The sequence below is a fragment of the Lygodium microphyllum genome, chromosome 23 (assembly GCF_053477565.2).
Source record: "Lygodium microphyllum isolate KBCC chromosome 23, Lygodium_microphyllum_v1.1.10, whole genome shotgun sequence".
NCBI lineage: Eukaryota > Viridiplantae > Streptophyta > Polypodiopsida > Schizaeales > Lygodiaceae > Lygodium > Lygodium microphyllum.
Window position 1 is genome coordinate 24,058,466 of NC_141157.1, and position 123,815 is coordinate 24,182,280.

Below are 123,815 nucleotides of genomic sequence, written 5' to 3' on the forward strand. Positions count from 1 at the left end.
GGTCCTAAGTGTGGGATAATACCAGATGCTTCCCTAAGGTTCAATCCAACTCCCAATTTCACTAGCACGGACACCCCACACTGCACGGTGAGGTAAACACACCTTGAGGTAGTGCACTTCCTTTGTCTTTTTTTCAAGTACACTCAACAATTACTATCAAAACCATTGATATCGAAGGCCCCCATTACCCACTCAAATCTATCCTCAACCTATGCAATCTCTCATCCAATTTTGTGATGCTACTTCTCCATGGCCAATCTCCATGAATCCCCATCATTGACCCACATGACAATCCTTCAACTGCCTCTGATCCCTCATCAACAAGGGCCAACAAGTACCATGGGACTGACACTCGGCTAGAAGGGGGTAATGTTAACCCTGGTGCAAAGAAAGAAAAAATAAAATTAAAAAGATAAGTGAAAAAAGACAGCCCATGACTGAAGAAATAAGAGGAAAAAATGCCAAAAGTGCAAGGATAACCTTAAAAGTTTAGGGCAAGCGCAAAGGAGGAAAGATGCATTTTAAATATAAAAGCGCACTCTAAATCTTTGTAAAATAATACCAGGCTCCCTTTTTTCCAATTTATAAATGCAGACGGGCATGGATGACGGTACAATGCAAATAGGAAGGGAATAGGAAAATATGACCTAGGCTAAAATGGCCAATCATGTAAAAAGGGATGGATGCCCAAAGGAGATTAGGGTTTTGTATAAAAGGCAAAAAGTAAATGAAGAAGATGATTCTTGTGTGTTGCAAAAACTAGCTCTCCTCTTCCCCCTCTTCTTCTTCTTGTTCTTGCTTGCTTGAGCTTGTGCTTGAGAGAGGGAGTGTGAGAGAGTGAGGGAGTGAGTGTGTGAGGATGATGGACCATGGTGGAGAAGCTCTCCATCTTTTCATTTATTCTTCTTCTCTTCTCTTCTCTTCTCTTCTCTTGTGCATGTGGCAATGGAGCATGGAGTTTGGAGCTTGAGGATCAAGCTTGGTTGAGCTTAGACCTTGGATCATGGAGCTACCGGAGTGCTTGAGGGAGGAGACAACTCGATTGAGCATGGAGGTAAGCTCACTACACTCGTAGGTGTGAGAGCGTATATAGCTATATGAGAGGTAGCCATTGCACTTGGCTTGAAATGCTTGAAACAATAAGCAGTCTGGGTCTTGGCGGTTGAGCGAGAAGCTCCCATAGCATGAAAGTTGAGTCCAATAATCTAATACAGATCATTAAATCATCTCCCATATTCATGGCCATATCAGATACCAATTCAAGAATGGATCAGCAGTTGATAAGATGGTTTAATGCCTATGGGTTCTTGGGATTTGACTCGACTGGATTGCTTAGCTATGGTTGTCTCCACTATGAGGTGATCATTGGAGTGTTTATTATCTGTCACACCTGCGATTGAGCTTGTGGTTTGGATGTGTGGTTCTCTATTTGTATAGTGGTTCATACACTAGAGGTATTAGGATAAGGCCTATCAATAGTAGGTCTGATTTTTGGAGTATTCATGGATTGAGCATCTTTTTACTCGCTTTAGTTTTTATCTCCTACATTGGCTTACGGGTATGTGTATGTTGGTTGGGAGGTTGCAATGGATGGGCAAGTATGCCATTTGTGGATTTAGGCAACCACACCTGGGTGTTGCCATTAAAGAAGCCTTGGAAACACAATAGGGATTTTGGCACCCATCACAGTTTGATCCTTTGCTTATTCATGTAATGCTAGCTTTTTCTTTTAGGTCCAGTGCATGGGACACGATAGCTATGAGATCTTGCGAATGTGCCCTTGGTAGGTTGTGATTTATGCTTGGAAACCCGCTTGGTTATTTGGATTGTAGCTTTGGTTGGGGCTTCAATATTATGAGTATTTCACACTGGGTGTCTATACGGGTTCGCCACCCCCTCCTTAGGGTTTAACTACCAATGGTGTTGTGGGCTTTGACGAAGCCACAGTATCCTTGCTAAGAGCTACGACTATCCTAACAGTACCCACAACAAGGTGGATGTGCTGAGAGTCATAGTCAAGTTGCAGTGATTCTATTTCTGGAACCGACCCAAAATTGATTACTTACAACACTCCACGATCCACATGCATGCCCTTCGTTCTCCAGCTTACTTTATTTTGCTACCCAAAAAAATGAGTGAGTTTCGAAAAATGAGCTTAAGGAGATGAAGAGAAGGGGAGAGATTTGTGTACCATGCCCCTCACTCCCTCACATCTCAACTTCATGTACTCTTGCTAGCATTCACAACTCACCAAGAGAATGGGATGGAGAAGAATGGGAAAGAATGCAAGGAACTTCTCATTGTCATGTCCCTTACTTCACACACACTCTCAAACTCCCTCTCCTTAACTCTCACCCATAAACAATAGAGTAGCAATATAGCTAGAAAGTAAATTTTCGCATACATGGATAGCTTGTTCTATTATTTTTTGTCTCTTTTATACATGGGTTTAACTATCACGATATCCTTGTCCCTCTTGGACATCTAGCCCTTTTGTGGCTACATGATTGCTTTCCCTCCTTTTGCATGCACCTAGATTTTAATCATAAAATTAACTAATGCACATCATATTAACCACTTGATGTTGCTTAATTTTATACGCTTTGCATGGATGGAAGCTCGCCTCTCATAGAAATATCCAAGTAATTTATACAACCTTGCTTTGCTAGAGGTTAATAATTTTGTACGATCCACAATATCTTGAATTCAACTCCTTATATTTTCCTAATGGCAAAGGGCCATTTTTAAAGTCTTGTACCTAATCTAAATTATGCCACCTTCTTTTAGCTCTAGGATTTATGTTTGGATTTTAGTCAAGTGTCATTGTACTTATTTGAGATTGGGTTTCCTTGGCACATAGCCTCTATTTTGTTTAGAGTTACCTTGCCCTTGAAGAATAGGGGACCCTTAGATTTCATGGTTTCATTGATCTTATTAGCATGTCTTGATGATCTTACAAATATGTTAGTCAAGGTTTGGTTTTGATTTTTTCTGAGAAGATGTTGCTTATTGTTTACTGGACAAGATTTGGGTCTACATGACAGAGTAGTTCTCAAAGCACTTCAATTTTTGGGATTACTCACACGATCATGAATGCATTCATGTGCATCTTTGATGCTTCCTAAAAAAGGTTTTGAAGAAAGGAAGGAAGAAAGATCAAGCCTTTCAAAAGTGAAATCTAAGAAGATCTTTGGAAAGATTAGAAGGATTTAGGTTGCATTTTTGCTTTGGATGAGGAAATGTTGTGGATAGCCACTGGAAAGTGGTGTGCTTGGGAACTTGTCATGTTTTACTTGTGAAGCAAGGCTAAAGAGCTTTAATCAAGTAGGTCAGCAATGCAGTTGTGGTACGTTGGCTTCATAATAGAGTATAAAGGAGAGTGTTTGCTTCAAGTTTAGTTTTCTAGGGTAGTTGAAGTTCTTTGAGGATATGGAGTTCAAGGTTGATCTTCATAACCCTATCTACAAAAATTCCATGCTAGGAAACTTGGTGAAGCATATGATAGAGGTGAAATAGTGGGGATTTCTTTCTTTGCAAAGAACCTTGCATTATCTAGCATAGGTAAATTAGAGTGCATATCATAGTAGTTGGAGGGAAGAATCATTTAACTTTATCGGTACAAGAATTGAAGGTGGTTAGTAAAATCATTAGAAAATATTCATACTCATTAACGAAGTAGAAAGATGAGAAAATATGTGGAAAGGCACTGCTGAAGTTTTAAAAGGAAAGCTTTTGAAAGTGTAGGGAGGTTGCTTTTTATGAAGGCTATAAACATAGAGCTAGTCATGTCATGAGGTGGCATCTATTTGGCAAGGAGGGCACCATTTGGGAGAAGGCATGGAGCCAAGTTTGTTAGGGGCTGTCTTTCGGCAAGGGGTGGCTTATTCATTAGATTTGGGCTATTGAAGGAGTGTGTGGAGGGCTAAGGTTGATTCCAACTAACATTGTTTGAAGGTGGTTCAGGATGATCAAGGAGGCCAACATGTTTGTCTGGGTGGAGGACAACAAATTGTCAATGTCATCATAACTACCTCATGTTTATTTGTGGAGGTGGATATGAGGGTTTCTAGGCAACGTGAAGAAGGGCTGAGCTTATAATTGGAGAAGGGTCTGCAACATCTCTACATTATTGAAAGTGTGGCTTCATGCTCATGATGGTGTAGCAGTTGATGTTGCACAAGAGACGTCGTGTAGTAATAGGGGGGACTCATATATGTAAGGGGATCCCAAGTATTGCATGATCGTGATCATTGAGGCAAATGCTATTTCATAATGATAGCTAGGGTTAGCATGTTTATCTAAGGGATCTCTAGTGTAATTTCAGTCAAGGATGGCTTGCACTTGTAAAAGGGAGAGCAATTGACTGATTTGGGAGTAGCATTAGTAATGCAAAAAATATGTACTAAAATCAAGCACCATCCTGATCTTCATTAATTAGAAAGCATAATATCAAGTGCAACTGCTAGAGCCAGTGAAGCTACATGCACGATTACATGTAGAAAGTACCATGTAGAGCAAAATCAAAGTGTTCTATCAAAACATGATCAAAACCTTCACTTGAGATGGGAGTAGCATCTAAGTAGTTGATGGATTGCAATCTAGCATAAAATCAAAGGATGATACGACTGCCAAAGCAACATTGAAATTTTTTTAGAGTAAGATTTTCAATAATTCCTTGGATACTTTTAAAAATTGTTGTGGTATGGACAAAATATTGTTATGTTGTGAGAAATTGAAGATGTTGAATCATTGGATGAATGTATGCCTTTATCTTTGTCTTGTGACATTGTATCTCTTGTCTTGAAAGGTTCTGTCGATGTTTTAGCACTAGCTATTGAGGCACTTTCTATCGTGAATCTTCTTAGGATTAAGTGAACATAAAATTGAACTCAATACCTATTATTCTTTGTTTTGCGGATGCCTTGCTCTAGTTTATATGTGTTTTGAGGCTATAAGAGGCATTGCTATTTTTGTTGCATGATTGGTTTGTTAGTATTTGGCTAGGTGTTGTCATAGTTTCTAGTTGAGTTAACTTGTGAAGCAAGGCTAGGGAGGTTTAATTGGGTAGACCAACAATGCAGATGTGTTATGTTGGCTTCATAATAGAGTGTAAAGGAGAGTGTCTACTTCAAATTTGACTTTCTAGGGCAGTTGAAATTCTTTGAAGATATGGGGTTCAAGGTTGATCCTCATAACCATATCTACAAAAGTTATGTGGTGCTGAGAAAATTGATGAAGCATATGATAGAGGTGAAATAGTGAGGATTTCTTCCTTTTCAAAAGATCTTACATTATCTAGTGTAGGCCAATCAGAGTGCACATCATAGCAGCTAGAGGGAAGAATTGTTTAACTTAACCTATTAGAAAATATTATTCCTCTTTCATAAAGAAGAAGGATTAGAAAGTATGTGGAAAGACATTGTTGAACTTCTAAAACAAAAGCTTTGAAAAGCGATAAAAAATGCAAATCAAGTTGCTTTTTAGGAAGGCTATAAAAATAGAGTTGGTTATGTCTTGAGGTGGCCTACATTTGGGGAGGAGGGCACCATTTTGGGAGAAGCCATGGAGCCGAGAATGTTGGGGGCTATCTTTTTGCATGAGGGGGGACTTGTTCATTAGATTTGGGCTACTAAGGTTGATTCTAGTTGACATTGTTTGAAGGTGGCTCTACATGATCGTGGAGGCTAGCATGTTTGCCTAGGTGGAGGATGAACTATCAATGTCAGTATAACTTCCCCATATTTATCTATGGAGGGGGGTATAAGGGCTGCTAGGTGATGTGAAGAAGGGTTGAGCTTGTAATTGGAGAAAGGACTACAACATCTCTACATTATTGGAAGCCTGGATTCACACTTATGAGGGTGTAGGAGTTGATGTTGCATAGTAGGCATCATGTAGTAATAGGGGGCCTAGTAAACATAAGGGGTTCCCAAGTGCTGCATGATTGTGATTGTTGAGGTGGAGGTTGTTTCGTAATGATATTTGGGGAAAACGTATTGGTCTAAGGGATCTCTAGTGTAATTTTAGTCAAGAACATCCTACACTTGTAAAAGGGGGAGCTATCAACCGATTCGAGAGTAGCATCAATAATGCAAAAAGCATGTATTGAAATCAAGCACCATCCTTATCTTCATCAACTAGTAAGCATAACATCAAGTGCAACTATTGAATAACAAAGTTGACACAATCTTTGATGCTCCACTCATGGAAGAAGTTGAATCAAAGATGGATGGGAGCAATGACATAGATTCCAAAATTCCATTGTCAACCAAGTCTCAAAAGTCTAAGACAAAACTCTTAGTCCACATCTAGGGCATAAACATCTAAAAAATGTCACATAGGATAACACAATAGAAGCCAAGAGTTAGAAAAATTACACACACTTACAGAGCACCATGCGAATATAATTTTTTTTTAAAAAAGTTGTGGCTTTATTTTCAAACCAGTGCTTTCCTGCATTTTTTGCGCATTTTCTACAGTTCGAGCTCGACATCACTAATCATGTCTATCTATCACTTCATGAAGAAAAGGAGGGAAGGAAATAAGAGTAAAAAGAGGAGGAAGGAAGAGCTAGAGAGTAAAGAACAAGAGCCATACATCAAGGAAGAGAAGAAGAATCAAGCAACCTACCAAGGGAAGGGAGGAGGAGGAGGCTTTTGATTACATCTAACAGACCAGATACAGAGGAGGCAAGTGTATCCATGATAACGAGCTTGCACTCTTCAAATGCTTTCTTTTCCTCTAAGGTTACTTTTTGGTTGGCTAACATTGATCAGGTGGTGCTAGCCATGTCACTGAGAGACTCCTCTATCTTGCTACCCTTCTTATTGCGTGCTCCTTGGCTAGACATTTGATCTTGCCCAATCTTCAGAGGCTCATTGGAGCTAATGTCTTCATGAGTGTGTTCACCTAGATCATTGGAGACAGATGTAGTGTTGTCTTCTAGAGAAGACAACCCACCAATAGATGAGGCATGTGCATCACTGACAACATTGGCACACTTCCACATATATTCATCCACAAGGTCATATAATTGGCAAGTGATATTGTGATCATTTCCTAATATGGCATTGTGGGCCTTATCCTTTTTATATGACTCATAGACATATCCCCAATATTTTTTCATGTACGTCAACCTCGTCACATGCGTCTTGGATTGCATCACATGAATTTATTGCTTGCGGTTCTTGTTGTGGTGGTGCCAAGGGGCCATGTTGAGGACTATGTGGAATTGTGCAAAGAATTATATTATTGTATATTTTTGTGGGTCCCTCTATACCTAACTGTCTTGGTTGTTGGAATGGTGTGACTTGAGGAGGACGAGGATTGATCAAAGGAGGGCGGTTTGGAAACACATTTATAGGAATACCGCCACCCACACTATGGCTTGGAATGTGGCTTGGAACACCCACACTTTGGCTCAAAAATTTCATAAAGTCATTACTGCATATTGCATCCTGACTCATTTGAGACACGAACTATTGAAACTCCTCCATAGGAGTGCTCTCTTATGAATCCATCGAGCTCCAGCTTATGCATGAAAATTGATCCATTATTTACAATATGTGGATGGACTGACATGTTTGTTGTTCTTTACATAAATGATCCATTGTTGTTCTTTACGTAACTTTATGAGACAATCCGTTCACAAGATCATTCTATGTATAACTTTACGAGACACAGATTCAAATCATGCATAATCAGTGCATGTATAACCAAATTGGATCAATTCAACCTATAGATCTAGCACTGCTAACATTGATCGTAATGTCTACATGAATAAACATGCTTAAACTAAAACAATTTTATGCATAACTTTATGAGATCATTGCATGCATAGCTTTATGAGATAATTTGTGTATGCATAATTGCCGAATGCATAATTTTATGAGACAATATCAATATATGCATAATAAGTGTATGCATAACTTTATGCGACAATCTGTATACATAATCATTGTATAATTAGGGCCATTACACACCCAAATGTAGCCACCCAAGTCTACCAACACGGGCCAATACAAAAAAAGGCTTGAGTGTATACATTTTCAAATGAGCTTATCAATGAGCCAAAAGATCATATTCATCAATTTGGATGTAAGGTTCTACTTTGGTATGGTCAAACAATTGTATCTAACTACCAAACTATGAACTATAAAGTTAAATTAGCTTTTATGGAAACTAACTATAATATGTCAAAACTTATCAAGTAACTAGAATCTACATAGGTTTTTACAAAAACATAATTTGCTTTGTAAATAGCTAATTTGAGCTTGGCTATACCATGATGCCATCAATCTAATCCAAACGTATACTTTTTCATATGCTTTTTTAGTTTAAATTTCTTGAAACAACTATTACCTTACAAGGGATTAACCAAGTTTCATCTATTGCTTATGTACACATGCCTAAAGATTTCTTAGGAAAGAGACTATGCCTATTTAGTTCTAATCAATGGGCTGCAAAATGTGAAGAAATTTTAACTCCTTTACAACAATAATGTTTAGATAAACATAGGGAGTGTTTCGTAATAGATCTACCATTGAGATTATCTCATCTAGACCCAAAAGTGATACCACCTTTATTAGTTCACCACCTTATAAAGCTCCTTATTGGCAAGACCAAATAGAGAAAAATTGGATTTATACCCAAATTCAAGAACTTCTAGATCAAAAATATATTTAACCCAATAGTTCTCCTTATGGTGCATTTTGTTTGTTAGTAAAGAAGACAATTTGGACTTAAGGGGTGCATTCAATCCAATCCCTAGGGTATGTAACTTCTTGATACATTCAAAAGGAGCTACCACATCTAACAGCTTTGACATGATTTAGAAAATCTTGGATAGGTTTAACACATGATGGTCGTAGCAATTCAGTGAATATTTACATGCCCATGATGGTGGTAACAATTCATGGTAGCAATCCAGAATCAAATATCTACATGTCCTAAATTCAATAAATAATAGTAGTGAATATTTACATGTCCAATTCAATCCATGATGGTGGTAGCAATCCAAAATCAAATATTTACATGTCCTAAATTCAATGAATAATAGAAGTGAATATTTACATGTTCAATTCATCAGTCCATGATGGTAATTCAGTGAATAATAGAAGTGTAATTCATGTATCTACAAATATTTACATGTCCTAAATTCAGTGAATAATAGAAGTGTAATTCATGTATTCTCACTATTACGTGAATGCAGAATCAAATATTCAGAAGTGAATAACATAATCAAATATTTACATGTCCTAAATTCAGTGAATAATAGAAGTGTAAGTCTTGTGTTCTCTATTACATTTATCACAAATATAAGAAGTTGAGTGGAGATTGAATGGATTCATACCATCCATAGCAAGACCGAGCCAATAATTCATTGGCTCTCATACAAAGCCTAGAAAGGTGGAGTCAATGCTACTAGTATTCGTTGAACTCCGTTTATGGATCTTTTTTGTATATGCCACAGTCAAGCTTGCCATGCCTAACTTGTGAAACATGTATGTGTATAAGTGGAAAAGTGTTTGAGAATTCTGAGGGACTATTTGCCCTTGCAAGTCCTATTGATACCTATGAGCACCACACTTCGAACATGTCACCATAGTCTCATAGTCTTCTTGAAACAACGCACAATCATTCACATATACATGAATGTTGTTGTAGTCCATGCCAAGCTTTTGTAACACTAGTTGTGGATCATCACAAGACTCAGACATCATATTTTTAAGTGGAAATATGTGATATTTTAGCAACCTAGAAAAAAAACACAAGCAACTTTGAAGAGCATAAAAATCATTTTTATAATGGAGTCGAAGACAAAGAAGCATAGTGTGTACCTAAACAACTTGGTCACACTTGCATTGCTCCATCTATACTTTGCATGTACACTTATAGGAGTGCAAGTGGCATCTTTAAGTGAGATACTTGGCATCCATCATATAATGGTATGGATGCCTCCTCTCTCAATGTATTAGATGACTTGATATCCATGGATAGTAATGCATCGATCATTGCCTCCATCTAGAGCTCCAAGATTGGAGGAAGGTCCGAAAGGTCCACCATCTCTTTTAGTGTCGAGGGCATAGTTAGCAACATGTCCTCCAATGGGTTTATCAGCTTAAGCACTCACTCCATTGCATGCCCACAAACTCTTCTTATCGGCCACAATAGGTGCATTTCTTGGGACGAAACAACTCCTCTCTACACACATTTCCAGGATACATCTAATATTATAGTATATGATATTCAATTATAGTTTGAATGTAAAGCATGATCGATACATACTTTTCTTACCATTAGCTCAAAGTCTGAGATTGCTTGGTCCACTGATCTCTGATTGAAACTCGTTGAAGTGTCACACCTGTTCTATAGACAACTGACACTTCCGTTGACTTGCCAATTTGCATAGAGTGCAAGGGCACGATATGCACTGATTGAGATATATCTCATGATCTTGAATGTTGTGGCCATCATCGTTGTCCATTTCATCTATGCTATGGCAGGGAATATGCTTTTGGTTCCCTCATTCTTTCTCTTCCCCCCATCTCTCTCTACTTTTTTCTCTCCCTCTCTCTCACTCTCTATTCTTATCTTTCTCTACATCTCTTTATTTGTGTCCCCCTCCCTCTCTATCTCTTTTCCATCCATCTCTCCACAAACGAAAGTAAATATAGAAAATAAGAAACTTAAAAAATAAAGAAATGGAAAGCAATGTCTCTCTCCCTCTCTTTATCTCTCTCTTTTTCCCCCTCTCGCGTTATCTTTTTATTTTCCTATCTCTCTCCCTCTAGTCTCACTCTATTTTTATATTTCCCTCCATCTATTTTTATCTCTCTCTCTCTTTTCCTCCATCTCTCTATTTGTGTCTCCTCTCTCTTCCTTCCTTTATTTTCCTCTTCCTTCTCTTTCTCTTGCTTTCTCTATCTCGTCCTTTCCCTCTCTTTTTTTATCTCTCTCCCCTCTCCCTCCCTCATTGTCTCTCTCCCTTACCCTCTCTTTCTCTCCCTCCCTCCATCTCTCTCACCTTCCCTCCATCTCTTCCTTCCTTCTCTCTCCCCTCTATTTTATCTCTTCTCCCTCTCTATTTCTCTCCCCACCCCACTTTCTCTCTCTCTCTTTTCCTTTATATATTTTCATCCCTTAATCTCTCTTTGTTTCTCTCCTCACTCTCTCCCCCTTTTTCTTTCTCTCTTTCTCTTCCTCCCTTCTTCTCTCTGTCTGTATCTCTCTCAACACATCTCTCTACAAACAAAAATAAAAATAGAAAATAAGAAACCTTTTTTTAAGGAAATCAATATTTCTCTCCCTCTCTTTAGCTCTCTCTCCTCCCTCTCCCTCTACTTTTCTCTCTTTCCCCTCTCTCATTCTCTCATGTTTCTCTATTTCTCTCTCATCTCTCTTGCTCTCTATTTTTGTTTTTCCCTCCATCTCTATTTATTTTTTCCCTTTCTCTTTGTGTATTGATTTGTCTCTCCCTCCCTCTCTCTTCTTTTTACTTTCCTCCCTCTCTTTACCTTGCCCTTCATTTCTCTCTCCTCCTCTCTTTTATCTCTCCTTCCTCTCTATTTCTCTCTCCACCCCTATTTCTCTCTTTTTCCCTTTCTTTGTTTCCTTCCCTTCCTCTCTCTTTGTTTCTCCCTCCTCTCTCTCCCTCATTGTTTCTCTCACTCACCCTCCTTCTCTCTCTATCCCTCCATCTCTCTATTTCTCTCTTCCCCTTCCTTTCCATCCCTCTTTGTTTCCCTTCTTCTCTTTTTCTCCCTCTTTCTCTCTTCATCTCGCTCCCTCCCTCCATCCCTCTCTCCCTCTCTCTCAATGCATCTCTCCACAAATAAAAATAAAGAAAGAAAATAAGAAAACAAATCAAGAAGAGGCAATGTACCTACCTCAAAGGCTCGAAGATGAAACCATTTGCACCTCCCTTTCATGGCTTCCTTCCCTTCTCTTTTGCACACTTCTCCTTCTTCTTCGCATACAACAACAACAGTGATGGCGAAGGCTGTGATGAGCCCCCCCCTCTCTCTCTCTCTCTCTCTCTCTGTGCTTTGAGCTCTCTTGCTATTTGTTTCGTTCTGTTTTGCAAATAGTTTCAAGAAATGTCGTGCTTAGGTTTTTAACACTTTTTCTTTTCTCAATCCGACATCACTATTTTCGTCGCTATCAGTGTTGCTATTAGCATCGGAAGTTCAAGTTTGCAATGCTCACAATGACTCTCGATGCTATTAGCATCGCAAACTCAAGTTTGAAACACTAATAGTGACACTAAATGAAACACTCGTATTTTTCATCGGAACGACCATTGATAGCTATCATAACCCCCATACATGACTAGCTGACCACGTCTAGCCGTCCCTTATTCAAATGTTACTGAAAGAATAAAAAATGAAATAATAGTGATGGGTGGCTACCACCTATAGTATATAGGTGTGCGGGTACTATTAGTATAATGAATACATAGGTGGTTAGGCATAGGCATGTATGGGTATTATTAGTATAATGAATGCACAAGTGGTTATGCATAGGTATGTGCAATAACTATTAGTGTAAAATGAATACACGGGCAGTTAGACACAGGTGCCTTTACCCCCAACAACCTCCCACTTAAAGGTGAAAGTGCCCTTTGTGAGGAGAGAAAAGAAAAAAATGTGACAAAGTACAAATGTATGTAAAGAGAAAAGTCGTCATGCCATCCAATGCCCATCAACTTTTTTAAAATATCTCAATAGAATCCTCCTTTGCTCTAGTTATTGTAGCTCCAGAACTTATCTTTTTCAGGCTTTGATTGTACTTCCCGCACAATAAGAGTAGCTCGAATCAAAGCATCTTGGAGTTCTATTGGGTGCATTGATTCCAAACGAGTGTTCAGAGGAGAATTTAGCCCATTGTAGAGCTTGGACACTTATTGAGTAGTATCCATTAAGAAGTGAAACAAACTTGAAGTAATACGCCTCCAAGGTCAGTCCCATTTGCTTCAAATTAAAGAACTCATTCATCTTCTGGTGCGATAAGCTGGAGGTAAATATCTTCCTCTTATAGCTTCTTTCAGCAAACCCCAAGTAATAGTATTTTTAGGGACACCTTGATCTCAGCACCACTACTTCCACCAGAGTCAAGCTTCGCCAATTAATTTTAGCTTAGCTATCATAGCTTGGTTGGCTGGGACAGTTCCAACAGTAGTAAAATAATCTTCCATGGATTCGATCCAAATTTTTGCATCGACTTCTGCATTCTTGCCTTTCCTGTCAAATTATGGAGGTTTGATCTATTTCAAAAGTTTCCTTTTCTCTTGGGCTTCGTTGGGAATTATTGTGGGTGAGAAATTCTTGGAAATATGGCAAAACACTCCACTAAGAGACTTTTAGTGAGCAAATCTATAAGATTTTGCCAATTGAGATCTTAACAAGCTCAATGGACTTATCCTCAACAATGACCTCTTTGATAAAGTGGTAATGCACCTTATGTACATTTTCTTCAAATGAAGAGCGGATTCTTGGCCAATTGAATAACACTCATAAAATCTGAATGTAGTGTAAGAGTAATAGTAATACCAAGGTCTGTCTTACCATACAGCCTAACCATAGGGATTCCTTGCAAGCCCCTCAGGGGCTATAACATACTTTGTATTTTTGCACCCTAAACATCCAAGAAACAACACCTCTTTAACAAAAGTGAAGACATACCCATAGATGGACTTCCTACTATCTGCTTATCATGTATCATTGAAGTCAGTGTAACAGTGTAACCCATGACTATAGTATCTTAACCACCACGACAAATGCTCATATCTACAGTGCCTTTCAAGTATCTCACGATATCTTTCACAACGTCCTAATGTTGTCAACCAGGTGTAGCCATATAGTGTGCCACAACTCCTACTGCAAATGCTATGTCTCAACGAGTGGCTATCATGGCATACATCAAACTATCCATTGTGAATGCATAAGGGATCTTGGGGCTATCTCGGCCTTCTGCTCATCTGAGTGGGGACAATCTAGCTAAACTACATATGGAAGTGCTCAAGGACCTTTTCTATGTGTTCCTTTTGTGATGACAAGTAAAGGAGTCCCTTAGATCAATCACATGTGATGTGCATGCCAGGAATATGTGAGGCATGTCCCATGTCCCTTATCTTAAAGCTCTTCTTGAGCTAACTTTTCAAAGCATCAAACTCATCACGAACTCTCCCAACAATCAACATGCCATCCACATAAAGTACCAAAATCATAAGGTTGCCATCACATGCCTTCTTTGTGTATAAAGATAAATCCATATCACTGCAAGTATATCCTTGTGTATGCATGAAAGCATTGAACTTGTGGCACCACTCTCTAGGTGCTTGCTTATGGCTATAAAGGCTCTTTCTCAACTTGCACACTAGCTATTATTTGCTTTTTTTCTTAAAGCCCTTAGACTACTTCATATAAATCTCATCATGCAAGTCCCCATGTAAGAAAGTTGAAATCTATTTGACAGATGTCTAGATTTAGCTATGTAATTAAAGCAATACCAATAATAGGGTAGTTGTCATGACTATATGAGAGAAGACTTTATTGAGATCAACACCATGCTTCTACTTAAAGCCTTTGCAACTAATTTAGCCTTATAGTCTAGCTTGGGGCATCCAGGAGTACTCTTTAACTTGTACATCCACTTGCATGGCAAAGTATGTTATTCACTAAGAAAAGAAACCAAATCCCGTGTATGATTTTTCTATAGTGAGTTATACTTTGATTGCATGGTCCTCTTCCAGGAGTGATTATCATCTTTACATATAGCCTCATCATAGGTAAGAGGTTCATCGGCATCCATTACCATAACATAATCCATAAAGAGCACAAATCGATCGGGTTGACATCTATCTCTATTAGACTACCACAAAATAGGTTGTGGGGCATGTACCTCTTGTCTAAAATCATGGTCCTTGGCCATTGAATTATGAGTTATTGTTGGTTGTCTAGTTGTCTATATAGTAACAAGAAGCTCCTCCTGAAATTTTACCTTGCATACCTCAACAACTTGCTTAAGCTACTTATGCATTTTCTTCTCATAGAAAATAATATCATGGCTATGGATGACCTTTTGAGCCTTTGGATCCAATAGATGATAGCCCATCTCACCTACATCTCCATAGCCAAGAAAGATGCATTTCATGAGCTTAGGATCTAGCTTATTACACTTGTCCTTGGGAATATGGCAGAAACTCTCATAACTGAAGACACACAAATAAGCATATGATGGAGGTTTTCCACATCATATCTCCTTTGTAATTTGATTCAAGAGCAGTGCATGGGGATCGATCAATCAAATGTACAACAATAGTAACTACCTTAGCCCAAAAGTGTTGTAGTAAGCTTACTTGGTTAAGCATACTATGAATTTGCTCCTGAATTATCATATTTATGCACTCAACCATACCATTTTGGGGTGAGGTGTATAGAGTGGTCAATTAATACTTAATGTCCCTCTCATCACAAAAGTACTCAAAGGCTTTAGATATATACTCACTCCCATTGTTAGATTGTAGGCATTTCAACCTATACCTAGACTAGTCCTCAACAAAAGCAAGGCAATACTGAATATAGCTAAGAATTTTGACTTTTGCTTTATGGGGTATGTCCAGATGTTATGTAAGTAATCATCAATGAAGGTAATGAAATACTTTGCGTCACTTAACAACTTGTAGGGCATAGGTCCACGAACATAAAAATAAACAGGAGAGCCAGGGGCTCACCCATGTGCATAATGCTTGACTTCTTATGCGGACTATAGGTTTACCTTCCATAAAGACAATAATCACAAGAATCAAAATACTTATGGTCAGGGGACGAAAGATACTGCAAATGGATAAGCATTTTCATTCCCTCTAATGACATGTGTCCAAGGCAACAATGCCATAACAATACATGTGGTACTATAGCCACTACCAAAACATGGTCGATAGATCTAGATACAAGTAAGGGATAAAGAGTGCTAGACTTGGAACCTTGTGCTATAATGAGATTTCCATAGGTAAGCTTTCACGAGGAATCACCAAAAGATACAACATAACCGGCATCATCCCATTGTCCAACCGAAAGTAGGCTTTTAGTTTAAGCTAGAGCATGGCGTATATCATGCGAAGTAAATATCTTGCCTTAAGGAAATTGCAGCTAGACATCTCCAACCCCAACAATATCCAATGCCAAGTCATTACCCAATTTGACAGAATTGATCTTGATGAGAGGTAACATGAAATGGTGTCCCTAAATCAATCAGTCAACACTGAGCATAGGTAGACGAGGCATCAATTAACTATGAAACATCAATAAAAGAAGCTAAAAGTATGTAATCATCATTAGAATTAGTTTGCACGATATTAATCTCTTCAATCTTGACATTGAATTTACTAGTGACAATGATGCGATCATTATCTTTTCCTACACTTGACCCTTTCCCTTTTCCATGTGCTTGTCATCACACATTTTATGGCATTGTAGCCGAATATGACCCTACTTCTCACAATAATGACAAGTCAATGCTAACTTATAGCCATAGGACTTACTATGAGATTGTGCACGTGACTAAGAATAAGACTTATGAGAGTCTCTCCCACGACGATTATTACTACTCATACCATTATTACCTCTAATTGTCAAAGCATGATAACTACAAGAAGCATCAACAATCATATAGCCATACAAAAACCTCCACACATGCATTGCTTTGAAACCCTAAAAATATTCGATACTGCTTTTCCCACATCATGCATGGTTACATTGCAATAAGTCAATAATTGCACCACACTTAACAAAATGTGTATACATACGATGAACGTGTTATTCCCACCATTCAAAGAGTCACCCTAAATGAGTGCTATTGTTACAAATGAGAGTATAATGCACGAGAAACAAAATCACAATGATGATGGACAGTTGCAACAATGAATTTATGCTCACCTTGAGTCCTCAATAACGAGTGAAAAACCAAAAAACACTCAATGGAATTACCCACTTCAATATGTTATCGCAACGATCTTGGGTGAACATGAATTAAAGCATTGTGTAATTCATACCTGCAAACTAGCTCGAAGTTGGTCACTCAGATCTCGTTGGGTGCACAACAGGTTGCTGGAAGAGATGTGCATGCGAGACTTGTAGGGCTCACACAAGAGCGAGCTAGGGGCACCTACAATCTTGTGGATGAAAAAACAAAATATGTTAGCAAGCAGAATCAAGATTGGCTAATAGGAGTTGACTGCAATGGAAGGTGAATTGTCAATGTATGTAGAAATGAGATTGACTAATGGGAGCTAATTGCAATGGAAGAGGTGCACACACTATCACACAGTGCTATGTTCGATGGAGTCTTTGATTGTGCGATGGGGCATTTCAAAGGCTGTTGTGGCCTGGAGTGTAGATGGCGACAATGGAGGCATTAATAGATTGGAAGCAACATTGGGAAAAGGACATGCATACACAAGTGGAGGAGGCACACCATTTAACCTTCGCCTTGCACCATGAACACAAACTCTCCACGTGGTTATTGAGGAGAGTCCACTTCGCCAAGATGTAGTCGAAGATCCATTACTACGTTGGCTGTCTACTCACTCCACTTAACCCCCACATGACCATGTGCCGGGGGGGGGGGGGGGCGGGGGCGCTATCAGCCTATCATTGTAAAAAGCGCTTTGCAAGAACTAACTATCATGTGCGCGAGCATGTCTTTTGCGGGTCCGCCGAGAGAAGTAAGTATGATGACGTGATCAAAATCCTAGGTGGCATTTACGCATTCCCTGATTTGGTTTATGCCTCGAGCTCACAAGCTTCGCATCTCTTGTACGTTTCTCCTTTTGCTGCATCCAAGCGATGCCTCAGACCAACGGGTAGCGAGACCCACACCTTCGGCCAGCAGCCACAGCTATGGCGGCAGCTCGTCCCGGCGATTACTCGCACTTCAAGGCTACCGTCCCTCTCCATCGCGTCTCGGTACGTTGCCATTTCTGTATTCCGTGGAAGGCCTCTTCTTTCTCTCCTTCTCCTTAGGGTTTGCCGCTTCGTTTTCACCGATTTCCAAGCAGCGTTTATGAGGAAATGAAAAAGAAAATGTATCTTTCACTCCCTGGATCGTCTCCGTGATGGAAGCTTCTGATGATTCTTGGCAGGTGGGAACCAAAGAGTGGCGTTATTATGACTCCGGACCGAAGAATGTTCCGCCCCTCGTTTGTTTGCCAGGAACAGCAGGCACAGCAGATGTTTTCTACAAGCAAATCCTTTCTTTGTCTATGAAGGTATCGATGCCACTGATCTTAACTGAATGCTTGTGCATGCAAAAATGTTGAGAAGTATAGCTACCGGAATTTATCACACTTAAGCCTGCATGATATTTAATTTTGGGGAGGAAGGGAGCGGCTCACCACTGCCACCTGATTGTGCCCTGGAGCCTTTTTTTACTCAGTTTGGAAATTATTGAACCAGAAGACTTGAATTTCACCTTGAACTTTATTAAGCAATGTCCATTGCTCTCACAAACAAAATGTCAGAACTTTCTTGGATATTGGTCCATGGATGCCAGCTGCCCTTCAATCAGTCTCTGCATCTAGCATGGGAGGACAATGTAGTGGATCTTGGAAGAGACCATATTCCTATTTGACTGGGTTTGGATTGATTTCAAGAATGACTTAGAGGGTTGAGATGGCATACTGAGAATAGTCTAGGGTATGAGATCCCCAGAATGACTCAGGGGATCAATCTAGGATCTAGGGTATCTATATACTTAGGGTGTAGTCTTGGATATTTTGGCTAAGCATTTGTATTTGTGCCACATAATGGATATTGTGTTATTGGGCTGTTTGTATACAATGAAAGTAACAATTATGTTCTGAAGTAGAAGTTCTCATTCTACATTTTGCATCACGTATATGCATTTATAAGAGATATGCTGGATGCTTTTCCTTTGGAAAAATGTGTGAACAAGTTGGAAAGTGAATTGGATAGTGAAACAAAGGATATCGAAACTTAATGCAAGATCATCAGGATGCAGCATCGGGCCTTCTTACAGACAAAGTTGTGCTTATTGAGAATTGCAATCTATAACTTGTTTCTGTCTAAGGTGAAGCTGTCCAAAGCTTTGCGCACAGCCAAGTGACAACATCTAGATTAACATCCCCATCTGTAGGGAGGATCTTGGATTGTTTCTCTTTGGAAGACAAACATGTATGGCCAGTTGATCCTTGTCAAAATCTGTATTGGACCCCTGCAAACTAATGAAAGCAAACAAAAAGCATGTTCTGCCAGAATATGCTGAAACACTAGTGCAATCATGTTGCTTGGTCACAAGGTAGAGAATTAATCCGAAACAAAGTTATAAAGGGCAATGTGATCTTTGTCTTTTTGGAAGTATACAGGCTAATGATAACTTTTTAATACATATGCAACATTGTGATTCAGTGGTTCCATTAAGAGCTCTTATCCTTCAGCAAAGGTCACACAGATGACTCTTTTTTTTTGGGGGGGGGGGGGGGGAGAGGAGGATTGGGGCTATTGCCTACATCATTTTCATCAGACAAGGCCTTTTTTTTTTTCTTTTTGCCAAAGCAGGGCTGATCTACATCTATTTAGACCATTCTGTTTCATTCACTGGTTGTTACAGAATTTCTTTCTTGAGTTGTTCAAAGGCTATTCAGTTCTTTTTTACTGAATTTGAATTGTTTGCAATAGAGTGTTTCTTTAAGCTCTTCAAAGAATGTTTTGCTCCTAAAAAAAAAAGAATTTCCTAGTCACAAAGGAGATTTCACTTTGGGACTGAACATCAGGAATAGTTGCTTCTTCCTGTTCGTGTCCCTGCTTCCCGGAGTTTCCTCACTCCTTGTCTCGAGTGTCCAGGCCCTGCACGTGATTGCACAGTATGGAAACAAGAAAACCTAGAGAGAGAAGAAGAATTCAAATGGTGATGAAGGAAACAAGTATTGGTCTGAAATGCAAAGAAGGCTGTGTACAGTCAGCCCTTGCACGTGTGGCCACTGCCATGCAGAGGCAGGAGAGAGAATTTAATTGAGGGGAGAGGAGAGAGAAGATGGCAATTATTGAAGAAGACGATGATCACAACAGCATGAAGGAGAAGAGAAGATTGAATGTCATAAAGAGTAGGAAGAAGTGAGAGGCCATGAATAGGTGTAATCAACTGGCCGACTCGCTGCCCAACAATGGGCCAACCTGCAAATGCAGGTCCAACTGCATTAAATTATGATGCTTGGGCCATAAAATGGTTGCCCTGACCAAAGAGGTTGCCCAAGTCTGCCTGCCCACCAGCTGTCCTGCCTAGGACTGAAGTGTGCTGCTAGCATAATGCAAGAGAATGTTTTACTGGTTGCTGGAATGCCGTGGGGGACTGCGAGACAGAGAGCAGGTCTGAGAAGACCATGGATAGATCTGTGCAGGCTTGAGAAACCCTGATCACCACTTGACATGCCTAGGATGAAGGCAGTTGTCACAAATAAAGGACTGATGGAAAAATAAAAGATGGAGTAGCAGAGGGGAACAGTTTGCAGAAGAGGAATCTTGAATGCTGCAAACAACCTTCTAAGAAAGCTCAAGGGTTTGTGATGGACTTGAGGGTACCAGAAGATCTGATGGAAGATCAGAAAATGCTGATGTTGATGTCTGTTGAAGAATCGATTTAGCCAAGTAGCTTGGCCCCCTCCCTAGATGAAAATTTGAAGAAATGGGTGGCTGAAACATGCCAATGGGAGTGGAGAGGCCTCAAATGGGTCACATAGAAGGTATTTACTTTGGAATGGATGAGCTAAATCACTAGCCCAATCAGAAGATGATAGCGAGAAGTCATCAAAGGTGTTGAAAGAGCACTCCTATCAGAGGTTGACATCAGGGACCAAAGGGCATGCTAGCAACAAGGAAGGATGGATCTAAGAAGAGGGAAAGTAGCCATTGCATGATGACAACTCCACATGAAAATGAAAAACCCTAAAAGAGCTCTTCATGATCTGGATATTCCCCTTTGAAAACGTAGGAAGCCGCTAAATCCACACCCACATCATTGACAAGGGTATCACCCTCTAAAAGGGATAGGGGGTTTGAGGGAACCACCAAAGGAGATGGTGGGGGATTGAAAGGAACTTGTGGGATGGATGTTGGCTCGTAAGAAATGGGCAAGGCAAGGGGGAGTCCATGGGGTACTTGTGGGATGGATGGTGGTCTGTAAGGAATGGGCGAGGCAAGGGGGAGATGCCGAGGGAAGGAACTTGTGGAATGGACGGTGGCGTATAAGAAATGGGCGAGGCAAGGGGGAGATGTTGAGGGAAGAAACTTGTGGGATGGACAATGGCCTAAAAGAAATGGCCCATGGGTAAGGCAAGGGGGAGATGCCAACAACTCTATTAAAGGGAGCAGAAGTAGGGGAATGGAGTCGATATAGCCCATGCTTTTGACGTCGTGTCAAGAGGACGGGACTTGAGGTAGCATCCTCCACAAACACTACTTGCTTAGTGAAGATAACCAAGGTACCGAGTTAGATAAGGCCATACATAGAGAGGAGATGAAAGCCTAAATGTGGAACATATGGGACTTCTACTATGCAATGCAAATGAGGATGATTAGGGAGTAATGGCATGGTACCCACACTATCAATGGGCACAATTGTAATGTCACTTGAGGCATTAAAGGCCTCTCCTACTGCATGGTGTTGAGCTAAATTGTGTCCCACATGCAAATCCCTAATTTGGGTGCCCCAAACTTTCTATAAATAGGTATGCAGCCCACCACTCTCCCTAATCTTGTTTTTGCAGATTTCAGGTCTTTTAGCTTGTTGCCCACATCCCGAACGTGGAGGACATCGCGGTCCAAGTTGTTGAGCTAACAGTATATTAGCTTCACTTAAATAGCCCCAAAACATGCTTAATTAAGGAAGAAACCTTGTTTATTTAAAAATAAATGCGTTCCTAGAGAGTGTATGTATCCCTTAAGCACAAACCCACTTGGGAGGGCCCAAATTTTCTATAAATAGGTATGTTGCCCTCCATTTAGCCCTAATCTCGTTTTTGCAGATTTCAAGTATTTTAGCTTGTTGCCCACACCTCGGACGCGGAGGGTATTGCGGTCCAAGCTGGCCATTGCTGTCTACAACAGTCTAGCACCTGTTTCTAGCACTACACTGTTCGGAGCTGATCTCAGCATGCTGACTGCTACTGCTGGTTTTACTTGTGTTTTTAGTCTTTCTCTCTCTTGTAGCATGAGGTTGCTGTTTTCTCTCTCTTGCAGCTAGCGCTTTTAGTATTTCTCTCTCCTCACCCTGGACACGGAGGATATCGCGGTCCAAGCTGGCCATTGTTGTCTACAATAGTCTGGCACCTGTTTCCAACCTACCACACACTGTTCAGAGCTGATTTCAGCATGTTGATTGCTATTGCTGGTTTTTCTTACGTTTTTAGGCTCTCTCTAGCAACCTTTGTTTGCTATTTTCTCTCTCTTACAACCAGTGTTTTTATAATTTCTCTCTTCTCATATGCGTTTTTAGTCTTTCTCTCTCCTCATCTGCGTTTTTAGTATTTCTCTCTCTTGCATGGCCATCTGCATCAGATTTAGCCTTTCTTGGCTGGATTTGTTGGTGTTCGACATATGGAGGTTGCCTTACCGTGATTTGGGATTCGTTTGGAGTATGATACACTCTCTAGATCATTATCCTTGCCCTGATCCTTGAGATATGGGAGTTTGAGATACAGTATTCATGCACTACATAGTGTGTTTGCTGTATGAGCATTGTATATTCAATAGTCATATCACTTCATTCATTCTCTGTATTCATTGTCTCTAAGTTACCCTAACTGTAACCGTGTTTTTCTATTAGTTTGTGCTTTGTCGTACGGTGTTATTTGTGTTTTTGTGTTAGGATATTTCTTCACATGATATCAGAACCAAGTTCTTTGAGAGAAACTGAGGCCTTGATTTGAAAGCTCTACACAAGAAGCAAGAACAACAGAAGGGTAGATGACTTCGAACACTACTTCTACACCACTTCTCACATCTGAGCTAAATCCATCGAGAAACGAGAGGGAGTGGGCCTCACAACTTGCTTCACAAGCTCCTGACATGGCCGGACAGCCATTGGACTACCATGGAGTTCCACGATCTTACGAAATCACTGCGGTTGAGTTCGATCTCATTTTGATGCACAGAGCCTAGTAGCAGATAGAAGGTAAGTCTGAATTTCATTCTTTAGATTCGGTGCACCGATCTACTGACCATGCAAGGAGGGTGGAATCTCTACTTAGGATTGGCCATCCGCAAGTGGAAACTAGCTTAGAGTATACTCCATTGCCTTTATACTTATTCTCTCCAGTGCCAGGTATGTCTACCATTTTAGATTCTGTTAATGATGATTCCCCTTCTCCTATTGGTATGGATGATTTTCATGACGAAGGATGTATGTAAAACAATTTTTGGTTTATGAGTAATGAGGAAGACATGTATTTCTTTATGAACTCAAGACTAGGTAAGCAGTTAAAACAAGAAACTGTGAGTACTCCTTCCTGTTCTTTTCCTTCAAACAAGTTTGTTTTGAAAGGTCAAAATGAAGTAGTGCATCTTCATCATCGTTTTTTGAATTTAATACATTTAATGGATAAAAGAAACCCACATTATTTTCCACATTTGCAGCTATCACAAATTCATTTCACTCCCTCCCATTCCATCCTGTTATTCTGCTGCCACATCCTGTCAGTCTCCATTAAGTGCACTGCATGTTGCTTCTCATGTAGGATCACATGTGCTTTCATTCATCACACTGGGGGGTTCTTCAAACTTAGGCATAACCGTTAGGACCTTATCTCTTCCTTAGGTGGGTGATGTTTCACTTTTTCCTCACACACTTTCGAGATTATTGTAGCCTGGGTATTCCCCCTAATCTCTTTCGAGTGTGGATCAGTTGGTGCCACAGTTTGTCTCCATGGCATTACCTAGTGGACCCTCTGGTCATTATGTTGTGTCTTAGTCAACATTTGGACAGGGCTTATGTGTCCCAATGCCTTCACCTCATAGTTACTTGGAACGGGAACGGGAACGGGACCCCGTGGAATGGGGGAACGTCCAAGGTGGGGGAACCAGAATTGGGTGGAACGACACATGTCTTAAGTGCCTTAAATATGCCCTGCATGACCAAGTTGCCCCAAAGAATGTCCCTCTAATTACCCCAATACCCCTCAATGCTCCAAATTGACCCGAATGTCCCAAAATTGACTCGATTATCCCCACAGCTCCAAATTGCTCTAAATTGCCGCAATTATTCTAGTTTCCCTTGAAATTAGACAACATAAATGGATGATTACCTTGAAATTGAGAATAGGCTGAAATTTGATTGTGATTTGCAAGAGTTCATAATGCATCAAATTTGAGCTTTGCATGGACTCCTAATTGGCTTGTGGGTTGTCTTGACACTTTGAATATTCAATGAGAGAGAGAGAGAGAGAGAGAGAGAGAGAGAGAGAGAGAGAGAGAGAGAAATGAAATGATATATTAACGTCTACAAAAGGCCAGAATGACCTATGAGACCATGAGTTACAACATGTGGTAGGAGTGTGATACAAGCAAAAAGAAAAAATGTGGAAAAATGTAAATTTTTGGTCAACATGCCTGGAATGGCCGTTCTAAATAGGGAACGGCAAGGAATGATAGGGAATGGCCCAGGGAACTGCAGGGAACATTTCCTGGCCGTTTCACCTCCTCCAAGGATCTGGAACGCGTTAAACCGTTCCTACAGGCCGGAACGGCCGTTCCTTGTTTCAATGCTTCACCTCCACTAGCATCTTATGGAAACATTCATGTTTCAATGCCTTCGCATCAATTGGCATTCATTGGACACTCATAGCCTATTTTTGCCTACGCACCTTGTCCCTCTTCTCCTTATCAAACACCTCCACCATGACCACGACCACCATCTTATCCTCCACATCCATCTTATGCCACATTCCCGATACCTCATGATTCTACCTCATCTTCCGCCAAGCATGCATTCAATGACAAGACTCCTTTTAACAGGTCAAACTTTACAACTTTGTTGAACTTGATGAGACATGTCCTTGACTCACATAACCTATGGGATCTTGTGCAGGGATTGAAAGCCCAACCCGATCCTGTACATGTTCCATACGAGGTCGTCCACTTATGGAAGGCTAGGAATGCCTCCGCTATTGTTGAGTTGATGCAGAGCTTATTGCCCGAGTTTCATTCCTAGCTTCAACATTTTGACTTAGCGTCAGAGCAATTGGCACATTTGACTGACCGTTATGCGGGATCCGCCGAATAAATCTTGACTATGAGCTTTAGAACTTTAAAATCTTTTACAGGGATGGCTTGAAAGTCAAGTTGGTTGAGTATCGACGTCTTCTTGCCGAATTCTCCATTAGAGGGACTTCTAAGTGCTCTGCCGATTAGGTCACATTATTTCTTAACAAGTTACCGCGTAAATACTTCAATTTTGTGTAGCAAGTGGTTTCTCTCCCCAATTTACCTACATTCTATGAATTTGAATGTAAGGTATTGTATTATGTATGGTTGTTCGATCGGTTTCATATGAATAATCCCTCAGAGGGGGCTCTTGTTGCTTATTCTCAGAAGGGGCAGCAAGAGAAGGGCAAACTAAAAGAAACTTCAAATCAAAGTCAAAATCAAAATCAAAATCAAGTAAGTGAATCAAAAGGAAACTCTCAGTCTCAACTCAAACTCGGATGGTGGAATGTACCTAAGAAGAATAGGTATTGGTAACATTGTCAAAAGGCTGGCCATTTTGACGAGGAGTGTTGATCAAAAGGCAAGAGGCATAACACCAAAACCCAAGTCACATACCCTCGCCCCTTAGTTGAGCAACCTTCCTCAAGGAGAGAGGGTGATGGCAAGGGGCAATGGAAAGGTCAGACCCACATTGCCACCTGTCAGCCATCTTAGTTGACAACGTTCTCAACTCGAGAGGGCTTGTCTGATTGGTTTACGTAGGTCCACATTGTCTCCATAGAGACATCCGATGTGAGTCTTGTCCACATTTGTGAGTTGACTCCCAACGAGGTTACCGTAGAGGCCCACTCGTCATAGCCGAGCATATCATCACCTGTTTGGATTGTGGATAGTGGAGCTACACATCACATGACTCCTATAGAGGATGTCTTCCATACCCGAGCTCCTGCAATCGGGCAGGTCCGCATAGGAAACAACTCCTCGATCAAGATCTAGGCTTAAGGTTGTGTCAGTTTTACCATTGACAAGGGTTCGGATCTGGCTTTGCTGGACAATGTATACTACGTTCCTTAGCTTGGGGTGAACTTACTATCTGTTCAGCAACTTTATCGGTTGGGGTGAGCAATTTTCTTTATAGCGACTAGAGTCGAGGTCCTTGACTCTGAGATTGGTTTAGTGATTGCTTGTGATGAGGCATAGCCTAATGGCCTATACCACATGACCTATTTTTTTACCGAGCCGATAGCCGAGGGCTCTGTGTTCCACAGTTTCCCGGCGTTAGCCACATCTCGGGAGCCTACAAACAATGTGCATCTTCGGCATTTCCACCTAGGGCATCTGGGCTATAACTCTCTTTAGGAGTTGTCTCACCGTGAGATGGTCGAGGCGTTTTCTCGCTTGAAGCTAGCTTGAGATGTTTGTAAAGCATGTCAGCTCAGGAAGCAGCATCGTATCCCATTTCCTCAGCAGTCTATACATAGAGCTGAGGCACCTCTTAGATTGATTCAGGTTGATTTTTGTGGGTCCACATCCTCAGTTGCCTTGAATGGCGCATTGTACTTCTTTTTGATAGTTGATCATCATTTGAGATACATGTGGACGTGCTTCCTCAAGCATAAGTCCTATGCTTTCACATATTTCTCTACTTGGTTGCTGCTGGTTTATAACTAGACTGGTCATTATGTTGGTTGCATGAGGAGTGATAGTGGTTGTGAGTTTATCTCCCATGAGTTTTCCGAGTTTATACAACAACATGGCATCTCTTGCCAGCTCACCTCTATCAACTCCCCCTCTCAGAATGGAGTCGTAGAGCGTTAGAACTAGATAGTCATGGAAATGACACGTTCTATGTTGTTCTTAGCAAAGCTCCCTGAGCACCTTTAGGTTGAGGTTGCTAACACTATGATGTACAGCCTCAACCGGTCCTCTAATGTGGCTCTTCCTCAAAATACCCTATATGAGGCATTCTTTGGCTCTCAACCCATCATATCCCACTCCAGAGTCTTCGGGTGTTGTGCATACACATAGACACGCCTGATGATAAAATAGAGAAACATCTTTGGTTAATTCATACTAGGCTAGGCTTAGCTTACTCAGTCAGCATCCTCAGTTAGTATTTGACAACATCTAGGATGTCACATTGGATTGCATGTCTTCGTGTGTTGCGTTATTTATGGTGTACTTATTCTTATGGCCTCACTTATGGTTTTGGTTTATGCTTGTAAAATTGCAGCTGATACACTTGATGTTTGTGGTCCCACGAGGACATGAGCACTTAGAGGTGATCTATATTTTGTCAGCTTTACAAATGACTACTCATGTTATACTTGGGTATATGGGTTGAAGGCAAAATTTGATGTACTTACCCTCCATCCATCTTTGTAGGACTTCATAGGCCACTAGGCAGCTAACAAGCACCCTTCGTCTAATGTCTTGGCCCCTCTAGGGTGGGATGCCTTGGGATAAAACTGGGTTGGCCTTCCTTTCTAGCCGTGTTTTGGGCTTGAGAGGGGATGTTGAGCTAAAAATTGTATTAGATGCTGATTAGCTTCTTAAACAGCCCCAAAACATGCTTGATTAATAAAAACCCTAAAACGAGGAGCAATTCAAGAGAGTTTTTGTGCAAACCGTAATTTAGGAGGGTGGGTCCACATCTATGAATAAATAGGTTACTCACCATTCAACCAATCCTTTCGTGTAGGTTTCTCACTCTATTGAGTAGATTTCAGCCATCAATCACCTACCATCTATTGTCCAGCCATCACCAACTACAGGCTATCACCATCCTGTCCTAGGCCACTTGTTTCCAGCCATTGCTTTGCTCTATGGAGGTCTCCATTTGCTGTGTCATCATAGCAACTGATCTACCTACGTTTTTTGCATTTGGTGCCAGGCGACAAGTTGCTACCATCTCTTTCGCCATGTGACTGCTGTAGTACCTCTGTTTTGATTGTCTAGTAGGCCGACTACATCGGCGTACCCCTCTCCTGTTGTCGCGTGACAGTTCTTTGCCTTCGGTGATTAGTTTTCAGCTTACCCTAGTGGTACACTGTTGGATTTACCAAATTTTAGTCTTTGACTGTTGTGTTTTGGTGACCAGCCTACTGCCCTTCATTATGCAGTACTCTCTTATCTCCGACTGGTGGTGACAACACTTGGGATTTGTCCCTGGTGGATGTCACATTACGACACTCTACTACCGTGCTCTTGAGCATTTTGTACACTCTTACATCCATTTACTACATTAATTCATTCACTTTAGAGTTATTCTCTCTTAGTTTGTGTTTGTGTTTTTGCATTTTGAGTTTTAAGTTTTATGTTGAGTTTAGAGTTTGAGTTTTGCACGTCATTGTTTGTGTCTTTGTCGTGGTTGTACACTCCGTGCTTCCTCAGTGCAAACCCTAGTAGTTTCTTCACACCCGTTGTGGTGTGTGCAGTGATATGAGGTATCTGATAGTGAAAGGTGAATGGTAGAAGGATATGGTGATGTAGCGGTTGAAGTGGGTGGGTTTTGAAATGATAAATATGAATTAAATGGAGTTTAATTAATGGTGGAAATTGAAATGAAGATAATGATGGGGAATGCAACAAAGAAGCACCATATCCATTTTGATTTTGAGAAACAAAATTGAAAGAAGGAAAGGTAGAAGAAGGGTTATTGGTCTTTTTTCTTGTAATCACCCTTCTTGTACTGAGATATATGAGTGAATCTTCAATGGGAGATTTTTCATGATGAACATATGGCACTTTAGCTTCAACTTAATCTTCACCAAAATGTTACAAAGGTAGTGAAGCAAAAGAAATAGAAGGGACAAAAGTAGGAACTTGAGTAGCTTGCACCAAAGTAGGAGAGAGAGGTTGAAAGTAGGGGATATACTCTAGATCTGTTTCTCCAAAAGGGGGCCCCATCTCTAACGGAGGTCTCGGCGTCCGTGCAACATCATTTGATTTATGTGCAACATCTGATGAGAAAGAATCACGTATACCTTCTTTGCACAACTTTTGTTTAGAGGCTTGCCTTCAAAGTTCTTTGGACCTCCTAGCTTTGTGAGCCAAGATCAGGTAGTAGCTTCTCATTTGTGATGGAATATTGATGCATTTATCCAAAGTAATCAAAAGGATCTCCAGCCGTGTTGGAACCTTGCAGAGTTGGTAGTGGATGCCACTCTTGCTTAGTTCTTGGCATAGGCTCCTTTGGGGATTGAGTAGTTGTGGAAGTGTTCAATGTCATCTTCCCTTTTGTAGTTCCTACTTCTGAGGTAAGCTTTCTAATTAAGGGCCTAGGTTTCTTCAACGAGTATCTAGCTATGATACCATGTGAAGAAATGCTCTACCATAGAAAACACAAAAATAATTGTACGACAAACACACAGACTGATAAAGGAACATAGGGTTAGGCTAACGCAAAGACAGAATGCAATGAATAATATTAAATGAATATTGAAAAGAATACAATGAATATTGACCCCCAAACTTCCACGTCTTGAGGATCGGAGCAAAGAGTATGAGCTAGAGGGTGTGTTGTACTCTTGTGCATCCTGAAATTCAGCATGCAGCCTCCCCATGTGTTTGGCAGCAGTAAACATAGTAGTAGGATCCTGGATCAGTGACATATGAGCAGAAGACGGATAGGAAACTGCAAAGGCAGCATAGGATGATGATGTGGCAGTTGGTGATGGTCCCAAACAGCAATACGCAGCAAGAAAGAGAAATCATCACAAGCGGCAATAGGATGGTGAGAATGCAAGCTGTTGGATGTTGCCAGTTGGTGGCGACAGCTGGCTTAGGCAAAACGAAACTTGTTGGGTGATGTGCAGCAGTATACGCAAGCTTTGGAGGGTGGGCAGCCGCCACCTTGATGATCAGCAGGGTGATAATAGCTGGAAACAGTCAGAATAACCTGTGGTGGATGGTTGAGAAATAGGCACTTGATGGTAGAAGACAATGGTGGACAGCTTCCTATTTATAGAAAGTTTGCGTTCTCCCAATTAGGGTTTGTGCTTATGGGACACAGGAACATGTTATTTTTAAATAAAATGTTTAATCCACTAACTAATTGAGTTTTGGGGCTGTTTTAATAAAGCTAATGCATTTTTAGCTCAACAGGTATCACCCTGACTATGGTGTTTATTGGTTTGCCTTGTTTGTACGGCTCGCCACGTCATCCAACATTACTACTTTTTGGTGTAGCAACGATCACTTGTTCCTTATTGATAAATTTCCATTGTTTTGCTGGCTGTTAATATTGATGTGGCTCCCATTGCTGGGTTTGGTACTGCTAGACATATCTAGAGGCTGTATGCTATGTTTCGGGATCCGTCAAAGTACAACACTCTCTTTAGCTCATACTCCCGTGTCTCGATCCTAGAGACACGGGAGTTCGGGGGTCAACATTTCACCTTTGCAGAGCGTGTTTGTTGCATTGAGTATTGTATATATACAATATTCATTCGTCTTCATTGTAATTTGTCTCCAGGTTACCCTAACCCTAACTGTGTACTTTATTAGTCTGTGCTTTGTCATACGATTGTGGTTGTTATTTGTCGACGAGTATTTCTTTATGTGGTTTCAGAGCTAGGTGCTCAAAGAATAAACCTAGGCTTTTGATTGGAGAGCTCGTCATTAGAAACAAGTTCACATAGGGAAAATGACTTTTGAACACTTCCACACCCCTTCAGTCTCAAGAACCCTCCATGCAAAGGCCCAAGCAAGAGTGGGCCTCATGGCTTGCTTTGTAAGGATTTGATAGAGGAGGAGAGGCATCGAACTACCATGGAGTCCATATACCGTATGAGATTACACGAGTTGAGTTTGATCATGTCCTTATGCATGAGACTCAACTGCTACTGGCACGTAAACTTACGCTATTTCCTTCAGACTCGGTGCACAGATCTATTGATTTTGCAAGAAGAATACACACTCCATGTGGGATAGGCCATTCCATTGGAGAAACCAACATGGAACACTAGCCTCTATTCAAGGGTTTGAGACCTTCTGATCACTTCCAATCATTTTTTGTTAGCTTATTGGGCAGCTGCGGGGCAAAATCTTAAATTATTATTTTACATACCTAGGACAAATCACATTGTGCGGTCCACCTGCGAAATAACATGAAGTAAGCAGCTCTCATGTAAATACCTTTTAATCTAGTACAAAGGAATCAGAGCTGGCCAATTGACGTACCGGGCAGCTTATGTTACAACTGCCTTCGCATGAAGTTGAGTTTCTAGTAATCTACGAAATGCACAATTCCATTTCTTACTAGGAATGGATAGTGATGATTTACATTTGAATGTAGACGAATTGGAACTAATAAGACAGGCAATGGGTCTCACATATGCAGAGAAGTCACAATTAGTGAAGGAGGCTGAAGAGGCTCGACCAACTTCTACGGACCAGACATAAATATGCACATATCCCTTTGAGCATCCATAACACACCTGCATAGGCACATTTTATACTCCTACTTATACACGCGTGTACCAAGCCAGTTACCTTTAGTGCTTCCAATACACCCTACCAAATTGACTTTGTGTGTAGTGTACCCACACACGTATATCTACGTGTATGTGTGCAGGCATATAATACAAGGGAGGGAGCCAGTTTTGTTCACTATATTATGTGGGTACTCAGTATGTAGATCACATCTGTTTTTTATGAATGTACTTACCTATGCACTTGCACATCCACACATGTATATCCGCATAAGTATGTGCATGTGTATGATAGGAGGGAGGAAGGGAGTTTCGTTCACTATATTATGTGGTTACTCAGTATGTAGATCACACTTGTTTTTAAATGAATATAGAGCTTGAGGACCAAGGCTTGTATAGATCTCATATTTGTTCTCATTTCTTGTAGGGTTTCCGAGTGATTGCTGCAGATGCTCCACCTGTGTGGAGCCATCAGGAATGGGTTAGCTCATTTGAAAAGTTCCTTGACACAATTAGTGTCCATCATGTACGTTTGCTGTTTTAAAAGCAAGAAGAATGGAAAAAAATGCAAGAAGACAATAAACCAGCAATTATCATCATTATGTCTAAATATTTTACTCGACGTGTATCTAATTTAATAGGATATAACAGTAAAGGTTAGTCATAATCTGTCTGGCTGTTTTTGTGAAAGGCTAATTGATTATTCAAAGGTTCTTAATGGTTTCATTATGGAATGCTTAAAACCTTCAGAAGGTCTATATGGACGTCTACATTTTGTTGCTTTTGGTCACCAATGCCTGGATTGAAATGTCTTTACAAGACTTTCAGTCAGCAAAGACATACATTCAGGGAAGGGCTGGAAACAGTTATGCTAACCGAGGGTGTGCACCCAAAGGGGACAAAAAGTAGATGTGGCCCAAATGGAGCTGATATATCACTGTACTCCTTTTGATTAACACATAGGATGGAGATGAGGGTCAAAAGTGTAAACCTACCTAAACCAAATGCTTAATGAGGCATCCTATGCACAAATATGATAAATGTTCTCATTTTCACCACCTGTATCTTATCATTGCAGTACCATCTCTTATGCTTCCAATCTGTCTATCTGTACCAATGTTATCAGGCCAATCATTAGTGTAAGTAGCCTAGGCTGTATTTGCTTAGCCTCAAAAACCAATGGTGGCACATCTTTGCAAGGCCGAATGCCAAATCTCTATATGTGAGAAACATGGGCCTTCAGTCCCATGATATACCAGTCTGCGTTTAAACACAAAATATGTCCATTATCTCAACATACTTGGTACCCCTGCTAGAAAGGGAAGTATGTGCACACGGCATTTGCAAGTAATCCCACAGGAATAGATCAGCACTTACAGACTCTGGTTTCACACCCACCGTTTACCCGAATTATAATTTGATTTATTCATTGCAGACTAAAAGTCTGTCCAAACATTGGGCCAAAGTTTCTGGCACAATCTCAGATTTATCGTGAAGAAAGAAAGTCAAGTTTTGAGTGAAGAAGTAAGAATTTACAGAAGAAATTTGCTGGCTTATGAGGTAAGCCGAATGGTTCCAACTTTGGGAAGTGTGACAATGATAACATTGATTGATCTCATCAAAAGACTTGTTTTTGGAGGCAGAAGTGGACTTCGGATTAAATTGTCATTTATTTGTTTTGAGGAGTTGTTTATGGAAAGGGGCTTACGCAGCTATAGGTTCTTGTTTTCTTTTTCAGATTGCCAGATGATTTTTAGAAAACCTACCACATTTCATCGTATGCTCTCACATGTTCTAATAAATGTAAAACCTGCTTTGGTCATTGTAAAGTTGAGTGCCTGCCAGCTGTTGGACACTCGACTGTTGTCATGCTACTATGGGATGAACTTTCATACCAAGTGGGTTTTGTCAGAATCAAAAGCAGATATTATTGTCATTCATAGTGGTACTTTCTTATGACTTTCAAACATTATCTTGAAGGAATGCATTCTTCTGTATAGGATTGTTTTGATTTTTGTTCCTTACAGGGGGACACTTGTCCCCTACTCTTGGAAACATTGTCATGTGGGAATGGCTAAGAGCACCTTGGTTGTGTGCCTGCTCTATCTTTTCGAATTTTGTACTTTCACAATGACCTTTTTTCCCAAGAAAAGAAACCTATCAATAACACCTTGGAGAATATTCCCCTGATCAAGTACATCACAAATATAATGGTTGTGTGCATAACCAATTTGGTGGGCTATAATACCAGACCATCTGAGAGGCGGTATAAATGGTGCATGAGTCCCATGTTTGTAGCAAGGCCTCCCTTCTTCTCCTCATTCTCTCAGAGCTTCCTTGCATCGTCTCTCATCTCTCACGAAGAGTGTGGATAATCTCTGTCCAAATTCTCGAAAGTGTCTCTGCTATGGATACATCTTGAAGGTTTGTTGCATGGCTGCAGCTTGCATCCAAATGTGCTAGGCTATGATATTGGTGATCAACTCCCATATGTTTCATTGGTCATAAATGTCAATGGTAACATTAGGAGCTAAGCATTAATTGGTTAATTAATACCAATTCAGGGACCAATTAATGCATAGGACCTCTTCTTGGGAATCAAAGTGGCTTAGCGAATTTAACTATGGACGTGTATTTTGAAATTTTTGGGTAGGGACAAAGGGCTGAAATGAATTTTTAGAATGTTAAATTCTAAACAATTTTCAAATAGTTGAAAATTCAAGTAGAATGTTGCCCTTTGATAAAACCTTTTCATGCAAGTGGGGGAAAGGCTATTTGAGGCTAGCTGATCCACCGTTTTGGAGGTTGAAAGGAGTAAGAGAGAGACCAACCTGCTGTAGGCACCTATTTTGGAAGCTGTTCGAGTCACTAGGGAGTGTATTGAATGCAGGCAATGGCTGATCAACTGTTATATCCTTGAACATTTGGATGGGTCACTATGCTCATTTTTGGCTCTTGCGTGCATCTCGAGGTGCATTCAAGTTGCTAGTTCCTGTCAACATGCATCCTAAGGTGACATTTCATCAGATTTTCAGGCTGTTAGTACAAAATCTCTCCAATCTCTCAGAATTTCTTCGTGGAAATTTGGAGCTTTCACTTGGCACTCATCCCAAAGCAGGAAACAGGTGCTGCAATAGCATTATCTTGTGGTTTTTGTCAAATTGGTAGAGAAACGCATTTCGAGGCAAGTGCAGTAGTATAGCACTGAATTGCTGTAAATTGCAAATTGGGTGCTGTTTTGTCTGGGCATGCTTTTCGAGGAGATTGATAGTTTTGATAGTTTTATATTTGCATTAGTATCCCATGTTGAGATTTTGGTACTCAGTTGAGTACTATATGAGTATGTCTATGTGTCACAATCTCTAGGGTTTGTGGTGAAAGTGAAAGAGCGCACATCGTTTACAAGTTGCATAATAAAGCTCTTTATGGATTAAAACAAGCTCCTTGTGCATGGTATGCTAAGGTTGATGCTTATTTGGGCAGCTTTGCTTTCACAAATAGTCCAACTACACCCACTGTACATTAAGAATGGAGGGGAACCTATTGGTTATCATTCTATTTGTGGATGATATGCTGCTCACTGGACTAAAAGACAACAAAAGTACAGATTTCAAGACTAAATTGAAACATGCCGTTGCTTTGTCAAATATGGGTGGTTACACTACTATTTGGGGTTTCAATTTACCCAAAATCAGCATGGCATCATTGTGTTGCAATCATAGTATGTGGATAAGCTTTTGCATAGGTTTAACATACAAGATTGCGAACCTATGTGCACTCCTATCAAGCTAGGGATAAACCTGTCCATACATGATTGCGAAAATATGTATGATGCTGCAATTTATAGTCAATTGCCTTATTTGCATTTTCAACACACGTCCCGACATATAGTTTGTAGTATTCTAGCTGAGCAGGTTTATGCACAGCTCATGGATGGTACATTGACGAGTTGTCAAGTGGATATTTGAAAGGTACTTAGTTATATGCTTTATTATTTCCTTGGGTTGGAGGGGGAGGGGAAGGGTAGAAGAGTTGCACCTATAGGCTTACAACAATTTAGATTGGGCTGCTTATGCATTTCGTGGATAATAAACAACCTACAATGTCTACCTTGTCTTGTGAGGCTGAGTAGAGGGAAATTTTCACAGCAATAGTGGAGTGTGTATGGCTGCGTTGATTGTTGGCTAATCTACAGATTGTATTGAAGGATTCTTCACACATTCTTTTTGACAATCAAAGTGCTACTGCAATGGTGTGGAATCTTGTGTTTCATGCTTGCATGAAATACATTAAGATACATTACCATTATGTCAAAGAGAGATGCTATGCAAGAGAGAGGAGTTTGATGTATATTCCTCCACAGGAAAATATTGTGGATATTTTCACCAAAGCACTACCTTGTGAGAAGTTTGAGGCTTTTTGAAAGTCCTTGAACTTGCTACCCTTTGGTGATTGAGCTTCCTGTATGTCCATCACATTGGTATTGTAGGGGGGTGTTAGAATTTGCCAATTCTATGGACAGTGCCCAATGTTTTAGTCAGCTAGTTTGCAGGGCAAACACAACTAAGTTAATAAGTGTATCACCACATTTAGACTTAGTACTAGAGTTAGTTGGCTTCGGTTGAGTTAAGGGGTAGGTCTACCTTAGACTTGAGGTTGTATTCATTTTGTCACTTTTAGTTTAGCAAGTACACTCTATTGTTTTCATCTCACACTATCTGTTGCTCATTCTCTCATTTCTCTCTTCATAGCTAGTGCATTTCTCACAGCAAGAGATGTCAGCATCATCAGAGTTTTCAATTGAAAATGAGATGGGTTAAGTTACTTTATCTACTAGTGGCAGTGGCTTTGGCTCTATTGATAGCTGCGAGTAGCTACTAGCTACACATTTATTACGTCATGATTGATGTGGATTGGAACTAGATTTTGGTTGTAGTTTATACTAACCATGAGCTTTAAGTTTAAACTCAAGAGTCTTTGACTCTTTTCTCACATTTGCTATGTTTTTGTTATTTTCTATGTATGATGATGCTATCATGAGTCATTAGTATATCTTTTACTTTTACTTTGAAGTTTGCATTACGTTAAAGCTATTTTTATACATATGTTGTTGTGTATAGAATCATGGTTTAGTATGTATACTATAGTCTATGATTTATGAATCATGAATGCTAATTTTCAAATGAGTAAAATCAAGATGAAATGGATGTTTATATTCTAGGCTTTAAACTTTTGACTCTAGAGTTTAGAATCTAGGTACTAGTAACTATATATATATATATAATCATTCATAATTATAATTACTATAATTTATATTTTTTGACGTCTTGAAGTCTCAGGTGGCAAGCAAAACAAAATACAAAACCAAACCTCGAAATCTCGAAACGTGAAATAGGATGAAACGCTTCTTGTGACTATGCTTTTAGTTGATCTTAGTGTGAGATAACACTCACCCACTTGTATTTGTATTGAAAGTTAGAGTACCATGGCATTTTTAAGGAATCTAGTGTTTCATACTTGCATTGAGCACATTGAGGTGCATTCATTATGCCAGGGAGAGATGTTGGGAATAAAGGGTCATTGTGCCTTTTACGGTATTTGGGTGGGAGTGGTTAGGAGGTACATGGCATGTCCTGGCAAAAACCAATGGGAAGCAATGAAGGGTATCATGAGATACCTAAAGGGCACAAAGGATTTGTGCATGTGCTTTGGGAAGCATAAGTCATTTGTTGTTGGCTTCACAGATGCAGACCAGCTGTTCATTCTGATTGTAGGAAGTCCACTTCAGGATATGTGTTCATGTTCATAGGAGGAGTAGTCTCTTGGATATCCAGGCTGTAGAAGTGTGTTAGATTATCTATGATAGAGACAGAGTATGTGGTTGCCATTGAGGCATGCAAGGAGGCTTTATGGCTTTCAGGTTTGGTGAGAGAGCTTAGCATTATAGAGGTTCCTATCCTCCACTGTGATAGTTAGAGTGCTATTATGCTAGCACGGAATCTTGTCTTTCATGCAAAGACAAAGCACATACAAGTGAAGTATCATTTTATTAGGGATGTACTTGATAGTGAGAGCATTGAGCTTGTCAAGGTACATACGGATGATAACCCTGCAGATCTTCTCACGAATGGTCTTTTAGTAGAGCAGTTTGCTCATTGCCGCCAGATGATGGGGGTTGGATAGTATATGTGTATTTCAGCTTTGTACATACATAGACTTAGTTGATTTTTTCTCTACCTTTAGGCATGTTGCCTTTAGGTAGGAGGTTGTTGGGAATAAAGGGTCACCATGCCTTTTATGGTGTTTGGGTGTGCACACATCCTTACATATGTACTACATATATATTAAAAAAAAAAAAAAAAACCTAGAGTGATACACTTCGTCATTATACCCACATTGAGTCTTGTACTCTCTCTCTCTCACTCTCTGCTCGGCATGCACTCTCTCACTGTGCATATCTCAGCATCACGTGTTTCGATCTTGGCACACTCGCTAACAAGAGGCTCTGTGCTACGGAGATTGAACTATTTTATATAGCTACACAGATAATTTAGCAGATGTATTTACTAAGGCTCTTTTGAGAGAAAAGTTTGAAGTCATTTGCAAGGTGTCAGATTTACTGCAACTTGGGGATTGATTTGTCATTCCTTGTATTTCACATCATTCATTTAGAGGTTTGTTATAGTCATTGTGTCCTCCATTGTTTGGGTGTGAACGCTTTCTTATCCACGGATACTTTTAATCTTCTAGTTGGAGAAATGTATTTTCCTTGTGTTAACACCCACTTTGAGTGTGGTACTATGGTATCTTAGGGATTGTACCCTCATTCATACTCTCTCAATAGTGGACGTGACCTTCCAACACACCCTTCTTCTCTCTTTCTATTCACTGTTCACTATGAGTGTGTCTTTGCGTGTGGATGCGATGAGTTTTCTCATGACAAAATTGTGAGAAATACACTCATTTTGTCACCCGTGAGACCTACATGTCATACCATTGGATGTATTTCCCCTTCGACACTCTAAGGTTGACAGCTTTGGGTGCTGGTCACATGTTTACTGATTGCTAGTTGTTCGTACATACCCTGCATTGTGCAGGATATCCTTGGTAGTTACAGTTTGTAGTTTGTCGGTGATAGCTCATACTTGTCTTTGATTTCTTATTACTGTACTCTATTTTCAGCATGCTGTACTTGTAGTTCTTTACACTATTTACGAGAGTAGTTACCTTGTCTTGATAGTTTCTTGACTACAATTTATGGACAGCTCATTATTTTGTCAATACCTCTTGTTTCCGGCTTGATTTAGCAATGGTTTTGGGTCTGATTTGTAGGAAATTACAACAGCTTGTTTTTCCCTTTTGTGCACTTTCTTGGTCTCATTATGATTGGTAGTTCTCACGACAATACTATCTTCAATATTGAGATATTGGATAGGACCAACTATAGCTATTGGAAGACCTAGATATGGCAGGTTTTAGTTCAGAAATTGCAGGTTAGACCACTCAAAAATGGGGTACCGAACCCGTAAACATTGTGGCTAAGGATTGGGATGAATTGGATGAGCTATGCAAGTCCACAATCATGTTATCACTCTCTAAGCAGGTTTACTACAATACTGTGACTGAAAATCAGACTGCATATAAGATTTGGACACAGATTAAGAATCATTGTGACATTTAGCTTCACAGGTTATTAAGTTCAAGGATATTTCTGCTTAGTACTCTACTTGAGTCGCGGAACACTTTCCGTATGGCTCTATGTGCTAAGGATGGGCTGAAATGCAGGATGTTGAGAGTGTCCTCCAAGTAGAAGAGGTGAAGAGAAAAAATGTAGATGCTTCCTATATGTTACATGCATTGGCTATGAGATACTGGTAGGATGGAAATGGCTATGAGACTCTCAAAGGTTTCAATCTAGGACACGTGGACAATCTTGCAGCAAGTCCTATGGCCATAGGTTTGGTTTTACTTGTCATTATTGTGGGAAGCGGGTCATATTCGGCCACAATGCCATAAAATGTGCGAAGACAAGCGCAAGGAAAAGGGAAAATGTAAAGTGTAGGAAAAGAATGATAATCACAGCATTATGCCTAGCAAGTTTAGTATTAAGATTTAGGAGATTAATGTGGTGTAGCTTGATGTATTTGATGATCTTATATTGACACTCTTTTCCTTGGATGCTTTATAGTTGACTGATGGTTTGTTAGGATATACAAAGTATTGGTTGACAGATTCAGAGGCTTTCTTTCATGTGACATCTCATAGAGAGTGGTTTCACTCTTATCGTAGTATGATTGGATCTGTCTATTTGGGTAATGACCTGGCATTGGAGATAGTTGGTATTGGTGATGTCTCGCTGCGTTTTGGTTTAGGCAGCATGTTTACTCTTCATGATGTACATCATGTACCGGCTCTCACAAAGAGCCTTATCTCTACTGGCACCTTGATGTAGGTTATGTTGTCTCTGTCGGTGATTTCTCATGGAAGATTACCCATGGGAATCTTGTTATTGCACATGGTGCTAAGTCTAGTACCCTTATAGTGACAGTCTCTTCCTTGGATGCTTCACAGTTGAGTGATGCTTTCAACATATACTCAGTGTTGATTGATAGATTCGAGGACTTTCTTTTATGTGACCCCTCATAGAGAGTGGTTTTACTCGTGTTGTAGTATGATTGGATTTGTTCGTTTGGGTAATGACCTAGGATAGGAGACAGTTGGTATTGGTGATATTCTGTTGTGTTTTGGTTCAGGTAGCATGTTCACTCTTCATGATGTATGCCATGTACTAGCTCTCACGAAGAGCCTTATCTCTGTTGGCACCTTGGATTATGCATGTTATGCTATCTCCTTTCGTGATTCCTCATGGAAGATTACCTGTGGGAATCTTGTTATTGCACGTGGTGCTAAGTCTAGTACCCTCTATCCCTTGTATTTGGGTTAGTTGATTGTGTTTTGGCTATGGTTGCAGTTCCATATATATCTCTTTGGCATTGCTGCCTTGGGCATATAACTTTGAAGGGAATGAAAATGCTTACTAGTTTGCAGTATCTTCCATTCCTAAACTAAAAGTGTTTTGAGTCTTGTAATCATTATTTATATGGCATGTAGACACGTAGTACACATAAGAAGTCCGGTATGAAGTACATGGGTGAACCTTTGCTCTTGTTCATTTGGATGTATGTGGTCCCATGCCCTGTCAATCGCTAAGTGGTGCAAAGTATTGGGTGTAGAGTCCCTTCGGGTGTAAAGTCCCATTAATCTCCGTATGAATACTTACGGGTGTGAATACATCCTTAATTGTATCCTAACATATAAATACATTTTTATTCTTAGTGTATTGGAATACATTGGAATATTCATGTTGGATTCCCTCACTCTCACTCTTAGCTTGGTTCTTGCTCATTCACTCCATTGCACTGTGACACAACAAATTGGTATTAGAGCTCCGGTATGTGTTTGTGCTTCCCAAGAAGTGCGAGTTAGGTTTGCATGTGAGAAAAAACTCACTTTTGCATAGGAGTCGATAGCTATCAGGCGACTGTGAATGTATGGTAGCATGGCAATACGTGTGCAGGCACTCAGGTATAGTAGGTTGACAGGCAATCCCAGTGTGAGGCGACTGTCAGCGTCGCACGACGTAGGGGCTGCGGGTGACGGGCGACCAACACATTTCACGTGAGGCCAGCAACGGTGCAGGCCAGGTCGATGCTGATAGCACGTGAGGAGGCGACGGCTTGTAATCAAGCGGTGACAAGGTGAGGCACGCGTACGTAGGTCGAGCACAGGGCCACGTCAATGCCTCGACAGGCCCGTTTTCTTTCCTTTTTTTTTCTTATGCAATTTTTTTTCTCCTCCCTTACGGGGTGTTCACGTCCACAAGCATTGTGTGCCATCTTGGCTGAAAATTTTGGGGCTTTTCCTGGATTTGGGAATTGTGATTCAGAATAGGAAAATCTGACCTAGAAATCGCAAAAATTGTGCACATTGGCTCTAAAAATTTTGGGGCTTTTCTTATATCAGTGAAATTTTGCTCAACTGAGCCAAATTTACTGACATTGGTGCACATTGGGACTTGAGAAATTTGGGGCTTTTGCAAGATTTTGGATTTTTAAAAAAATTTTACCCATTTTATGCTCTCGGGATCATGTATTAATGCAATTGGGGCAGATTGGTCAGTAAAATTTTGGGGCTTTTGCTGAAATTTGAGAATTTTGCCAAAATTGATGTCTGAAATGTACATTGGGAACATTATTGAAGCAATCTTGGTATTGTAAGCAGTGAGATTTATCTCCCACTTGTGAGATTTTGGAGAAATTACAGAGAATTTTGGTGTTTTCTTTGTGTATCAAAAGTTGACTTGCTCACATATGGATGCAATACACATGTTGGGCAGCTCCCATTGAGTTGATGTATTGCTGAATAGTCATGTTGCAGCAACCTTAGTGATCACTTGTAGATCTGGGATTGTTGCAGATGTATTTTTGGTGATATTGCTGAAGTGGGAGTCACTTGGTAGTGATGTATATATGGATTATATGCTAAATTTCAGTTATACTGCTAAAAACCATCTTTTACTGCTGTACATGTAGTTGGATTGAATCTTGCTTTTAGTGTCTGAAAATTTGGGTTGATATTAGCTAAATATTCAGCTCATTGTTTGCTGTCATAAATTGCAGCATTGGTTTTTGGGTGCATTGCTGAAAAGTGGTTGCAAATGCTTCTAGCAATAGTGACACTAAATCCCTTATTGAAATCAAGAGGTTTGATGGCACTGTCTTTGACTTGTGGAAGGACAAGATGCAAGGCATTTTGTTTCTCAAGGATTGTGCTGATGCTCTTTTGGAAGTCAAGTTTGCAATTATGACAAATGAGGATTGGGATAGACTCAACAAGGAGGCCATTGCATACATTAAAATGGTAGTATCTAATGATGTACTTAATAGACATTAAGCATCTTGATACAGCTTATGCCATATGGAAAAAGTTGATGGACATTTATGAAAACACAACTCTAGTAAATCAAGTGCATCTCATGTACAAGCTTGTAAACATGAAGTTGGATGAGTCTAAGTTGGCATCAGAGCATTTAAGTGCTTTCACATGGATTTTGAGTCAGTTGTAGGACTCTAGTTTGCCCTTCAATGATAAATTGAAGGCTATTTTCTTGTTGATGACTTTGCTTGATAGCTGGGAGTCTCTGGTTGTTTCACTAAGCAATAACCTTGCTTTAACCTTTGATGGTGTTAGGGGCTCTATTCTCAATGAGGAGATTAGAAGAAAGTCTAGTGGAGAAAGCAATGGTTCAACCTATCATCTTAGAGGCAGGTCTAAAAAGAGAGGTAATGCAAGAAATAAAGGCAAAAGCAGGAGTAAAAGCAAGGGCAAACGGCAGGATATTACTTACTATCAATGTGGATGTAAAGGGCATAAAAAGCCTGATTGTCGCTACTACAAGAAAGAACAAGAAAGAAAGAAATAGCAAGGAAAGAAAGAAAGATGATGACAACTCTTCCTCAAAAGAAGTTGCAAAGGCAAATGTTGCATCTAGTGTGGTCATTTAAGAGCTCTTTGACACTGGAGAGATACTTGTTGCAACCTCATGTAATGATGTAGATGTTATGGCAGCAACAGATGATATGGACATCACTAAGAAGGAGGTAATTGATGCCTTACTTTTAGCTCATGATGGGCTGTCTCAATCATGGATAGTGGACAGCGGTGCCTCTTTTCATGTTACTTCCTCTTTGGAGTCATTTTTTGAATACATTGCAAGTTGCCTAGGCAAGGTTTACTCGGGTAACGATTATGCTTGTCAAATAGAGGGTGTAGGTACCATTCACTTGGCCCTTGAAAATGGTCAAGAGCTGATTTTGCAAGATGTCAGATATATACCTGGCATAAAGAAAAGTCTATTGTCAGTTGGGCAGCTTGGTGCAAGAGGGTATTTTACTACCTTTGGTGGTGGATCTTGGAAGGTCCACAAGGGCTCTATGCTGATTGTTTAAGGCAAACAAAAGGGGACTTTTTATTATTTACATTGTAAAGCATTACTTGGCAAGTTTTTGGTTGTGGCTGAAGTTCATTCATAGATGGAACTTTGGCACAAAAGACTTGGCCATATGAGCCAGAAAAGCTTTTAGGTTCTCTCCTCTTTAGGGAGATTTGATGTAAAAGGCTCTGGTCTGGACTTTTGTAATGATTGTATATATGGAAAACATGTGAAGTTTTCTTATTACTCTAGTGGTGTTAAGAAGTCCAATGCTCTTGACTTAGTACACTTTGATGTGTGCACTATGCCTGTTAATTCTTATGGGGATGCATGGTACTTTGTTACTTTTATTGATGATTTGAGTAGAAAGTCATGGGTGTATGCAAAAAGGAAGTGTTGGATGCTTTTAAAAGGTTTCATGCTTCTGCTACCACATAGAAAGGGCTCAAGTTAAAAGCTATAAGAACGGATAATGGGGGCGAGTATGTTTCTAACGAGTTCAAAAAGTTTTGTGAGATGCATGGCATTAAGAGGGAGTTGACAGCCCCTTACAATCCTGCATTAAATGGCGTATTTGAAAGATATATTCGCAGACTTTGTGAGAGAGTCAGATGCATGCTGTCCACAACTAATTTCCTGCAATAGTTTTGGGGAGAGGCTCTTAAAACTGCAGTTCATGTGTGCGATTGCTCTCCCAATGGTGCATTGGAAAATGGCAATCCTGAAGAGGTTTGGTTTGGCAAACTTGCTTCATATGACCATTTGCGTGTCTTTGGTTGTGATGCATTTGTGCATATTCCTATAAGTCAGAGGACTAAACTAGATATGAAATCCATGAAGAGCATCTTCATGGGATATGGAGATGAGGGAGAGATAGGCTATAGAGTTTGGCTTCCTCAGCATAGGAAGATAGTATCCAGTCGAGACGTAGTACTTAATGAGGCAAAGTTGCTGAAAAATGCTACACATAGTAATTTTGACAAAAAGAAGGTCAAATGTCATCATGAACAACTAGCCATTCAGCAATCGTTACCTGAAGGTTCTGTCCCTTTTGATGCTGAAAATGAGTAGCAACCTATTGTGCTACAGCTAGAAGATAATGAAAAGCAAATAGATGCAGAAAAATGCTACAGATAGTTATTTTAACAAAAAGAAGGTCAAATGTGAGCATGAACAGCTAGCCATTCAGTAATCGTTACTTGAAGATTTTGTCCCTTTTGATACTGAAAATGAGCAGCAACCTATTGTGCTACAGCTAGAAGATAACGGAAAGCAAATAGATGCACATGATGGAATAGGACAGCAAGAAGAACATGCTGAAAACAGGTTATAGCAGCAATAAAATGCTGAAAATCAGCCACTGGGTGATGGTGTGCACATACCTAAGGATGTAGGCGTGTTGCCTATCAATACAGATCATTGGATAAGAAGGTTTACACGCGTCAGGAGGTAGCCAAAAAGGTTTCAACTATCTTTGGGTTGCATTTTATTGATTGATGAAGGTGACCTCTGACATTTAGAGAGGCACAGTCATGTGAAAATAAGAGAAAGTGGGAGCTTGCTATGCTGGAAGAGATGAAGTTTTTGTATGTGAATAACACATGGGAGCTTGTACTTTTGCCCAAGGATAGGAAAGCTATTCTTAATAAATGGGTTTATAAGGTGAAATGTATTGATGGAAAACTCAAATACAAGGCACGTTTGGTTGCTAAGGGCTATATCAGAAGGAAGACATAGACTTCCAGGAGGTTTTTCATGAGGGGTGAAGATGACTATGCTTCATGTTTTGTTTGCTCTCACTGCATCCTTGGATTTAGAGTTAGATCAAATGGATGTGAAGATTGCTTTTCTTCATGGTGACCTGGATGAAAAGCTGTAAGTTGAAACACAGCTTATATGGGTTGAAACAAGCCCCTAGACAGTGGTATACAAAGTTTGATACTTTTATGCTCAGCCATGGATTCAAACGCAGTCATGTAGATTGCTGCTTATACACTAAAACTGTTGATGATGGAAGCGTTATTGTGCTGGTCTTATATGTGGATGACATGCTGATTGTAGAAAAGCATAAGAGTATTCTACATGCTCTTGAAAGACAGCTGAGTTCAGCCTTCTCAATGAAAGATTTGGGAGCAGTTGAACACATTTTGGATATGTGCATTAAAAGAGATAGAGGGCAGCGCTTGTACATCAACAACAAAGTACTTGATAGATTTAATACGGCTGATGCTAAGCTTCTTGGTGTGCCTTTACTGCCATATACAAAGCTTAGCAAAGTTGATTGCCCAAAAGATGATGCAGTTGCTATTGCTATGAAGAGCATACCTTATGCATAAACTTGTGGTTCTTTGATGTACGCCATGGTTGCAACTCATCCAGACATTGCTCATACAGTGGGAGTTGTTAGGAGATTCATATCTAACCTTGGCAAACCACATTGGGAAGCAGTGAAATGTATCTTTAGATACTTAAAAGGTACACAAGACAAGTGTATATGCTATAGAAAGGGTTGTAAACGCCCCGAACAACGTAGTATGCTTAACAATTATGATATTTGCTTGTTTTCGAGATTTAATATAAAAGAGAATGAACACTTAAAGCTGAAAATGAAAATTACTCACAAAATTACAGCCATGAAAATGTAAAAGTAATGGAGGCAAGATTGAGGGTTGAAGATGGGCAACCCCCCCCAAAGGAATGTATTTCTGCTCAACCCAAGTCTCTTAGGGAAGAGCTTACTTACAATCAACCTGAGAGTGAGGAGAAGTAATTCTCACTTTCACAAGATTATGCAAAGATGTACAAACACACATGGATTATCTATTATGCAATGATAAGAACTGATTTCTTTACAGTATGAGAGAAGAAAGAGGGGAAATCAGCCTTTCTCCATCGTTGAACAGTAGTACATGGATAGGGCTTGCTTCTTGTCGCTAAAATGGAAGAAAGAGCTTGAGAAGGAGGTGCTGTAATGAATTTACAGGCTTGTTGTCCTGTAAAACAGCAGTGATAGAAGAGGGAATATGGAGGAATTTGATAATGGAGAAGTGGGGGATGATGATGGGGATGGATGGGGCCAATTTCTGGCTATCTGTGGGTATTGTACATGAGTTTACAGCAAAGAAAAATGATGCTGAATGAAGAAAAACGAGCTCTTATTTATAGGAGAGGGAAGAGCTAGTACAAAAGGGGAAAGTGGAGTAACACAAGACAAGTGTCCAGCCACATGTCATGAGATGTGACAAGTGGTGGGACACTTGTAAACTTGTGTGACAAGTGTCTTGACACTTGTCTCTTCTCTATGGCCTTCCTTTTTGCGGCTGAGTACTGTCAAGAATAGAAACAACCAAATTTAGTAAGCACAGTCAGAGTATAGAACTTAATATTTTTAGAATGACATCCCTATTTTTTAGGACTAGCATTTTTAGGCTAATTCGAGGCTCCTAAAATTTAGGGATCTCCTAAAATTTAGGGACCTCCTAAAATTTAGAGACCCTCCCAATATGGGTGTCATATGAAAGCTTTTTCCGAGTACATCACAAAAACGGTATCAGAATCTTCATGTGACTTTCCTATGCAAAGAAATGTGCATTTCAAGCTTTCAACCTACACATGCACATTATACAAGCATTTCATGATCATGCCATCTTGTTGATTGTAACTATTTGTTCTGGTGGATCTAGCCCACACTTCCAAGGCATCAATCCTTTCTGTGTGTGAGTCTAACCCTGATATGCGTGAGTTCTGGTCACAGGCGCCCAATCGGGCCATATAGGTGAAAGTGTGAACTATCTTTTCTCTAACCCACCGCGTGGGTCCACCATAACCTGTGACCACTCATCAGTGGCCAGCTCCAATGCACTTTTCTTTATATCTAATTAGTGCAAAGGAAATAATTTTAATAAATCATTATATAGACAAATTAATGAAAAAGGATACAAATTCTGTTTCTATAGAGTTGTGACAGCCCTCTGGCTTTTATTCAGCTGTCCTCAGCTGAAAAGCTTCTTGATATGGCTGAAGAATGTTTGGGTAATCCTTCATGAATTTTTCATCTACCCACTGTGCATCTGTTGTGGGTAGATTCTTGAATTTTAGTAAGAATTTTCGTGTCACAAGGCCACTTCTCGTGGTTCATTCTTGTGAAACAAAATCTGTTCAGCTTCCAAGAGTTGCTCTGTTTCTTCAATTTTTGGGGGATCTTCAGTAATGGGTTGCTTTGGTTCTGGTCCTATGTAAGGTTTTAGCAAACTTACATGAAAAGCATTGTGTATCTTCAAATGAGCAGGAAGCTCAAGTTGATAAGAAACTTCATTTATTTTCTCAATCACTTTGAAGGGTCCAAAGTATCTACTGGAGAGCTTTGGAAAAGATAAATTTTGACCGAAACCTTGTTTGAGTCTGCTTTTATCAAACTTTAGCAAGACATATTGACCTTTTTCAAAAGCCAAAGGTCTTCTTCGTTTATCTGCTTGCTTCTTTTGTTGCTCTTGGGTAACTTTGATAGTGGCTCGAACTTGATCCATTGCGGTTTTTAAATCTGAAGCAAACTCATCAGCAGCAAAAATCTTATCTTTAGTGCGAATAATTGGAGGAGGAATCACTTTACCCTGTACTATTTCATTTGGAGCTTTCCCTGTGGATGAGTGCACTGCATTGTTGTAAGCAAACTCCAATAATGGAAGATATTTCTCCCATTGTGACTTATGTTCACTAACATAAGCTTTCAACATATCCAAAAGAGTGAGATTCATCACCTTTGTTTGGCCGTCAGTTTGAGGATGAAAAGCTGAGGAGAACTTTAAAGTGGTTCCCAAATTCTCAAATAAAGCACGCCAAAAGTTACTCGTGAATTTGGAGTCTCTATCTGAAATGATCTCAGAAGGCATACCATGTAATCTGAAGATATGTTGAATGAAAAGTCTTGTAGCTTGTGTGAATTTCAATGTTTAATGACATGGAATAAAATGTGATTGTTTGCTGAATCTATCAATTATGACCCAAATCATATCATGACCTTGAGGTGTTCTTGGAATACATGAGATGAAATCCATTGTGATAGATTCCCATGGATCTTTGGGCACTGGAAGAGGTTGCAACAATCCTGGAATCTTCTGCCTATCATACTTGGATTTTTGGCATACCAGACAAGCCTCAATGAAGTTATGTGTATCTCTTCGTAATGTTGGTCAATAAAAGTAGCACTCAATTGCACTTAGAGCGGCTGCCCTTCCTCTATGCTCTGCATAGGGGGTTCATGACTTTCTTTAAGCACCTTTTGTCGAACAGGAAGAGTGACACAAAGGCGATTGTTCATGAGAAGGTAACCATCTTTGATGGAATAAACTGGATGAGAACCTCCTTGCTGTAAAATTAGTATCTTTATCATAAGTATTCTTCATCGTTTGAAAATCTTCATGATGAGCCACTGTAATAGTTGCAATGCGAGGCACTCTAGAAAGTGCATCAGCAACTACATTTTGTTTCCCTGGAGTATGCATAATTTGAAAATGAAACATAGACAAGAAATTTTCCCATCTTGCATGTTTCTCCTGCAAATGCTTTTGAGTCTTGAAATACTTCAAGCTTTGATGATCAGTTTTAATAAGGAATTCATTGCCTAAAAGATAATGTTTTCATATCTTTAAAGCATGAACCACTGCTAAGAGCTCCGTTTCATAAATGTCATACCTTTTCTCCATATCATTTAGACGGCGGCTTTCAAAGGCTACGGCATGGCCTTCTTGATTTAGCGCTGCACCAATACAATCATCGCAAGCATCTGCTTCCACCACAAATGGTTTTACCAGATCTGGAATGATAAGAACAGGTCCAGAAGTAAGAGCTGTTTTCAGCCTTGTGAAGGCTGCCTTCTCTTTTTCCTTCCATTGGAAAGAGATCTTATTCTTTGTAAGGTCATGAAGTGGAGAAGCCATATGTGCAAAATGCTTGATGAAGCGGCGGTAATAAGAGCATAAGCCAAGAAACGATCAGGATAATCCAAAAATGGCCTCATCTTCATGATGAACATGAGGAATTTATTTTATGCATGAAAAATTCACTATTTTTACCATTTACCAAGAGTTGATTTTGTTAAAGTAATTGTAGAACGATTTCCAAGTGTTGATGATGCTCCTCTTCATTCTTGCTAAAGACAAGAATATCATCAAAGAAAGTACCGACATATTGTCGATGCTCTCTAAAGATGCACTCCATCATTCGATTAAAGGTGGCTGGTGCATTGGTTAATCCGAAAGGAACCACCAAGAATTCATAAAGACCGTATGAAGTACAGAAAGCAGTTTTGTGTACATCTTGTGGTATTACCCTAATTTGATGATAACCACTCTTTAGATCAATGCGGCTGAAAACCTTTGAGCCTCCTAGATGATCCAAAATGTCGTCAATTCTGGGAATAAGAAACCGATTCTTCACAGTGATTTTGTTGAGGGCTCGATAATCAATGCACATCCTGAATGTGCCATCTTTCTTTTGAACAAGAAGAACCGGTGAACAAAATGGTGAGCTACTTGGCCTAATTAGCCCACGGTTGAGTAGGTCTTTGACTTGCTTTCTGATTTTTTCTTGTTGAGGACGGCTCACACGGTATGGTGCTATATTAGGAGGAGAACTGCCCGGGATAATATCAATATGATGGTCTTCTGGCCTTTCTGGGGGAAGCTGATAAGGAAGATCTTCCGAAAAACAATCTTTATACTTTTCCAAGAGCTGAAGTCGCTCTTGGTTTTCAGCATTTATATTATCTTTTACATCAGTGACATAAAGCAAACAACATTGGACACAATCCTTAATTACTCTAGAGACTTGCATATGGCTTACCATAGGTATGGTGTCTCCAGAAACTCCAGCTTGGATCTTGTACTTCTTGCCTTTGTTGGTGAGTTCTACCTTCTTTTTCTGAGAGAAGATGGTTGAATCTACTCTATGATTCCAGGGCATGCCAAGAATCACATTGCAACCATCAAGGTCTCCGATACAGAAGGTATCTTCGTCACTGTAGCCTTGAATTTGAAACTTGAGCTTGCCAATGTAGGGTGTCACAGTCTTCACTGTGTCACCTTCATCAGCATTTAAAGCTTGGCGAACTTCTGCCGGAGTGTCCATCTCTTCATTCTTTAATCCAAGCTCTTTAGCTAATTGCAAGGAAATGATATTTTTATTCGCTCCAAGATCTATCAAGAATAGTGCTTGCTTACCTTGCAACTGTCCCCAAGCTTTTAATAATTTGTGCGTCTCTGGAGTGTGAGTTGTGTTTGCAACTACATCACTGATAGCATTGATTTTCACTGGCGACTTAGGCTTGTTGTCAGAAACCTTGCTTTGTTCCTTGTTTGGACATTGCTTCAGTATGTGGCTTGTTTGTCCACATTTAAAGCACTTCCCTTCTTTCATGAAGCGTTGCTTTTCTTCTTCGGAAAGTTGCTTTGCTTGTGGGTATAGATTGGAGCGAAATTGAGGAGCATTAGGAGGTGCATAGGGCTTCGTTTTCTTTTGATTTGATGGCTGCTTTTGCCGCTGTTTTTGTCCTTCATTTGAGGCTGAATACTCATCATCAGCTACTCTCTTCTTATCATTCTTTTGGAATGATTTGTTGCCATTGTGCTCCATTTCCCATGTCTCAGCATGGTCAATGAGTTCCCTGAGACTAGAACAATGATAATGATTAAGAGCAGTACGAAGTCTAAAATGCAAACCTCCTTGAAACTTCCTAAGCTTTTCCGAACTGCTGATCTTCTTGAAATGTTGGACCTTCAAAAGTAGCTCCCAAAATCTCTTGGTATAGTCACCAAGTGACTTATTTTTCCTTTGCCAAAGCTGATCCCATTCCATTTTTACATCTTTTTTGAAATGAACAGGAAGAAATTGGCTTTGTATCATACGAACAAATTACCGCCATGATTTTGGGGCAGCATGATCATATTCCAACCCCGTCCACCAAGTATGGGCTAAGTCGGTTAAATGTAAAGCTGCAAACTTAATCTTTTCTTTTTCTTTATACTTGTCACGACCATACAAAATTTGAAATTGACGAATAAACTTCAGAAGAAGATCAGGATTTCGGGAACCATCATACATACTGAACTTGATCTTCTTTTCAAGTTGAGATAGTGACTTAGTCTTCTTCTTCTTCTTATGCCTTCGTCCATGCCCGGATCTTGAGGTTGAAGATGATGAAGTGCTTGATGGGGATGAAGATGGAGACGAGGGTGAAGAATGTCGACACCTTTGACGATGATGAGGTCTTCCATGAGAAGGGTGTGACTCTTCGTCACTAGAAGAGGGTCCATCAGAGTAGGCGCCAGATGACTTTGAAGAAGAGGATGAGCTTCGACGCGATCTCTTTCTTTGTCTTGAAGTAGAATGGGACTGCCTCTTAGAAGTAGTTGGACTTCTTGATCGGCTCCTTTCATTGGTATGGCTTTGTCTCTTTGAAGCAGATGGGCTTCTTTCCTTGAGTTCTTTGGGATTCTCAACTTTTTCTAGTTTGAGAAGTTGGTCACGAATTTGCTGATTCTCCTCTCTAAGACTTTAAATGGCTTGAAGGATAGCACTCGACTGATCCATTGAGACTCTTAAGAAAAAAATATGCTCAAGCACTCAATGCAAGGGCTGAAAACAAACAAACTTATAATTGTAAGCACTTCCAGTGTTGGGGTGAGGACCGAGCCAAAGCTCTGATACCATTGTAAACGCCCCGAACAACGTAGTATGCTTAACAATTATGATATTTGCTTGTTTTTGAGATTTAATATAAAAGAGAATGAACACTTAAAGCTGAAAATGAAAATTACTCACAAAATTACAACCATGAAAATGTAAAAGTAATGGAGACAAGATTGAGGGTTGAAAATGGGCAACCCCCCCCGAATGAATGTATTTCTGCTCAACCCAAGTCCCTTAGGGAAGAGCTTAGTTACAATCAACCTGAGAGTGAGGAGAAGTAATTCTCACTCTCACAAGATCATGCAAAGATGTACAAACACACATGCATTATCTATTATGCAATGATAAGAACTGATTTCTTTACAGTATGAGAGAAGAAAGAGGGGAAATCAGCCTTTCTTCATCGTTGAACAGTAGTACATGGATAGGGCTTGCTTCTTATTGCTAAAATGGAAGAAAGAGCTTGAGAAGGAGGTGCTGTAATGAATTTACAGGCTTGCTGTCCTGTAAAACAGCAGTGATAGAAGAGAGAATATGGAGGAATTTGATAATGGAGAAGTGGGGGATGATGATGGGGATGGATGGGGCCAGTTTCTGGCTATTTGTGGGTACTGTACATGAGTTTACAGCAAAGAAAAATGATGCTGTGTGAAGAAAAACGAGCTCTTATTTATAGGAGGGGGAAGAGCTAGTACAAAAGGGGAAAGTGGAGTAGCACAAGACAAGTGTCCTGCCACGTGTCATGAGATGTGACAAGTGGTGGGACACTTGTAAACTTGTGTGACAAGTGTCTTGACACTTGTCTCTTCTCTATGGCCTTTCTTTTTGGGCTGAGTACTGTCAAGAATAGAAACAACCAAATTTAGTAAGCACAGTCAGAGTACAGAACTTACTATTTTTAGAATGACATCCCTATTTTAGGACTAGCATTTTTAGGCTAATTCGAGGCTCCTAAAATTTAGGGACCTTCTAAAATTTAGGGATCTCCTAAAATTTAGGGACCTCCCCAATATGGGTGTCATATGAAAGCTTTTTCCGAGTTCATCGCAAAAACGGTATCAGAATCTTCATGTGACTTTCCTATGCAAAGAAATGTGCATTTCAAGCTTTCAACCTACACATGCACATTATACAAGCATTTCATGATCATGCCATCTTGTTGATTGTAACTGTTTGTTCTAGTGGATCTAGCCCACACTTCAAGGCATCAATCCTTTCTGTGTGCGAGTCTAACCCTGATATGCGTGAGTTCTGGTCACAGGCGCCCAATCGGGCCATATAGGTAGAAGTGTGAACTATCTTTTCTCTAACCCACCGTGTGGGTCCACCATAACCTGTGACCACTCATCAGTGGCCAGCTCCAATGCACTTTTTTTTATATCTAATTAGTGCAAAGGAAACAATTTTAATAAATCATTATATAGACAAATTAATGAAAAAGGATACAAATTCTGTTTCTATAGAGTTGTGACAAGGGTACACTAGAGTTGCATGGACTTTGTGATTCGGATATGGTAGGAGATCTTGACACTAGAAAATCTACCAGTGGGTATGTCTTCACTTTGGCTCGTGGGGCTATTTCTTGGTGTTCAAGGTTGCAAAAATTGTAGCACTGAGTACTACAGAGGTTGAATATATTTCAACCACAGAAGCTTCTAAGGAAGCTATTTGGCTTGGCTATTTGGTCAAGGATTTTGGTCTTTCTTCACATACTCCAATTCTTGGTTGTGATAGCCAGAGTGCAGTATGTTTGGCCAAGAATGCCATGTTCCATGCATGCATCAAACACAGATTTCGGTATTACTTAATTCAATAGGTCTTGGATGATGGTCTTGTCACACTGACTAAGATCAAAACCCAAGATAATCTTGTAGATGTTCACAATAAAAGTCTGGCAAAGGCTTAGCATGAGCATTGCATTCGGTTAGTGGGAGTTGGCTAGCTTAAAGGTATAACTTTGGGCCTTTAAGTGGGAGGTTGTTGTGTGTAAAGTCCCATCCATTAATCTCCGTGTGTATAAACTTACGGGTATGAACATGTAAAGAAAACTGCTAGGGTTTGCACTAAGGAAACACAGAGTGTACGACCACGACAGAAACACAAAGAGACAGACACAAACATAGAAAGCAAAACTCAAACCCTAAACACAAAACTCAAAAACTCAAACCCTAAATGCAAAACTCAAAAACTCAAACACAAACAGAAGAAGGGAGAGAAGAACACAACTCTGAAGTGAATGAATACTGCAAATGAATGTAAGAGTGTACAGATACTCAAGGGCAGATCGGTGTGTTGGAGAGTGACGTCCACCGGTGACGGATCCCAAGTCTGTGACCACTAGTCGGAGTGTGGAGTCTACAAAACGATGCTGCTAGAAGGGCCTGGAACACCAAACGCAAGTAGGAGAAGGTGATGAAGATTGAAACCAGCCTTCCTTCTTGGAATGGGTGGTGAAACCTGATTTAAGAGTTAATTACAGCAATAAATAAATGCACGTAAAATGAAATACACACTTTACCATAACATTCTTGGACAGTAGACACCCTGTTGGCCCCAAAATTGGCACCCCTTGCGGTATTTCTTTAGCTTTCGTTCAATTGGAAGGAGTACAACTCGAGATTCTTCAATCTCCTCTTGCTAACCAATTGCTCTTGCCGTCATAAATGACCAGCAAGCCTTTTGGGTCATTTGCCCCTTGATTCACCCAAGACTTATTCTCCAATTTGACCCTTGGCTGGCCAAATGTTGCCCCAAATCAATTTGGGATGGGTTGGCTCTTGAAATCCCTTGATATTCTTCAATTATTAGCTATTGATTTCAGACCCTTGAGTCTTCAATCTCTAGCACGGATCCCAAGGTGGCTGCTAAACCCTAAATTTTGCCCTAAATTAGGGTTTACTGTAGAAATTACAGATCAGGCCACCAAAAATGGCTGATATCTCCTCCAAATGGCTAAGAATTGCTGAGAATGGCTGAGCATAGGCTGAAGGAGATGAGAGAATGCTGTAGAGAGAAAATTCTGAGATTTGTTGCGAAGAATTGATCAAAATCAGTTGCTGCCCTGCTGTACCAGCCCCAAACGGATGCACCAACAACAATAGGAGCATCAGAGACTGTGGTATTCAGGAGAAAGTGCATCAGCAGCAATTGCCAGCCTCCCAAGGTCAAGAATATGCAATCTCCATCACCAAAATGGTCTCCAATGGTTGGGAAACGGCCCCAAAAGCTGGTAACAACAGTCTAACACCTCTTTCCAACAGCTCCAAAATGAAAAAACGAGATTCCTCTCTCCCTTCAGCCCTATTTAGCCTTTCCCCCACTTGCATGGGAAAGTTTTGCCAAGTGGCAGCTTTCTTAATCAATTTTGAGCAATTTTCAGCCATTTAATTAATTTTCAGAATTAATTAATTCTAAAAATTAATTCAGCCCTTAATCCATGCCCAGAAAATTGATCTTACCCATCCAAAAATTAATTGGCTAGGCATTTGCAACCCAAAGTGGTTCCATGCATTAATTGACTCTTGGACAAGTATTAATCCATTAATTAATGCCTAGTCCCTAGTGTCACCACTGACACTTAATGGCCAATTAATGGTCCTAGGGGCAAACTGACACCAAAATTCACCTAGAATCTAACAAGTGTAACTTGTTACAACTTTTGCCTTTGACACCCATCTTTTCACAGGGTCCTTCGGCCTTCAACTGTGAGAAAGTAGCTTGCACCTCACATGTGCAACACATGTGCATCTTTTAATTGCACATTTGATTAATCCTTTAATCAAATGTCAATTAAACATAAGCAAAGCATCAAATTTTCACATCCTCGTGAAAAAGATTTTAGCAATGGTTGGAAGATGCCAAACTCAGCTTGGAGGAAGGTGCTAGACAGTGGGCAATAGCCTAGAGGAAGGCGCTAGCGTATTGCAAGGGCTGATGGAGAGGTGGCAGCAATCTCAAAGGTTGGACAGCCACGTAGAGGTAGATTGATAGCTGAAATCTGCACTCAAGGGTGTAAAACCTAGACAGACGGGAATAAGGCTGAATGGGGGCAGCTTGTCTATTTATAGATGTTGAAGGGTGTCCCAAATTTTTGGGGGACCACTGAAACTCTCTCAGACCGCTCATCTTTTTAGGGTTTTTCATTAATTAAGTGTGTTTTGGGGCTGTTTAAGAATGCTAATAAGCTAAAAAGCGTGTCTTAGCTCGACACCCCCGCCCAAAACGTAACCGAAAGGTTAGGCCAACCACTTTGATTTGTACTTATTCCAAGGCGTCCCACCCCAAAGCAGCCAGGGCATTAGACAAAGGGTATACGTCGGCTATCCAGTGGCCTACCAAGACTACAGAGGCGATGGTTATCTTACGAAGGGAGTCGAAGTAGTCACCCCAGAGAGGGCAGGGCATCGGACAAAGGGTGCATATCGACTGCCAAGTGGCCTACAAAGCCCTACAAAGGCGGATGAAACCATTGAACTTTGTTTTTTTTTTTGGGTTTTTAAGTGAGAGTCAAATTTTATGGGAGGCGGCCGATTAAGTAACAGTGACCCAGAAGACGGAAGTAGGGAGGGTATACCCAACACATCACAAAACAGTACAAGCTTACCTATCCACCCAAGGGTGTCGATGATGAGGAAAAAAAAGGTGATGACGTATCTGTGTGATGAAGAAGTATGGTGGTGTGGTGACAACAACCGCCGGTGGAACCAACTTAGGATCCGCTCAAGTGGTGCGTTGCACAATGAGATACAATAATGCTATATGCTAAAGAATGCTCATGCAGTAAGTGCCACTTGGATAGTGTCCCTCCTGGGGAAATTGTTCACTTGCCTAAGCACCTTAGTACAAAGCTGATGAAATCATGCAATGCAAAGGGAAAAGGTACAACAGGGGGGATGCCGATATCAAAGGCAAAGTGCTGAAGCCTGTAGACTACCAAGAAGGGTAGGAACCCCCTCTTAATCTGGATGTAGATGTCAAAGAAGAAAGAGGAGCTTGATGTCAGTCTTCGTGTCGTGTTGAGAACCATAAGGAATGGAAGAAGATTATGAAGATGAAGTGGATGAAGCACCTCGCTGGAAGAGCAAGGTAGAAGTCTCCGCCATGATAGCATTGAGAGAGATGCTGCACGATCTGCCTCGGGAGAGGAAACCGCCATGCTGGAAGAAGAGCAAGCACTCCTAGGATGATGAAACCATGAAATGAACGGTGTGCATCGCCACGTCTCTAGCCTAGGTAGGACCAAAGCAATTTGCAAGTTAGCCCTACACTGAAAGACAAAACCTTGCTAAAGAGATGAGAATCTTCAAACACAGAGGTCAGTGGTGAGATGCTCCAAAGCAAAACATAAGAGAGAGAAAATCTAACTGAAAAGACAATGCAATGAATGTGTATGTGTGCGAGTAAATGCAGCGGAAGACTTAAGAATGGAAAAGCTAAGGACAATGAATCCTATGGGCGCGACTCAAAGAGTGCAAAAAATGAATGTTAGACTGACCTAGGGTACCCTAAAGGACCTAGAGACACGCTAGTCTTTAGTCCTTCTCTCTATCAAAGCTTGAATTTCTGAATCAGCATTTAGCTCTTTGTATCTTTGTATCTTCTCATAATCAGAGAAGCATATAGATACAGAGTTTTGGGAGCCTTTTTGGTCATTCATCAAAATTTTTTTCTTCGCCTCTTAACATGGTGAGAAAGTTGGGCCCAAAGATCCTGTCATCGAAAAAAGTTCTTGCAAAGAAGTTCTTGTTGTGATACCAATGTAAGCACATGGAAGAACTAAGAATGATAGTACTTTGAACTTAATCAACTCCATCAATTATCACAATGAAAATTAGAAGGTATATTTACACACACACACACACACACACACACACATATGAGTCGACACCACATTGAGAGAGTAACTGACCCCCGCGGAGAGTATGGACTATCTCTGTCCAAATCCTCGATAAAGACTGCCTAGTGGGTATATCCTGAAGATCAATGACCCGACTACATCTTGCAATCCATATATACCAAGCTATAATGCTCGAAATCAGCTCTAATCTGTGACAATGTCCCTAAGTCCATTGTGTCTGTGAGTAGGTCTGGGGTAGGGATCTTGCTCAGATGCTGTCCAATGATGAGAAAAGAAATGCTCCCCTGAGTGTCCTTGTAGCTGCAAGCTGGATCTCTGTCTGTGACCCAAGCTGCAGCCCCCCATGTCGCCACCATGGACTTTGCTGTACCATAGAATACTATCCTAAGAGCTCTCCTCCAAATCTTTTGGGCTCTCCTACAGTCTCATAGGCAATGTCTCCGAGTCTCCTCTGGCTCACCAACCACATCGCGCGTAAGCCACTAGGTTCCTACCATATCCAAGCCAAGTGCCAACTGCGAAACTCCTATGGGCTAGAAGCCATAGAAAGTGAGATATCTTCCTGGGCCTGAAGCTGTCATGTAGCCGCCTCCAAAAGTCGTATAGGAACTCATCTGAGACTCCCTCTCTATGCCAATGAGGGATGGCTGCAGGGTGTGCTCTAATCTTGCTCATCTGTATCCTCCGTCCCAATCTAGTAGTGTATCCAAAGAAGGGAATGTCAGATGGCCTATCAAGGAAGGGATCCCTCCACACCCACTCTCTTGGATCCCATTGAAGTCTCTGTAAAGGTCTTCTCTACTATGTCCAATATCTCCATCCATCTATAAGACAAGTGGTTGGGTCTGAGTCTATGTGCCATTTTCTTTGAAAGTGTGCCACTATTCTGATTCTCTGCCTGGAGCAGCCATTGAGTGTTGTAAGGTCAAGGTCCTCTCACTAGAGGCGGCCATCCTCCTCTACTGTGAAAGTGAATGTCTTGTCTCTGTTAGATGCAATGACTGCTAGAAGGATATTCCCTCTAGAGAAAAGACCAATCCAAGTCTGAGAGGAAGTTGTTTCAGTTTGCTAATCTGGTGGAACCCCTTCCATCACGGCCTCAATCATAGCCCTGGCTCCCCTAAGACGGTGTAATCTCTGCCTTTGGGTCTTGTGTGGTAACTTCTGAAATGCAAACCACTCTCCCACTGATGTAGCGACTTGTAAACAGAATCTCCCCCATGATAAGTGTGTCCGTTGCCCAATGGTGTGGCTTGACTTTGATCTCAAATAATGATTAAAGAGAAGAGGCTATCTCCTCTTCTCTTCAATAGTACTCGGGGGGAGCTGGTGGAGCCTTGGAGATACAGATCTCCAAGCTCTAATAATGGCAGCTGCAAATCTGACCTCAAAGCTCCTTCCTAAATCTCTGGTGCTGATCTCCAAAAATATCTAGTGAATGTTGGGCTGCCATGGTCCTTCGGTGGAGTCTAATCAAATCATTAACAGTGTTTTTACATTTCTTATTTTGGTGACATTTGATACCATGTGAGAGTGCACAATGGAAGTAGAAGCCTTAAACACAAGGCTCGAAACACAACATAATGAACAATGAGCAAGAAAGAACAAAGAACTCAAAGAGCTCCATAATGAACGCATGAGACTGAAGTACCGACGATACGTAATGAGCCATAATGCTTTTCATTTTTCTCTCTCCAAGGATACTAGGTAATACAATGATGACACAAGAGGGGTAGTGGAGTTAATATATATAGCCTATAGTGAAGTTAACACTCTTGAGAATTAAGTTGGCTAGTGTGAACAACTGCCCAATCATCTCAATGTGACACCACCTAAAGTCCATGAAATGCACATAAATACATTGCCCATACCCATAAAATGACTAAAGCTAACACAATCATTGTATGTTCTCATTAACTGTGACTTTCATGTATTAGATCTGACAAAATTTGTAGCATAATTATATGTGAGATATGAACTACCACATATATATTATCTTGAGGCTTGTACAAGAGAATATAAGCATAGTTATATGGAACCACAGTCTTGTTTCGTGTTTTGAGGTTTTGAAGTTTTGAAGAGAATATAAGCATAGTTATATGGAACCACAGTCTTGTTTCGTGTTTTGAAGTTTTGTTTTACCTTTCATTTTGCTAGTCACCTTGAGGCTTTAAAAAATATTAAATATAACAATTCGAATTGTTAGTACCTAGATCTTGGATTCTAGAGTTAAAAGTCCAAAGCCTAGAACATATCCATTTCATCTACTCATTTAGAAATTAACATTTGTGATTCATAAATCATAGGCTATAGTATATATCATGATTTATCATATACGACAACTAGGCGCCGACTGTGTAGACAAGGAGAGGGATGTCATCATGAGGCACGAGATAGGAGCTACTGGAGCGCGCGGCACCCCCCCCCCCCTCCTCCTCCTTCTATATATATATGCAAGTTGCTCGAACCCACCCTTCTCGATGTTGGAGGGTGCGGCATGATGATGTCTTTGCTACCACCTACTCAAGCTCCTCACCTACGAGCACGTCGACTGCATGTCACGAGTATTTGTTGCTATAAGCTTTCTATAGAGCTTTGCAAAGATCATCTCCTTCTCCTTATCCACCTCTTGATGTACACTTGGAAGAGTGATGTCCGTCAACTTGAGTATATCAGTATTTATCTACACAATGCATATAAGATTGTAAATGCTAAAGTCTAAATTGTAAAGTATAAACTTTAAAGTTTAAAACAAAAAGTTTTAAATTTTTTGGTTAAGTGTTTACGTGCTTTGGACTACCCATGCTCATCATAGCCTTGATCATGTGTAACGTGTCCACTTGTTCCCTTTCAGGACACGTCTTAGCAGTCTATCGGAAAGAGAATCTAGAAAGCTCTGCCCGACACTCCCATGGAGTGTTACGGGGTTTGCGATCTAGGACTTCTCGCGTCTGCCTCGTAGCGGAAGTATTCCAACCGTTTCCACTTAGGACCGACCTGAATCAGGGTTGCCCCTAATGGTCATTTTCCTAAACGGTAGCTAGCGTCAAACCCCAAACGAACTACTTTACGCAGAAACGCCAGGGACGAAGCGGATTCATGCTGCACTTGGTTCAAGGAGAATGAGAAACAAGAGGGATGCAAGGCTCGACCTCTCTGCCCATAAGGCATAGTCCCATTCCATTTTCCTAAAACAACATAAATTGGGATTCTAATAACCTAAACCTAGGTCAGCGCCCTTGCCGTTCATTTCCTTTGAGAAAAGTTTCCGGCCAATCGGGACCACCCATCCATAGGACGGACCTATGGCCACATCCACCGCACTTTTCTCAAGGTTGCTTTAGTTGTCTAATTACCTACCAAATTTAGTTGGACATGCATCAAGCAGCTTCCTTAATTAGACCGTTAGACACTGGTTTCTTCACGTAATCTTAGCACTTGATATAGAAAAGCAGTGTTAAACAAATTTCTTTGCAGCAGATTATCTTATTTATCTTTGGAATACATCCATAAAGTCCAGCCCGCAGGCTAATCCATAATCCGTCCGAAGGCTATCCAGCAATCCACAGGGATTACTAATCCAAGATTTTGCCCGTAGACTAGTATGTGGGCCTTGAGATCCAATCTCAAGTCACGTTAGCCTCTTGTGCAGGGCCCGGAAGGCAAGGGATTTATGGCCAGAGTCCCCTCTGGCACCCAAGCAGTCCCCTCTGGCACCCAAGCGTCCTCCTACTCCAACTAGCGCTCAACGGAGAGACCTCACGTAGCGGGTTCGGTCCACGTTCCCGGCGCGGCTAACAATCCCCTTGGTTAGGGTCAGGCAGACAGTCGGGGGTAACTGAGGCTGCCTCTCCCTTCAGGCCTACAACTTGAAGCATTAAATATCTTTCCATCCTTTAGTTCCTTGAGCAGACAATGCAAACAATGCTCCTAAATTGTTACAAGCACAATCTATTCCAGTGGTCGTTTATTTGGCCAACTGCTAAGGAGTGAATCCTTTTCCCTGAATGCATCCAGCATTCGATCCGGGATCAATTGCGACTTGACAAGATCCCCAAGGGTTTGTTTGTTCTCCCCTTTGTCCTTGGGTTAGGGTCATACCCTATTAACCCAACTTAACCAATACCTTAGGTTTTAATAAGAGTAAATCCTGGCGACTATGTCGCTCCAATTATTGATTGATCCTTTGTTCCCAAGCAAATACCTAACTCTCTTAACTTGGCAAATTTTTTCCCAAGAAGGTGATATAACAGGATGACTACTCATCCTCTAGTAAGTTAAACTTGCGCAAGAACCTGCCTCATTCCAAGGAATGGCAACTCTCTTGTGATCAAACACCAAGACCATGCGATGTTGCAACTTGTTGCACAAGTGTCGCATCTATTTCATAGGATCATTTCACCCATTGACCGGTGTTTTCTGGTCAAGGAATTATGATTCGATAAGAAACAGGGTTTAGGGCGTCATCTTACCCAACCCATTCCTAATTGCAGTAGGCTGACAACGTTCGGTCCTAGGGATTCCAACTCAATCCGAGTTTCATAATTTGAACGAGTGATCCTTAGGTTAGAACCCTAGATCGTTTCTCGCAAGAGTGTCCAATTGTCCCTACATTCCGAGAATGTGGGTAAGACCTTTGGGTATGAGGGTTTCGACTTGGCAACAAATGCGAAACTAGGTCGGAGTCCTTAACGTGCTAACCCTAGTTAGCACTTGGGGTATTTATCGTATCACTTGAATCATCCTATGCGAATCCCTTGCGGTTTTAGGTGATTCAGATAATCCGAATTACTTGCCTTGCGACAAGGATGAACCATTCCTAGAGATGTTAACTTGATCTGGACTTGTGGGCTCGGGGAAATGTCCACGTGAATACTAGGAGAAGAACCTCCTGCAGGCGTGACTTGCGACTTCTTGGGGGCCATCGTGGGCGTAATTACGGACTTCCGGGTTGCCTTTGCCCTTACGTGATCGGTGAATTTGCTTGCCTTGGTATACAGCCTCAAGATCTTGCCCTTCTCCCTCGTACGCAGGAGATCCCTTTTGAAGTACGGATCCTTGAAAAAAAATATTGGCTTGCGGGATTTGGCTTATGGAAGGCCTTAGGGTTTGGAGATTGGGCCTTTTTCGGAAGAGCTGCGGAAATGGAACTTTATGAGTGCTTGCGGGAATTGGGATTTCCACGAGCAAGCTTGTAGGAATTGAAGCTTGTTTGCGGGAAGGAGCTCTTGCGAATGGGGCTTGCGGAAAATAGGGCTTTATGAGCTTCTTTAGGAAAACTGGGGTGGCTAGGAATGGGTTCACGGATGGCTTGTGGGCTTTGAAGCCTATTTGCGGAAAGGCTCTTACGATGGGTCTTGCGGGAAGGGGCTTTATAAGCTTCTTCTTCTTCTCTTCAAAATCCCGGGGCTAGGAATGGACTTACGGGGGATTAGTGGGAAGGGGGCTTAGGAAAGCCCCCTTAGAAGCTTCTGGTGTGGGCAGATCCGACGTGGAAGAGGGAGGGGTAGTAATGGTAGAAGAATGACGTCGAGTGGGGGGGAATTTGGCAGCGGCCTGACGGTCTATGGTGGCGCAAGGCGGCGGTGTTGGTGGCTGGGTTGGGCGGCGATCTCCACGATTGGGCGGCGTCAGCTACGGCTTTCTCTCTCCCTCCACGACTTCAGCACGACAGCCCTCCCCTTCCTCCCCACTAGGGGGGGTTTATATAGCCCAGGGGGGAGAGGGGACCTCCCCCACGTGGCCATTGCGTGGTTCCCTCCCCCCCCCCCCCCTCATGCAGCCCACCACTCGACGAAGCCCATCCCTCCACACTCCCTCTCCTCCAGCCCTGCATCGGCTGGGGGAAAAGGGATAAATATATAAAAAAATTTGCTTTAATAATATCCATTTAGCCCCTCCCAAGAGGGTGTTTATTCGCGGTTTGCGGATTTGAACCCTTGACTCGCTTTGCGAATGCGGAGGTCTCGATTGCTATGCATGCGGATTACAGAATAAATTGTCGGCAATTTCCATACGAAAGATGCCCTTACACAGGGTTTACGCGGTGTGTGGGAAGTCGGGTTTAGTAATATATATATATATATATATATATATATATATATATATATATATATATATATATATATATATAAGCGAAAATATTACATCATGCGTAAGTTAGTGCGGCAATAGACTTGCCACTCTAACTGTCATGTGCTAAGCTGATTGCAAATTTTTCATGTGAATGAGAGAATAGGTACTCTAGTTTCTCTCACATGCATCCAAAGAGCAATCCTAAGTAAGGACTCTCATGGCTAAAGGCTAAAGGCTAAAGGCTAAAGGGTCTCCAGTACATATCCAAGGTTTTGCCACCAAAATAGAGACTTCACAAATGACTCTCTCCTCCAATATGTGGAAGAAGCAAAAGCCACATGCCCTCTTTGATCGGCATAGCATCCTAGCTCCTCGAGTATTGCGTTGTGATCGTCCATAGGGACCACATGAGTTAAATAAGCAAGTTGGTCCAAATGGAGCTCTCTATTATCCATGACCGTCAGCAACTTATAGGCCAGATGTACCAATGCTGTAAAACCATGGATGGGCTTATGCATCCATGCCCATCTCCTCCGTGCAATCTCTAGAACATGTGCATGCAGTGTCTCTGTGATTACAGTGTAAGCATGTGCCTCCATCAATACCGCTTTAAAGAAGTGAATGAGAAGGTCCATGGTGGATGCCTCACAATCACTCATACGTAACACCCTATAAAAGGGAGTTACAACAATGACAATGGCATAGACTTTCTGCCAAAACTGCTCATTGAGGCAAAAGTGTTGTATGGCTTTGGCCTCCTCTGTCTCATGCTCGTCCCACTCATTTCATAGAGTAGATATCATTGTTTGGCGCAAGGTGGACTGCACCTCATAAAGGTGCTCAAGTAATAACCACACATAAGCAAAGTGAGTTGAAAAAGGCTTCTTCAACTTGAGTGTGCTATGCTCGCAACACATCGCAAACACCTTTACCTTTATCGTGATGAAGGTGACAATCGATGTGGCTTTGCAGACAACCCTCTTGACCCACTTAAGCTTCCCAATGTCCTCCATGAGCTAGCCCAAACAATGACTTGGATATGGAGCTCACACAATCATGGGGAACTCAGCTTCATGCAAACAACCCATGCATTGACAATTCAATGCATTGTCGTTAACAACTTGCACCACAGATTACAATACCTAGAATGAGAAAGAGAGAGTTGACCCTCGAAAGATTGGACTTTTAAGAATCAAGAGAGGTAGAGACTTGGGGGAAGAGAGAATTGAGATGATTTTAAAGAGAATAGGGAGATAGATAATTATGAATAATAAAAGAAACAAATTTAGAAGACAATGTATACCCCAATGATAGCTTGTTGAATGTGGTAATAGATGAAGATGCTCGTTGTTTTCCTCCCTCTCTAGTTGGTGTCTATAGTCCACAAAAAGTAAATGCCAAGTTGACATGAGACGAGTATGTTGATAATACCCCATTTCTTACAATCACTCCATCTGAGACGAGTATGTTGATAATGCCCCGTTTCTTACAATCAAGGGAGGGAGAGACTTGGGGGAAGAGAGAATTGAGATAGATTTTAAAGAGAATAGGGAGATAGATAATTATGAATAATAATAGAAACAAATTTAGAAGACAATGTATACCCCAATGATAGCTTGTCGAATGTGGCAATAGATGAAGATGGCCGTTGTTTTCCTCCCCAGCTAGTTGGTGTCTACAGTCCACAAAAAGTAAATGCTAAGTTGACATGAGACGAGTATGTCGATTATACCCCGTTTCTTACAATCACTCCATCTGTTGGTGAGAATGGAGCACCTATATTTTATCTAAGCGGCTTGAATAGGATCAAGGGCTCTATCAATCCTCTCCTCTTTATCAGTCTTGTATGTGACACCAATCCATCCTTCAGATGGACCCACATTGGCAATGGCTTTTACCGTCTTCTTCCATTGCTCTTGCTTTAGGACATTGAATGCAAGATTATACTCAATCACCGTGTGTGTAATTTCAATGTCCACAAGTCGTTGCCTTTCTCTAAGAAAGGTAACCGATCCATGCATATAATTGAGAGCTTGAGAGAGATAGGATTGCCTCTTTGGTGCTGCATGAGTTTCCACTTTGTGTCTTTTGCTGGAGCTAGATGTGGACAGGGAGCCCTTGCCACCCATGGTGAAGGCCTAACCTGCATCGATTAAAGATATGTCCACATTCAATACTTTTTCATTAGTAGGCATAGGTGTTGGTGCTGATACGCCACTTCCTCTTCCTCTAGTGGATCCCCCTCTCATCTTGGTGAGAATCTTGTTCGCAATGTTTTGAGAGATTTTCTTGCATGGAGCAACTTGCCACATCCATCCCCCCCCCCTTTTGGAAAGATGTCTGAGAGGTTTGGTCGCACCACTTGTAGCGTTTCTTCCAATGGTGGGAGTTGGACTTCTTTGTGTTCCTCTCCACATGGTTGGTGTACAAATTGAAGGCCTCTTGCTCCTCACGAGTCATGATGTTGATGGAGAGGGAGACTCACGAGTGAGAGAGAGGCCCAAGGGATAGTGAGAGGCTTGAGTCTCAAGCCTTGAGAAAGAGAGGGAGAGTGAGAGGCGTGAAAGCTAGAGAGAGGGGGGGGAAGCTAGAGAGAGAGGGGGTAGGAATTAGGATAGGCTTGAATCTTTATAGATAGATAGCTTGCTTGAAGAGAGAGAGACTTGAGCAATGAGAATGCTTGTTGATTGGGTGTGAAAGGATGGAGGGGAGGAGCACCTTTTATAGGCTAGAGAAGAGAGTGGAACAAGAGAGGGATCCAAAGTGGAAGAAGAGACAAGGCTCAAGAGTGTGGAAAAGAGCATCCCAAGGCTAGAGCATGGGATCTAATGGCAATTGGCATCCAATGAGCAATGGGCATTCATCAATGGTAAGTGGCAATGGGCTGGCAAGTGTGCCACGTGGGCAGAAAATGGGACAAAAATGCGAGCAGAAAGTGCAGAATTGACTGACTGGGACACAAGACACGTCCGACGCGGTTGCCAAAAAGTGACAGTTTTTACATATGGAATCGTAATGGGGTACCATTCCACACTGTATGGATCATTTGAATACAAGTCACTTTAGCATTCAAGTAAATGGCCCTTGGTGACTCTAAGTAACTTTGTAGCAAAAGATGATACAAGGCTAAATTTATTTGTTTCAATGTAACGTTGCACAATACTCTCATATGATTAAGAAATGATTTAAGTTTGGGATTTCACCCATGTACTCCGTAAGGTATCTTCATCACACTATGCATTTTTGTGGAATGGGAATGGAAACAATGACACTTATGGAACACAATTCCCAAGTTCCTTAAGCCATGGAGTGGAGTTCCGTGTGACTATGGTGATAAATAGAGAAAAACACTCTTAACTTCAAATATTAGAGGAGGAGAGTATGTGAACAGGCTTAAGCATTTAACAAAGTCAAGCATACTCAGGGTGTTGAAATAGGGATGCCTTCGTTGTTAGCCTGCATTGAAAATGCAAGCCACAAAGTGGTTTCTCCCTATGAGCTCTGATCACTGGATTGTTATGCTTGATGCAATGCTCAGGAATAGGGACCAACTTGAACTCTTTCTGCTAATGGGTGGAGGTTTGCTTGTTCTTCCTCAATATCCGACAACATAAGTAGTGGATTCATTGAAGCTCCGTTGTTGATCTAGGAGTACTTGGTTCATGGCCCTCAAGCATTGGATCTAGGTCATGAGGTTCTAGATGGTCAATTTATTAGTCTTATTTCAGGATGTGGTTCTATTATTGCTTTGCTTGGGCCAGACTTGATGTCAAAGGCACAAATGGGAACCTCTGAGCGTATCATTGAGGGAAAGTATGCTAACGTGGAAGATTTTGGGTTCCTGATGGTTCTCTTCTTCCCATTCCTTGTGCTTATCTACCTAGGGAAGGTCTAAATTCACAAGCATGCACATCCATAGGCCATCATCTTCTGTGCTGGGAAGTTAATAAAGCAGGGATGCTGCTACTGGATCTCTCAGTGTACAAGTCAATTCCCTTGGTTTCAGGACTAGCTATTCCACAGCTATTTAGCTCTTCATGCTAGGAGTCTACTTGGTGCTGATGGATCAGTAACCTATGGCCAGGGGGTGCTTAGTCTTTACTTCACAAGCAAGCAATGTTCAGACAATGTTTATGTGTCCAAAACAACATGCAATTGAATATAGTCAAGCATTTACATATGACCACCCTCCCTTTCAAACTTGTAGCTCTTGATGTTATGTGAAAAGTTTTCAAGTTAAAAAAAGGAGTGTGCGATTGAATATAGTCAAGCATTGACATATGACCACCCTTCCTTTCAACCTTGTAGCTCTTGATGTTATGTGAAAAGTTTACAAGTTAAAAAAGGAGTGTGCTATAGATCACGTGTTTCCTGAAAATAATAAAGCTCCTCAAGTAACATTGATTTTAGAATGTAATGTGTCACTATATAACGAAGTATTTGCCTTTTCTAGTGAGATTCTAAAGAGAGAAGACATATGGACGAAGCATTTGGCCAGAGTGATTTATGTAATTCTGATTTCTGGATTGTGTTCTAGGTACACATGTATGGAACATCCCTTGGTGGGTTTCTGGCTCAAATGTTTGCTCATTATCGGCCTAGAAGAGTCAAGTCTTTGGTGCTTTCTAACACTTTTCTTGATACAAGAGAATTTGCTGCTGCTATGGCTTGGTCCTCTTTGTGAGATTTCATCTCTTGTGTGTTCTGTGTGTATTTGTAGTTTTTTTCCTGAAAGTGTGATTTTTATCCTTTTACTTCTTTGGTGAATTAGAATCAACTGGACGCCAGAGTTCATGTTAAAACGTTATATCTTGTCTGGAATTCGTGATGGCCCGCAAGAGCCTCTTATAGCTGATTCCATTGACTTTGTCGTAAATCAGGTCTGATCAATCTTTCTCTAAATAGTGTAAGTTTGTCTGTTGACACCAGAATTTTCAACGTCTAAGATATATGCACCTTATAACAGAAAAGTTCTTTTTGTGGCAAGTGGATTTGTTATAGCATATTAGTGCAACATCTCATTTGATCTGGCATGCTGAATGTTGTCTGTCTGGTGCATGCTAGACTGTTCATTAGTGATTTTTGTTGCATTGTCTCAGCTTGAAACCCTGTCAAGAGAGGAACTTGCATCTCGCTTGACGTTGAACACTGCAATTGGGGCAGTTGGGCAGATTCTGGTGCCTGACTCAGCCATTACAATCATGGATGTAAGTGAAATCATCTTTGTTGGGAAAAGAACTTTGACAAGCTCAGTGCTGATTCATAGTAATTTGAATTCGTATAGAGTGCTGTAGCTTTACAAATGGAGGTGGGTACATACTGCCAAAAACTTGAAGTGGTTGTCATGACACAACTGTTCATCCTTAAGCTTGTACCAAGTGAAATTGTATTGGCTTTAAAATAACCAAGTGGTGATGATTATTGTTTACAACTCATAACCTTGTACCATAGCTTTCATAGGCTGCCTCTACTGGCCGTAGTTTCTCTATAAATCTCTGTAGTGTCACACTTCTTGAAAGATTGTGTCACAGGTTGCTAGAATTGCTTTTCAAGTTCCATATAAATGATAATGGCCACTAATTATCTCATTAGCCAGTTTCTAGTTGAGCAAAGACACCATCAAGTTACCCCCGAATCAAAATTTTGCATGAGATGTTGCAGTTGTGTAACTGGTTCCATTTCAAAGTATCTAGGGAGAATTGTAATAAATAGTAGCTGTGCGTACGGAGATCACTCTCCTTTAGACAGGAGAGAGATCAAAGCTAGGCAGCAAGAGATCTCAGATACCGACTGAATTTCTACCCAATGCCCAGCACATAAGAAAAGGGAGAGAGAGAGAGAATGAGACAATGACAGAGAACGCCACACTATCATGGGGGAATCGGAGTCGTTAATTAGACTTAAGGCTTGCATTGCCTCTCCATGTCTCGTCAAGGTTTTGTTATGGGTGATTCTAATGCATGTGTATTTGCGAATCAGGTGACTTCACCGTACTTGGTCATGGATGGTCCTGAGGGGCAAGCTTGGGATGCACTCGCAGTTGTGTCTTTGAAACAAGACATGTGGTCTTGGATGCATCCTTCACAGTCTGGATATACTTATCGTTCTCTTCAGCATCCAAACACCTGGGCTAGACTTAATAGGATCTACATTTGTCGGAGTGATTCTTTTTTTCCTACAGTGATTGATATGTGGATGGAGCGACATCATGTCTTGTTAGGTCACTATCCTTTGGTTTTGGATTTAACTCATAGGCCAATTTATGCCTTTAAGGCCCTGCTTGCTTGTTTGCCTCTACTTTTCAATCAATCTTTTTTGTTGCAAAATCAGTTTTTGGAATGTATCCAGCAATTGATTGCTTTTTTTAGCTGGAGGGTCCTATTTGGAGGGATGGAAGCATAGGCTGTCTTTAGGGATAATGCATGTGCGTTGTCCCTACAGTATGTTATTCAGCACGCTTCTTCTTTTCGAGCCGAATTGCAACATTTGCAAACTTTGTTGGCTCACTCATTCTCTTTATATCAGTCAAGGGATACTACTGATAACTTGCTTACATGCATTGAATGGTTGAAATGTAGAGTTCAATCTCTTCAAGACCAGGATTATGCTAAGTATAAGTTGTTAGCCCGAGCAGAAGCTGCACATGATAATAATGACATGATCAAATACCTTTTCAAGATCAAGTTGAAGCATAACAACCTGCTGGCCTGAGGCTTTGGCATAATCAATCCCTAGTTGAACATTCAAAATGTTATGCATTATATTCCGTCCCCTAATGAAACCATATTGACGTGGATGAACCAAGTGCGGGAATACTTTCTACAATCTATTGGCAATGATTTTAGAAAATATTTTATACAAAGAACCCATAACAAAAATGGGTCTCCATTGTTTCAAAGAAGTCCGAGAAGGAACCTTGGGCAACAATTGAATCACAACAATCTTCCAATCTGAAGGCATTCTACCAGAATTCCAAACTTGCTAACATAGGCGAGTTAATGGGTCCTTAAGCTACTCAACATGGGTTGAAAACCACCCATTAGGAAGCCCACCCCAGCCAAGGCTTTTCCTTCGTGGTAAATGGGAGAGCACATCCTCCACTTCAGCCTCTGAGATATCAATCTCCATCAAATCAACCCATTCAGGCTTAACCTGATTATTAACCAAAACACAAATGTATCGATGAGCAGAGTGAACAGCATTAGAAAGAATCTCTTGTGGACCCAATAAGGATCTATAATAGTCAATGCACATTTGAATGATGGAAGCATGTTCAGTAACCATAACACCTTGCTCATCCAACAAACACACAATATTTTCTCGAGTGTATTTCTGACGTAGACGATGGGATTTGGTCCTTGCATGACCTCTCTTGTTGATACCATTAGTTAGGATGTTGTGGCTTGTATTGCACTTAATGGGGGGATCACAGATGAAATTGTCTTGTCTCATTCTCTTCGGCATGGCTGCCCTCTCAGTCCTTAGCTATTTGCTTTGGTCACTCACCCAATGCTCTCATTGTTGAATAAGTTGGCTGATCAAGGTGAGATTGTTGGTTTGTCTCTTCCTAGTGGTGTCCAATTTTTGGGTCAATCCTTGGTTGATGATTTCTTTATGTTTCTTAAAGCTAATGGCACTAATGTTAATAGGGCAATGGTTATGTGAAATCTCTTTGCGTTAGTGTCGAGGCTTCGTAGTAATACTCAGAAATCTACCTTGATTTCTTGTATGGAGAGTGATTTGCAAGCTTTGGATTGGCAAAGAGCTTTGATTTCTAAAGGAGATATTACTCGACACATGGTTTATCCTATTGGTGTGGATGTAGCTCCCTGTGCCTTGCTTGATTGGATGTCATCTCTTATACATGATTGGTTCATGTATTGGAAATCTCAAGGTTCTGGCCTCTTCATGTCAGACTTAAAGTTGCTGAATGCATTATGATCAGTATGGTCTCGTTTTTTCAGCCCTTACTTCCTTGGACCAAGAAGTCTCTTTTGGAATTGGTTCAGCCTATCCATTTCATGTTGTGGAAAAAGAAAGGGAATCATTTGGGCCAGGTGTGGATTTTGTGGCAGCATGTGACTACTCCTAAAAGGATGGGGGCAACAACTTTATTGGATGTTAATTTTCATATGGTTGCTTTGAGACTAGCACTTTTGCAAGCACTATGTGCGCAGAGTCATCCTTGGTCAAATATTGCAAAATTCTTCATAGAAAAGATTGTTCTCTCTCATGGTCGCACGGTTATTCAAGTTTCTTGGTGGCATGTGCTTAACTCCACGAGGCCTATTAAGGTCTCCCAATTTTTTCTCCTTTCTCATTTGATTGCATCCTAGCAGGAGATGTTACGTTTTGCAATTTGGCGCCCTCCTGATTTTTGTAAGGAGGAGAATTCACTACAAGGAGAAGTCTTGGCTACCTCCACATTGTTGGATTGGCTTGATAAAGACTTGTAGTGAGATAATTTTAATTGGATAGCTCGTTTCGTGTTGCAGACAGTGCATGATGATATCATTCCTGGGTAGAATTGCCTTTACTCTTTTTGGTGCTTTTGTCAATACTTTCGGGTGCCTTGTAGCTATTAGGGATATTTGGTCGTCCTTACAGGACAAGCTTTTGAGGTTCTTTCCTTTGCTTGCCTTATAGCCATTGTCTCCTTAGCGAGATTGGATGTTTGTGCTTCCTGATTATTTCGAGAAAAGGTCGCTTCATCTCTTTGTTTCTTGCCTTGTTGCTCGATAGATTTGGAGTTTTGTTTCCCGTGTGTGGTCCTCGGCGACTCAGCAGTGGATATGCCTTCTATGCCTGCCTTGCAATCAGATTATGCCTGCCTCTTCCATTTCCTTCGATGGATAGCTTTGTGCCATATTTCGCGTACTCGGAATGCCTTTATTGTTTTTTTCTGCCTAGGGCGTCCATGGTCATGTGGCCCGTGTTCGTGGTTTAGTGTTGTGGTAGATCTCCTCTATGGTTTCACTGATCTGGTTCTTCCTAACATTGTTGCTCCCTGGTTGGATATTGTTCGCTCCACTCTAGCTGTCCTTTCTGTGTGATATTTGTGTGATAGGGTCTTGGTAGCCTTTCGCCTTAATCTATGTATGTTCTGTTTTCTTAGCTAACTTGATGGTCTGGTGTAAATGTAGCTACTTAATTCAATTATTTTCACGCAAAAAAGAGAGAGAGAGAGGGGCTTTTTCTAACATCTAGGTTTATAGAGAGAGAGAGAGGATCTATTTTGGTCATTCTTAGCATAGCAACCAATCAAGGCCATTATCGTGGTAGAATGAAATGTGCCACAATCTTCTAGAGGTTGGAACAAATGGTGCACATGTGGCCTGGTTGGTGCTAGGAAGCCTTGCAGACTCAAAGAATACAAGTGAAACATTACATGATAACATTAAAAGAAAAGAGAAACATTAAAAATGATTGAAAAGGATAACATTAAAAACAATAGATACAAATCATTAAAGCTAAAAACGTTAAGCATTAATCCTTAAGTTAGCCACATTAGAGGAAAAAAAACTCTTTCAGGCATGTGGGAAAACGGGTGCACGTGAAATGTTTCCCAACCTGAAATGCCACGTGGCAGCCTGTCTCCTTACGTTTCAGCATTTTGGGTTCTCCCAACAGGCCTTTCAGGGCATTTGCTGTTTCTATGTTTGAGCTTCTGCATAGGGACAATGCACACGTGTAGTATGTCCACCTCTATGCCACAGCCCTCATTTGGGCCACATCAAGTAGTGAGAATGCATGGATAATTCATGACTTGAGCCAACTATTATTAGAGCTAGCAAGATGGTGGCCTTCGTGCTCAACCGTTACTTTGTTCACCACGAGTTCTTAAAGAAGTCCAAAACGATTCTTCTCAAATACTTGGACACTTGCTTTGCTTATAGGTTCTTGATGTTGGGTCACTTATCGATTAGTGCTGCAATGAGATAGGTCTTTGTCAAGGATAAGTTCAAGAGCTCCCCTTTGCTTCTACTCATGCCACAATCTCACGCATGGGTACATAATTGAGGACATCGGATTTTGGACAAGGTGAACCGGATTGATGCCATGGTGCAGCCCGTTATACATTTATGATAGTTTACTGTAGCTAGTTCAAGTTTTGAGTCTTGATTTGATATTTGTTCATACCATTGGCCTTACCACTTGGGCCTTGGCTCTTTCATGACAATATGATATGTGCTTCAGACCTCAAACATTTATAAATTATGGCTTGAGTCATTAGAGGTTAGATTGTTATTTAGTTGTGTGCTTATTTTGCAGCATCAACTGGCCTCACTATATCATGAACCATTCATTTTGTTTTGAGCACTACAAATTTGCAATATGATGTTTGAGTGTTCTTTTAGAGTGTCTTAATACTTATAAGATTGTTGACTGTAAAACTATGTAGAAATTCTAAATTTTTCTATTTTATAATTTTCCATGCACTCCCCATTCCAGCTGCATTTCCTCTTTTTGTTCTCATTTCCCGTTCATTGTTCCGTCTGGCCATGGTTATTGTGTGTTCCCTTAATAGGATACCCATGATTAATAGATTGTGTTTTACTCAGCTCACTTCTGATCTACTTGAATCCATTAGACGCAAATGTCTAGTGGATCATGTGTATCCCACAATATGGGAGACCATTGAAAAAGGGGATCCAAATGAAAGGATCTCCTTTGAGGAAGGAACATCAAGGAATATTCAAAAGGGATTTGAGTGGAAGAATTATGCCAAAAATGATGGCTATGTACTCTACAAAGAGAGAGTATGTGTCTTGAAAGATGAAGAATTTCGGTGCTAGATATATTTATCAATGTCATGATGGCCCTGGTACAGGACAATTGTGAACTTACAAGACTTATAGTCTTGTCAAGAGACAATTTTACTTGCTTGGAATGTGTAAGGACACCCTAGATTAGACAGCAGGTCAATAAGGTTGAAAGCTTAAAGTTTGAAAGTCTTCTTTACACTTTAGAAATTCCTTTGGAAAAATGAGAGAGTATCTCCATTGGTTTAATTGTTGGATTACCTAGGATATCATGGGGTGCACGACTTTGTATGTGTAATTATGGGTAGGTTGACTAAAAACTAAGTTTGTTCCAATATCGTATGATGTTAAAATCTAGAACTAGCTGGATTATTCTTAGAGAATATTTGCAGAAGCTTTTCGGAGTACATTATCCTTGATTGTAACTTGATGGGCAAAGTGAAGATATGCTTCATTTTTATGTAAGTAAAAGGCAAACCAATTGAGAAGAGTACCTACTCATAATAGAGTTTGCATACAATAGTGTCAAGTACTGTTCCACCAAATATAGTCCCTTTATGCTGATATATGGTTCTTAGACTAGTGCTCCCTTTCAATAGGACTGCAAAGGAGAAAGTTCAAGCAGCCAAATAATTAGATAGAGCGAGAGCCTATGTTGACTTACATAAAAGACCTCTTGTGTTTAAAGAGGGCAAGCAAGTATATCTTAAGGTGCTTGAGTCAATGGGGTTGTAGCTCAAGTGGTTTGACCATGTGGGTGTATACATGGGTGTGTGAGTCCAAACCTTGGATACATCTCAATGGCATCTTTCGAATTTCTAGCCTTTCTACAAAAAGAAAAAGAAAGAAACCATGAATATATGTTAATGCTCAAAGTTCTCTCCTAGGTATTGTGGGCCATTCAAAATATTGAAGAAGATAAATGAAATGGCTTACAAATTTCATTTTCTTGCCACAAGTAAGATACATCTAGCATGTAAGTTCATTCATGAACAAATTGGGTGAAGGTGATAATTTGTCCATAGGGGCTGAAATAGTGGAACTCTTTTATAAGCAATCCCTTCTATATAGGCTTGAGAGAATTTTCGATGTCTTGGGGGGACTATTACTTGGGTCACAAATAGAGGCCCAACATGAGGCTATGAGGATGTTTAGGGGAGATTTTCTTTTCTCATCATTGGACAGTATTGGAGCAATATTCCCACTCTAGATTACTCATAGGCATAGTGGACCTAGGGATATTGTCACTAATGGGAGTTGATTGCTAGTATTATAGCTTGGTACATCTAGACCGCGAGGTGCAGTCATGTTATCAACCGTCAGGATGTATCCACATCAAAGACTCTATCGAGGATCAAGATAGAGATCATCCACACTCGTTGTGGGAGATGGGAGGGGATGCAAGGTAGCTTTGAGAGGATGAGGAAGAGGAGAGGCCTTCTTGTGGACATGGAGCTCAAGCACTTTCTTTCACATTTTTCCTCAAATGGTTTGACATTATAGACAATTGGATTGGTGGTTCACGCAACGAAGTACATTTGTGATGTATTGAGTGACTCTTTTATAGAGTTCCATGTACTTAATATTTTACATCAGGTTTTCTTCAAGGTGTTATTAGTAGAATTTCTTTTCTAAGAGAAAAAACGAATAGGGAATAGTGTCTAGCAAAAGTGTTTGATATAATAGAAGAATTCTTCAAAAGAGACTTCAATATGGGAGAATGTAAGCACTATTTCACTTTGCTCTTAAACTTTCCTACTTCTATTTTGGAGGATGGAAACAATCCTTACGAGAGAGCGAGTGTCACGTAAATTAGAGTGTCAACTAAGTGGGTGATGTGGCAAACATGTATGACACTTGCTAAAGTATTAGTGCAGTTAGGAAGAAAAAGTATCATATTACAACTCATCCTCGTAAAGGGATAAGGAAGCATCTTGATAGTGCAGGCTGATGAGAGCATTTTGATGCCTTTTGGTGGGAAACAAAAGGTTTTGTACAATCAATAGCATGAGAATATTCTTTTACAAGTGTCAAGGTGGTTGTCGGGATAAAAAATCAGCAACAGTATTTGGGATGCCAAGAACATGTTCAAATGTCACATCAAGGGCATAAAAAAGAGAGACCACCTCAAAAGGCGCTTATTCCCGATTTCATTAGGAGCTTTCTTTATTAAATATCTTGGTACATACTTTAAGTTTGTTCGGATAGTGAAAGGAACAAACTCGATGAAGAATCTAAAGGCTTTAATAGCTTTAATCATAGCCAGTTTCAAGAATCTTTGTAAGAACATGGTCTTGTAACTTGATTGTTCCTTGACTGATTTCCAAACCCAAAATTTCCACAATAGTCTGGAATATTATTGATTTGGTTGGGGATAAGACTATGCCAGCATCTTCAACAGCCTTGGCAAATTCGGATAGGTGTTCCATATGTTCTTGCACTGTCTCTGAGAAGACCAGAATATCATCAATGTAAATTAGACAAAAAGGGAATTTGGGGAAGATAGAGTCTGTCCATTCTTGGAATTTGGTAGGAGCAATTTTTATGCCAAAATCTAGGACAGTCCATTGGTAATGTCCTTGAGGGACATAGAAAGCAGTCTTGTATCGATCTTCTGCTTTAATAGGAAGTTGGCAAAATCCTGACTTAAGATCAAACTTACTGAAAATATTTGCCTTTTTAAGTTTTTTGAGTAGCAAGTCTTTCAGGGGTATAGGATGTCCATGGCCAATTAAATACTTATTTAATGGCTTATAATTTATGACCATGCATTTTTTACCTCTTTTCTGCTCACAATGCTTATTTACATAGAATGCTTGGCAAGCCCATGGAGAGTTTGTGGGCTCGATTAGACCTTTTTTAAGAAGAGTTTGTATCTCTTCTTTACATAGTACAAGGTCTTCATCCTTCATGCTAGAGTGGATAGCCTTTGTAGGGACAGCGTTTGGCTATATAGAAAGGGAGATAGCATAAATAGCTCGCTTTTCTCTATACATTAATGGATCATCATGCATGAAGGTTTTCAGATGATCTTGCATTCTTTATATTTCTTGGGCATGTGTCTGCATTTCATTTTTTATCCATTGATCTCAAGCAGCAACCTTTTGTGAAGCAGGAGATTCTATAATGGAATATAATGTTCGACCAATTTTGGGTAGAAGAGGCATATTTGCTTTCTTACGTTTATAAGAAATGGTGAAATGGTCGGACCAAAAGGTGTAGGGGACCAGATGTTGGAGAATACGTGTTTTTATAAGCAGATCATATCTCATCTGCTTCATTAGTTGTATCTCAATGGGGACTTTTATGGAACCAAGTTGAAGATAGGCATGTGTAATATGAATAAGAGTGACTTTTTTGTTGTTCGATAATTCTACTATAATAGGGGTGGTACCCTTGATGCAATTTTTAGGGAAAAGCTCAAAAGGAGCAATTGTGAGGCTAGAACCTGTATCTAGAAGAGCGTCTACATAAAGAGAAAACTGAGGCATATTCTTCAACTGCACACATACCATCGAAATGGGACCACCAGTGTTGAGAGCATTTACTTTGTATACTTGAGGTTGAGATAACCTAATTTGGTTGACTGGGGTAGCTGTAATATTTATAGAGGAGGAATCGAGCTCTTGTAAGATGACAGTAGTGCCATGGGCCAATTCTTTCTGGCTTATCAAAATCTTTCTATACACTTTACACAAGGAGTGTAATTCTTGTTGCATCAGATAAAAAGCATTTGTCATATCTGCACCTGCTTGTTGTGTTCCTGTGGTCACTGAGGAGAGTGACTGTAATAATTGAGAAGCAATCTTGGGTTGATGCATTTTTTCAAGATTATGAGGGACAAACATGTTGGCTTGTCTTTTAGTTTCAGGTCCAAGAGTACCTAGTTTTGGAAGATCGTATGGATTGGAAAAGAACTCTTGTCTTACCTTATTTTTATGTTTTTTTTAGGAAGAAGTTGTGGTTGCGTTAGAGTCATCAGATTTTGATGAGATTAGCTTTCTTTGTTTTCCTTTGGCTTTTCTTGAAGATTCTCCTTTGAAAGTAGAGGTAGCACCCATAAATAGCTTGTCCATTTTATCTTTTTTGCCAGGGAAATGCATTGCATGTGCATTTACAGGTTCAAAGTTATCACATTTTTTTTTTATATCAAATAAAATGTGGCTGATTATATTACTCAAAAAAACTGATTACAACGAAGTGCTCATGCTCAACAGACTAGCTGGAGCTGATGCAAAGTCACAAATACATCATGTATACAAGCCTCTCAAGGTGGTCTAGGGGGAGATGGGGACAATAAGCCATGGAGAGGGGGTGTATCGCCATCTGGGGTTGCTTGCTTGCATCATGGAAAACGGGTCCTGGCCGCCCCAAGTATGCATGAAATGACAACGGAGCTCTTTACGAGCCCTGGACTTGCCCTGCACCTGATCCCAACGGCCACGGAGGGAGTGGATGATGGAGGTCTAGAGCTTTGCTAAGGTCGCCTATACTGAAAGTCTCACTCCACCGAAAGCCTCCTGACACCGTGCCTTCCAGATATGCTATCCAATAAGACTCCCTATGATCTCTCATACCTCAGAGCGGTCTGCTATGGGCTCTAATACTTGACGGATGGGTAGAGCCTCCAAACCGACCACTAGGCATAACCATGCCTCGATGATGAATATCGTGTCCTGCATCCCGGCCTCATACAGAAGGTGACGGCCCTGGTTGACTTCCTGCCAGCAAAAAGCTCCCCATGAGATACATCCAAGGCTTAGTGCTATACGACGAAGGATGCGGCATGCTCCTCTCCACACGAGCTGCGCCTCCTCACATGACCAAAGATAATGCTTTGGGGTTTCCAGAGGCTGCTGTGTGCAGTGCTTACAACCTCCATGCTTTTGCATCTGGGCAAGCCAACTTCCCACCTCCAAGCCTCCATGTGCCACCAACCATAAGAAATACGATACCCTCCCAAAGTTATTAGGATGAACCATGTCATCCTCAAAATCTTCAGTGGAGTCTTTACTATAGTCTGATACTGTATCAAATTCAGAGTTTGTAGATTCACTTGTATCTGAATTTGCTGTATACCAGGAAGTGTTTCTATTCCTAGAGTCGGTAGAGTTGTCTTCGCTATCATAAGAATAGCTATCAATGTCAGATTAATCTGAGTATTCTTCTGAAGAGGCAGAGTTATAATGATGCATATTGACTTTTGATGCATATTGACTTTTGCAGAATTGTCTTGTGCTTTGCCTTTCTTGGGACATTTATTTGCCAAACGAGAGGAACTTCCACAAATGTAACATTTGAGTTTCTTCTTTTTTGAGTCCTTTGCATAGTCTTTTGTCTTGTCAGATCTCTGATAAGATTTTCCTTGCTTGTGGCGATAAGAGTGTCTGGAGGGTTTGGAACCATAGTCTTACTTGCTGAAGTAAGACTTGAAGTTTCTGTGGTAGTGATGGCGATGCCTATGGCTAGTATAGCCATTGTAGCCATTCCTGCTAGTAATTTCATAACTACAATTTTTACATCCAAAATCAACTTCAAATTTGGAGGTTGTTTTGCATATAGACTGTGGGAACTTTTGGTTAAGCTGAGTCATTTTTTGGTGGTGGCAGACTTCTTTTATAGTCTGTTCAATTGTCTGTATGATTTGTCCTACGCTATTTGTGAAATTTCTATTTTCATTTTTCATCCTTTGTTTACAATAAAAAGGAATTGGTTCTAGAAATGAACATACCAGATGTTCTTTCATTGAGTTGTCATGGGCACCAAGACCTTCATAGAGTAAATCTCTCATGTAAATAAGATATTCTTTGTATATCCTAGGGTCACGCATTTTAGACTTAAAAAATGCTTCTCGTGCTTCAAGCATGTCATCCAACTTGTTTTCAACTAACTCACCTACTAGGAGTTCAAAGAAAAGTTGGACTGGATCTGCATGTTGAACAGTAGCCATTTTGACTTGTGGGTGTATAGATACCCACCATTGCTTGAGGCCACCAACAAATCCATGTGTCATTGCATTTAAGATGTCTATTTCGTTTGTTTGGGGCTTTTCCACTATTTTCTGTCCAATATATGCATACATCATATATATGAGGAGTTTTATTTTCTCAAGGGATTTCCCATCTATTGACCGAATTGGGAATGAATCTACTTTTTCAGGCACACCGATCTTCTTGTAGATTTGGTTGTAGGTAGATTTTGAAGTAGAAGTAGATGTAGCATTTACTGGAATTGTAGAAGTATTAACGGGGTATGACTTTGAAGATGTTTTTTTTTCATGCTGAGCATTCAGCTGAGCTTGAAGAACTAAAGTTGGAGAGGTTTGTGATCTGTGTGGATTTATGGGAGCAAAGTCCTCATCAATCACACTGTCACTGTCTTCATGTGAGGAAGTGAGTGTATAAGCAGCATTCCTTCGGAAAAAAGCTTGGTTACTAAAGTGTCAAGCGGGAAGTTCAGTTGGAGGAATGGTTGGGGGATGTTGCTCAATGCTTTCACCCATAAATCTTGAATTGAGATAGCCTTCTACATGATGAGTGAAATCTTCTTTTTCCTTGTCTTTTGGGTCAATGTACAAAGGCCTTTGATCCAATAATTTGTTAGCTTTCCTTTGCTGCTGAATTCGATTAAGATCATAATCACCAATAACATCAAAGGTAGCATGATAATCCTTGTTTGACCAATCTAGAAACATAAATTCTAAGTATTCTGCTAATTCTTCAATAGTGTGGCCAGGTTGAAGAGGTTTCTGGAATAAACCAAAACTGAGAGGGGACTGATCTTATAAGTCTGTCATCATGGGGTAGTAAATATGTTGCATTTCTTGTAACAAGTCATCAGCATATTCTTCTTCTGAAATATCAAGATCTTCATAGCAATAGAGATCTTTTTTTGAGACTGGATGTGTTTTTATAGATCCTGAAGCTCCTTCTCTTGTAGGTATGATCATTTTTTATTTTCCCTTGGAGTTAGAGATTTGATGAACATTTAAGGTACCTGAAGAGGGAGATGCAAAATCGGAACTCCATCCGTTCTGTAATCTTTTGTTGGAAAAGTTTGTCCAATCTGTGACAGAAGTTGTGATCAGCACAAGTGAAGACACTGTGCTTACAGGTAACACCGAAGGCTTTGTGGAAGATTTGACAAATTGTTGGCACAAAACAAGAATTTGATCAGATAATTAATGTAGAGAATCCATCTTCTCAATTAAGCCAGTTAAGGCTAAGTGTGTCCAGTTGACAGCCTGTAGTTCGCTTGTAGTTCAGCAGTCCATGAAGTAGTATCCTGAGGTCTCAAATAAGGAGCAGCTTTATACTCAGATTACTCTGACACTGATAGCTATTCTTATGACAGCGAAGACATCTCTATTGACTCTAAGAATAGCAATACTTCTTGGTATACAGCCAATTGAGATACAAGTGAATCTACAGACTCTGAATCTGATACAGTAACAGACTCTAGTGAAGAATCCACTGAAGATTCTGAGGATGACGTGGTTCATCCTGATAACTTTGAACCTGTAAATGCACATGCTCTGCATTTCCCTGGCAAAAAAGATAAAATGGACAAGCTGTTTATGGGTGCTACCTCTACTTTCAAAGGAGAATCTTCAAGAAAAGCCAAAGGAAAACAAACAAAGCTAAGCTCATCAAAATTTGATGATTCTTACGCAACCACAACTTCTTCCTCAAAAAAGCATAAAAATAAGGTAAGACAAGAGTTCATTTCCTATCCATATGATCTTCCAAAACCAGGTACTCTTGGACCCGAAACTAAAGGACAAGCCAACATGTTTGTCCCTCGTAATCTTGAAAAATTGCATCAACTCAGTATTGCTTCTCAATTATTACAGTCACTCTCCTCAGTGACCACAGGAACACAACAAGCAGGTGTAGATATGACAAATGCTTTTTATTTGATGCAACAAGAATTACACTCCTTGTGTAAAGTGTATAGAAAGATTTTGATAAGCTAGAAAGAATTGGCCCATGGCACTACTGCCATCTTACAAGAGTTCGATTCCTCCTCTATAAATATTACAGCTACCCCAGTCAACCAAATGAGGTTATCTCAACCTCATGTATACAAAGTAAATGCTCTCAACACTGGTGGTCCCATTCCGATGGTATGTGTGCAGTTGAAGAATATGCCTCAGTTTTCTCTTTATGTAGGCGTTGTTCTAGATACAGGTTCTAGCCTCACAATTGCTCCTTTTGAGCTTTTCCCTAGAAATTGCATCAAGGGTACTACCCCTATTATAGTAGAATTATCGAACAACAAAAAAGTCACTCTTATTCATGTTACACATGCCTATCTTCAACTTGGTTCCATAAAAGTCCCCATTGAGATACAACTAATGAAGTAGATGAGATATGATTTGCTTATAGGAACAGATATTCTCCAACATCTGGTCCCCTACACCTTTTGGTTTGACCATTTCACTATTTCTTATAAAGGTAAAAAAGCAAACATGCCCCTTCTATCCAAAATTGGTCGAACAATATATTCCATTATAGAATCTACTACTCCACAAAAGGCTGCTGCTCGGGATCAATGGATAAAAAATGAAATGCAGACACATGCCCAGGAAATACAAAGAATGCAAGATCATTTGAAAACCTTCATGCATGATGACCCATTAATGTATAGAGAAAAGCGAGCTATTTATGCTATCTCTCTTCCTATCCAGCCAAACGATGTCCCTACAAAGGCTATCCATTGTGGCGTGAAGGATGAAGACCTTGTACTATGTAAAGAAAAGATACAAACTTTTCTTGAAAAAGGTCTAATCGAGCCCACAAACTCTCCAGGGGCTTGCCAAGCATTCTGAGTAGAAAAGAGGTAAAAAACGCACGGTCATAAATTATAAGCCATTAAATAAGTATTTAATTGGTCATGGACATCCTATCCCCCTAAAAGACTTGCTACTAAAAAAACTAAAAAAGGCAAATATTTTCAGCAAGTTTGATCTTAAGTCAGGATTTTGTCAACTTCCTATTAAAGCAGAAGATTGATACAAGACTGCTTTCTATGTCCCTCAAGGACATTACCAATGGATTGACCTAGCTTTTGGCATCAAAATTGCTCCTACCAAATTCCAAGAATGAACATACTCTATCTTTGCCAAATTCCCTTTTTGTGTAATCTACATTGATGATATTCTGGTCTTCTCAGAGATAGTGCAAGAACATATTGAACACCTATATCAATTTGCCAAGGCTGTTGAAGATGCTAGCATAGTCTTATCCCCAACCAAAATCAATAATGTTCGAGACCACTGTGGAATTTTTGGGTTTGGAAATTAGTCAAGGAACAATCAAGTTACAAGACCATATTCTCACAAAGATTCTTGAAATGCCTAATACTTTGAGCGGTATTAAGCAATTACAACAATTTCTAGGTTGCTTAAATTGAATAAACTCCTCCACACCTAACATGTCCATTTATTCAAAGGATCTTTATCCTCTCCTCAGAAATGATAATTTTCATTGGCAACCAATCCACACACTAGCCATTCAAAAAATAGAAAATCTTAGTAAGCATCTTCGTCTACCAACAGGTTTACCATTAATTTTGTACACAGATGCTTCTAATTCAGGGTGGGGAGCTTCCACATTATACCCTTGCAGATATGCCTCGGGAATCTTTTCCAATACTCAACAAAATTAGCCCTCCTACCAACGAGAGATATTGGCTATGATTAAAGCTATTAAAGCTTTTAGATTCTTCATCGAGTTTGTTCCTTTCACTATTGAGACAGACTTAAAGCATGTACTAGGATATTCGACAAAGAAAGCTCCTAATGAAATCGAAAATAAACGCCTTTTGAGGTGGTCTCTCTTTTTTGATGCCCTTGATGTGACATTTGAACATGTTCCTGGTATCCAAAATACTGTTGCTAATCTTTTATCTTGACAACCACCTTGACACTTGTAAAAGCCTTGTACAATATTCCCATGCTATTGATTGTACAATACCTTTTGTTTCCCTCCAAAAGGCATCAAAATGCTCTCATCAGCCCGCACTAACAAGATGCTTCCTTATCCCTTTACGCGGATGAGTTGTAATATTTCTCCAAAGCCTATAAATACCTCATTTGTATCCTCATTCAATAACGAATACAATCAGAGAGCAATTCACCTTCAATATTTGATCTTCCTAGCAAAAGGCTTTCTAAGCTCACTCACCTTCATAGTTATAAGCACGGAGTCTCTGTGTTTTGTTTCGATGCTCTTATCGTAGAGGATTTTAATCTTGCTCTATGTTTTTCCCCTTCCGTTGTGCTTACCCTGTGTTCATATAGCCCCAAAACACTTGAAAAATGTTTGTTAATATACAACAAAAATTGTGGGTTATATAATTGTATATGTTTAGTATTCAAGAGGTGGGGGGCATGACTAATACCAAACGTGAGTGATATTTGTCACCAAGGGGCAACTATTACTAAACATGAGTGATATTTGTCACCGAGGGGCTTAGGCCATTTAAAACTCGTAGTTCTAGTCATGTAATGCATGTGCACAAGGGCTCTAACCAACTAAGTGGGTGATGTGGCAAACATGCAGGGCACTTGCTAATGTATTAATGCAGTTAGGAAGAAAAAGTATCACATCCCTAATAACTAAAAGTTTTAAAAACGACAAGATACGAAAGGAGTCTCAAACAAGTCTCTTGTAGCTCCAAAACACTCAAAAAATGCTTGTTAATATACAACAAAAATTGTGAATTATATAATTGTATATGTTTGGTATTCAAAGAAATAACCTATTCTTGCATTATCTGTATGACAAATGATCAAATTGTATAATATATATCTCTAGGTATTATCAAATCACCCAACATATTTTAACAGTCATTGACTCTTGGTGATTGCAAAGCTCCTAAAGATAGAATCCAAGCATCTTTGGTCAAAGAACACCATGTACAAGAAGTTTAGAAAAATTCCCGCTATAATTTCCAAATTGGATTACAACCATCATGAGTTAGTCCGAGGGAGGGACTACATACCTAGCTAGGTGCGGCTAGGGTTTGACAGTTTCTCTTCCCCTATACCCCCTTGCCCTCCAGGGCCACAAGTTGAATACTACAAGAAAAAACAATGGAGAAGAACGTTTTTTTCCACATGGGAAAGTGTCAAAAATATCTTCTAATAACCTAGCAAAAGAAACTAAATCCATCATGAAGAGACAATAGTAGTGGCCCTATTTTTTATAGTAGGCATGGTAGTGTTCCTTTATCTTTGCCTCCGTGTGGCTCCTTAGGCATTTTGCTTCAATACCTATCCAGAGAATCTTCCCATCTCAACTTGGAGATGGTATAAAGAGGTTTGCCATGTGGCCTATAGCGTAACACACATGCTAAATAATATATGCGATCCATGCATTCTAGTTTGATGATGAAGACAATCTTTGTAAAGTTGGACAAGGTGGTGAAGACATGTTTGTGCCAAGTGACTGAACTACATAAAGAGTGTGTTGTGATGTTGATAGTGCATCCGTGTGGAGGCCATGGACCATGGTTATATAAATATCTATTAGAATCACCAATGTCTCCTTTTTCAATTCGTCCCATGGCACATTCAATGCATTGCCTAGGGGCTTTGAGAATAGAGAGTGCATGCTACTCTAATTAGTAAAAGTACAACTCACTCTTCATAGCATGTTCTCAATGGCTAGCCAAGTGTTCATATTTAATTGAAAGGAATAGTGCTACCTTTAACCTAGTTCTAAGGAATGTGGAACTTTTATTGTATCGGCAAAATTTTGTGCTACATCAACCTAATTGCTTAGGGTTGTGGAATTTTGCCATATGTGCAAAACTTTATTTTTGTGTAAATGAAAATTGCAAAAAAGTTATCTATACATGGTTATAGCATGTAGAGATCTTAGCACATTATTGATTGTCTTTGGGGGTTGCAGAATGCTTCTTTAGAGGGGGTTTTGATGGATTTTGAGAGAGAGAGAGAGAGAGAGAGAGAGAGAGAGAGATTACTTATTTTGATGCTAAACAGACCAACGACTATTGTGCAATTCCTTCAGCACTACGAGAAGAAGTAGGCCGACGCTATCCTGGTGCCCGTAGGGCTAGTTTGAAGTCAGGGGGGGATTTCCCATTTCTATCACGTCCTGATGAAGTAAATTTGCACTTGCAAGTAAGTAGCCTATTCGTATGATGTTTTCAAGTGGTTTGATAGTGAATTTCAATATAACTTATGCTCTTTCAATTGTTTACAAACATTGAGTTTGCAAAGCTATATGGTGAGTGCACTTTAAAAGGTCAACTTTGTTTATACTATTTTTAAATGGCCCACCAGCAATGTTGTTTGCCTTGGGTTGAGATGACACTTTCAAAGAATCAAGTAAGTTCTTGTGAAGTGTTTCAATCATGGACTCTCTTTTTGGAAAAATCATCTCTTTTGGGCTGACATCCACCTTATATTTGAAAGATATATACGAGCCTCTTATTGTTCCTTGATCTTGTACCTAGTGAGCTTCCTTCTTTTCTTTCTTGCTACAACTTCAAAAATGTCCCACTAAATCATTGTATGGTCTATGGGTGAATATGACAAACTACTAATATCCCCTTTGAGGTCTTGGATGTGGCCCAAAGAAGGTCAAAGTTGGAGCAAATGCACAAGTCCTCCTCCTCCTCCTCCATTTGAGCTAATCCACCTTGTAATGCTCTTAGTAGACACATGAAGGTGTAGAGAAGTGCCCTAACACAAAAACTCAAACACAATCGTACAACAAAGCATTAATTGATGATAAAATATAGTTAGGGTAACTCAGAGACAATGAACACAGAGAATAAGAAACCGAATGAATTTGAATAGAATACAATGCTTATAAAGCAAACACACTGTAGTGAAGGAATATTGACCCCTGAACTCCCATGTCTCAAGGATCGGGCCAAAGAGTATGAGGTGGAGTGTGTGTCATACTCTGACGGAACCTGAAATGCAGCAAGGCAGCCTTTGTAGCTGTCTGCCAGCAGCAAATGCAGTCAAGGCAGCAGCAGATATGATCAAAATGCAGCCTTCAGGTGGTCCAGCAGTGATAGGCGGCCAGCTGCACAGTGAAAACACAGCATGGGAAGGAGTTGACAGCAATAGATGCTGCCTCTTGTACAGTAAACACAGGCTCTAAATAGATGCCCGGCAGTAAACATAAGCTTGGTGACAGAAAGAAGAGGAGAAAATAACAGATAGAAGGCTGCAAATAGGTGCCAGCTGCAATGCTAAAACAAGATTGACTGAGTGGGAGGCTAGCTTGAGACATGTTGGAATTTCAGAGTTGCGACATGGAAGAGTGTGCACAAGAGGGAGAAGAGAGAACACAAAGTACAAGAAGAAGATCTTGCTTATTCAGTTGCTCATGAAAGTACAACTGGTACACTCTCTAATCTCTAAGAGTGACCTTTGACCATGTTTATATAGCCTTTGAGTGAGCTAGGGTTAGGGTTTCCCCTGTCCTCTAGTCCATTCACACCTCACCTTCCCTCATGCACCTTTGCTTACATAGGGTTCTCATGTTATACTTCTAACATCCCCCCTCAATGCCAAGGTGGCATTGGATTACATAGTATGTAAATGTTTCCCCTCTCAATCAATCAGTGGGGATGCCTTTATAAAGTAGGCTACAAGGATATTTATGGAAAGATGATATAAAGGATACTAGAAAAGATGGTCATTAGGAGCTTTGGAGACATATTGTATTCGCATGTCAAGAATGTGATTTGCATCACCTAGATACTTCATGTCAAAGCTGCCATGAAGACTTTGCTTCAATGAATCCAAGGCATGAGTATCCCTGCCAGCAATCAGCATGTCATCAACGTACAAAACCAAGATAATCAGGCTGCCATTTGCTGCCTTCTTGGTATACAAGCAGTGATCCACTTGACTTCTATGAAAGCCTTGGGACTACATGAATGTATCAAACTTATGATACCATTCTCTTAGTGTGTGTTTCAGCCCATACAAACTCCTTTTGAGTTTACATACAATTTTTTCCTTCCCTTGTTCAACAAACCCTTCAGGCTGCTGCATATATATGTCATCATGCAGATCACCATGTAAAAACACGGTCTTTACATCCATCTGTATGAGCTCCATATCGTCAACTGCAACCAAGCCCAAAATGGTTCTCAATGTAGTCATCTTGACTATAGGAGAGAAAATCTCATCAAAGTCAATTCCATGCTCCTGTTTGTACCCCTTCGCAACCAATCTTGCTTTGTACTTTGGTGAGGAACTAGAAGTGACTTTCATTTTGTAAACCCATTTGCATGGAAGGGTTTTCTGCCCTTGAGGCAAGTGCACCAAGTCCCAAGTGCCATTTTTTTCAAGAGATTCCATCTCTGACAGCATGGCTTTATACCATTTCTTGCTGTCCTGTCTGTCCATTGCTTCTTTGAAGCAAGACGGTTCACCACAGTCTGTCAACATGACATACTCAGCCACATTAATTGCATTAGGAACAAATATGTCAGGTTGTCTAGTAGCCCTAGATGATCTCCTAACCCAATGGTCATTGTTTGCTGGCTGTTCCTGCAAATTTCCATTTTCAGCATGTTGTCCTGGCATTTCAGCTTGCAGGTCAGCATTAACAGCTTGCTGTCCTGGCTGTTCCTGCACATGTAATGGCTCATTTTCATGGGCAATAGCTAGCTGATCATTTCTAGCATCATTTCCTGCATTTACAGGTTCATTTACAGCACGTATTTGCTGCTGTACAGCGGGCACATTTTGCTGTCCAAAAGGTGTTTCTTCCCGAAATACAATCCTACGGTCCTCCTCAGTCTTTTCGGGTTGTTTGTGCATGTGATCTTCTCAGAAGATAACATCATTGTTACGTACTATTTTCCTTTTCTCGGGATCTCACAATTTATATCCCATTTCACCCTCGTCACCATATCCTAGGAAAATGCATTTACAGGACTTTGGCTCGAGTTTGTTGCGTTTTTCTTTATGAATGTGCACAAAAGCCTCACAGCCAAACACTTTTAGATAAGCATATGAAGGTGGCTTGCCCGACCACGCTTCTTGGGGAACTCCCTCTCCCAAAGACTTGTTTGGTGACAGATTAATCAAGTGAACGGTTGTCATAACAGCCTCTACCCAAAAACCATGGGGTAATGCAGCACGAGACAGCATCGTACGAACCTTATTCTGTATGGTCCGATTCATACGCTGTGCAACTCCGTTTTAGGGTGGATTATGAGGGGTAGTGAGCTCCCTCTTTATCCCTTCGATGTCATAAAATGCCTAAAGGGCCTTGGACACACATTCCTCACCATTGTCAGAGCGAAGACACTTAAGTGTCTTATCAATGTGATTTTCAGCCAATCCCAAGAGTTTTTTAAACTTGTCTAGCACTTTATATTTGCTATGAACAGGGTAAAACCCATACCTTCCATGTAGCATCATCGACAAAGGTGACAAAATATTTATTTCGCCCTAAGGATAATCTTGGCATCTAACATACATCCGAATGTACTAACTCTAGAGAAGAAGATTTCAAAGAAAGAGACTTTGTGTGAGATGTCCGTGCATGTTTATCATAAATACAATGATCACAATGCTTAAAATCAGCATAACGAAGACAAGGCAAGTAACCCAAACGAGAAAGCATTTTCATTCCTGTTTGACTCATGTGTCCGAATCGGCCATGCCACAAAGAAACACTTGGTTGCTTGGTCACGGCTACAACATGGTTACGCACACTAGATATATGAAGTGGAGACAAAGTGTCACTCTTGCAACCTCTAGTAATCACTCTAGATCCCTTACAGATCTTCCATTTTCCTTCACCAAAGGTGATATGAAAACCATCATTATCTAGCTGCCCTGTGCTAATCAAGCTCCTTTTGAGCTGAGGTGCATTCCGTACATGTTGAGAGCCATGCTGAAACTGCAATTGCACACTGCCAATACCTGCAATGTCACATGCATAGTTGTCCCCAAGATGGACAACACCATGTCAACCCCTTGTATAGTCAAAGAACCACTCACGATGAGGGGTGACATGAAAGGAAGCACCTGAATCGAGAATCCATGAATGCATATCATCATTTGTATCTGCAAGTAAAGCATGTACACCAAAGTGTGAAGAGACAAAGAGTACGTCACCCCCACTATCACTGTCATGAGTGACTACATTCATCTCTTCAATTTTGACACTGCTCTTCTTGGGCTGATTGTCTTTCTTCTCTTCCTTGCTTTCATTTGTCTTGTTGCCCTTTCCTTTCTCTTTCTTCCATTTGTAGCAGTCACATTTAAAGTAACCCTTTTTGCCACAATGATGGCATTCAACATCTTTGCCACGTGATTTACTGCGTCCCTTGCCATTATAATTGCCCTTTTGCTATGATCTGCCCCTAGTATGTAAAGCACTGGAAGACTTATTGGATGCATTGTTCTGTCGATTCATCTCTTCCATAAGTAGAGCACTCTCTACATCAACATACAAAAGAATCACATTAGAATTGCTCATACCAGTCCTGAATGTATCCCAACTCTTTGGTAGAGTGCAAAGCAAGAAAGTAGCCTGAAATTCCTCATCAATCATGAACTTCAAGGCAACCAGCTGGCTGAAAATGGAGTTAAACTCACTCAAGTGAGTAGACATTGCTATACCTTCTTTCATACGCAAATCCATAAGCTTTTTCAGCCAATAGACTTTACTTGCAGCGCTCTTCTGTGCATACAATTCTTCCAGTCTAGTCCATATAGCATATGCAGAATCCAAACCTTCAATGTTGAAGAGTAAGGCATCAGAAATCGATAGCTCTATGGTTGAGCATGCAAGCTCATTCAACTCATCCCAATCGTCCTGATCCATGTCCGCAGGCTTTGCCCCTTTAGTTTTGATCGGCTTTGCCTGCTTCTTTTGTAACAGGATATTGCAGCACTGTTTTTGCCACACTGCAAAATTATATGTGCCTTCAAGCTTCTTTATATGCATCAAATTACTGCTGTCATTGCTGCCAGCCATGGTTTTCAGCTCAAAAGTGACCAAAAAACTAGTAAATGCAGGCCCAAATTGTCACCCAAGTGACCAAGGTACAAACAAGTACCAATCAGCAATAGATGACCACGTAGAAGTACAGATTTCAGATCTGTAATTCAGTTTTCAGAAGCACCAAACCAAGTGCTACAGCATTATCCAACTGATTACAGCTGTTCCAAAGGGCATGTGCATCACATTACATGAGAAATCCTAAAATTTCAGCTGCAATTTCTGTTGTACGTGTACCCACGGGCATAAAATTTGACACAAATGGTCAAAAGCCCCAAAATTTTGTGCTGAAAAGCATCAAACACACATCTGCATTTCCTTTGTCATGCATGGGACTGTTCAATTTTGCCAAAATAAAGCAATTTCAGTAAAACCCCCAAATTTCACCAAGTGTTGATGTCCAAATTGCGCGGAATTCAACCCGCATGTACATAAAATGACCAAATGCTGCACAAATTTTACCCAAATCGCAAAAGCCCCAAATTGCACGGGGTCCAATGTGCCTCAATGTCAAGAAATTGAGTTGATTTCAGCCCAAATTGCACATGTACATTAAAAGCCCTAAATGTCGGGGACAAAATGTCAAATTCTTGCAATTTTTGAGACAGATTTGCTTGTCCTGCATCGAATTTCCCAAATTTGGGAAAACCCCCCAATCTCTGGCTCAATTTTGCACAAATCTGCACTCTCTGCTTGTGCACGCGAATGCTCAGAAGAGAGGAGTTTAAAATAAAACAAGATTTTATTTAAAAAAATTGGATGACCATTGACCCGTCAGGCCTGTCCTCGCCCCGCTGGTCCCGTCACGCGTCGTGCGCCCCGTCAGGCCTGTTGCAGGTCAAACGCAGCCTCGTCACACGATGGCTGCTGCCCACTACCTGTCCCGTCACGCGTTGCGCCTATCGCCTACCAGTCGCCACGAGCCTTAGCGCATAGTTGGAGCCTAGCCCTCGCACACTCTCCACAACCTATCCGCTTTCTGCAAATCTTGACTGTGATTCTCTTGCTCGCCTTTTAGCTGTCTCTTGCCAGCTCTGGTCTTCTACCTCAGCCTGACAATCGTCTGCAGCACCTACAGCACCTTACGCTCTGATACCAATTTGAAGGAATCGATTAGGCACAGAGATAGAGGTAGACAGACCTTATGCTCAATGAGAGAGACAGAGAGAGTGCGAGTGAGGAGAGTAGAGAGTGAACACGTTTTTCGATATAATGATGAGTGTACCACTTCAGGTTTTTAGATAGATATATGTATGAAAGTACAATGTGCTAAGGGTGTGTTCACACCCATGCACATATAAAAGGCACGATGGCTCTTTATTCCCAACGAATCTCACAATACCAGGCTCTTGCATGGCCACTGTCAAGGTTTGAGGTGATGAAATGCTGCACATTGAGGTAAGGAGGAAGTCTCCAGAAGTGGCCATGAGTTGAAATGCCTTCTTTGGCCATACCAACTCCTCTAAAGTTTGCAGATCCAAAACTAGCTATGGAGATTGAGAGCATAGCAGCTAAGAAACGCGTTTCTTTGAATTTGAAACTTACGAAACGTTTCTTAAAGTACAAAACGTTTCTAAGAGTAAAAAATATGGGCTTTTTTTTTGTGAGTTGGAACCCAAAACATGGTTTTTTCGACCAAAGCTATTGAGCAATGTTAAACATGATGATGATGATGTGTAATGACTTGTGGGGGTTGAAGATTTTAGATGAGAGACTGATTTTTTTGTGATTTTGTTTAGTTATTGGACTTTGTCAATCTAGTATCTATTCTTGTCTTGAGATTTGAATATTATACGACTTTAGTCTCATTTATGAGTTATTTATGATATATTATGATTCATTCTCGATTTTGACATTTTGTCAGTTTGTTTTGAATTGAGAATCATGATGTTGCAAATTGACTTAGTTCATATTATAGATAGACTATTTACATGTTAATTTCAATTTTCTTTGTATGATATGTATGAATCATAATGTTTGAGTTCTAAGCCATAGTATAGCTTAAGACTAACTTTGACATAAGTGACAAGTCAATAATGGATCATGGATATGTAATATATAATATATTATTCTCAATTGACTCTATTATCACTCAAGCTCAATTAGCCATTCTTTGTTTAAGAGAGAGTTCCATAGAGGTTTAGAACCTCTTTTCCCAGTCAAAACTATAAAAAATGCCTATATAAAAAAACCTGCATTTCTTATTTTACCCTCTCTTGAAAGAAACTTACGAAACATGTTTCTAACGTTTCGTTTCTAAACGTTTTTGATGTTTTGTTTCTAAACATTTCTCACATTTCCAGCTGTTATGATTGAGAGGATAAGATGAAAAATGGAACTCTCATATGCACTTAGGTTGAGATGAAGTTGGGGGAAGCTCAATGGATCAAAGTGTAGTGACGCGTTAGGCACTAAGATCGAGACAATCAGTCGTTACGCGCAGCAAGAGATAGAGAGAGAGGGTGAGAGCAAAGTAGAGTGTGTATGATTTTAGGTACAATGACAAGTGTACCACTTTAGGTTTTTACATAGATATATATGTGTAAGTACAAGTGCTAAAGGTGTGTTCACACCTGAGCACATTTAAAGACACGAGGGCCTTTATTTTCACAAACCTCCCACCTAAAGGCAATGTGCCTTAAGAGGAGAAAAGAATCATCTAAGTCTAGGTATGTACAAAGCTGAAATACATATATCTATCCAACTCCCATTATCTATCGGCAATGAGCAAACCGCTCTACTAGAAGACCCTTCGTGAGAAGGTCTATAGGGTTATCATCTATATGCACTTTGACAAGCTCAATGCTCTTGCTGTCAAGTACATCTCTAATGAAGTGGTACATCACCTGTATGTGCTTTGTCTTTGCATGAAAGACAAGATTCCGTGCTAGCATGATAGCACTCTGACTGTCACAATGGAGAACAGGTAATTTTGTGATGGCAAGCTCTCCCACAAGATGTGAAAGCCATAAAGCCTCCTTGCATGCCTTAGTGGCAGCCACATACTCTGCCTCTGTAGTAGACAATACAACACACTTTTGTAGCATGGAAATCCAAGAGACTGCTCCTCCTGTGAAAGTAAGCACATGCCCAGAAGTGGACTTCGTGCAATCCGCTTAACCAGTATAGTTTGCATCCGTAAAGCCAACAACAAATGCCTTCTACTTTCCAAAGCAGAGGCACAACTCCTTTATGCCTTTCAGGTATCTCATAATACATTTCACTACATCCCAATCCACTTGACTTATACAAGTAGTGATCCACTTGACTTCTATGAAAGCCTTGGGACTGCATGAATGTATCAGACTTATGATACCATTCTCTTGGTGCTTGTTTCAGGCCATACAAACTCCTTTTGAGTTTACATACCATCTTTTCTTTCCCTTTTTCCACAAACCCTTCAGGCTATTGCATATATATGTCTTCATGCAGATCACCATGTAAAAACACAGTCTTTACATCGATCTGTATGAGCTCCATATCTTCAACTACAACCAAGCCCAAAATGGTTCTCAATGTAGTCATCTTGACTACAAAAGAAAAAATTTCATCAAAGTCAATTCCATACTCCTATTTGCACCCCTTCGCAACCAATCTTACTTTGTACTTTGGTGAGGAATCAGAAGTGACTTTCATTTTGTAAACCCATTTGCATAGAAGGGTTTTTTGCCCTTTAGGCAACTGCACCAAGTCCCAAGTGCCATTTTTTTCAAGAGATTCCATCTCTGATAGCATGGCTTTATACCATTTCTTGTTGTCCTGTCTGTCCATTGCTTCCTTGAAGCAAGACGGTTCACCACAGTTTGTCAACATGACATACTTAGCCACATTAATTGTATTAGGAACAAATCTATCAGGTTGTCTAGTATCCCTAGACGATCTCCTAACCCAATGGTCATTGTTTGCTGGCTGTTCCTGCAAATTTCCATTTTCAGCATGCTGTGCTGACATTTCAGCCTGCAAATCAGCATTAACAGCTTGCTGTCCTGGCTGTTCCTGCATATGTAATGGCTCATTTTCATGCGCAATAGCTGGCTGATCATTTCCAGCATCATTTCCTACATTTACGGGTTCATTTACAGCAGGTATTTGTTGCTATACAGTGGGCACATTTTGCTGTCTAAAAGGTATTTCTTCCCGAAATACAACCCTACAGACCTCCTCAATCTTTTCGGGTTGTTTGTGCATGCGGTCTTCCCAGAAGATAACATCATTGTTGCGCACTATTTTCCTTTTCTCTGGATCCCACAATTTATACCCCATTTCACCCTCGTCACCATATCCTAGGAAAATGCATTTACAGGACTTTGGCTCAAGTTTGCTGCGTTTTTCTTTACAAATGTGCACAAAAGCCTCGCAGCCAAACACTTTCAGATAAGCATATGAAGGTGGCTTGCCCGACCACACTTCTTGGGGAACTCCCCCTCCCAAAGACGTGTTTGGTGACCGATTAATCAAGTGAGCTGTTGTCATAAGAGTCTCTGCCTAAAAACCATGGGGTAATGCAACATAAGGCAGCATCATACGGACCTTATTCTGTATGGTCCGATTCATATGCTGTGCAACTCCATTTTGGGGTGGATTATGAGGGCTAGTGAGCTCCCTCTTTATCCCTTTGCTATTTTTAAACTTGTCTAGCACTTCAAATTTGCTATGAACAGGGTAAACCCATATCTTTCATGTAGCATCATCGACAAAGATGACAAAATATTTCTTTCCTCCTAAAGATAATCATGGCATCTAACATACATCCGAACATACTAACTCTGGAGGAGAAGATTTTAAAGAAAGAAACTTTTTGTGGGATGTCCGTGCATGTTTATCATAAATACAATGATCACAATGCTTAAAATTAGCATAACGAAGACAAGGCAAGTAACCCAAACGATAAAGCACTTTCATTCTTGTTTGACTCATGTGTCCCAATCGGCCATGCCACAAAGAAATACTTGGTTGCTCGGTCACAGCTACAACATGGTTACGCACACTAGATACATGAAGTTGATACAAAGTATCACTCTTGCAATCTCTAGCAATCACTCTAGATCCCTTACAGATCTTCCATTTTTCATCATCAAAGGTGATATGAAAACCATCATCATCTAGCTGCCTTGTGCTAATCAAGCTCTTCTTGAGCTGAGGTACATTCCGTACATGCTGAAGTGTGAAAATAGAGCCATGCTGAAACTGTAACTGCACACTGTCAATACCTGCAATGTCACATGCATAGTTGTCCCCAAGATGGACAACACCATGTCAACCCCCTGTATAGTCAAAGAACCACTCACGATGAGGGGTGACATGAAAGGAAGCACCTGAATCGAGAATCCATATATGCATGTCATCATCTGTATCTGCAAGTAAAGCATGTGCACCAAAGTGTAAAGAGACAAAGAGTACGTCACTCCCATCATCACTATCATGAGTGACTACATTCATCTCTTCAATTTGACACTACTCTTCTTAGGCTGACTGTCTTTCTTCTCTTCCTTGCTATCATTTGTCTTGTTGCCCTTTCCTTTCTCTTTCTTCCATTTGTAGCAGTCGCATTTAAAGTGACCCTTCTTGCCACAATGATGGCATTCAACATCTTTGCCACGTGATTTACTACGTCCCTTGCTATCATATTTGCCTTTCTGTTGTGATCTGCCCCTAGTATGCAAAGCACCGGAAGACTTACTGGATGTAGTGTTTTGCGGATTCATTTCTTCCATGAGTAGAGCACTCTCTACATCAGCATACAGAAGGATCACATTAGAATTGCTCATAGCAGTCCTGAATGTATGCCAACTCTCTGGTAGAGCGCAAAGCAAGTAGCCTTAAATTCTTCATCAATCATGAACTTCAAGGCAACCAGCTAGCTGAAAATGGAGTTAAACTCACTCAAATGAGTAGACATTGTTGTACCCTCTTTTATACGCAAATCCATAAGCTTTTTTAGCCAATACACTTTGCTTGCAGCACTCTTTTGTGCATACAGTTCTTCTAGTCTAGTCCATATAGCATATGCAGAATCCAAACCTTCAATGTTGAATAGCAAGGCATCAGAAATTGATAGCTCGATGGTTGAGTGTGCAAGCTCATTTAACTCATCCCAATCGTCTCGCTCCATGTCTACGGGCTTTGCCCCTTGTGCTTTGATCAGCTTTACTTGCTTCTTTTGCAATAGGATATTGTAGCACTGCTTTTGCCAAACTGCAAAGTTATGTGCTCCTTCAAGCTTCTTTATGTGCATTAGATTATTGCTATCATTGCTGCCAACCATGATTGACAGCCCAAAAGTGACCAAAAAACAGCAAATGCAGACCCAAAACTGTCACCCAAGTGACCAAGGTACAAACAAGTACCAAGCAGCAATAAATGACCACACAGAAGCACAGATTTCAGATCTGTAAGTAAATTTTCAGAAGCACCAAACCATGTGCTACAGCATTCCACAACTGATTACAGCTGTTCCAAGGGCATATGCATTACATTACATGAGAAATCCCAAATTTTATCTGCAATTTCTGTTGTACATGTACCCACGGGCATAAAATTTGACTTAAACAGTCAAAAGCCCCAAAATTTTTGTGCTCAAAGCATCAACCACACATTTGCATTTTCTCTGTCATGCATAAGACAGGCCAATTTTGCCAAAATAGAGCAATTTCAGCAAAATCCCCAAATTTTACCAAGTGTTGATGTCCAAATTGTATGGAATTCAACCTGTATGTACATAAAATGACCAAATGCTACACAAATTTTGCTCGAATTGCAAAAGCCCCAAATTGCACAGGGTCCAATGTGCATCAATGTCGAGAAATTGTGTAAATTTCAGCCCAATTTGTGCATGTACATGAAAAGTCCTAAATGTCGAGGATAAAATGTCACAAAATTCCTTCAATTTTGAGACAAATGATCTTGCCTTGCATCACAATCCCCAATTCCGAGAAAAGCCCCAAATTTTCGGCCTAAAATATGCACAAATCTGAATTCTGTGCTTACACATGCAAACCCCCATTAGGCCAAGGGAAAATTCAAGAAGAATTTTGAAGAAGAAAAAAAAACGAATTTATGACCCCATTGACCTGCAACATTCTTCCGTGACATGTCGCCTGCAATTGTGTTGCAAAAAAGGCGCCGTCTGATGCCGCGGGAGCTGTCGCCTGCAAGTCGCTGACTTGAACCTGTCGACTGGTGCTGGCCGGTTGTCTTGCTCGACTTCCTTGTAGATGTCACTTACCGCTTGTGAGCTGTCGCCTGTCACCTAGAAGTCTTGTTGACTGCTTGCATCAGCCTATCGCCCGACGGCCACACACTCAGCAGCTGCGAGTCACACTGACTAGTGCTCGACTAACCTTTTGCCTCGAGCTGTTCGTGAGCTGCCTTTGATCTCGAGAAGCGCGCACTCTGCGCTCTGATACCAGTTTTTAGTTACAAGCTAGGCACAAAGATTGAGAGAGTCAGTCGTTACGGGCAGCAAGAGACAAAGGGAGAGGGGGTAAGAGCAAAGTAGAGAGTGTGCACGATCTTAGGTACAATGATGAGTGTACCACTTTAGGTTTTTAGATAGATATATATATGTAAGTACAAGTGCCTTTATTCCCAGCACAGAGATGGCTCTAATACGATGTTGGAATATCAAAGTTGCAACATGGAAAAGTGTGCACAAGAGGAAGAAGAGAGCTCACAAAGTACAAGAAGAACTTGCTTATTCAATTGCTCATGAAAGTATAATCGGTACACTCTCTCATCTCTCAAAGTGACCTTTGGCCATGTTTATATATCCTCTGAGTGAGCTAGGGTTAGGGTTTCCCCTGTTCTCTAGTCCATTCACACCTCACCTTCCCTCATGAACCCTTGCTTTTGTAGGGCTCTCATGCTATACTTCTAATAAGGCACCTCCCTAAGATCCAACCTACACATGAGACTCGATGCAAGCCATACTCGCCATAAAAGGGATTGGATATTAGACTCATCTTCCAGCTATAGAGCCAAACAGGCTCACCCCTAAGCCCGAGAGCGAGTAGCACCTTGGGTTGCGACCATATTTCAAGGGTTAGTGCTCCATACCATTGGCCCACATCTTCTTGGTATACAAATGCGTCGACCAATGGGCCAAGAGTCTAAGAGTGGTGATCACACAATGAATGTGCACAATAGGGCCTTGAGTCCTATAAATAGGACTCAACTACCCTAACCATGAAGTGTACTTAGTGCATTTGCATTAAGTCACTTTGTAACCATCGTGAACAATACTACTAGTATCCATCTAGATGTCCAAGGACATAACACTTGCCCCCCTATGAATGATTGCTATCCTCATCAATATCCTCAAGGATGAAGTGAGGAAAACAACTCTTCAATGAACATATTGACTCCCAAGTACCCTCTGCCTTTGGGCAGTTTTTCCACTTGACCAAATACTCCGGATAAACAGTCTAACGGGATTGTTTAGTCCAAAGATCAATAACCAATTCAAGTTTAAGGTGGAACATAATAAGCAATATTCTCAAGTCATAAGACTTTCTCGATCAGGACAATCTACTCACCTCGTCCCAGTCATTCTTTCAAAGGACTCACGTGGAACATATGGTGAACTTAGATTTCTGGAGGTAAGTCCAACTCATAGGATGCATTGCTTATCTTCTTGGTAATCTAGAAAGAACTACAATGCCTCGAAGACAATTTATAGTACTTGCTGGTAGTCATTGAATCAGAATCCTTTGGGACTTAAAGGTAAACTTGCATATCTTCTTGGAGCTCTTTGGAAGTATGATGTTGTTTAGCATAAAACATGGCAAGATTTTGGGCTGTTGTAATACTTTTCCAAGAAAAATCAACGTCTCTTGTATATCGTGTAAAAGTCAAACTATGGATTGTATTTTTACCCCCTTGAGCTTTGTGGCAATCAGTGGTTTTGGCTTATAAATGTACATACACATAAACAGGCAATAACTAGTAGTTGAACACTTAGTATTATTATAAGCAAACTCAATCTGAGAAAGATAATACTTCCAATTACATTGTCTATGAGAGATATATGTACAATGCATATCCTCCATTATTACATTTGAATTCCTATTAAGATCATTATTAAAAGAGATTAAATTATATTGAGAATTAGACAACTGAACTTTTTTCACAAATCAAATATAAGTTGAAACTCTTGGATTGAAAAAATATTGAGTAAACTGCATTGTTAAAATCATATATACATTTTTTTTGTGATTCTATAGAGTAAATAACCCTTAATCACATGGAAACGATCACCAAGCTCAAAAGAAAGTAGATCTTTTTTATAATCAATATATAAGGATTATTAATCAAAAAACCATGGCATGCCAAGAATGACATCGACATGGTCAAGACTCATAAGTCAAAAATCTATGATTCGATGATATTATTGGATCAAAAGATCTAAGTGCGGTACCATGCAATCGCAGTGATGTACCGTAGGCCCTCTGTGTATCACAACAATAAATTCAGTCAATGGGTACCATGTGAAGCTGTAGTCTTTGTACCAAATGAAAAGAAATAAAATTATGAGTAGAAGCATTATGAAATAAAATTGCAAAGTCTTGGTCATTATACATCAAGTAACCTTTAGAATGCCATGTGAACCAGCAACAATTTTATTAATGAGACTAATATTTTTACTATGGCTAGCATTAACAAAACAATCTTCAAATGAAATTTTAGAAAACATACCTGGAGATTCAAGGGTATTTATTGGAGTCTTGGAAGTAGACTTCGCCTTTTATTCTGGGAACACTTGCGATCATTACGAAAGTGACTCATCTGATGGCAAGTGAAACAATGGCCCTTCCAACGGACCTTGTTGCGAGTGACCTTTAGCTTGCCGTCCTATTTCTTATGCAAATCGGAAGACAGTTGGTGAGTTGTTGTCGATATAGCTAACTTCTTTGACTTAACGAGTGAGGTAGCTCGATGGAAACCAGTGTCCCTACTTGCAACTAAAGTATTATAAAAAATTTTGCATAAATGTAGACATCCTTGAGTGAATAAAGGGGATCGTGGAGCACATCATTTTGATAGTCCAACAGTAATTCGAAAAGATATTGCATGTAGAGCAATGCTTAAGAATCATCCAAGGCCTTCGTTTTATGCAATAGATCTTAGTACTAATCTAAGCTCTTTTTCTTGACTAACTTTTGGAAATTTTCAATCCGATTATCTTTCACGAAATGTTTCCAAAAAATGGATTGAAAGTCAGTTGAATTCATTGACTTAGGGCGTTGGCCTACCCACCAAGGGTACGCCTTTCCCTGTAACATGATTTGTATTTCTTTTACTTCAGCTTGGAGAGTTGCCACAAGGAATGAATCTTTGTCCGGTTTGAAAGAAGAAGAGGCTTTGGGATGCTACCGTGGGTGTGTTCGGGCTAGTTGGATGGGCATTCTCCATGCAATGGAAATGGGCACGTGAAAGGGAGATACTCGTTGAGAAGATATAATATCGGTAAGAGAAGAGGTTTGGAAGAGATAGAGAGAAGTGATAATTTGGAGCTAAAGCCTAAAGGAGTGCAAGAGAGAAAAACAAAAGAAGCAGAAACAATCTATATTTAATGCAAAATTGAATCCCCTTCCCCCAACGGCGAGGCAAGTCGAGGGGCTTGCTTTTAGTTACATTAGATCGATGAGTCAAGATGGACTATTAACATTAAAACGAAGTTGATAATCATTTGGTAGAGAGATATAATATTTAGTAAATCTATGTGTCTTTGACAGGCAGCCCAATTGTAGCTTAAACACCAATGCATGGGCTGCCCTTTGCTTCACATGGAGAGCAAAAAAGTATTAAGCATAGCTACTCCATCAAGAGAAATGTGACTCATCAAATTTTTTAATGTAACGGTCATCTAACGAGTGATCAAGATGATCCAATTGCTTGTGACACATCAACTTCCCAAAGTGGACTTCCTATGACACATCAACTCTCTCTCTTCCCCATTTGTCACCATCCGATTGAAATTGGACTCTCACCACAGTCAAATTGTTCATCTGTCTGTCTGAACTCACAAGTGGCACCCCACCAACAATACCTCCCTTTTGCTTCTATCTTTCATAATGACTTTTCTTTGCTTGATAGAAATTCTTCCCAACGTTTCTCTCTCCATGACTATTCTCTAGTCGTTCTTTCTCTCCCACGACCATTTGTTTGAAAATAGTCTCCACTTTCTCTCTCCTCGATAATTAACCTCAATAGCCAAATTCATGCTAACATTTAATCCTAATATTAAGATTAAATGGATGCTAACATTGAATGTAAAAGTAAATGATAACAATTTGAGCATTAAAATTAATGATAACATTAACATTTAATATTAAATCAACAAAATTTATTGTCAATCACAACATTGATGCTTATCTAGGCTACAAGATTTTAGCCTTTGACGACGGGCCTGCCATGGCCCTGGAGTGGTAGCTCCTCCTACTTTGGTCATCAAAACCTTTGAAAATTCTTGCGCACGACCATCGCCTCAACAAAAAACCCAAGCATAGGTATGAAACCAAAAACATACCTTGCTTTTGTACCCACCACCTGCAACACATACACCCCCGTGCACGCCCCTCCTGCCAACAGTGTCCCATACCACCCTTAACAAGATGAAGACATACATCTCAGGTGTGAACCATCAAGAGTCCTTAAGCTAAAGTGGTTTTGTGTATGTCATCGAATCTCGCATCCAATTGTAAGTTGAGACTTTGGTACCAACAAGATGGGCCCCTAAGATCCAACACGCACACCAAACACGGCACAAGCTAGTAGACTCACCATAAAAGCGGTTGGACATCAAATTCACCTCCTAGGCATAGAGCTAAATGGGCTCATCCTCGAGCTTGGGAGATAGGAGCACTTCAGGTGAGAACCACATCCCAAGAGTTGACGTCCTATACCGCCAATCCACATCTTCCCAATGTACGGATGTGTTGACCAACAGACCAAGAGTTTAAGAGTGGTGATGACACAAGGAATGTGCACAATAGTTCCTTGACTCCTATAAATAGGACTTAGTTCTCCTAATGCTGAAGTGTACTTAGTGCATTCATTGTAAGTGACTTCATAACCAACATGACAAATGCTACTAGCGTCCATTCGGATGTCGAGGGACATAACATAGCCTATCTATTTATAGAAAGTTTGGAGCCTCCCAAATTAGGGTTTTCATGTGGGATACAAACTCCTAGAACCAAGTTTTTTTTTAATAAAACGTTTACATTCATTAACTAATTTGAGTTTTGGGACTGTTTAATTAAAGCTAATGTAGTTTTAGCCTAATGCCCCCTCTCATGCCTAGAACTAAAACCGGAAAGGGACCACAAACAAGCCCAAAACTTTTTTATTTTATTTTTCCTCACACATCCCACCTCGAAGCAGCCAAGGCATTGGGCAAAGGGTGCACATCAGTTGCCCAATGACTTCATGCTTAGAAAAAACAAAAGATATAGTTTCAAATATACCTATAGATGTATATTTGCGTCTAGAGCCTCGCCAATTAAAATTGACATACTGAAGTTCCAAACAACATAAAGGGGTTATACAAACTTGACACTCGGCTAAGCTAAGATGAAGAAGATGGTTCGTCAATCATCCCAAATGCCATATACACTCCTTGGTCAAAGAGGGGGGCCAGCCTCACATCTAGATGTAGTAGAAGAGCTGGTAGGACGGAGGTAATTTGGACCATACTTTATGCACATGAATTCTTAAAACTCCTCATGTGTCATGAAGCTAGGAAAAGGAGAAGAAAGTGAAGGTGAAGGTGAAGCGTTGTCTTCCTCATGGAGTCCATAATACCTCCTCAGGGTCCCCAATGATGGAGAAGCTTGAAAAGACATCAAGGGATAAAAAGAGCATCAGCTTTGATACCATGTGAAAATATGCTAGGGTTTGTGTAGAGAAAACATAGGATATATGACCATGACTAAAACACAATGCTGAAAACAGAAACATAAATGGAGAGAGAGGAGAACTCTAAAGTGAATGAATCAATGTCATTGGTGAATGAAAGAATGTATAGAATGCTCAAGGACAAGAGCAATGAAACCACCAGTCAGATTAGAAAACTGATGACCCAAGGCGGAGTGCTGTATGCTGAGATTCTTATGTGATCACACTACCATACCAATGGATGGAGGCTGTCATGTTCACTGGGGGCTGATTATGTGACTGTTGCTACTTTGGCCTGATGGAAACTGTCATGGACCTGCTTGTATTTCAAAGACTGAGCTGGTTGTGATCCTTCAGGTGAGGGGGCTGGATACTTTCAGTGACCAAATTTTGTGTCAGTAGTAGGATTCACCTGTTCGAGCAGCAGGAAGTGTCTTTTGCAATCATAGTGATCTCCTTTTAATTGGAGTTTAAAGTTGTTGCCACTATGGATTTATGGGTTGACATTGCATTTTACATTTTCTGGAAAATTTGCAATGTGGCAGTGAGTTCATTTACGACCCTGGTAATGGTGTAACAAGCTTATGCTATTAAATTCTTTCACCACCCTGGTATTGTTGTGACAAACTTAACTGCAGTAAATATGCACACTACCCTTGTATTTTATGTCACAAACTGATTTTTTCCCAGCTGCATTTGAGGCGAGTTGGACTAGAGGGAACCCTTGGAAGACTTTCAGCTTCAAACAACACTAGCGGTGACTCCTCCAGAGGTGCAGAAGACCAAACAAATGAATCTGCACAGTCAGGTAAAGGCATGCAACCTTCTAGAAGTGGTGAAGGCTCTCCTAGTAGCAGCAAGTATGAGATCAATGGCAAGGTAGCCTCTCTGACTGCAGATAAATTCAGCTCAGAAAGACTTATCCTGAGTAAAGAAAATGTCAGAGTTTGTATCTGCATGCTTGTTTTGCACCAATCAAACATCCATTATCTGTGGTCTGCCTGTCATCTTTTCCGAGCATTGCAAATAGTGGTGAGTTTGTTGTGTGCTGTAAATGTAGTTTTGATCCCTTGGTGGGCACACTCTGAATTATTGCCACAAGGGTGTCCCTGTTGATCTCCAATCTTCAAAAAGGGGGGTGTTCTGTTGGTTCCTTCTTGTACATTTGTGGTTTAGTGTATGCTTCGTATCACCAGGTTGTTCGTCTGCTGTGTAATAAAAGAAAGATCCAATCAATTACTGGTCATGTCCAGCAAATGCATTTTGTTTCGTCTTTTGAACGAATCATAAGTGGACTACTGAATCAATTTCCGTTGTCTGAGATACAGCAGTATTATCTATAGATAACACAAAGAACATGTGTACACACGAGAGTAGGAAAGCTAATAGTATATCTGAAGCAACGGCCAAGATGAGTACCTTGGGGAACAAGGAAAGTAAACAAGCTGCATTCTTAGATACAGTTATACTTCTGCACCTAACCTCTCGTTATACCTAACCTAGGTTTGTGGTAGCTTTTATTTCCCACCAAGATTGGGGTTGTGGTTGTTGCTTAAATGTTACACAATAAGAATCACTTTTCAACATCAGTTGCAATGTTGTAGGTGCAAGCAATCTTCACATCAAAGCATAGCTGCACACACGTGCATTCATGAGTTTTAACAGTTCTTTTGTCATTCCATTCACTATACAACTTTGATATGCGTTGGTCAATCTATAACTAAGAAATCGCTAAAATAGAATCATTGAATTACTATCCCATTGTGGAAAAGACACGAGCCCAATCCGATTCTCAATCAACATGGTACCACCTTAAGAACATATGGAATACATCCTTGCTACGTGTGTCAATTGAACCCCTCATTTCACCAAGTCATTTTTTTTGTGTTATACAAGTTTTTTACATTGACACCCTCTTAGATGAGCATTCAACAAACCCTTGTTGTGAGAGGCCATTTGAAATATGAAACAAGAGCATCTTTTGATTTATATGTAAAGCTACAAGGTCTTACCTAGTTCTTCACAAGCTACATTTTGGTTTGCTTGTTACTTCTACAATGAAAGAGAGAACATTCTTGGAGCTTATTACATTTTGGTTTGCTTGTTACTTCTACAATGAAAGAGAGAACATTCTTGGAGCTTATTGCATTGCGAGAACGCAAAAACCAGTGCACAAGATCTTACATGTAGTTAGGGTATTTACTTGTTTTAAGCTATCCCTAGATTTATGTGTATTTCATAAGTGTGGGTTTGGAAGTATAGAGGAGCAAATGATTTTCATCGAGAGGTGTTACTCATGATGGTTGTAGTGCAATTCCCACCATCCCTAACAACCAACTATGACTAATGAAAATTGCTTTGATCTAGTTTTGAAATCATGCTTTTTTAATTCAACTAGTTCCTCAACAAGTTTATCTGTACAACTTGGCTTTTCTTCCTCTTAGGGTTGAACTAAGCATTTGCAAATGTATACATGACCTTTTTAGATTTGGGTCTATTTGTAATCTATGCATGATGCATGCTCTAACGCAAGGATATAACCAAAATTTTGTCAACATATTGCTAATATGCTCATACTGCCATCTCAAGTATCAAGCTTTGCTTGTAAGACGTGCGCACATGCATGTGTGCTTATGTGCGGACAATTGAATTGGTGTATCATGCTTTGGCTCTCATTTTCTTTGTTCCACCTTGGAACTTCTTTAGCAACTTGATACAAATTCTAATAGGTCTTGTAGGAATTTCCTTCCACTACTTTTGTTGATCAAATTTTCCTCTATGCATTTTGCAATCATACTACATGTGCATGCAGTTGAATATGTTTCTTCTTTTTAATTTTTTGAAGAGGAGGGAGAGGCTATTATGTCAAACCTAAAAATAAATACAATTCGAAATTATCTAAGAAATTGTAACAAGGTGCTTTGGTGTGTCTAGAATATTGTGAAACCCTCATACCTCTTGATTATAAGGTAACTTTAGAGGTTTTCAATAATAGGATAAGATAGTCTTACCTTAGTAAAGGTTACCAAGTAATGTTTAGTTACATTGGATATGGAGGAAGCATACCATGAGCATTACTAGCACTATAACATATTGGGCCTAAAGTGAGGCATTTAGTGATGCTTGTAGTGTTTTTTTAAAAATCCATTGTTGCTCGACACCAGTAATGAAGTTAGTGATGATGACTAGAGTGAACTAGCTATGCAAATAGTTGTGGTTACATTGAACTCAACAACATTAATCGTTATGATTGTTTTGAGGGGGGGAAAAACCTTGGGTGGTAAGGCTTTACAACCTTGCTACTATTTTGGTCTCATTTAGTTGAAACTATAGTAAATAATTGTTTTGTGCCTCGTCGGATGATATTGTGCATTTTTTTAAGCATATGTAATTCATTTTGCACTGAAACATATACTCTTTTAACATATTTCTTAACACAACAAAAAGTTCAATAAAAAATTGGTTGATAAAACGGTTTTCTTTTTTGGCATTACAATTGGAAAATCAATTTGCAACAAGCACAACTTTGGCTTATATACAACATTTTCAAATTAAAAGCTTTTAAATTCTAATGCATCTTATTAGAGCACATGGGGCTCGCTTCTTAAAAAGTGCTCATTTAAGACACGATTTAGATCTTGCGATGATGTGTGTATATTTTGATCAATACACAAGCCACCACCATGTCACAAAGAAAAATAGCACTTGTAACAAAATAAATATCAGTACAACTCTCCATCTGCATACACAAATACAAGAAAAAAAATTAATAAACAATAAAAAAATTTAAGCATGTCAAATATTGAAACAAGGATCTTTGGACAAAAAACATTAAACATGATGAAATAAAAATTAGTACAACTTTTGAAAATGCTTGCTCATCTTATTTTACCTTGCTTTTTTTCTCATATACATCTTTTTTGTTTCATGAAACCTCTCTTGGCTACCTTTCTCATACTAATTTGTATCTCCTAAGCAACTCTCTCAATCAAGATATAGAAACAATGTGAGTTACTAGCATACGCTCCCCCTCCTATCAATACCTACTTTGGATTTATGTAGATAAATGACTAACCCAAGAGAAGGGAGCTTGAATGTTTAGGTATTAAAAAAATGCCAAGCATGCATAAGGTCAAATATTGAATTAATAATAATTATTATGTTTGCTTACACAAAATGACCAAATTGTATAAATAATACAATCTCTCTTTTCCATCTCTCTCTCTCTCTCTCTCTCTCTCTCTCTCTCTCTCTCTCTCTCTCTCATATTTACTCTCTTCCTCTTATCCTCTTTCCCTCTTAAGTATAAGAATTTTATAATAGTAATTATAGTTATAAACACAATATCCTAGCATATGAAATATTATTCGAGTGAATCTCAAGTACTCAAAGTGGCAAGCATGTATAATCGCTTCCTTTTGTAATCACCTTATTGTTGATCTTAGGTTATACCTAGTAGAAGAAGAGTCTTTATAAAGGTCAATTAAAATGTAAGACCCTTCCCAAAGACCCTTAAATCCACTTTATGATTGTTGTTAATCGTAGGAAACCATCACAACTCATCTTGTATTTTCTACAAAAAGCTAAATATCCTCGACCGAGAGAGGACCTTCCACAAGGAAATGATAGTATGCGTGTGCCAAAATGAGTATCCAGGCTCATTTAGATGGCAATCTTATCTACAAGCTAAGTATTGAGAGAATGTATTGGTCTTCAATTATTATGATGAGCTTTCAAGGCGTGAATGTTGCTTATATCGCATTATCATTGTATTTTTAAACTTTATATGTGCATATATTTTGAAAATTTATATTAGATAGTTTCAATCTACAACAAGTAGTGATCTTTTATCAAAATGCTACCATATGTTTAATTAACTCTAAATATATGGGATAGCTTTAATAAATATTATTACCCATTGTAAACTTGAACTATTGACTAATAAAAATATCAATTAAAACATCTTTACATGGAGTCCTCTCTCAAGCATGATAATGATGCACAAGCTTCACTTGAGCCTTGTTGCCAAGGCTCTCCTCACTGCATTCAAAGCCATACACGTTCTTTCAATACTCAGCTTCTACAATCGTGAGATAGATAAATTCTCTCTCTCTCTCTCTCTCTCTCTCTCTCTCTCTCTCTCTCTCTCTCTCTCTCTCTCTCTCTCTCTCTCTCTCTCTCTCTCTCTCTCTCTCTCTCTCTCTCTCTCTCTCTCTCCACATAAACATACACACACAAAAATGTACAAAGGAAAGAGGGAAACCGTGAGGAAAGGTCTTACCTTGAGACTCAAAGACACATGCTCACTACCTTGAAGCTCTTCTTCTTGACCTTCTCCTTAACCTTCTCCCTTGTGCTATCCATAATATGGATTTCTTTGTTTTGACCTCCCTCCCCATGTCAAAACATGCAAGCCAACATCTAAATACAACTTTGGTACTTGTCTAGAAAAGACCATTGACATGAATTCTCATCAATTTAGCTTGTTGGTGTACTCAATTATGTTGAAGCCTTGTATGGAAGATAAGCCATTTCAAAATGCATCATAACTTACTTTTGGTTGAGAATAAATTTAGAGGTGTACTTTTGGAGGTAATGTGTTAAGAGAATATTTGTGGAAGGGTGAATCATCTCTTTTATAATATTTGTGAATATAATGAACAATGTAGCTTTGCACATTCAATCATCCTTGAGCCCAAATAGTAAAGCAATATGGTCAATGTCCTTGGCATTCTATCTCACAAATAGTATAACTCTAAAAACATTGAATGAGAAGTGTTTCATAGTTCTCCATTGTAAACTATTGTAGTTTCTATATGTGATAATATACCAAAAGTTAAAAGTATGGAAAGATTCCTTACAATTTCTACATTGCAAGACTTTGTATTCAGATTTGAGGAGCATGGGAGTTATGTGAAAGTTGGAACGTTTCTCCAGTCTAGTGGATAGAGATATTGGGCAATGGTTGAAAGCATTTTTTAAAGGAAATTAATTGTAGGCATGTTTGCTTTTGTACACTAGGTATTTATGAGGTGGCTATTAAAACATGTCATTGATGAAGCATGAGTGCATTGAAGTAATTGGAGATTTAATTAATCAAAAAGACAAGGGAATAATCCAAAAAACATAGATTTGGCAACTTGATGGTTGACACAATTGCCATTGTGCACATTGCTTGAGGCATTAATGAATATGGACCCCACCTTCACTTGACTTGAGTAAAGAGTTCCCATTCACTTGAGTGATCAAGCACTTGTTTCTTATATAATGTATAAGAAAAATTTGTGAATCAATATATGGCATCAATGTTACATATATTATTGTGGTTTTCTAGTGAGGGATACACGGGTTTGATAGAATAGAAATATCCAAGTATTGGAAGAGGCAAATGTATTTTTAGGGCCTCTCTTGAAAAAAGATTTGCTTGGTGCTAGCATCAACTAGTAATTGTTGTTATTTTTTAATTACACACTATATGAAATAAAGTTGTGGGTCTTAGGCCATTCAAACTAAAGTGGAGAAAGGTTGTAGGGCTCAGCATCCCCGGTAAGCTTAAATTTCAATACCTCCCCTAGCTCTCATTTTGAAGATCAAAAATCAAAAATGCCTTATTATATGTGTGTATATTTTAGATATGAGTAGCGTGAAATTTGGGGGGTTTTTTAATCTTTAGCCTTTTTTGCAACCCATTTTATACATACTAGCTTTCATAGAAGCCTTCAAGTTCCCACTGTCAAAAGTTTTCTCATATGCAATCGCAATTTTAACTACTAATAATTGCAGTAGTTGGAAGCTCCAAAGGCTCAAGAAAGAATAGATAGTAGCATTCAAGGACATCTACTCTAATGGTCCTACTAATGCACGAACTAAAGGAACATAAAGGGTGATCAAGGATAATGATAGTCGAGAGACCTTAAGATTTAGAGAGACAAACCTAGAATGACACTACTGCTAATGTATTCATAAAATCAAATGTGCCACTTCACTTTATGTACAGTCCTTCCAACCTCTTGCAAGGAATTTAGTGCTTCTAATCTATCTAGATCACACGATTGGAGGGGCAATCATGGTCCAAAATGAGGTATTCATTTCTATGGCTAGTGAGGGAGGCAGTGATGACACTCTAGCACCAAATGTAAGAATAATTCCGAATTGCATCTAATTAAAGTTAATGTAAAGTATGCATGGCCATACTAGAAAAGCAACTATGAATCTACATGTTCAAGAGGTATTCTCATCTAGAATCACACACAAGCATATCATCCTAAATATCCATAAGCAAAGTTAAAGGAAATTTTAATGACATCTCATAATAGTGTATAATGTAACAAACTTGAGAAGGTGTAGCCAAAGATTGTGTAGTACATATGTAGGGATGCCTTTTTACTTGCTTCAAAATAGCAGCAAACTAGAGTTGATTGTCCATTAGGTTATTATAAGTTATAATGAGATTTCGTTGTAATGAAACATAAAACTAACCAGACTAACCTAGAGATCTAGTAGCCAAGGGATTACATCCTTAAGAAAATAAGATCCAATTAAAAGAAGATACTTAGATATTTTGTTATTCTTATAGACATTTAATCATTATGTAGTGTTTATTTGCATGTGGTGAGTTTTCCTCACCTATTCTTAGATGATGACGTTGAATTTCCATTACTAAACATATTTATGGCAAAAGAGGTGACCCAAATACATTTGGAAATTTTTCCATCTAACATATGGTAATAACCAAAGCATGAGAACCATGATAAGATACAAATGAAACTCTTTGAGTGGTATTGATACCCAAAACAAGTAGTCATTGATGACAACCTTAAGATAAAGATGAAAGGACATATACAACATAGGATTTAATGTTGGACTTTGAGTTTTAAGGCCTAGACCTAGACTCGATGAGGGGCATTGACTCTAAGACTACGTATTGATAATGGACTACGACTTAGTTCTAGAATCACATAAGGGGATTTTGGGGCTCAAAAATGGGCCAATATCCCAAAAACTTGGGGACATGATAGAATTTTCACAAGAAAGCTCCAAATTGATCAAGTTTACAAACCTAGAGTCTACTCATCTAGAGCTTTAGGATGATAAATGGGTCAATAGGGCTTGGATGTTACATAAGAGATTCACTTTAACCTTAGAAAGATTATGATAATTGTAACCTTTTTAAGGGTAAAAGGGATCTCTTTGTCACATGTTACACTAATGTTCGAAGGATAAATTGTGTAATGATTTTCAAACCATACTGACCCATATATCATTGTGAATCTCTTGATTAGTAAAATAAGTTTGCAAATTGAACCTTGTTTAAAAATGGTTGTAGAGTACCCCAAAATTTTAGAAAAATTTTACCATTAGCTTTGTTAGAGAGCCACTTTTTTGCCCAAGAATCCTCTAATGAACCTTCTTTAAAAATGGTTGTAGAGTACCCCAAAATTTTAGAAAAATTTTACCATTAGCTTTGTTAGAGAGCCACTTTTTTGCCCAAGAATCCTCTAATGAAGCTAATCTCCCATCCTAGGCTCAAGATTCAACATGGGGTGCTAGGACTGTGCAAGATTGAGTATAGGACCTAGTCCTAAACCACCAACAAATATTTGACTTATTCAACAAAGAGTAAGTGGTTGATTACAATTACAAGCTATCACCATGTTGCATAATCCTTGATGATTTATCTCTAGGCTGAGCATAAATTAATAAGGGTATGAATTGAGACATCTAAATACAAGTTTTGTGCTTGTCTATAAAAGACCATTGACATTAATTCTCATCACTTCTTTGGCTTGTGCATTGACTCAACCATGGTGAAGCCTAGTATCAAAAATGAACATTTTCTACATGCATCATAACCCTTCATCATAACTTGCTTTTAGTTGAGAATTCATGAATCAAGAGGTACATTTTAAGGAAATGGGTTGGGGCAATATTTATGGAGGGGTGAATGGTCTATTTTATAATACTTGTGAACATAATAAACAAGCATAGCTTTGTGCATTTAATGCATAAGAAAAATCAATTGAATAATATATGGCACTAATATTACACATATTATTATGGTTTCTTACTAAGAAATTGTCAAGGTCTGTAAAATAAATATATCGAAGCATGGGGAAAGGCAAGTGTACTTTTAGAGCTTATCTTGTTGAAAATTTGATTTGCTTGTCATTGACATCAACTAGGAATTCTTATTATTTTAAATATTATTTTTTATATTCTATATGAAATGAAGCTCTAGGTCTTAGGACACTCAAATTCAAGCGGAGAGAGGTTTTAGGGCTCGTCCTCCATGACAAGCTTGAAATTTGAAGGTATCCCCTATCTCTCATTTTAAAGACCAAAAATCACAAGTGCCTCATTATATATGTGCATATGTAAATATGAGTAATAATGTAAATACAAAGTGGCCCTTGTAGGAAGGCTTCTAAAGCCTTCGAATAAATACAAAGTATAAATAACAATGGTTGGGAGACCCCTTACAAGAGAGGGAGTCAAACTTGGAATGGCACTACTAAAGAAGTCATAAATCAAGTATGCCACTTCACTTGATGTTCAAGCCTTCCTACCTCTTACAAAGATTATAGAAGTAAACAACAAACTACAGAAGATAAAGACAAAACTAAAATCTTTGTTGATTTAAATGGCTTAGCTAATTAGGTTCTCATTGATTCTGAATCTATTGAAAAGAGTTTACAAGTTGGTCATGCTATCAACCCATCCCGAATGTTGAGCAAGTATAGTTGTAGGGAATACAATTCTATTTATCAAAACATAACAAATTTAAAAGAATTTCATTGTTGATTCATGTGCTTCTTGTATATCCAAATCACACTATTAGAGGGGCAATCATGGGCTAAAATGAGGTATCCATTCTATGGATGGTGAGGGGCTGATAATGACACTCGTTAGTGGGTGATGTTAGAGACATATGTTTCTGGTTAAGTTGTGATCCAATCTAAACTTGTATCATGTTTTCACATGCAAATAAATGGTGTATCTTTGCCATAATAAAGGTTTTTGGCTAATTAAATCCTTTCGCAACATCAAATGTATGCCAAGAGGTCATACAAGCCCATTACGAGCATGGACATGTATAAACATGCATTTTGAAAGGAATACCTCTAAATAGGAGAGAGACTTACAAACTAGGATGAGTATAATTCATATAAAGTGAGGTGAAAATGTTGATGGTTAAAAGTTTGTATGTCTTTTGGTGGACATTTTTAGTGGGCATAAACATGTAGCTATAGGTTTGGGTGGAAGAATCTCCTTGGCAATTAGATTAACTAATGAATCCTACAAGCTTTTTTCAGGGAATAGTCAGGTAGATATACTCAAAGATGTTTAAAAACCAAAAAAAAAAAACTAATAAGACAAAAATGTGGCCAGTTGTTCTTTTATGGCAAGGGTTTTCTAATTTAATTAATATCATAACCTCAAGCAAAAATTTTGACTTTTCTACAAATTTCAAGTATCTAGTAGTTAGTGAGTTGAATTTTCTACAAAATTCAACTATCCAATAGTTAGCAATATGAATGAAGGTCGATATCAAGATTGCCAATTGTTAATCATGAGAACATAGAAAAACTGTGATGCCTAACTTATCATTCAAGTGAACAATCAAATGAATGGTGAAAGGGAAGGCTAGTATTAAATATAAGAGTGATGCATTGTTGTTACTTAAAGCTCCATGCAAGTGTGTGAGGCAACATAAGGCAAGGTAAATGTGTGTGTCACATGCACCTTTCCTATACTACTTGTATGTACTACACCCATCCCAATCATGGAGGCAAGGACTCACAATTTGAGGAAGAGATCCCACCATGTGGAGATACTATCCAAGAAGGAAGACAATAAGCACAATGAGTGGGCTTCAATAAACTAGAAATGTGAGTTTGATATATTTGAGAACTATTATAATGTGTGTTAGAAACTCTTTGAAATGTTTCCCAAGGTAAATTAAATTCTTGAAGGTGTTGTACAATACTAACCAAATGTAGGAACATGTTCCCAATCATAGGGTACTATACACTTAATTGGACAAAGGACCATTTGGTTATGACTTAGTGATACTGGGAACCAAGAACATCATTGAGAAAGGTTTTAATTGATAGAGTCATTGTTATTTAAAGAAAAATATATTGGTTAGTAACTAGTTAAATGAAAGCTAAACCTATCATGACTTATTCATCATTGAGAAAAGTTTTAATTGGTAGGATGAGTCATTATTATATCAAGAAAAACCTCTTGGTTAGTAACTAGTTAGACAAAGCTATCCTATCTTATTCATGTCCAACCATTTCAAGGGTCAAATTGGAAACCAAGCATGTGGTGTATGATTGTTGATAACTACACTTATAAATATTAATTGACAATAAGCATTGTTAAGAGCACCACAAGAATAGAATATCAATGTCATATGAATGCACTTAATTCTAATGCCAAGAAAAGGCATGCTTACTAAGTTAGTTATCATCATTGGATCGTTGTTCTGTCATATATAAAATGGAAACAAGCAAACCTCAATGGTAGGATGAACCATGTAATTGCAAAGAAAGCCTAGTCTAGTTGATAGTAAGCCATTTAAAATTATCAAGAAAATAAACATACTTTAAAATAAGAAAGAGATGTTAATTGGTATAAACCCAACTATCTCAACACATATTAAAATCATCAACTTTCACATGCCGAACATTATCATTAGTGCCCAAACTTGGGCGGATGCCAAACATCTACTCTTAAACATTAATATTTATTTAGAAGTGGACCAAAAAATAGAGTTTTTGTACAAAATGAGAATGATATAAAGTAATGCAAACCTAATCCTAATGATGGTATTCAGAAATTAAAATCAACAAACCTTCCCATGCATGACCTTATCATCAATAACCCAACATAGACGAATGCCAAATGTCTAAATCTTGTATCAATACATATTTAGAAGTGGGCAAGGAAACTATATTTTTCTCACTTTTCGTGAGGTGAAGGATGGATTTAGCCATGGTGAAGGCTGGCCCCAAATGTAAGAATAATTGCAAATTTCATCAAATTAACATTCATGTAAAGTATGCATGACCATACTAGGGAAAATAACCATGAATCATAACATAAAATAGAGATTCTCATCTAGAAAAGCACACAAGAATATCATCCCAACTATCCCTAAGCAAAGCCTAATAAATTTTTGTGAAGTCTCATTAAACATCCCATAATGTCTCATGAAGTCTCTTGGGACAACATCTCATTAGGTCTCACGATTACAAACATGTAAGAGCACCACCTTAGGCTTCTTAAGAGTACAAGCCACTACTAGACAACATACCAAACTTCAGAAGATGTGTTGTTGAGATAACTTTCAATCGATTTGTTATGAGCTTATAGTTGACATTTGGTTGTTATATCTATCTCAATGATGAATTATGAGACCAAGCTAGAAATCTAACATGCAAGGGATTAGTTCCTTAAGAAAATAAGATCCAATTGAAAGAAAACTTTGAATAATTTTTATAGTGTTTTGATCCAAATGTGGTGAGCTTCTTGTGCTATACTTAGGTGATGATGTTGGTTTTCTAGACTTAAACATGTTTATGGCAAAAGAGGTGACCCACTTAAGTTTGGAAATTGTCCTTCTAACATTTGCTAATAGGCAAAGCATAATTTCCATAATCAGATACAAATGATTGTCATTGATGGTATCGATACCCCCAACAAGTAGTAGTTTAGGACAACCTCAAGAATCAAAGGTTCAAAGGACATATATACAAATGTCAAAGTCTTAGACCCAATGTCAGACCTTGATTTTAAGACATAGACCTACACTCAATGAGGGCCATTAAGCCTACGACTAAGTATCAACGATAAACTAGGGCTTAATAGTTTGCCCTCAACTCTTTAGAAATATTGTATTATTGCATTTCTTAGAGGGCCCCTTTTTTAGCCCAAAAATCCCCTAACAAATTTGAGTTTGAGTATTGGACTCAAATCTCAACATGGATTCTAAGATTAAGCAAGATTGAGTTTAGGACCTAGTCTTAGACCCAAAACCAATATTTAACTTATTCAACAAAGACTAAGTGGTTCATTACAATCGCAAGCTATCACCATCCTGCATAAATGATGTATCTATATGGAATGAGCATAAATCAATAAGTGTGTAAGGTTGTGGGACATTGTCCTTGATGATCAAAGTATTAATATGCGTCAAGATCGTGGAGAAGTATATGAAAATATCACCAACACAATGAATTGAGCAAGAGGTCATGTATAGAGAGTACAATGTAATAAAGTAGTGCATGTATCCCTAATGCCCAATGTATAGATGTATAATGCTAGAGGCCCAAGCATGTAAATGACATAGGTGATTTTAGTTGTGTATGCAATCACATCACGCTTATTAAAGTCAAGGCACCATCAATGCAAGATATATTGAAGTAGATCATAGTGCATGCTACAACATGAGATGGATGAAAGTCAAGTAAATTGACTATTGAGTATGATTTTGTCAAAAAAAAAATATTAGACTAAAGCAAGAGCAAAGAACGAAAAGCAACTAGAAGTGATCTCAACAAACTAAATACTATTACAAGTTTTCTCCATCGATAATATTACAAGTTTCCTCCCATCTTCCTTAGGAAAGACGTGAGCTTACACATAAGCAATTGTGATTGAATGCAAGGTCATAAAAAGGATCTACATAGGGTAGTTTTAGACCCATCGTGCAGCTATCCCTTTTCAAATAATGTTAGACATAAGGTTTTCACACATTACACTTATTTCAAAAACCTCTTCCACTTGTGAAGTTTCCATTAGCATGATAAGTAGACAAATTCCTTTCTTTTAAGTGCTACGTTCCTTGCCTAGGTATTGAGGTAGTATTGGTCATTTCTACTTTGTGTAGATACTCTTTTGCATGATTAACACTTTGATAGTGAGAAGATACCCCTCAAATATTACCTTGTCCGTATGCTTGTCAAGCTGGTCTTAGAGACATATCTTCTGCACATCCAAGCATTCCATTAGGACCAAAAGTGAAATGAAATTAGCAAAAGTTTTATAAGATTTGCTTAAGATTAATCCTAACAAGGAAAAAGAAGATGAGGGAGCTTACCTTTTTTTTTCTCTAAGCATGGCATAAATTTGCATTAGCAACTCCACTCTCTTTTTTCCTTCTTCTTTAACAAACCAAGTCTTTAAATTTTGGATATTATCATGACCTTGAAAAAGAAATTATATTTCTTTTGTTATAATTCTTAATTTCTTTGTGCATGTGTAAGATGACAAGATTACAAAAAGTCACATGACTAAAAGAATACAAGCACGCACACACACACACTCACTCACTCACATACAAAGAGGACTTGGGTTAAACCCCTTTGTTTACACGACATGAGGACGACACACTATTAGAGCTATTTCCTTCAGCTCTATAAAGATGGTTCCCTCATCTGGTCAAGCTATAGGGATACTCAACTACCACATGGGTTACGTATAGCTATTAGGCAAACTTGCACCTCAATGCATCACTTAAGGATTGAGACAAGAGGATAGGAGGGTGTGGAGATTGAGGACCAATTAATGAAGTCCTTCAAGGTTTATTTCCTTGGATAAAGCATTGGCACTCAATTAAGAGAGACGCTCGTGGGTACCTAAAAGGAGGCCCATGCACCGTTATCATGGATAAATTAGAGCTATGATTGAGTGCCACAAAAAACAGATGTTGGGGCACTTCAACCATAGAGAAGTACATTTCCACTTGAGGAAGATATTTCACCGAGGAAAAGAAAATATTCATATTTCTTTTTCTTCTTTCTTAGTAGCATCAATTACATCTACACATAAATATGCTCTTGTAGAGTATATCACATAACATCTAGTCCCACAGGCATATCGTTTATCTTTTAAGATGAGAGATACATTTCTTTGTATGTTTTGGTATAGCTTCATAGGCCATATTGACCTTTTTTAGATCTCTCTCTCTCTCTCTCTCTCTCTCTCTCTCTCTCTCTCTCTCTCTCTCTCTCTCTCTCTCTCTCTCTCTCTCTCTCTCTCTCTCTCTCTCTCTCTCTCTCTCAGACAATGATGATCCCAAGGGGTAATCACCTTTCCTCTTGTATCAAAAGCAAGTTAAGAGTTGAGTAGATGGAGCTCATGAATGTTTAGCATATACTTTCATAGTGGTAGGTTTTTGAGGGAAAAAATAAATAATTTTATTAGTAGTACACATGGAAGATGGCTTATCTTTCCACCACACATAGGTACGTAAAAGAGTTCTACAATGTGCTAGGTATAGTAGTTGACATGTCAATGTTAGCCTTTTCGCCTCTTTTAGAATGAACATCAACCCAACTATGTGTAAGTTCAATCCAAAAGTTCCATGGGTTATTTCTCTTTATCCACATTTATCAACGCAAGGGACTCATCATCCTAAGGTTCTTCAATCATAAGATCTTCATTGATAACTAGGGCAATCCCAATGTTCGAAGCTACATTTTTCTCGAGGCACTCGATCATAAAATGCCCTAACTTCCCACACAATAAACAATGGCCCACAAAAGTATCCCATTTCAAGCAAAAATGCAATGAAGGCATTCTAGGAAAATTCAAATGCAACTAGTTAGGCCTTTTGAGAGGTGTCACACAACATGCACATATGATCGCAATCTATAGCCCTCAAACTAAAGGGAACCAAGATAGTGCCAACAACTACCATAGCATCTTTCAGTAGGGAGACCAAACCATAGCAAGATAGCCTTCCACTTCCACCCACACTGAGCATTCCCATTGAAACAATCATTAAAAATCTGCCATCGATCTCCATGGCACAACATGGATCAAATGTCAATCAAAGAGAAAAGGCGACCTTGCTAGGATTATGATACCTTGTTGATTTCAATATCACCTCATAAAAACCTCATGGTCCCACAATTTTCATCCACACAATCCCCTACAACATTGAGACAGCAACCACTGATGGATCTAAGAAAGCACTAGGATCCAACATGTGAAGAAGAGGATAACTTCTCTTTCATAGAACCTTGAAACAAAATGCAATGCAATCTTCCTATCCACAATAGCATCCAAAAAATCATCTGTCTTGATTAGAAAATGTTTCACGATTGTAGTGGATATAGTCACCCACAAAAGTGTGTTGGCAAACTCCAACAAGTGCTCTCACTCTAAATTATCAAATCTATCAAGAGCATAAGTAACTTGTGCATAAGAGTCCACCTGATGCTTGAACTCTATGGGCTCTTCAATATCCACCACCAAGCTGTTAGAAGTGTGTTGTGCTTAATTGAGGGTTGAACATCAAAATATGGCTAAACCTAAGAATATGGTACCATCATCTTAGTACAGGGAACCATTCTTTCCACCTCATTGACCTCAGAGTCCGGTCCCAAAGCCTCCACCACCTAATCAATAAAGTTAGTATTCAACTCAACTCTGTCACATCTAATATCATTCTATCTACAATGACTAACACTAGTTGAGGAGTCAATAATTTGTAGAACATCACACCATTTCAAGGCTACACAACAATTAGCAATCAACCCAAAACCACATGTTTACCCCTCTCCTCTCGAAATAGGTCTGATGTACACTATCCCAAGTGCACTACCTACATGTACTAGCAACCTCCTCCCCAAACCTACATGCACACTTGGGCATACATTATCTCTATATTGCATAATCCCAATGAATTATAATGTGCCTATCTACAAGATAGTCCACCAGTCTATTTATGCTCCTTTCTACCTGCAGTGTCAATGCCTACCAAATGATATTGGCATAGGCTAATAACAAGCCCATGTGTTTATCATTCACTACATCAAAACCCACAATCTCATGTGTATTAGAAGCATGTCACCCACCCATGTCAAACCTCTCCCTCCCTCCCTCCCTCCCTCCCTCCCTCTCTCTCTCTCTCTCTCTCTCTCTCTCTCTCTCTCTCTCTCATATGAAGAAGTTTAAATTAATGTATGGAAATATTTACATTAGGCCTTAAGGCCCACCAAGCAACAACACATGGAGCCAAAAGGCTATTAGATGAACATTCTAAGAAGAAAAAACTCTCTAAAAGCCTATCAAGCACCATTCCGCATGAACTTAGGAAGGGAATCATTAAGAGGGCACAACAAGGGTTGAGTAAACAGTATCCATGCATGGAGCAACCACCTCCAATTATGAGACCCACTAAAATCTTAGAAGAAATATGTCATAATAGTAGGCCTCGCACTCATCTCGCATGGCCGCGAATACAAGAGGCCAAATACAAGATAAAAACATTGTGAGTCTAAATGTGCCAAAGGCTAGCCCATCACATGAAAAGGATGATGATATTACAACCTAGCCATGGAAGAGGACTTGCCTAGGACCCAAGAACAAACATGCATTCTCTAACTTGTCAACGAGGTCTACACTCCAGAGATCCAAGTCCAAAACCTATATGGCAACTAGGCAAGAAATGAAAAGATGAAGATGATCTCATCAATGAGAAGCCTCCACCAACAAAAAAATCTCAATAGGAAAAGCTTTGACTTCCATAAGTGAAACAGGCAATCATGCCACTTAATTGCACTATCATGGATCAACCAAACTTTGTTAACTTTCTCAATTATGATCAATCTCTTATCCTCTACCATTTTGTGGTAGATTTAATTACCTAAGCACTTTACAAAACATTGGAGTTTCACAAAGACCTAGTCCAACCACATTGATAAGGGCAAAGAAGTAGACAAGGAAGAATGCTTTTGAAGCCACTTCTCCATGGAATATCGACTATCAAGGAGAGACAACCCATCAAATAATCCACCATGCTAAACAATGGATAGCATGTGTAGAGAAGATCAATGCTGTTATGAGATATTGTAAATAACCAAAGTTTTATGCAACATGGTGTGCCACTAAATGCACCACATACTCTATTCTAGCTATTGTGGCCTTAAAGACTCCCATGAGATCTATACATCTAAGATAAATCTCCTTACACATGCTCCATGCTAGCTATTGTGGCCTTAAAGATTCTCATGAGGTCTATACACTTCAGGTAAATCTCCTTATGCTTAGAATGCTCCTTGTCATAGGGTGGTACCCACTTGTGGTCCTTTAGCTTTGTTGCTTTGCAAAGCTTATTGAAATCAAGGGCCCTCCGAGCCTAATCTATGTTACTCCCACGTGGACTTGTCAGCATCACGCGAATTTTGAAGCCAATAAACGATCAAAATTATGCAACAAGCACTTGCAACATATCAACTTATCTACACCTACTTGCCTCCCCTTAAATCAACAATTCCCAATCAAAACTCACCCTAACAAACATCATCTATCTACAATGAGAGGGAGAAAATCTTCAAACTTGGTAAAATGGCCTCTCGTGATCTAATCAAAATTGATTTCAATTTGGCAATGTATGATAGCCTTTTAGTTGGGAGGGTGTGAGTTGCATGAGGTCTAGTCCAAACCCCAAAATTGGGCAGCTTTACTACATGCTTTCCCTTCCTCCACTCAATCAACAATGGATACACCAATATTGAAAGATACACCAAGAATTTTCATTCATGAGATGCACTCTTGTAATTATTAAAACTAAGGGGCATTTTGGGAGCTTCGACCAAAAAAACAAGGGGGAGAAGTTTTTGAAATTTTCCGTGACAAAAATTGCTAGATGCAAGAGTTGATCCACCACTAAAGCTACCCTTCGGCAAGCCAAAAGGTGTCATATTTGAAAAGAGTATCCACTTCACAAGATTTGTAGCTCTAAGCCGAAGTCGGAAGATAGATTCATTTGAGTAAGGTGGCACTGTTGTCAATACTTTCAATAGTTCCCATTATATAAAATTATTTGGTCTTTAATTACTTCATAAACTATGAGTTCATA

At 39.7% G+C, this 123,815-nt stretch overlaps 1 protein-coding gene across 2 annotated transcripts; it reads left to right on the top strand.

The window, feature by feature from the left end:
* The first annotated feature begins 17,743 nt into the window (after window positions 1–17,743).
* LOC148015974 (alpha/beta-Hydrolases superfamily protein) lies at window positions 17,744–106,215 on the top strand. Of its 2 annotated transcripts, XM_087664462.1 has the most exons (8): window positions 17,748–17,966; window positions 18,143–18,268; window positions 32,079–32,177; window positions 68,798–68,940; window positions 69,032–69,140; window positions 69,360–69,467; window positions 87,034–87,174; window positions 105,629–106,212. In XM_087664462.1, exons 1-8 carry the CDS (start codon window positions 17,901–17,903, stop codon window positions 106,052–106,054), a joined length of 1,218 nt encoding a protein of 405 aa, XP_087520588.1. In that variant the 5' UTR covers window positions 17,748–17,900; the 3' UTR covers window positions 106,055–106,212. The 2 variants fall into 2 exon arrangements, with proteins under 2 accessions (XP_087520589.1, XP_087520588.1); XM_087664463.1 differs by lacking the exon at window positions 87,034–87,174 and having other exon boundaries at window positions 17,744–17,966; window positions 105,629–106,215.
* The last annotated feature ends 17,600 nt before the right edge of the window (window positions 106,216–123,815 follow it).

What these genes read in the sequence shown, in the direction of transcription:
- LOC148015974 (XM_087664462.1), top strand. Translation starts at nt 17,901, where the DNA reads ATGGCGGCAGCTCGTCCCGGCGATTACTCGCACTTCAAGGCTACCGTC. An exon ending in TCCTTTCTTTGTCTATGAAG is followed by an intron (nt 18,269 to 32,078) that starts GTATCGATGCCA and finishes CATTTCTTGTAG; the next exon opens with GGTTTCCGAGTGATTGCTGC. An exon ending in TTGACTTTGTCGTAAATCAG is followed by an intron (nt 69,141 to 69,359) that starts GTCTGATCAATC and finishes GCATTGTCTCAG; the next exon opens with CTTGAAACCCTGTCAAGAGA.